At 42.6% G+C, this 113,066-nt stretch overlaps 1 protein-coding gene, 1 long non-coding RNA gene and 1 other non-coding gene across 8 annotated transcripts; 2 read left to right on the forward strand and 1 right to left on the reverse strand.

Annotated features, from left to right (window-relative positions):
• Window positions 1-36,765: 36,765 nt before the first annotated feature.
• Cep120 (centrosomal protein 120) lies at window positions 36,766-98,880 on the reverse strand. Of its 6 annotated transcripts, NM_001191697.1 has the most exons (21): window positions 98,646-98,743; window positions 98,441-98,506; window positions 94,340-94,496; window positions 92,722-92,836; window positions 89,806-89,947; window positions 85,566-85,714; window positions 83,755-83,952; window positions 81,100-81,327; window positions 79,793-80,009; window positions 78,397-78,574; window positions 75,816-75,965; window positions 75,045-75,227; window positions 71,728-71,824; window positions 71,486-71,644; window positions 69,419-69,508; window positions 65,006-65,098; window positions 62,757-62,918; window positions 59,129-59,251; window positions 54,647-54,745; window positions 42,273-42,418; window positions 36,766-38,501 (listed from the first exon to the last, which is right to left on the reverse strand). In NM_001191697.1, exons 2-21 carry the CDS (start codon window positions 98,487-98,489, stop codon window positions 38,267-38,269), a joined length of 2,970 nt encoding a protein of 989 aa, NP_001178626.1. In that variant the 5' UTR covers window positions 98,490-98,506; window positions 98,646-98,743; the 3' UTR covers window positions 36,766-38,266. The 6 variants fall into 6 exon arrangements, 5 of the variants coding, with proteins under 5 accessions (NP_001178626.1, XP_063133372.1, XP_063133375.1 ...); XM_063277302.1 differs by having other exon boundaries at window positions 36,771-38,501; window positions 98,441-98,880; XM_063277303.1 differs by lacking the exons at window positions 36,766-38,501; window positions 42,273-42,418; window positions 54,647-54,745; ... (1 more) ...; window positions 62,757-62,918; window positions 65,006-65,098 and adding an exon at window positions 69,961-70,150 and having other exon boundaries at window positions 98,441-98,835.
• LOC120098424 (U6 spliceosomal RNA) lies at window positions 51,181-51,287 on the forward strand. The gene has a single exon (XR_005496585.1). It is a non-coding gene; the product is annotated as a U6 spliceosomal RNA (small nuclear RNA).
• On the forward strand, window positions 96,657-97,690 carry LOC134483022 (uncharacterized). Its single transcript, XR_010059821.1, has 2 exons — window positions 96,657-96,704; window positions 97,537-97,690. It is a non-coding gene; the product is annotated as an uncharacterized LOC134483022 (long non-coding RNA).
• Window positions 98,881-113,066: the final 14,186 nt, after the last annotated feature.

Consider the following 113,066-nt stretch of genomic DNA (forward strand, 5'->3'; position numbering starts at 1 on the left):
CTTGCTCTGGAGGTGCCGGGAACTGCTTGGTCCATGCAGCTCTGATGCTGGCCTCTTATTACTGCCCTACTGGACAAGTGAGGAACGGGGGGTGGGAAGAATGGTCTTATCCCAATTACACAGAATACTCACCTCGCACTGAACCAGAACCTGCCCAGCTCTAATCCTTATAGGCCACCTATCCAGTAACCAACCCCCTCCCCAGCACGAGATACTTTTCTCTCTCCTTCCACGCCATCCTCTCTCTTTCCCTGCTGTCTTTCTAGTCTCACTTAGCCTAGGCTGGCCTCTCCACATACCCAAGGATAACCTTGAACTTCTGATCCCCCTGCCTCTACTCTCTAACTGCTAGAAACCCAGGCATGTACTATCACGTCTGATTTCTTTTTATGTGGTGCTGGGGATCCACCCCATGGCTTTATGGATACTAGACAAGCCCTTTATCAACTGAGCTACATCCCTGGTACCTGTATTTCTTTTGATCAGAAGCAAACTAAAAATAATATGAGCTTACAACTCTATAAAGGGAACCAAAGAACCATATACCTTCACTCTCTTTAAAATCACTCTGGGATGGTGGGGGAATAGGTTAGTGAATTGTTCATATTCAGATCCCCAGAATCCTCTTAGAGGTAGACTTGGTAGTGTGTGTCTGTAATCCTAGCTCTCTTAAATCAGGATGGAGGGCAGGCAACAGATGTTTCAAGAAGCTAATAGAGCACATTGCCTGGTGAATAGAACTATAGACAAGAAAATCCTGTCTCAAGATGAGAAGGCATGGACCAATACACAAGGCTGTCCTTGCATCACATGCCTGGTCTTATACATGCATGCCCACGCTCACCCACAGGCAAATAGGCGTGGAGATGCGTGCGCACACACACACACACACACACACACACACACACACACACACACACACACACGCACTCACACACACACTTTAAAAACAGCGGTGATGTTGTATATCTCAGTGGTTTATGCTGATGCTTCACTATTCTTTGCATGGTTTTGGATGACTTGCAGCCTCATATCTTTCCACCATGAGTAGCTGGAGGAGGAGACGTTGTGTCATGTCAGCCTACAGCGCTGCTCACCCCCAAGCCTCATTACAGCAAGTTACTTTCTGAAGCTGGCTTGTAGCGCTTAGACAAATGATTGTATGAAGTTTTAAATAAACATACAATATTTACATTACGCTGTTTCTCGAAGTGATTTATCATCATCTTCTCCCAGTCCTGTGCTCTGGACATGAAAGACACGAGCTTTTTGCAGTTTATACAAACCAAATCCTCTGTTTGCTCTGATTAAGCATTCATGGATCTTTAATACTGCCCAGGCTTTAGAGTGGGGATTATTCCCTTTGGGGGCGGCGGAATTAAATACATTAGCCAGCGGAGATAAGGGAGGGCAGGGGAGTTTAATTGCCGTTAAAATAGATATGGTAGGTAACAAAAATAGAAGGTACAAAAACAGTCGTCTGCATTCTCGTTTTCTGGCGTGGTAGAGGGGGTTCCGTGATCATGTGATCTGCAACCCTTGGAAAGCTTCCAAAACTGATGGTCTGGAAGTTGTAGGAAATAGGCCAATATTGTGCCAGGCCAGTCCCCGGGATCCTCAGCTGCCTCATACCTGGGGGACATTACCCTGAAGAGTGGGAGCATCAGTCAACCACCACAAGAATCTCCAACTCTATCTGAGCTGACATGATCTTCCATGCAGTGCCACCATGTCACCCAAATGCTCACACCTCTCCGTAGGCAGTTCAGAAACACAGTAAGAGCAGCTGCCATACCCTGGGGCCCCAACCTGGTGACTGGACCAGAGGAAGCTGTCACAGGTGATTCCAGTTGGCGGGGTTTCACTTCTTTTGCTCTTTTCTAATTGGCCAGCGTGTCAGAGTTTTCATTTCTCATTCTACTTGTGAGCAGGGTAAATGGATCTTGTCACCCTACCCCAGGAGCTGACACTTGCAGTTCACAAGTTAACTTGTCCAGTGAGTGTGTGTGGCACTGATGTGGTGGAGATGGCTTTTATAAAACCCATAACATCCTAAAAGGTAAGCAGCCTTTTTACTTTTTTCTGGTTTTAGTCCCAAGCCAGATCGAGGGAGGGGGAACAAAACAAAACAAATTCTTGACCAATGGAATGAAGAGCGGTACAGAAGTTAACCCGAGTAAGAGAAAAAAAATCCTGAATTAAAAACCCAGGCCTAGAGAGATGGCTCAGTGGTTAAGCTCACAGATTGTTCTTTGAGGGACTCCAGTTCAATGCCTAACACCCACCAATATTATATGTGGGTGAGTCGCATGGCTCTAGAGGATTCCATACCCCTTTCTGGCTCTATAAGTATACTCACAAGTACAAATACACACATACACACACACACACACAAATAAACTATAGATACATGTATGGATATTAGTAAACTCTTTATCTGAAATTCTAGTAAGAATAAAACCTATCAATAGACAGAAAACAGATTGGAGACTGTCTGGGGTGGGTGACAAGAAGGAAATGTGACAGGAAAAGTGAACAGACCGGGAACACAATAAGTAAAAAGACTCAAGTCCAGCTCAGACATTCAAGGTGTATTTTACCATACACGAATTACATTTCAGTAAAAGTGATTTTTAGCTCTTATCAGTTTATAGTACCAAGGAGCTACAGGAACCTTTTCTAAATCTTTTATTTTAATATAAAAGAAAATAATTAAGCCAATACTCCGTAAATCGTTAACTGTAGAATGGGATTTATTTTCCCTCCAAATAAGCACAATACATATCAATCAGCTCTAAGTGCTGGGGCTGACACACTGGCCTGTGACTGCCAACCACTTTCTGAGAAGTTTCAGGATTGGGCGGGCAGAGCTGCAGGACTCCATCTCTCCCGAGATTGCACGGTCCTCCTGCACTGGAGGCTGTTCATTCTCACTGTGGATATGAATGTTGCGAGATTGCAGCTCGTCCCTTTTTCTGTCGTGAACACGGGAATACGTATCCATCAGCCTCATTCCCCGCGCAGTTCAGTGCCAGCTCTGGCCTGTTACACGCGTCCATTCAGGGAGACGGGGTAGATACGGGTGCAAGAAAGTGAGTTACAACAGCCCCAGCACCTAACGGGCGGAAAGTGCAGATGGGGGCCCAGGGTGCCTGAGTGGCCAGGTCTAGCAACTGCAACAGATCCCCAGCCCCGGGTGGGAGCTGGATCTGACTCCAGAACACTCGGTTCCTGCAACTCATCCTTTTTCCTAGTGCCAGACATGCCCAGCTCTTGTTCTTTACAAGATACCCAGAGTTCGGGTTTGTGATTCATCAGTTGATAGTGAGCGTCGCCCGCCCCCACCCCCGAGGAAAGGCTGCCAGAGCCAAGCCATTTCTTTCTCTCTCTGTGGTCCTGAAGGCTCTTGGAGTGTTTACACTAAACTCCAGGCCTTGGAAGAGAATTTACAGCCTTGTCACTGGAATTAAAGGCAATGTCAGCCAGGGGGATGTGTGTCTCCTTTGCGTCTTTTCCAAGCTAGCGAGAGTTGGCTTCGTTTAAAGAGGGTGGTTATTTTATTCTCTCTCCGCCTCTGCCTGAAGTTCCTCTTTGAAGATTTTCTGTCATGTTATTTGGGATAATGAGGATTTATTTTTTTGCTTCTATTCCAATATTAATGTCTGGAAACGATTTCTATAGGAAAATATTCTCATAAAAATCAGATTAGATGTAATCAATGAAAAGATTGCTGCAGGTCCTGTTTCCTTTTAAAGAAAAACCTCTCACCCACCGAATTGATGCAAAAGAATATTGAAAATAGTTGTAACGTTTGAAGAGTAATCGCGGTGAACATGTAGCATAAAGGCCTGGCCATTTCATTTTACGAACCTTGAATTCCAGGATTCAGTCTGGAGCTTGAGTCTACTTGTAGAGTCCCTTGCCTGATTGGTAGGTAATCATAACATGTGTTTGCATTTGTGAACTTAGACTTTTTAAAACATGTGAATATTCATGTCTTACGTGCATGTCACCGTATACATATTGTTCTCGATTCCCCCTGTACCATGTTTCTGAGAGGTCTCTCTTCTGATAACACAGCTATAATTCATTCATGGTCACCACGGTATCCTCCTATGCTTTCCTGGTCTACCATTGGCTTCTTTCTCATTTTATCTGTTTGGAGGGCTGTGATCAGCTTTATACATTCCTCCTGGCACAGATTCTAGACATTTTCTAGGCCCAACAGGGAGTCGATTACTAGATCATGGGTTTGCATTATCACTTTTTTTTTTTAAATTCATGTCTAGATTAACTCTCTAGATAGCCATATTTAAACTGTCCACACCTTCTCCAATATTTCCTATTGTCAGGTTTTTATCTGTGACTCCAGTTCCAGGGGATCTCACACACACACACACACACACACACACACACACACACACACACATGCACGCACACATGCACGCACACAATCTACACAAGTAAAACATAATGCACATAAAATAAAGATGACCTTCAAAATGTTTAAAAGATCAACCCTTCTGGTTTTCACTTTCAATGCTGAGTTACGGTACTCAGGGCTTGTTTCCATTTGTACTGCAAATATCCACTCTTGTCCTTCCACTAGGTTTATAATGAATTTTGATGAACAGGGTTCTTAGTTTTGATGTAGTTTAAGTTTTCAATCTTTGTCTATATGGTTTGTGTATTGTCTTACTTATCGTTTATTATATAAATATCTTTATTATTATGTAACATTTTCCTACCCCCAGTTTATAAAGAGAGTCTAGAATATTTTTGAGGGTTTTTTTTTTTATCATTTTCCTTGCACATTTGTTTTTACTCCACTGAAATTTGCTTTCATGTGGAGTAGAGATGCAGACTCAGTTTTGTGGGCCATATGAATATTCGATTTTCTCAATATCATGTCTGAGAGTCCTTGAAATGCAGTGTTTCCTTCCACCACAGTCTAAGTATCCATAGGCACATGCGGCTCACTGAACGGTCACTCTCCCAGTCCCTGTTTTGAAGCCATAACCTCCTGGGAAGTAATTAGGATTCTATGAGGTCAGGAAGATGGGGCGCCACAGGAAGAGGAAGGGAGATTCCTTTCTGTTACAAGAAGACTTGGTGAGGAGGCAGACACCCCTAAACAAGGAAGTTAACCAAATTAGTTGTCACTTGAACCTGGGCTTCCAGGCCTCCCGCAGTAGGAGAGCGCATGCTGGCTAAGCCTCCCAGTCTGTAGCATTTATGTGCACACAGATAAGTATTGATGTTTTCTGGACTCTCTATTCTATTGCAGATATGTTTTTTTTAACTGTCTATTTTATTGTTCAATTTGTCTATCCTTAATTTCAATTATTATGCCTTATAAATAGTCGTATATGTTAAATTAGATTCACCTTTAGTCCTGCGACTTGTTAGAATCACCTCATCACTTCACAAAAAAATAAAAATTGGGTCTCTTAATAAGAATCATATTATATCTAAATATTGACTTGGAGAACTCTACCCTTCGTGATATTAAACCTTCTAGTCCAACAGCCTAGTGTATGATTTAAGACTTTGCTAATGTACTTAAGTAAATTGCATAGTTTTGAAACGTGTTTTCTAAAGTTTATTCATAGAGCCTTTATGTTTCATGATGTTTCAGTGCATTCTTTGTTCACTCATCTTTGCATTGCACAGCACCTCCTCTGTGCTAGACCATGGAGCATGCTCTCCCCAGCCTCAGGGGAGAAGTGCCGTTGAGCTTTATACATTGATTTTGACATCCAACAACTTGTCATTTGTTATCTACTGGTTATTTTCTTCCTTGATTGTTTTCTAGGAATAAAGACAAGTTTTGTTACTAGCCAAACCTCAAACATTCTGAGTTCTTTTGTGTTTCTATGTTAACTGCATTGGAGAAGGATGCTTGTGTGACGTTGGGTAGAATTAATGTCTGGTTGCTGTTTTTACAAGGAGAGCTCTTAAAGTTGGATTAAGCATGAGGCTTATATTAGATGCCTTTTGTAGGCTCCAGAAAATTCTATTCATGTTTTAGTAAGAAGTTTACATGATTGAGATAACTCTATTTTCTTTATTACTATGTTGTGTTTAGGCAATCTATTTTCAAGTGTAAAAATTCACCTCATAATCTAGGCAAAATTCAATTTTGCTGTATAACTTTATTTTGTAAATTTTGTCTGTCTGTTTTTGGACCAGAGTGTCACACTGTAACCCAGGCTAGTTTGATTGCCTGCTATGTAATTCAGGCTGGCCTTGAACTCATGATTCTCTTACCCCAACTCCCAAGTGCTAAAAGTGCTGGGGTTATAGATACATGCTTGACTGTCCACATCATTATTTCTTTGAAATAATTTCTCAAGACTTTGTCCAGTGTTAATACAGAACCTTAGAAATATATTAAAACTACATTCCTCACCAGATATAGATCTCTCCTGAGAGGCACAGCTAGAACATATCAAATACAGAGGCGAATGCTAGCAGCAAACCACTGAACTGAGAACAGGATCCCCATTGGAGGAATTAGAGAGAGGATTGAAGGAGCTGAAGGGGCTTGCAACCCCATAAGAACAACAATGCCAACCAACCAGAGCTCCCAGGGACTAAACCACCACCCAAAGAGTATACATGGACTGACCCATGACTCCAACTGCATATGTAGCAGAGGATGGCCTTGCTGGGCACCAATAGAAGGAGAAGCCCTTGGCCCTGCCAAGGTTGGACCTCCAGTGTAGGGGATTGTGGGGGGAGGAGGGGTAGAGGGGTAGAAGGGGGGGGAACACTCTTATAGAAGGGGATGGGAATGGGTTAGGGGGCTTATGGACAGGAAACTGGAAAAGGGAATAACATTTGAAATGTAAGTAAGAAATACCCAATTTAAAAAAAAAACTACATTCCTCTTTGTGACCTTAAAATACCTGTTCCATTAGTCCCCTGGAGGCACCATAAAGTTATCATTTAGCCCTCAGCTATATTCTTCAGCCTTTGAATGTTAAACTTTGAAATGCATTGTTTGAAAAAACTCATGGAGTTGCATGATCGATACCTAAGATTCTTGGGCAGCATGAATGTAATTGTATCCTTAAGAGTTACAGTCAGTTTCCTTCTGTGCTCCAAGTCAGCATTTGTTGGGTCACCATGCTTGGCTGCCTTATCTGCTCCTTTAAGGCAGACAGTAAAGCTCCAACCCTCTACCCTTACGTACTGCACATGTCCTATCTCAAGCCTTTTGATTCTCCACAATTGCTCAATAAGCAAAATAGAGAAGAGATGACTAGGAGCTTAGAGTGCTTGTGGCTCTTGCAGAGGACCTGGCTTCAGTTCTAGCATTTACACGTGACTCCAGTTCTAGGGGACTCCAAACCAACCCAGTGTTGACCTCCACAGGTACCAGGCACACATGCGGCACACAGACATACATGTAGGCAAATGTTCTTACATCATTCAAGTGTGAGTGTTCAAGTGTGGCCTAGGGGATGGAGCTCAATTTGGTACAATATTTGCCTTTATGCACCAAGATGTGGGTTCGAATCCTTACATTGAATAAAACTGAATATAGGTCATGCCTATCCCATCACCCAAGAGGCAGAGAGAGGAGGATTAAAAATCAAGGTTACCATCTGCCTAAACTGAGGGCCTGCCTGAACTACATAAGATCCTATGTCAGAATGCAAGGAAAGAAAGTGATGGGGAAAGGTTGTTAAAGTTTGCCTGACTTTGCAGTCAGACTTCTTACAGGGGAGAGAATAACCTCTCGTAAAGCTCATACCTAGAAAGAAAGGGAAGGAGCAGGTCCCTCGGGAACTCCTACAGATTCACAATCCACCCCCAACCCCAGAGCATCTGCCTCTCAACATCCGCATCCTAGGACAAGGGACTAAGCCATTTTTAGAGGGATGAAATCTTCCATTTGCTTGGTGATCCTAGGGTCTAGAATCCCTTTTATGGCAATAGAACCGAGACCTCCCATTTTGTCAGAAGTGTCACTAGACATGGTTGTTTAGAAGTGAACATGATTGAACAGGGTCATTATGGGAAGAATTTTTGAAAAGTGAGGCCATAGGAAAAACAAACACTATTTTAAAACCTGGATCTACTGACCTTGGGAACTATAAAAATCTTCATTTTCCAAGCCAATCTTCATCGCTTCCAATTGTTCCTCACTGGCAACAGAACACTACTCTGACGGACCCTCACTGACTACCAAGGGGTTTGTGCTCCCACACTGAAACCAGGGCCATACTGCTTAGTACTCTGCCTTCTGTTAAAGGATGGGTCTGAAGGCGTCTCTCCAGGTCTCCCGAGAAGCCACTGAAATAAACTGAGGAGCAGGGGAAGCTGTGTGTTGTTGATATTAAGTGTTCTAAATTAGTGAGGACCTTCAAAAATAGAGACACAATGGGGACTGGACAGACGTCTCAGGACTGAAGAGCACTCAGCACCCAGATTCAATTTCCAGTGGACACACAGTGGCCCACAACCCTCTGTAACTCTAGTCCTGAGAAAACTGATGGCCTCCCCTGACCTCCATCCACTGTTACCAGGTCTGCACATGGTGTACCTGCATACTGACAGGGAAAACATTCACACATACAAAATAAATAATTCAAAAGACATATTTAACAATAAAGGAGTAGAGGCATGCATGGATATCCCAACAATCGCCAGTGTGTTGAGCTTAATCAACCGTGTGGAATTATTTTAAATTTTTGAGCTTGTTTTAAGGTATTCCGAAGAGCAGAGGGAGGCATAGAGGTGGGAAGAACATGAGACACAGGAGTCACAATATCTGAGGCTCCCACAAGAGTCTGGGGGACCAGCAGATGGACGTTCACGATCTCTCCGCTTCAGCAGAGGCTTAAGATTTTATGTACTGAAAGAAATCAATTCTGTAATTAAACTGTACATACGGAGACCTGGAGGTGTAGCTGGATATGGCGCGGTCTTGCCTAGACTTGAAAAGCTGTGGGTTCAATCCCCAGGACAGAAGAAAAAGGAAAGGAGGGGGGAAGGGAGAAGAGAGGAGTGAGGTGAGGGAGAGAGGGAAAGAAAGGGGGGGGGAGGAGAGAAACAAAAGAGGGAGAAATGAAGGAGCAAAATAAAAGGAAGAAAAGAAAAGGCAAAGGAAGTTATAAACCCTGTGAGGGGTGGGTGCAGTACGCAGCTGCCCCACCCTGGCGGGGGCAGGACTGGGAGTATCCACACACAGAGCCCTTGGATTCCATCTAGAATCACCTTTGCCAGCCAGAGAGTATAGAGAGTCGTTCCACTCAAGATCGCTTCCATTTACTGTGTCCCCCAGCCACTGGCTACTGCAAGGCTGGGCTACTAACTCTGACGTTCCAGCCATGCAGTCTTCTAGCAGACATTGCTTAGTCACGTGATACCCAAACCAAAAAGGCAAACCCATTGTTCCTGACTCCCACTGGCCAGCCTGCAGCCCTTAGCATTCTGCTGATCCCTCGGGGCTGTTCTGAGGATGCCTTGTGCAGTGCAGGCGGCAAAGGGCACGTAAGCATCACGTCAAGCAAGGGTAGGTGTTAGCACATGCTTACAGGTCTCATGCCAGGACGGTGAGTACAGCACTTGGTATCATGAGAAGTTCGCTACCGTCTCTTCCTTGTGATAAAACGTGTTCAATCTGCTGGCTTGGCCTCAGAGTCCCAGGAAGGCTGCTGAAGCTCCAGACATCACATTCTCCCACAGCAGTCCCCAGACTCCACCCCCTCCTACAAAAAAAGAATGTTAATTCTAAAAGATTTCATTTATTTGTTTGGTTGGTTTGATTTGATTTGGTTTTTGAGAAGAGAGCTTGCTGTGTATCCCTGATTAGCCAGAAACTCTGGCTATCTATGAAAGACTGGTCTTGAACTCAGAGAGATCTGCCTAAATCTGCCCCCTGAGTGTGTATACCACTATGCTCAACTTTGTTTATTTGTTAATTTATTTAGGTAATTAGGGGTAAAGTTCTTTCCCAGAATCCCCTCAACTGACTTCCACCCAGTCCCTTAGAGCATAAGCCTACATTCTCTCTATACGCAGAGATGGGATGGCTTGGGGTGAGCCTCTCTAGAAGTTAAGTTCCTACTAAGGAATCAGTGATTGCCATATCAGATCTATGCTTCATTCCCTAAAGCTACTTGCTGAACTTTATTGCCCAGAATAGCATCTAATCAGCATTTGTAAAGTTGGTCCTCTGGCGTGGGGTACATACTTGTAACCTCACTGTCGGGCTGAGGCAGGGGGATCATGAATAAGACACCCCTTCTCAAAAGAAATAAAACCCACACAAAAGGCCATTCCTCACCTAGAAGACTTCCCTGGTCAGATGAAACTGTCTGTCCTCAAAATGTCAACTTCACTGAAACATACCATGGTAAAGTAAAAGTAGTTGAATTTATTCTAGCTTTAGGTATTGCCGACAGATAAAAAGATACACAATGTGATGTTTGGGTATATGAATGCTATACACACTAACTATGAAGTGATTACCACAACCAATGTAATTGACCTATCTGTTCCCATAACTACCATGTGAGAAAGAGGAGAGAGAAAAAATTTAAGATCTTAGCAAATTTTATAATTTCAATTATTATTGGTTAGTTAATTGATTAGGCAGCAAATGCTACTTTTCTTTCTCCTGTTTCTCTTCTTCCTCATCCTCCTCTTCCTCCTCATCCTCTTCCTCCTCCTCCCTGCCTTTCTCCTCCTTCTCTTCTTCCCCCTCCTCCTTCTCAAAGATAGTTAGCCCATTAAGGACTCACACGTCCTGAATCGTTGTACCCATTAGTCAGTCTCATCAGACTGTGAAGTCAGTAAATGAGACAAAATCACTACCTAAGTCAAGGAGAAAAGACAGAAGCCATCTTGGCCCCATGTCCCTGCTAGTTGGGTTTAGGTTTGGTATTGGCCCCATGCCCACCTCTACTACCTCCCCTTTAAAAAAAAAAAAAAAAAAGGCTGCCTGGCTGAGTCACTTCCATTTTACTTCATGTATTCCTTTGTGTGACACCAAGTTTCTTTGTTTCTAACAATTATATTCAATTAACTCCAGAGCATTTCCATCCTATGTGATGACATGTTTACCCTTCAGCACATTTCTCCCTTTCCCCCAGCCCTTGGCAACTTCTACTCTCTATTTCCATGAAATTAAAGGTTTTTGATCCCACATATAAATGATACGCAATACTTTTTCTTCTGTGTCTGGCCCATCTCTCTCAGCATAATACCCTCTAGGCTCAGTTAGGCTGTCAGAAGTGGCAGGCTGGATAACGTCGTCGTATTGCATCTACACACAGACAACACATTTCTTCCCGAGTCTGTTGATGGACACTTAGGTTTATGATACACATTGGCTGTTGTAGTTCTTCCTACACATACTGGTTTCTTTTTGGAAAGGACTCGAATAAAACTTTTCACTGACACAATAGGTGCAATTTTTAACATTTGCAATCAAGATATCTTGGTTTTTTTTTTAACTAAAATCTTGATACTATGAAAATGATTCAAGCTGTCTCTAAAAACAAAGCTTTAAAAATTGCTAAGGGGGAAACCAGGAATACAGGACAGAAGCCTAAGTAAGACAAGTAAATTCAGAGGGATTTTCTCTCTTAACAAATTGAGGGGCGTGGCAGAGGGAGAAGCAAAATGAGTTCATTTAGCATTTTTCCCCGTGCCTGGCCCCTGGTGAAAGTTCTCCACCCTTTACCATCAGCAAATAGAATTCACCTCTTGCCCTGATTCTTCTCGGGGCATCATACTAACACTGCTCTGTAACTTTGTAGCAAGCATCTTGAACTCACTCTTTATGTTATTCCAAACGCCTTACAGAGTTGTTGGTGCTTTGGTCAATGGCTGACAATTATTTCACAAGCAACAGACTCACATTAAAGGAAGTTTGTGGTGTGTACAAGCCGATGTCTTAGCTGAGACTTGGGAGAGATTTTTCTAAGGTTTTTAAAGCCTTTCCAGCCATGCTTCCAGGCTGGGGATCAACCCCAGGCCCTTGCTCGGATTAGACCAGCGCACTGACGCTGAGCACTGACGTTGAGCTATATTCCTGGTGCTTTTACTTTTACATGATCCAGCATAATGTGCTAATGGGATAAATCAAACACCTAATACATTAAAATCAACAAACCTGTACCAAGCCCTTGCTCTAAAGCTTGGTCCTTCTGGTCCTTGCAGATTGGTGGAGGATACAGACGCTGGCAGTGCCCTTCCCACAATGCCAGGCAGCCTTCATCAATGCTCCGACTCATGTAACAACAGTCCTATGGATGGAACTATGGTCACCTTTACCTTAATTGTTCAAAAGCTGGGTACAGACATATCCCCTCCCGTGTTCAAAAAAGTCACAGCTGGCGTGTATCAATGAGGAACAGACTCCTGGGCCACACTGACTTTCAGTTATCAAGGTTTTTGTTTTGTTTTTTTATTTTGTTACTTATGATTTTTGTTTGTTTGTTTGTTTCATTTGCTTGTTTTGTTTTTGAGATAGGATTTCATGTATCCCAATACTCTAGTTAAGTTTTCTACCAACTTGACACAAATTATGGTCCTCTGGAAAGAGGGAACCTCCATTGAGAAAATGCCTCCATCGGACTGGTCTGTAGATCAGTCTGCAGGGACATTTTTCTTGATTAGTGATTAGGATGGGAGGACCCAGCATACTGTCACAGTGCCACCCAAGGCGTGGTCCCAAGAGGTATAAGAAAGGCAGCCGACATGAAGGTGGGAGCAAGCCAGGAAGCAGTGTTCCTCTATGACCTCTGCTTCAGCGCCTGCCTCGGGGTTCCTGCCTTGATGTTGGGAGCACAGCACGGAGCTCCTTGTACTCACACAGATCTCCAGGAAAACCAGAAACGTTAGGCACACAGGATTGTACTCTCAGAATGGAGAAAAACAAAGAATCAAGATACCCTTTCTCCCCAAAACAAAACAAACCCCCCTATTCTTGCATCCAGAAGGTTGTGAGCTGGTAGTGATAAACATCCCTTGTGATCTGTTTTATCTGTTGGGCCGGGCCATACAAAGCTCCCACAACCAGGACCAGAGGTGGCTAATAATCTAAATGACTTTATAGCCATAAGCTTCCCAAGCTCCCACAACCAGGACCAGAGGTGCCTAGTAGCCCAAATGACCTCTAGCTCATATGTATGACTGAGACCAGGCTGGATCCTTCCTTAGGTCCTTAACTATGGGTAGCCTATCTCTACCACCCAATCTTCTTGGAAGAAATGACGTGTACTCTGAGCAGAGTTTCGATATAATTATACTTTCTTGTGTACCAGAGATTATATTACAGTAGAAAACCTTTCCCCAAATTATACTGCGTTTTTAAATGCTGGCAATAAGTCATCTGGCATCAGAGTTCCCAAAAGTTTGATCCAGGTTGACAAAGTCCTTCTGAACCGAGTTTTATTCTCACGGCTGCTGTGTTCCACTGCAGGGTCCCCCTTACCTTGAGTTCTCCTGCCTTGGATCCCCTCAAGGTAGTCCATAAGCTGTAAGCCAGATAAACCCTTTTTCCCCAAGTTCATTTTGGTCAGTGTTTTATACAGCAGTAGAAAACAAACTAGAATATCCAGGCTAGCCTCAATCTCTCTATGTAGCCAAGGATGGCCCTGAGCTCCCGATCTTCTTACCTGCACCCCTGAAATGCTGAAATTAGAGCATGCACTGAAAAAAAATTAGCTCTTCCACGAACTGAGGAGGGATGATACACGGTGCTATTAAGCGTGCCTGAATGGGACACCCCCCTGGTTAATAGGTCCAGATGGAGGCCGGACGCTCACTGGTTGGGAAGTTTGAGGGTGGCATCTGAAGGCAGGGGCAGTACCAAGGAATGAGGAGGCTGAGGAGGATGTCACAAAGCAAGTAAACAGACCGAGAAGAGAATATATTTCTGAGCCCAGCCCATCATGAGGCCGGTTTGGAAAGGATTTCCCACACTCACTGTTGAAGCCAGTCACCAAGCTGGGAGATTTAAACTAGATTTTACCAAAGCCTCCGAGGAAGGGCAAAGAGGGAACTAGACGCCAGGTGTCCTGACTCCCAACTCCGCGGGACTATAGCTGCAAACCACAAGGACCCGGCAGCCGAGGATAGAAGGGGCAGGGCACAAGCGACTTGAACGTACAGACAAGTCAGCAGAAATTCCAGTACCATGGGTGCCTAAGGAAGTATGTTTTATCTGGATGTAAAAATGGAAATACAGTTCAGAATCCAAGCCGAGGCCAAATTATCGTGCGAGTTGAGAGAGTTCAAACATCAGCCGCAGCGCTGGTGTTAGACAGGGCCCCACGGCTTCAGGATGGTGCAGAGAACGGGAAATCGTTTCTGTGAGAAATAATATGGTTAGAAAATAAAAGCTTGTGAGGAAAAGGAATTTGGGTTCTTTTGAAGAAAACCATCAAAGTTTGCTTATCAAAAACATTCTGTGAGGAAAAAAATGACCAGTTTAGCCTCTGTTGTGTCCTAGATGGAGAAAGCAGGATCTGTGGAAGCCTGAAAGCAGCCACTTCCTCCTTGTCTTGGTTGTGAGACCAAAGGCCTGCAATAGCAGAAAGCTCGATTGTTTACACTTGGCTCTGGTTTCGTGTGGCTCGATTTATTTATGTGTCTTACCTAGGCCAGTTTTTCTTTAAAAATTTTATTACATTTATTGAGTGTGGTGTGTGTGTGTGTGTGCGCGCGCGCGCGCGCTCAGTAATTTCTTTGCATTTTGTGGGTCCTGGGTACGGAACCCAGGCCCCAGGTTTGGTGGCAAGCACTCTTACCTGGTGAATCATCTCCCAGGTCCTAGGCCAGTCTGAAAAATGTTCTAGTCCAGTGGTTCTCAAATTTCCTAATGCTGTGACCCTTTAATCCAGTTCCTCATGTTGTGGGGACATCCATCCCCACTATACACCATAAAATTATTCCGTTGATAATTCATAACAGTAATTTTGCTACTGTTATAAGTAGAAGTGTAAGTATCTGGTATGCAATGCAAGATATTTGATATTCGACACACACCCCCTTGAAGGGGTCTCGACCCCCAGATTGAGATTCCAGAACCCCCCCCAAGCATGTTTTATGACTCTGTTAAGGAAAAGCCAGCTATGAATTAAAAAGAAAGGAAAAGAGAGTTTCCAATGGGGGGTGGGGAAGGGGAAGGCATAGATAACGGCTGTGGAGGATTATCCTTTGCAGGATAATGGGAAGTGGTCCTTTCTTTAAACAATGGATACAGTTTTATTACACTACTTGTCAACTTTCATCCCTAGCAGGGGGTCACTAAAGGGAACTACCAATGAGCAGATGCCTGCAGAGTAAATGTTGGCTTCAGGTTCCTGGAGGAGACAAGGAGTAAACACTGTACCCCAGGCTCCAGGCTCCGGGCTCCAGACTCTCTGTGAAATTAAAAACCCCTTGAGGCCAGGGGCTCTGTTACACAAGCTTAAGCCCTCACACACCTCAGGTGGCCAGAGCAGAGAGAAGCACAACACAGCCCTGTTTACTGTGCCACTCCTCTTCTCTCTCTCCTCCTTTCTTTCCTTGGTCATCACTCAATGGTGAGAAACATCCAACCTTTCTCTGCCTTGAAAGACACCCACAGGCACCGCCTAACTTGCCAAAGGCAACAGTGTAAACAGAAAAAGAATTTTACTCTCAGGGATACTAAACCCCAACACAGGTTGATGGCGAGACATGTAAAAGCATTTCCTCACCAGGTGTTTGAAAAAACGAGGTGTCTAGAATGATTCTGGGGATAAACAGCTACCGAAAGACCTTCTTAAATATCATTTAAGTGAGCATGGTATGTATGTGTGTGTGTGAGCATGGTATGGTATTCGCGCACGCAAGTAAATCTAAATAGTTACTACCCATAATTACACAATCTAAAAATAGTCACATTTTGTAACTGTGTGTATTTCTTTTTAAAAACTTGGTTGTATCTATCCATAGTCATCCAGTCAGTCAATGACTGTTCACTAAATTCCTGGCAGCACTCTATGGGAAACAGAAGAGCAGTCATCATAACAAAAATAAAATTATGTAATATAATAGACCGTCTTGGGAGCGTGGGAAAAGTGCAGGTTAAGTCTGACGATTGAATAGTTCTAGGCCAGAAGTGGGTTGTGACTTTAAACAGTCCCAGGAAACCTTGCGGAAAGAATGCTACTTGCACATACAGGTTAGTTGGATGGTTTTTAGCACAATTGACTTACGTCAGAGCAGTCTTTGAAACATGCATACTTCTTAAGTATGTTGGAGTGTTTCAGCCACTCACTGTGTTTTTAATCTGCATGTGGTGTATTTTAAGGTAAAATATTGGTGTTTTGATTAAAGTCTGTATGCTCATTGCCAAAAATTTGAAAAACACAAAAAAGCTATAGAAAAATGAAGACACTAATAATTATATCTCTGAGAGGTGATCGTATTTGGGTCACTTTGTAAAAGAATATACTTACTTAAAATTATGACACATCCTGTGTTGTGGCATAACTTTCTCTACTTAGATGTAAACATTTAAGTATTTAGTTTTTTTAATTGGGTTGTTTGCAAGTGTACATACTTACTAAGGATTCTTTTATCACCTCATTTGTAACAAATGTCTTCTGTTCCCTCTGGGGCCAGTCCCATAAGCTGCACTTCCCTTTGTAAGTGAATCGCCTAACTTGGTACTATTATAAAATCTTTTTTGTATACATTCTTGCACACACAGCTATTATCCCTTATAAAATACAGAAGTCTGTCACATGTGCTGCAAATAGTTTTCCTAGTTTGTTGTTCTCATTTTGGGTTTACCAATGCTGGTTTTTTACTTAATGAAATTAATTGTATCCTTTCCTTAAAGGAATAGTTCTTTGTCTTCATGTTTTTATTTATTTGTGTGTGTGTGTGTGTGTGTGTGTGTGTGTGTGTATGATGGGGGTGGGCATGTATGTTTCACTGCTTATGTGTGGAGATCAGAGGATAATTTGTGGGGTGGTTTGAGGAATAGAATTTGGGTCACCAGGGTTATGAAGTCAGCGTTTTACCTGTCAAGCCATCTTATCCTGCTCTAAAATACCTTTACCACCCTCAAACTCTTTAAAACCCTTCACCTTTTAAAAATCTTTCCCGGCCCTGGGTTTGGTCCCCAGCTCCGAAAAAAAGAACCCAAAAAAAAAAAAAATCTTTCCCTAGTGGGATTTATTTTGGCCTATGAGATGGCATTATTCCTTTTGAATACTTATACTTGGTAAGGCTTCACAGGCCTTTCTTTTCTTGGTTATTGTTAGTCCCAAAATGATCTGAGTGGTCCTCAAAGCCATAGGCAGTAGGGATAGAGGGCGTTCAGTGGCCAGTGTCTAAATGGCCACTGGGGACTGTCCCTCCTCTGGCAGGAAGTAGGTAGATGAAACTGGTTTAAAAAGAGAGATGCGAATATAATTTTAGAATTTCGATAATGCACAGCATCCTAAATACATAATTCTTATAAACTCTTATATAAGTAATATATAACTTGGCTTGAGCATACTAGTGCACACCCATGACCCAGGATAAAGATTCTGCTCTCCCAGAAAGAGAACACTGTTCTCAATTGTGGGTTGCCTTTGCCTGTCCTTGTCTCATGTAAGCAGAAGCATTGTGTGTTTCGTATACACATTTGCACCTCATGGGCTGCCATGTTGATATCCATCCACGTGACTTCACAGATCACATTTCTCCCCTGAACAGAGGCAGTCTGTCCACGCTCCTGCAGGGGGTTGCTATTTCTAACTCGTAGCAATCATAAAGCAAGCTTTCTGTGAACCCTGGCACATCTTCCTGTGAGCATTTGCTCGAGTTGAGAAGACGAAGCTGAAGAGTCGTAGGGTAATACATCTTTGCCTTTGCTAGAAGTTGCTAGCCACCCTTGAAAGTGTCCTCCAGTGCCCACTCTGACCCAGCAGCCTGTGAGGACCTCAGAAACACATTCACCTCAACACTGCTTGGAATCCAGCTTTATCGTGTCACCCATTGCAGACAGAGAGGAGTGTCTCATTTCAGCCATTTTATCCTTTTAACTGAAAGGAGAAAAGAAAAAAATGGTTCATGCTCAGTGCCCTGCCCCACCTACTCAGAGATCTCTAGAAGGATGCTGTACAGGTGCTTCCTTTTCCTTTGAAGATTGCAGAGCTTATTTAGGTATGACAAGTGGGCTATGTCTCCTGCCCTGGAGTTGTATATTTGGGGGACTGTTATGATATCTTTGATATACCTGTTTTTTGAAGTGTTGTCTGTAGCATGTCTGAAGCAACTCTTTTTTGAGTTACACAGGTGGGTTTCGGTAAGGGACAGGGAGAAAAACAAAAAAAAACAAAAAAACCCGTGCAGCCTCTCTTTGTTCAGTCTGTGATGTGTGACTAACTTGACTTCTTCCAACCCTCTTCAACCCCTGTCATTCATGAACTTGGTGGGTTCCAGGAAGCTGACTACGGTTCAGCCACCCTCCATGGCCTCCCTAGGCCCACTTGGTCCACAGCAGCAGGCTGCTACTCTCTGTCCTCACCCTGCCACCTTTCCTCACTTATCTCCTCAGCCTCTCAGTAAGCTGCAATATGTCTTAAAGCCCTACAGGATGTTCAGGGTACTGAGATAAGTGTCTAAAGTCCTCCACACAGGTACCTCAACTTTTCCATAATTCCCTTAAATGCCTTTGCATTTAGATTTCCCAGTCATGGAGAGAGGAAGAAAGAAAGAAAGAAAGAAAGAAAGAAAGAAAGAAAGAAAGAAAGAAAGAAAGAAAGAAAGAAAGAAAGAGAGGAAGGAAGAAAGAGAGAGAAAGAAAGAAAGAAGGAAAGAAAGAAAGAAAGGCCCTAGTCAGTTGTTTTCAACATGTGGGTCTTGACCCCTTTAAGACCTTCAGAAATACCATATTTTTTTTTACATTACCATTCATAACAGTAGAAATATTACAGCAATGAAGTAACAATGAAAATAATTTTATGGCGTGGGGTCACAACTACATGAGGAACTGTATTAAAAGCTGTAGGAAGGCTGAGGCCCACTTAACCTAGCTCTCCCCTAGGTTGATCGCTGGTCAGTCTCCCTTCTTGGTTTTCCAGCTTTCTTACACAGAATGCCTGCGTTAGGTGGCGTTGGGCAGCTCTGGTCACAAGTATCAATCCCTGTGTGTGGCTGGTCCAGGTCTGAGGTGTTGTGGCTGTGTGTTTGGGATGATAGGGTAGCTGGGATGGCATGACTTTTGGCCCAATGCTTCTATTCATAGGAAGCCTGTGGGTAGCTTCTAAAATGCAAACTCAGATTCAGGAAGCCCAGAGTGCTGGAAAAGGAACACATGGACTTAAGAGAAAGTAATCCTGCAAGGAAATTTCCTGGTTCAAACCAATCTAGCAAATAAATGTTGCTCTGGGTTCACATGAGAGCTTTTCTGGGCTCAATTCTTAGTCTTTCACTTGAAGCTACATGGTACCCTTGGTCTCTCATTAGCTTAGCATGACACCACTCTGAAGACCCCTGGGGTCTTAGGAGCTGTGTGCCAATACAGGGAACGAAGATGAAGACCTCTTCAAGAAACTGCCATCAAGGGTGTCCAGCTCACTGTGGATCTGCTATGCATTTCCTCATTGACCTGTGATGTTAAACACCTTGTGTTCTCATTCCTGTAACCACAGTAGACAGTGATCTCTTCAAGCTCTGTGTCAGCTCTAAAATTGGTTCCCAACCTGTGGGTTACTGTTGTTAAGCCATGGGAATTTCTAAGAATTCTGAGTATTTCGATATATGACTTGAAAGCACTCTTTCCATCTCATATTTTACCTGAATTATATCCCATACCCGGGAGTCTCTCCTTGTGAGAGTCTAATTTAACATCCATTGTTCTTCCTTTTCTCCTTTGTTTTCATGTCATATTCAAGAAAGTGTTGCTAAAACCAATGCTGTAAAGATTTCCCATAAGTCATCTTTTAGGGGTTTTATAATTTTGGGTGCTAACATTTGGTCTTTGGTGTATTTTGAGTTAATTTTTGAGTATATCAAAGGTGAGCTTTACTTGTAGGCTAGAGGATGCTCCATTTACCCAGAACCATACACTGATAAGACTCGTTTCTTTGCAAAGGCACCAGGCAACATGCTTCCCTATCTGTTGTATCTGTGGTACTGGGCTGTATGTCTGAGGCTCTATTTCTGGGTTATGTATCCTATACTGTATTTCACATGCTGCCCATATTCATGGAAACCAAGGTTTGGATCGCTGTTGTTTGAGGTACATTTTGAAATCAGAGAAGTTAGAACTTCAGTTTGTTCCCCTTTGAGGATTGTTCTCGTTCTTCGTAGTCTCCTGACGGTTGAGGTTGGAGCTTAGACTCCACCATGATAATCCTGAGAGGTGTGGCCTTTGGGAGGCTACTAAACAAGAGAGCAGAGCCCTCAGTGATGGGAGGAGCCTCTTATAGAAGGACTCAGGTTGGAAGCCCCACTTTCTCATTCTATTACCTGAAGACACAGTGTGTACCCACTCTGAAGGACTGTCACCCAGTCACCATCTTGAGAGCAGAGAGAAAGCTGTCTCCACACACACCAAGTCTGCTGGAGTCTTGGCATTCAGCTTCCTACGCTGAATCTACAAGAAAGAAGTTTCTGTTCCTTATGAGTTACCTAGCTTCTGGTGGCACCGTGAACAGACTAAGGAAGAGCCCTTTGAAAATCCCACATGACCTTTAAATATGTCTTCCCAGAAAACAAAATAGGTTTTGACAGATACTGCATTGAATTTGTAGACTTCTTTTCGGCAGCATTGGCCTCTTAAACAAGACCAAGTCTCTCAATCCACAACTATGGAAGTTTAGTTCCTCGTTTATTGGCTTCTTCAATCTTTTGGTGTAAAGTTTTTATTTCTGCATTTGTTATCTCTTTTTTTCATCACTGTAACAAAATACCTGTCAAAAAGAGCAATGTAAGGGGAAAGGGATTGATTCTTGGCTCACAGTTTAAGAGAGCTCAGTGCATCGTGTCGGGAAGAACATGGAAGACTTCACAGCAGCACAAGCTTGTAGCTGGACTCCTCATACCTGGGAAGACCAGGAAGCAGAGAACAGGGTGTGTTGACATTCCTTTTTCCTTTGACTCGGTTAGGGACCCTTGAGATGGTGCCACCTACATTCTTCCCTCCTCAGTTAAAACAGGAATCACCTTCCCAAACCCCTCACTGGTCGTGTGTCTCCTAGGTGAGTCCAAGTTCATTCAAGTTGGCAATAAATATTAACCATCAAAGGTTCTTTGGTTAAATTTATTCCCATCGTATGCTATTGAAGCTACTATAAAAGAACTGTTTCCTTAAGTTCTTTTTCAGACCATTTCCTACCATAGTGTAATGATTTTTGTTTGTCTGTTTTGCCTGTTGAGATGTGGTGCACAGACATACATACAGTACAGCTCTGTAGCCCAGGCTGGTGTGGGATTTATGTAGTCAAGGTGAGTTCTCACATTCTTCCATGTTCTGGGAGAATTCAAGCATAAATCACTCTGCTTCAGTGGTACAATGAACTTTTAACTGTTAATGTGGTTCTATGAATTCTGTTGAACTTATTTATTCTAACAATATATATGTACATATTGGCATTTTACATAAAAGAAGATGCCATATACAAACATAGAATTTAACTTCTTTCAAATTCAGATATATTTAATTTTTCTTGCCTAATTGCTCTAAGGCTGACACTGGGTTTTCAGATCCTGCCTTTTTTATGTTGGGGCGGTCTTCCTCTATCTTTATTATTTTATTTAGATTCATATTTTATTTCATTCTATATGTATGAGCATTTTGCCTGCATGTATATATGTGCACCCTACACAGGATCCTTAGAGGTCCGGTGTTGGATCATCAGGACCTGGAACTTACCATGCGAATCCTGGGAACTGAACCCTGGTCCTCTGTGAGAAAAAGGGCTCTTAACTACTGAGCCATCTCTTTAGCCCGCCCTACCTCCTTCCCTCCCTTTCTCCTCCCCTTCTAAAAGAAGCATTTATACATGCTTCATATTCATACACATATATAATTCTATATGTGAGAGAGAGCCTTAGTATACATGTATGTGCACCACCTTCATGCAGGTGCCTGCAGAGGTCAAAACAGGGTATCAAATCCACTGGAACTGGAGTCCCAGGTGGTCGTGAGCTGCCTGGTGTGGATGCTGGGATCTGAACCCGTGTCCTTTGCAAGGGCAGCAAGTACCCTTGACAGCTGAGACAACTTTCCAGACACAAGTCTGTGGTTTTCTCATAGTGGCTCTGGAGTTGGTTAATGCTTCATAAACTGACTAGATGTCTTCTCTCCTCTTCCATTAATTTAATGAGTGCCATTTTGGAAAATATCTGGTTACAAATCACATGGTGAAGCTACCTTCCTGGATTTTCTGTGACAGCTTGTTTTCCATGACCGACCTCACCTCGTTATTAGCTGTTCCTTCCAGATTTTCTGTTTCTTTATGACTCAGTCTTGAACATTTTATGTGTTTCTAGGACTCTCTTTATCCCATCTATGTTAGCCAACTTTTTGGCATACAGTTGTGGGTAGTACTCTCTAATAATTCTCTTTATATCTGTAAAACATTTCCTTTTTGCTAGTCAAGCTAGTAACCTTAGGTGGATTTGGGTTCTCTATGTAGACCAGGCTAGTCTTGAACTCACAGAGATCTACCCTTCCAGTGCTGAGATTAAAGACATGCACCACACACCTGGATATTTTCCTGTTCTTTATTCCATCCCATTCGATGGAGCTAGAGGCACGTAGAATATAAAGCCACCTCTAGGTCTTTCTGTAAGGCTGTTTCCAGAAACCATCAGATCCCACTTCTCTGACATAATGAAGAGTTTTAAAGTTTGTGGGGTTCACGATTTGAGTGGATTATGGGAAGCTGTGGACCTGTGCACGGTGGGGCCTTTGTTGGGAAGTAGGTCCGTGACTGCCAGGTCCTTGGCCATCTTGCCCTGCCTACTTTCTGATACTGCTCCTCTCTGTTCTTTGTCTTCATGAACCTTTGCTTCCACACTGTCAACATTAGGATATCTTCGAGGTATCTTGACCTCATCATAGGTCCAAGGAAGCCAGGAGCTATGAGCTGAAATCCTGAGCCTGAGGAGCAAACACTCACCCCACTTAAGGTGTTCAAGTATTCTGTCACAGTAGAACATTAAAACTCAGCAAACACAAACCCACAATGCTCCCATGTTTATCTCTTCCTCTCTGGGTTTGGACTTGAGTTGTCTCTCTCTAACTCTGGAGTTTAGGTTTTTCAGGTTGAGATCTTTAGGTTTTTAGTCTTTTGTGTTGAGCCTGAGCCCAGGGCCTCACACCTGCCTGGCAGTTCTACCACTGAGCTGTTTCCCTGGCCCCAGGTGCTTATTATTTGTTCAGTGTAAGTACTCTTTGCCACAAACCTTCTTCTGTATGCTAAGAGCTCTGTTGTTCTGTTCCTTTGTCTTGAAATAGTTTTTTTAACTGTCTTTTATGAATCTTTGACCAATTTTTACATGGGTTTTTTTTTTTCATTTTGTTCTGTTATTTAAGAAAAAAAAGATACCTTCAGGCTGGAGAAATGCCTGAATGACTAAAAGCGCCGATTGCTCTTCCAGAGGACCTGAGTTCAATTCCCAGCACCAACAGCATGGCTGACAACCAACCATAACTCCAGTTCCAGGGAATCCAACGCCCTCCTTAGGCCTTTGTGTGCACAATGCACACATGTGGTGTACAGACATATGTGCAGGCAAGACACCCATGTGCATTGCCTTAGCTACTTGTCAGTTGCTACGACAAAAACACTATAACCCAAGGCGACTCATAAAAGTTGACAACCGCGAAAGCGTTTAATTGGGGCTCATAATTCCAGAGGGTTAGAGTCCATGGCCATCATGGCTGGGAGCCTTGCAGCAGGCAGACAGGCATGGCGCTGAGAGAGAGAGAGAGAGAGAGAGAGAGAGAGAGAGAGAGAGAGAGAGCGAGCGCGAAGCGCTACCTGGGAATGGTGTGAGCGGGCATTTGATTGCCTCCCCTCTCTGCTCCCCCTCCCTGCTGTGACACTCCTCCCAGTGTCTCCCTAAGAGTTCTACCAACTGGGTATCAGGCATTCAAAAACATACAAGCTTATGAGTATTGTTTTCATCCAGACTACTACACACAAAAAGCCAATCATAAAAATGTAAGATCTCAAAACAACTATAAAAAGAAAGCTAATAGGAAAAGATACTCTCTATGATTTCAGTCTTTTAAAATGTATTTAGAAAATAAAGTTACAAGTCCAGAGAGAGTACTCAGTGGTTAAGATACAGCTCTCCTGGGTTCAGTTCTCAGGACCCAGAAACACCAGCTCCGGGGCTGCAAGCACCCTCTTCTGGCCACTGGGGCACTGCACTACAACAGGTGAATGGACATACACAGATGGATGCAGATGTGGTCTAGCATGTACTGTATTCTATGTGACGCTCTACATGCTCTTGCGAAAAACTGTCATCTGCTTTTGTTGATTTGGAAGGCGTTAAAGAAAACCATTTATTTTAGTGTGTGTGTGTGTGTGTGTGTGTGTGTGTGTGTGTGTGTGTGCATGTGCGTGCGTGCTCACTCTCATATGTGCACGTGTACAGCAATGCAGTTGTGGAAGTCAGAGGACAACATGAAGAAGTCAAGTTTTCTTCCGTCATGTGGGTGCCATGATCAAACACAGTGCTCAGGATTGTAATAGGCATTTTTATTTGTTGAGCCATGTCTCTGGCCCTAAATGGAACGTTTTGATTTATGTGTTAGGCCTAGTTGTCTGCAATGCCTTTTAGATCAGTTATTTTCTTATTGATCTCCTTTCTGGTTTATCCATTCATTATCAAAAGCAGGGTAGTGAAGTCCACTGTCATTGCTACTGACTTTTACTTCTCCCTTTAATTCTGTCAGTTTCTTTGTGTATTTATGGTCCCTAGTGTTTGGTGCATTTGTTTATACATTTGTTCTTGGTCCTTCAGGCAGTGTACATTTTTGGCTTTGTTTTAGTGTGTGTGTGTGTGTGTGTGTGTGTGTGTGTGTGTGTGTGTGTGTGTGTGTGTTATTGGAGATGAATCTCCCAGGACCTGGTAGTGCTAAGCCACTTTGCCAATGAGCTACACTCTCAGTACCCCCAACCTGCCTATGTCTTTTGATGGGGGAATTTAATCGATTTACATTTACGACAATTACAAATATGGAAAGTCTTACTACAGCCATTCTGTTATTTTTCATGTGTAAAGGTTTTGTTCCCTTTCCTTTGTGGACTTTCAGGTGGTGACATATTTTGGTTACTCTTTCATTTTGTTTTGTGTAAATCTCATACACACTTTTTTCACTGTTACGCTGGGATTATGCATAACATCTTAAAGTTGAACTCATCCAATTTTAAAAACAACCTATTTTAATGTATATTTGTCTATGTTGTGTATGTGTGCATGATATGTCTGAGTGGGTGCCTATGAAGCCCAGAAAAGGGCACTGGATCCTCTGGAGATGGGGCCACAAGTAGTCGTGAGTCATCTGATGTGGGTGCTGGGAACAGAATTCAGGTCCTCTGGATGAACAGCAAGTGCTTCTGAGCACCAAGCCACCTTTCCTGCCCCTAAATCATCCAATTTAAACTGATAATAATTTCAATTACAGATAAAAACTGTACTCACAGAGATCTTCCAACCCTGTTTTCTATCACAAATTATATCCTTATATGTATGTGTATAAATAATATACATGTATATCTTTCTATATGTATGTGTGTGTTTATGTATACACATATAAGTATATGTAGGCAAAAATTATATAGTGTATATATATACAATATTCTGCTTCTTCAATATTATAAAAGAAAAAAGCAGTCTTATAATCAAAATACATAATGTAGAATTTTACGTTTGCCCACGCATTGGCCTTTACCAGACAAACTTGTGCTTCCGTGACTTTCAGTTACTATCCAATGTATCGTTACTGTAGTTGGAAGATCTCTTTAGCACTTTTCTCGGCTTAATGGCGAGCAACTCCCTCAGCTTCTGTTTGCCTGGGAACATCTTCTGTTTGTCCCCAGTTTTTAAGACGTTCCGAGATCAACTGCTAGGCTAGCACTTCCTTTTAGAGCTGTGTGCTTCACCCACTGTGCATGACGTCACTCTTCTCCTTCAAAGCTTCCCTTTGACTTTGATGTCTGAGCTCTGACTGTAGTGTGTTTATCCTTCTGAACATTGTGCTGTTACTTTTCTCCTTGCGTGACATATTACCCAACAAAGCAACTCAAGTGGTGTTTCCCCACTTCACAGTTTGAGGAACAGAGCAGTGTTCCTCATGGTGAGGGAGGCATGGTGGCAGGAGCTCGAGATGGCTGGTCATACTGTGTCACAATCAGGAAGCAGAGAGGGACGAATGCTGGTGCTCAACTCACTTTCACCTTCATATTCCCTAGTCCCTGCCCTGTGGACCGCTGCAGCCATATTCAGGGTGTGTCTTCCCACCCCAATGAACCCAACCTTTAAGCCCCTCACAGATTAGCCCAGAAGCTTTCTATGGTGATGCTAAAGCCATCAAAATGAACTCTCATAGAGGTCATTTAATTCCTTGAGTTTGTATGTCCACATGTTTCCTCGTGTTTGGAGTAGTTAATAATCATCATTCAAATAGACTTCTGCACGTTTTTCCCCTTTCTGGGATTTTCATAGAGCTACTGAATTGGTGTGCAGAGTGGTGTCCACACAGGACACATTGCTTCTCTCTTCTTAGGCTTGACAATTGCTACTGACTTCTTTTCAAGTCTGTGGGTTCTTTCTTTGTCCTGTTTGAATCTACTGACAAACTGCTAGTGAAAGTGAACATCATACTTTCTGGTTCCAGAATTTCTAGGTCTTTTAAACACTTCCACCCCTCTGTTGCTGTCTCCATCTTCGTTAATCCTGCCATTTAGTTCTTTGCATGAGCTATTCTTTAGCTCTTTGAGCATATTTAAGATAACTCTTAACGTCCTTGTCTAGAAAGTCTGAAGCCTAGTTTTTATAGCATTGGATCTTGAAGGTTTTGTTTTAACTTTTTCTTTTAGTGAGCTATGTCTGTTTGTTTTCATATTTATGACCTTCTGTTGAAAACTTGACATTTGAAAGAGGAAGAAATTTCTCTTAATTTTGCAATGTGGCACCACCATACAGGTTGAAAATCTTTGATAATTAACCTGGATTTATAAGGGTCTTATGACTTTTAGAAACTTTGACCCTTTCTACTACTACTACTACTACTACTACTACTACTACTACTACTACTACTACTACTTATTATTATTATTATTATTATTATTATTACCATTTTTTGCATTTTCTTCCCTGATATGTGAATGCTATCCCCCTTCCTTATAAACATGGCTGTCTTCAAGTGGGTCAACATTTCAGAGTCCTTCCCGTTTCTGGTCAAGAGCCTAGGTGTTCTCTTGGATTCTTGAGCCTATAACTTTACCTTCCAGTCACCTGCTGACTGGAAGTCTCCTGCAGTAACACGAGTTTGGTACCTCATAGTCTCCATCCTGACGGCAGATGACCACTACAGCTGACCCAGATCTGAGTTGAGTGAGGCAGGTATCAGCCCCTCTGTGCTTCTCAGGCTAAATCTAGTCTTTCCTTTCCATTCTGAGGCAAAACAAATGGAATTGCTCCTGCCTGCACCACTCTATACTAGCAGAAGGTGAGGCACACACAGGCAAAGCATCGCAAAATGTCTCAACACTTGGGGTTGTAATTTTCCTGGTTGTGTGCTCATTTGCATGCTGCAGATTCTTCACTGGTTGCTAGGGCAACCATGGAACCATTCGAGTCATCTGTTTACTTGATGTTTTCATGAGAATTTGAGGGTCTGGAACTTCTTGGTTCACTATCTTGTCGATGACATAACAAAGTTTGTAACAAAGTTTGACACACAGTTTGAAATATGTTTTATTTTTTGTGTCAATCTTATAATTTGTTTGACCTCTATTTTCTTTTTAGGTGAATAGAACCTTTCTCTAACTTTTACTTTGAAACATTCCCATTGCATTAATTTTTAATCTGTGTATTTGGACTCGTATACACCTCTGTGCCATGGAACACATGTGGATGTCAGAGGACAGTTTGGAAGTTGAATCCTCTTTTCTACCATGTGGGTTCCTGGCTTTGAACTTACACTATCATGCTTGACAGCAAGCACCTTTGCTAGCTAAGCCAGCTCACCTGTCTCATTAGGTCATTTCTATATTGAAGCATCTTTTGCCTCCTGGGACTTTTTAAGTTGCTTTTCAAAGTCTGTGCTTTGGTTGTTGTTCTGTTGGGGTTTTTTGTTTGTTTTGTTTTCAATATTTAACACTTTCCCTGGCCTGATATATGTTCAAGTTTTCCAAACATGTAAGTATACATAGCAACATAGGTTGCTATCTGTCTCTGGGTGACACCAGTTATCTCAGTAACCTCAGGCTGCTTCAGCTAGTCTTTATCTAAACCCCAGAGGCGTTTGATCTGTTTTGACTTTTGTCTTTGCTGTGGATAGAACCCAGGGCCTCACAAATGCTAGGCCGATGGTCTACCATTGCACTACTCTGTAGCTTACGTGACATTCCAGCAACTTCAAGCTGGATTTCTGTCAGATACCAGTTAGGACATCATTCCTGCCCTTGAGGGTTTCCCCCAAATTTAGTGTTTGCTAAATATATTTTCTCTTCTTGATTTCCTTCAAAATTTTAATTTCCTTCTGAATTAAGTTTAGCATCACAAACTGCTTCAATTTCCTTGCAAAAGGAGGCAAAGTATAAATCTGTGAGTTAACACCAAATCCTACCTACAGACTGTATTTGCTGCAGAAGCTTCTGTTTGGTGTGGTCCCTCATTTGCTGCCTACGGTTTCCGAGTCCTGTTCAGAAAATCTCTCCCTGCCTTAAGCTTAGGTGTTTAGAATTGGTTTTTGTGAGTGGTGGGATAGCACTCTGTGTCCTGCACACAGACCTCTTATTCTCCCAGCACCATTTACTGCAGACACTGACTTAATGCACCACATGCTTTGCAGCTTGTAGCAGGTCCTCAGCTCTGACAAAGCACGGAAGCAACTTAGGAAGGAAGGCTTTCATGTCCGCTCCCAGTTTGAAGGTTCGAATGCCTATGGCTGCCATTGGCTCATTGAATATTGGTTCCAGTTGGTGGAACTATATAGGAAGAAGTAAGTCGTGCGGTCTTAAAGGAGTTGTGTCGCTGGGGTGGGCTTTGAGATCTCACACTGTTCCTAGTGAGCTCTCACTCACTTTCCGCCTCAGCTCTAACCCCTGCACTGTGCCTCCCTGTCTGCTGCCATGCTTCCCACCATGACTGTGCACTACAACCCTCTAGGACCGGGAGCCTCTCAGTCAAATCCTTCCTTTCACAAGTTGTCTTGGTCATATTATTTTGTCACAGTAATGGAAATGTTAACAATGACAAGGGTACAGTCTATCATGAGGGAAGGCAGGCAGTAGGACTGTATCCGCATCAGGAAACAGAGACAGTTATCTCTGCTGTCCGTTTGCTTTCTCTGATGAAATTCAATCCGGAATTCCAGCCCATGAAATGGTCCTCCCACAATTTTGGTGGGTCTGCCTACCTCAATTAGCCCAGTTTGGAAACTCCCTAACAGATAACCAGGGATCTGTTTCCATGGTGATCCTAAGTCCCATCAACTGGGCAATCAAGATGAAGCATCACGGTACGTGTTTACATATTTGTGGATTCTCTGTTCTGTTGGTTTTTACGTCAGTACCATATTGTTTTGTTTACTATAGCTTTGTGTTATAATTTGAATCAGGTAGTTTGATGTCTTCATCATCTTACTCAATTGCTTTGGTTATTGGGGGGCTCTTTTATGGTTCTGTATATATTTCATGATTTTTTTCTATTAGTGTAAACAATGCCATTAGAACTGGGTGTGATAATACAGGCCTTTAATCCCAGCAAAATACCTGACAGACACATGTGGCAGGCCTCGAGTTGCTTAGCTATCCCCCCAGGAGCCTTTTAAGTGTATATTACACTTTTTTAATATATCTCTTTTAAAGTCCAGCATATCTTTATGCTAAGGTTGTTAGCGACAGTATATGGAGATGGGACTGATTCTTAAGTTTCTGATATTGATTTTGTATTCTGCAACCTTGCTGAATTTCCTTACTGGTTCTGGTAACTTTGTAGATTGAATTGGATATTTGATTTAGACACTTGAGCATATCTTCTGTGCAGAAAGAATTTTATTTTTTAACTTTACAATCTAAATGTATTTAATTCCCCTCAGTGTCTCATTTCAGCAGCTATGAACTTCAATAGAATATCGAGCAGAGGCAAAGAAGACACTTGTTTCTGTTCCTGATCTCCAAGGAAAGCGCAGGGTTGCCTGTTATGTTAGCTATACGTTTCACACAAACAGCCTCACATTGCTAGGAAGAATTTCCCTTCTTACTTTGCTGGAAAGTTTTTATAAAGAATGGATGTTGGATTTTGTTGTTGTTATTGTTGTTGTTGGCCAAAGCTTTTATTCACCTGGCCAATAGTATCACTTGTCTCAATCTGTTTGGATGGCTATGATAAAACACTAGAAGCTGAGTAACTTTAGTGCCTTAAGGGACAACTCTATTCATACACAATACCTTGTGACCATGACCTAATATGGTGGTAGACTCACACTGAGTGAAGGCACCAGGCTGTGAACTCCAGTCCCAAGGGTTTCACCTTAATGATGTATTCCTCTCCCAAAAGTTGTCTCCTGATCTCATGTCTGGTGTATCAGGTATCAAGGAGTCCTGAGGATCCATTCGGACTATAGCAGTGCTTGTATTTCCAAAAGGCTACCGCATCTTCTATGAATCACATTGGGTTCTAGACTTTAGAAGTATCTCAGATTATAGCAGGGTTTGCCTGTACCCAGCCACCACCACCACTACCACTGAGCCCTTTTTGAAAAGCACGAGGCAATAAACAAAGTCTCACAGTCTACCTCTGAGATTCGCCATGACTAGCAAACTTATCTGATGTGTATGACACAAATTGCATCTCTGGCACTTGTCAAACAGCTTTGACAACCTCGTAATTGTTAAACTCAGTATCAAAATACTCCTACTAAATTTGCACAAGTCCCTTTCCACAGAACATCAGACATAACTAGAGCTTTTAAGAATACAGTTGCAATCTGAAACTTCTGACCACCCTTCCAGCACAGCAGTGCAGCCAGCACTGGAAAGCATTCACTGAGGGAGCCGTGGACATGCTAGTGCATTCCCCTTCTATCTCTGCTTGATTTGGGGCTAGGGGTTGGATCTAGGGCTCACATTTACTAGTCACACGCTAACATGAAGCTATATCCCCAGCCCTCTTTTAAGTTTTTATTTTGAGACAGGGATTTACTAGGACACCCAAGTTGCCCTTGAGCCTGTGCTCCTCTTACCTCAGTGCCCACCAGGTCTAGCTTCATTCTTCTTTCCAACTTCAAGTTTACTTTTGGAATATAATGGAATTTGAAATTGGAGAGGGGGGAGGGAGAGGGAGAGGGAGAGGGCGAGGGAGAGGGAGAGGGAGAGGGAGAGGGAGAGGGAGAGGGAGAGGGAGAGGGAGAGGGAGAGGGAAAGGTTGAGGAGAGCACATGTGGTACCATATACTTGTAGAAGTCAGTTCTCTCCTCTTTACAGGGTTCCAAGAGTAGAAATCAGATTACCATGCTTGTTTGCTCAGCAAGTGCTGTGAGAGCTGAGCCATCCCACTGACCTACCCTTCCCCCTCCCCCTCCCTCCCTCCCTCCCTCCCTCCCTCCCTCCCTCCCTCCCTCTCTTTCCTCACTATGTATCTCTGACTGGCCTGGAACTCAGAGATCCATGCTCTATGTCACCTTTACTTTTTTTGGTGACAGGATCTCCCCCCCCCCCAACCTGGATCTCATCTATTTGGCGAGACCTGCCAGTGGGCACTGGGGATCTGCCCATCTCTGTGCCTGGCATGGGAGTTACAGACGTGGCCAGGTTTATATGTGGGTCCTGGGCTTCAAGCTCAGGGCCTCGTGTTTACGAAGTGAGACTTCACAGACTGAGTCATCTTCTAAGACTGCTCAAAGGCAAGTGTTTGCTTGTTAGATAATCGCACATTCCCAGAGCGCCAGAGGAAGCAGAGGGAATGATGGTAGACTAATGACTACCTGCAGGCTTGCAAGTGCAGTTTTCTTCTGCTGCAGTTTTTAATTTTTTTTAAGTTAGCATAAAGGTGTTAGATCTGATTGTGGCAGCAAATGCAATTTCTATTGTCAAAAAGAAAAAAAAAGTCCACAGGCTAAAATGCTTCTAAAAACTATGCCACACACCTATTTCTTATTTGGTACTTTTATTTTCTTTGTGCCAATTTTATACATTTCAATTAAGTTCCCTAAACAAACTTCTGCCAGAAGCCAAGAGAAGACCATTAATCTCATCTGTCAACAAGGAACCTAAATTAGGAATTGAAATGTCCTTCTTCAAAGCAACAATCAGGTGGATAGAGCAAGCAGTCTGCTCAACCATCTCCTCCAATCTAAACTAGGAGGACATTAATGCCTCAAGGGGTTGATTTGTCATGTGACTTCCAGCTGTATCTTGTGCAACCTGAACTCAAGTCATATAAGAATCTTCTTGTTAGAGCCATGGCTCTCAACACCCTACTGGTGCCCTTTAATACAGACCCCCAGCCATAAATTTATTTTCCTTGCTACTTCATAACTAATTTTGCTGTTATGAATTGTAAAATAAATCTCTGATATGCAGGATAGTCGTAGGCAACACCTGTGAAAGGGTCATTTGACTCCAAAACCACAACTCTCGCGGTAAGAACCACTGTGTTAGAGCGTCAGAATTTCTCTCAAGAAAATAGATGGGGATTTTAGTAAACTGAACCTTTTCATCTCGTTGGATTGCTTTGGAAAGGCCTTCACTCCTACTCAGTCTACTAGGATGAGAACTGACTGAAGCATTGGAGGAGACAGCATCGGAGCAGGCACAGCCTGTCTCTACTGTGTCAATGTTCATACATGTTAGCACAGTCAGGGCCAAGCAGGCACAGCTTGTCTCTACTGTGTCAATGCACATACATGTTAGCACAGTCAGGGACAAGAAGGATTTCACAAGGATATTTTCTTTGCTCTAGCCAACTTTAATCTCCTTCTGACTAGCTAACTAGTTTACTTGGGAAAAGAGCTGCGCTGCCCAATTTTATTTAAGTTCTTTGAATTTGTGGGTGAAGTGCTTCCAAGAAGAAATGACAAATGGGTCTCATTTTAGGTCCCTATTATGAATGACAAGTTAAACAACATTCTTACAATCTTGAGACTATAATGACTACATCTTTAAAAGCCTCTAGGGACTATTGTACATTTAGGAATGAGAGTCAGTAAATTATTTATCTACACATTAATCTCTCTAAAGACATCTCCAGCCCTTTCAGTTTGAAAGCTACACTTCTAAGTCTCCACTTCAGCAACACTGTATCTGAAGGGCCTACATCTGTACAAACATTTCTAATGAAAACACCAAGACAACCCCCAGAGAAGCAAATAGAAAGAGGTGTTAAGTCTAGGGCGGCCTTCCCACTGGTACATTCCTGACACTTCCACCTCCATGCCCAAGGTTATGTAAGAGCAGTGGTTCTCAACCGTCCTAATACTGTGATCGCCTAATATGCTTCCTCATGTTGTGCTGATCCCCACCATAAAATTACTGCATTGCTACTACATAGCTGTAGTTTTACTACTGTCATGAATCATAATGCAACTCTCTGATACGCAGCATATCTGATATACAACCCTCAGAGGGGTCATGACCCACAGGTTGAGAACCACTGTGTTAAGCGGGTTAAGGTTTGCTCTTTGGGTTCCAGAAAAACTCAGGTCCTTAAGCAGGCATTCTTTCCCACTTACCTCAAGATGGGTGAGTTCCATCCTTGTCTCCCAAGTCCTGGAGATACAGATGGTCCATCAGTTAAGACTATTCTAGAGAGGTTGGCTGACAACGTACACACTGTAAAGTGTAGGCTCCAAGGTTACAGTTGCAAAGGGGCAGACACAGAGATTAAGTTCAAGCTTTCAAGTTCTAAGTAATCGCAGATTTTATTCGACATTCCAACCAAATCACTTTGTCAGTTAAGAAGATCACCAACCAACAAGAGGTCTACTTATCCCCAACAAAAAGATACCACAGCTAGTGCTGGCAACTAGTAATATATAGAAACATTCTCTGGAATTTATGTCTAAGGTCTGAAGTGCCTGCTAAATTTAAAAAAGTGTTTTCTTTCCTTTTTCTTTTTCTTTTTTACCTTTTTGCCTTGTTTTTATTGTTACTTTTTTTTTCTTAAGAACAACAGGTCTTAGTATTATACAACAGGAGTTTATAATTCTCAGTTTCAAAATCCCTTGAATTCCTCTTCAGAGCTCAGGATTTTGTGCTGAGGTGCTATAACCATGTACGAAGGGCTGGCTTGACCGGTGGCACTTGGACACAGGCCATCTGTCTGGGAGAAGGCAGACAAAACTTGAAGGCAATAGCTTCCACTAGCGTAAGGCACACAACATCAGCTTGGCACTTGCAGCATTTTATCACAGCATCCTGTAGCTTAGGGATACTATGCCACACCACCGTTTCCTCACCACCGTTTCCTCACCGAGAGCAATGAGTCCAACTGTTTAGCAGAATCTCCCAACCCTTAGAAACTTGTCTTCTATTTTCTTTTATCTTTGACTTTAAAAACATTGGTTTTGTTTTTTTAACCTATCTGACAAATAGAATCCAATCCCTTCAACAAAGTGGCAAGCCAGTCATCCACTGTCATAAGCCTCCCAGCCAGGCCAGGGGAGCCTGCACTCTAACAGGCGAAACACACACAACCGGATCTTTATTCGCCATCATTTGGACTTAGTAATTGTAATCAACTTCAGTATCTAAGGACTGCCTCCGTGGATCCAGTCAGGCATCACGAACACACTGAGACATTGAGTCCGGACCAGTCATGGGTAGATTTTTCTTTCATAGTCCACTTCGTGATACAGACTAACAACTAGTTACACAGTGCTTGACTGCAGTGAGGAATGTATCTTCTCCGGGTGAGTCGAGTACACGCGGAGTTGTGCAATGGCTGCAGGTGAACGCCACACCATGCTCATGGAACTTGAGTCCTCACAGATTCTGGCAGCAAGGTGGCTCCTGGGACCAATGTCCTATGGACATAAGGAGTAAGTGTACTCTCTCTCTAAGAGCCTATGCATGGTAAGAACTATATCAGTTCTGGCATGTGGCAGGTCTGGTCCCTGCCCTCATGGGACTTAAGCTTCTGCCCGATTGTGCTTCACATAACCCAGACTTTAAAATGTGGGACGTATGCTGCTCTGGTCGGCAACGGCTGACACACACCTTCTACCTGCGGTCAGTTCTAGCAGCACGGCGCTCAGCATGGCTGTCAGGAACATTGTGTGTTCTGTAACAGTCACAGTCAATATGAGATGCCGGGTAAAAGAACAGGCGCGCCTATGCTTCAGCAGCCTTCTGGAGGCTCCCTCAGTTCAGCTTTTGATAATGGTTTACACTAAAGGAACTACCTATACCAAATTTACACTTTAGCCTTGTTAATAGCTTTGAATTTTTTTTTTTTTTTAGTATAAAATAGAGTTTATCCAGGGCATGGGGAGGGAAGTTGAGGGAGAAGAGACAGAGAAAGGAAGAGAGAGAGCAATAACTTTGAATTTTAGATATAAAGTTTGGGGTTCTCTCATGTGAAATGTCTACACGAAACAAACTCATAGAGTCAGAAATCGATTAGTGGTGACTTGGGCCAGCAGACGAAAATGAAGAACAGTTGCATTGTATAGGGGTTCTCTTTGGGAATAACAAAACTACTTTAAATAGTGATGACACTGGCATAACCTTATAAACACACAAAACCATGGAATTATAGACTTCAAAATGACTTTATGTGGAATATGAATGAACTTTCCCAAGTAAAATCGTGTTAGGGAAACTGGCAAGATAGCTCAAAGGATAAAGGTTCTTTCCATATAAGCCTGGTAACTTGAACTCAATTCCATGTGAAAGGAAATTATTGACGCTACACAGTCGTTCTCTGGCCACTCACTATACATGCCTCACAGCACGCACAGTGCACCACGCCCCACACACATCATGCAAACATCAGTAAGGGAAGCCAGATGCAATGGTGGAGAAGACCACACTGGTAAGGTCTGAGTCCTCCCTATAATCTGTAATAGCCAGGTCCACCTACTTTCTAGTATCTTCAGCTATACGATTCATACCCATGGACTCTCAGCAGTATCTGACAGGGCAGTCAGGAGAGGAAATCATATGACCTCCTGTTTGTACAGAGCCTCAATACATCCTTAACTCAGCCTACACCCCAGTATCGGTGTTACTGAGACAGCCCTGTAAAGGAATTCTCAAAGGGCCTACAGACACAGTGCTAGCTCGACCTTGCAGACACCAGGCACCCTTCTCATGTGACTGCTTCAGAAGTGAGAACTACAGACTTCACAGAGACACGCACTAGCTGCTGAGGCTGCACCCACACACTGACAGCTCCTGAACAAGGATCGGTGTGAACATGTGAGGCACCATGCAGGGATGTGCTAGCTATTGCTGATGGAGTGAAACCTAACACCTCAGCTTCTCCTCACTGTAAGTCATTTAGCCCTGAAGAAGCAAACATACCAAGGAGGCCAGCACCTTACCCACTCCATTTAGAGAGAAAGAGACCACAAACCTCAAGGATGCACGCAGTGAGGATTTTATTTGTCAAATTACAGTAGCTCAAAGATGGCTTTCTTGAAGGCAAAGCACACACACATTTTAGAAGTCCTTCTGCTTACTCTTAGGCCCCCTCTAGTGTTTGAAAAGCTCCAGGCCTCACAGGATACAGGAGGAAGAACCAACATTGGGCCAGGACCTTCTAAAACAAAAATCCTTTTGCTCCATTCATGTCACCAAGAAAATCAGGACCGTGTAACCATAATTCATATTTCAAATCCCTGCTATGATCATCTGTCTCACCACCCTCAGACCCAGCAGCCTTTCTGTGATTTACTGCTCAGTTGCTTTTAGAAGACAAAGACGGAAAATTAAAGAAAAGAAGCATATGACTCCTATGGAGGCTTTAATTTCACAAACCAGAAACACACCTAGTGAAGATTACCGTGTAACCCGCTTTGCTTATGCTGAAGTGACTGGTAATTAGCTCATACTTGCCGAAGGATACACTTACATCTGTTATTTTGGGGAATCAGAATTTTTACTTTCTATGTTTTAAGATCGCACATGAACTGGGAGTTTGCTCACTAACCTGTTCATTGTTGTGCAGACATAGGGATGAGTGCCGCCATGAGGCTGAGGTGGTCTGGAGAACACGGAGGGAAGCTCTGCGGCTTACACGACTCACGCTGCACTGCCTCTTGGAAAACAGAATGACTGCAGAGGGAGGAAGGTGTTCTCAGCTAATGTCGCTAGGTGTCTGTTTCCTCAGTCTGTCTGAAGCTGTACTGCCACCACTGAGAGACAAAGGCGACCTACAATTTTAACGACAACCAGCCTCATGCAGCTGTGAGCAGGAGGCTGCGATCAGAACAAGCTGTTTTCTCACATTCTTAAAATGGAGTCCAGTGAAATTCCGAATTTGTTTTTAAACTTAATCTACATGAACTGTATTTAAGCAATGACTAATTTGTCAGCCAACATGTCACATAGCTTTTCTGCCTGTGACTGCTTTATTTTCAAAGTTGTCATGTGCAAATACCACAGGTTAAGGGAAAAAGACTGGTCATATAAATGCTTTTTTAAAAATGGCTACACTTATAATTGGCTTTAATTTGAAGATATCTACAATCAAAGGGAACAGGGCACAGCATTTTTAAAGTGCAACACATACTCTCTTGACTCAACATAAAAAACTTATATAGCTGGGAACTACTGTGGCCAGTTCTCCTGGGATAAGTTCTGAAAGGCTGTTTTTAAAGTCAAACAATAGATTTTGAACTGAAGAACACTGAAAAGTCATTTTAAATGAGCATATAAAATACAATTACAAATGAAACCAGCATTGGAGAGGTAGCGTAAGTAAAATCAAATAAATACTATATACAGTAATATATAAAATTCAGCTTATAAAAAATTAAAAAGAGCACTCTAAAGTCGCCGTTTTCCTTGCTTTTGAGGAGTTTACAAAAAATTCAAAACACAGACCTAGAGTAGCTGTAAAGACTTCCTCAATGCATTTAATTACTGGCACTGTTTTTTGTCAAAACCTCTCTGATCTGCCGGTCGAGTTCACTTATTATGCGGTCCTCATGGTTATAGACACCCGTTCTCATCAAAGTATCCCGTTCTTCTATCAGACGTGTCAAGTAGTCATCCAGGCCTTCTTCCAGCCCAGAGCCCCGAGGGCTGCCCTGTTTCCCACTTGCAATCTCTTTGTAGTCCTGGTACTGTTTCTGTTCTTGCTGCCGTAACCTGGGAAATCAAGAGCAAACAGCACTGTCGCAGACAGAATACTATTTTGACTCTTAATAGCACTATTTAAAAACAAGACAATTCAGTAGTTTTACTACTTTTATTTTTAGTAAGAAAGCGAAGACCAATGATTACCACCTGATAAAAGCAACATATTTATAGAAACACAAGCTGTGTTCGTACTTACAGAATGCATGCAAACTGTAAGGCACAGTACAACAGGCCTTAGACGGCACATGGAGCGAGAGGCAGGAGGACCACAAATTCCAGGCCAGCTGAGTTGTACAAGACAGTTTCAAACACAAAAGTCAGATTCAGGACACAGTTCATTCCCTAACAGAGGGACAGCACTTGTCTGCCACTTCAAGTCCCTTGGTTCAGTTCCTGTCACTTAAAAAAAAAAGCACCAAACACAGAAACCAGAAAATGAGTATTTTGTTTTAAATTAAGATGCATATATCTGCATCTTAATTATTATTAAATATAAATGTTAGTTATATATTAAGTATATAAATATTTAAAGTTTTTAAAAGTTGTTTTGTTTGTTTATTGGTTGAGACAGGGTTTCTCTGTGTAGCCCCGGCTGTCCTGGAACTCACTCTGTAGACCAGACTAGCTTCGAACTTCACCATTCTCTGCCTGCTGAGTGCTGGGATTAAAGGTGTGTGCAGTCGCCACAACACCTGGCTAACAGTTTGTTGTAATTGTACGTAATGTGCGTGGGATGTACACCTGGGCTTCGCTGCCATCAGAAGGTGTTGGTACCATGGAGCTGGAAGGGTAGGTATTGTGGGTCACCTGACTTAAGTGCTGGGAACCAAACTCAGGTCCTCTGGAAGAGCTGTGCACACTTTAAGCACTAGGCTGTCTCTTTAGTCCAGAGTCTTGGTGATGCCCAATATGCAGTGCTATAGCCTGCTTTTTGACTCTGACCACATCTACTTTTGCAAGTCTTGTGCGGTAAAGCCTCTCCGTCACAGCACTCCATCAGTCAGATGTGCCATCCTTTGTTGTTTACCTCAAGTTATTTCAACACAGTATCTTTGCTAGTTGAACACAGTATTTTCTTTAAATTTACTTGTCTTCGGTCACACGTAGCAAATCAAAAAGGAAAGTGCACCCTGCGAGAGCTTGTGCCTCTAATTACTTCTAATTACTTAGAGGAAAGCGCAACTCTGTGACCATGGAAACCTGGTCCAGAGGGCATGAGGTGCAAATATTTGTGTCTCTTGGTGATAATTCTGATGACCTCTGGAGGGAGATAGGAGCAGATGCTGTCTGGGCACTCCGGCATTTCAGACAGATATTGCTTTGAAAATGGAGAAGGAATGTCAACAGTGTTTCTAGTAGTAAGAATGTGAAGCCTTGCAACAGAATATTTTAGGATAACTTTGGTTCTTTAAGAACTGCTTACAATTCTGTGTCTGACTTTGCACATAGATTAGGGAGAGAGAGAAGTAATAGAATCAGGAGACCTGGTCCCAGACAGTGCATGTCACCGTCAGTAAGCAGTTTCGTGTGCAGAGACCTGAGCACAGAGCTTGCATTTGGTTCCTGCATTTTCCTATTGAGCCCATGTTTCATTGATAGCATTTTTAACTCTGTCCTCCCCTGCCTTACCTGTAGCATTGTTTTCACCTTAACCCTAACGTCAGCCATTTCATGTTAGGAACTACTACACAGCATATTTAAACAAAGCCACCACATCCTGCCTGGGCATGGCTCTACCTGTGGTTTCAACTAACCCATAGTACTCTACAGTCCAAAAGCATTAGAGGGAAAATGCCCCCACATAAGTAATTCCTAAGTTTTAAAGTACATGCCCTTCGGAGTGGTGTGCTGGAATCCCAGGCTGTCCAGTAGATCTGCTGAGTCATCAATCAGCCTTTTCCAGCTCTATTTGCTCCCTGCCTGTTCATCTCAACCAATCACGGCGTCTGAGGGCGTGTACTCAGATGCTCACTCACCTATCAGGCACCATGTCTTCATGAGAAGTGCAACCACAAGGTATTCTGGCAGAGGCCCATTGTTTATATAACTTTTATTACAGTGTCTAATCTATAAACCCCATCATATGGATGCATACATAGGAAAATATATCAAATCACAATGTTTAAGACTCTGCTATTTGAGTGTCTACTGTAGTTTTTTTAGATAGTGATTTTGAAAGGAGAACTTTTGACTTCATTTATTCAAAGGATAAGCACATTTTTAACGGCACAGCACACTTAGCAGGCTTAGGCTACCAGAGTGAAACAGGAGAGACTGGGTAACTCAAAGTGAGTCCAAGATAGGGTGCTAACACACTCAACTCACCTGTTCTAGCTCAAACTCCTCTCCGCACTGACTGACTCAATCTGGTTTCTCCTGTATTGTTCTGCTTGGCCTCACCCCAACACTGGCGATCTGTTCTCAACTCCTGGCTCCTTCTCATTCTCTGCAACCTGTCTCTGTACAACCGTCCCAGTAAAACTTCCTCCCTGCTCTCTCTTCAATAGCTTTCCTTCCCTCTCTTCTCATGAGAGGTGGGCATGTCCTAGTCTGTCCATCTTTCTCTGAGTCACCACTCAACAGACATCACTTTTAAACATGGGTGCTTCCTTCTACAGACCAACTGTACCTTCACCGTTTAAGAGTAAAAGGATGTGCTAAGGGCTGAACCACACCACAACCAGAAACAGTTTGGTTCTTTTTTCCAGTAAATAATACAATCTCAGAGTTCACATTGTGATCAAATATCCTGTAACATCCTTAGATGGACACAGTCCCCACAGTCCCCTTGTAAGGGCTCCACTCTCTTACCTGTCAGCTAAAGACTCCATCTCCAAATACTATCACATTTTGGTTTCCACAGGAAGCTTCCAGGGAAGCATGGTCCAGTTTATGCCCAATGTGTATCTATCCAATAGTCTATGGTAGCTTCATGTATAAAAAAATGCAGTGACAATGTAATGTAGGCCCAGAGTCCAACTACTTAGGAGAACTTAGAAGGTCACTGAAAGTCAATTGTAAAGGTCATCTCTAGGCCATGCTTAAGGGCTAAATATGTATTATTCTCTTCAGCATGTTATAAACTTGGATGGTGCTATTCATTGACAAAATAACACGACCCATACCTTCCAAAATGTGCTGTCATATAAAACATTTAAAGGAGCTGGAGGCGGCTCGGTGGTTAAGTGCACTTGTTGCTCTTCTAGAAGATGTGAGTTCAATTCCCAGCACCTATGTTGGGTGGCTCACAACTGCCTCTAACACCAGCTCCAGGGAAACCAATATTCCTTTCTGATTTACACAGGACCCCACATACATACATACACATAAATCGAAGTAATAAAAAACAAATCTCTAAAACACAAGACAATTTAAAAAGCACTATGCTATATGCAAAATACTGTTTTGGTAAGTGAGGATCAATTTTGTTTTTGTCTATCAAACCTGTAGATCATACAAAAATAAATCTTACTTTTTAACATGATTTATATCATATCAACATTAACATGTATAGGTGTGTATTTGTTTTACATATCTCTGAATCATCTGACACTGTACCCTTCTTAGTTTAGGGAAGACCAAATTATTATTTTTTTTTTTAAATTTTTCTTTTCTTTTCTTTTTTTTTTTTTTTTGAGCTGGGGACCGAACCCAGGGCCTTGCGCTTGCTAGGAAAGCGCTCTACCACTGAGTCAGATCCCCAACCCCCGGGAAGACCAAATTAAATGGCTGCATTTTCGGCCCGTGTTGGTGGGAAAGGAATCGTCTGAAGGGCAGTACCTGTTCAGTTCGTTCCTTATGTCCAGCAGTTCTTGTTGCTCAGTTTTCACTGTGTCTTTCTCCTCAGCAGCCAGGTAACGCAGCCGCATCTGCTCCAACTCCTCCTGCTGTTTTTTAAGGCGAGCCATTTGGCTTTCTTGCTCCCTCTTAAAAGACACAAAGAAGCTGGCATGTACCACTGTAAATATACCCACATCATAGGACTGACTTACGGACAGTACTTGGGAGAGAATGAAAGGCTGCCAATTCTGGACCAAATGAAAGTCAGAAATGCCCAACTTTCTTCTCTCTCCCTTTGATGTCGTAACTCATGGCCAATGAGGCCTGGGGTTTGCTGGACAGTCACAGTATATCAGAAAGGAGGGCAGGAGCAGCCGCTGGTCAGCATGAAGAAGTGCAGAAAGAACGGCATCTGTGAGCATCCAGGAGCCCCGTCTTCACACCATGTGCCTACAAAAACTAACGACAGTCTCTGATCGCTAATTCCAACCACAGCTTAGGTGATAAAATTTTCTCTAGGCTCATATGAAAATCTAAGTGCATCTTTTTAAAAAAAATAAAAATAAAAATGGGATCAAATGATATACCTTAACTTGTATTTAAAAATGAACAGTTCTTCCATAGAAGTAGATAAAATTTTTTAAAGTAGATGTAACAATCTATAGGAGGAAGCCATTCCATGCCTTGTAGGAGAGACTCTATTATGACAAGCAGTGTTGCAGGAAGACCCCAGTATGTAACAGGGAACTTCCAAGTTCACTCATTACTTCTCTACAGATAAGTGCTAGTCTTTCCTTAGGACAGCAGGGGCAACAGAGGGCCTCTTCTGTGTCTGTACTGTTTTATTGTTCCCGGCTGGCCTGGAACTCAGACACCCACCTGCTTCTGCCTCCCCAGTGCTCGGATTAAGGGTGTGTGCTCTATGCTCAGCTCATGTATTTTTTTTTTTTTTTTACTAAGTAAATTATTTTCTGACTATAGCAAACAAAACATTGGTCAAACACTAGGGATATTGGGCTATACTGTCACAATGTGAACCACTCACATAACTACCATCTGGGTAATGAGAAAGTTGCTTCTCCCATCTCCTCAGGCACTAACACCCACGCTAACCAACGGTTAATTACCAGCTTCACTCTAACGCCAGGACTATGCTCATCGTGCTGAGCTCTGTAGAAACGTGATGTCCAGATGACTGTGTTGGGCTTCTTTCTCTTAACACTGACTTGAGAGTCATTGTATTGTCCTGTTCAGTTCATTACTCACAGTAATGCACAGTTTCTGCACTGCTGAGGACCATTTGGGCAGCTTCCAGTTCAGACTATAAATACTGCCAATGTTAAGATGGCTATGCACGCCCTCGGAACACACTTGGATGCATTTTACCTAGCTCTATATCTGAGACTCAAGCTGCTGGGTCAGACAGCACAACTCTAGGAATACAAAATATTGCCAAGCCATGTGCAAGGCAGCCATCACTGAATGGTTACTGTGAAAGGTCCTGGCCCTGTGCCTCTGAACAAGAGTCAGTGATGTTTCTCCTTTTTGATAGTTCTAACAGATAACACAGTGATCTGTCCTAATTTTATTTTGTATCTTTTCCCAAACAGGTGTCAATAATTTGGATGGCATTTGGATATGTTTTTATATGTGCAATGGGGTTAGAACTCAGGTCCTCATGCATGGAGACACTCTCTGAGGGAGCTGCCTCCTGAGCTATGTCTAGAAGATCAACTTCCTGATTTTGTAGTGCAGCTACGGTTAAATTCCTCTCTGAGCACACCTCCTCCCATTTCCTGCACTGATATATTGCATTTTTATTATTTTGAGTTCAAATATTTCCTAATCTCATATGGTTTTGATTTTACAATGGGTTATTAGAAGTAAACTGCGAAAGAAATGTCCCATGCTATTGAATTTTATTAACTTACACTTCAGCATCCCTGTGAAATGTGTTGAACTGTGTCTGTTCCTTATAGAGCACACTGTTGGAGTGTTTGGAATGTGGGCTAATTCATATTTTCTCTATGGAAGCACTTAGTTCAGTTAGTTTTAAAGCAACCTGGAATGTGTAGATGTCCATCTTTCCTCTATTCCTTTCATCTGTTTACTTCTTATCTTTTTTTTTCTTTTCTTTTTTTTTCGGAGCTGGGGACCGAACCCAGGGCCTTCAAGCGCTCTACCACTGAGCTAAATCCCCAGCCCTACTTCTTATCTTTTAATCAACTCTTTCATGTCAAATTTTCTCTCGGGCTCTTCTGTCTCTTCTTAAAAATGTAAGATGTTTATTTAACAAAACCCAGTATGAATTAGGACTGTGACAATCTTATAGAAAGCAAAACATATTGCATACACTTGAACTTTGTTACTTCATATTTGTATTATTTGTCATGATATTTTATTTTATGTATATTTCAAACTTCTTCAATTATATATGTAGTCTCAAACTTTCTCTTAATCTGTGTGTGTGTGTGTGTGTGTGTGTGTGTGTGTGTGTGTGTGTGTGTACACGGTGCTGGGTGTCTTCTATTGCTTCCCACCTTAAGAAAAGTTATCAGCTAACTTGGGCGACGGGATCTTCTCTCCATCCCTTCCTACACTGGGTGACAGATGCATGCGACACACCTACCTACCTTTGACAGGAGTGGTGGATGAGGTCGATTAGGTCTCCACACCTGCACACGAGGCTATCCACCAGCCTGCACACGAAGCTATCCACCAGCCTGCACACGAGGCTATCCACCAACCTGCACACGAGGCTATCCACCAGCCTGCACACAAAGCTATGCACCAGCCTGCACACGAAGCTATGCACCAGCCTGCACACGAGGCTATCCACCAGCCTGCACACGAGGCTATCCACCAACCTGCACACGAGGCTATCCACCAGCCTGCACACAAAGCTATGCACCAGCCTGCACACGAAGCTATCCACCAGCCTGCACACGAGGCTATCCACCAGCCTGCACACGAGGCTATCCACCAGCCTGCACACGAGGCTATGCACCAGCCTGCACACGAAGCTATCCACCAGCCTGCACACGAGGCTATCCACCAGCCTGCACACGAAGCTATCCACCAGCCTGCACACGAAGCTATCCACCAGCCTGCACACGAGGCTATCCACCAGCCTGCACACGAGGCTATCCACCAGCCTGCACACGAAGCTATCCACCAGCCTGCACACGAGGCTATCCACCAGCCTGCACACGAGGCTATCCACCAGCCTGCACACGAAGCTATCCACCAGCCTGCACACGAAGCTATCCACCAGCCTGCACACGAAGCTATCCACCAGCCTGCACACAAAGCTATGCACCAGCCGTAACCAAACGCTTCCTTTGCTGTGGTTACGCCCTCATTTTCCCTATTTCCATCTGAATACTTTTACTAACCTATCTTCTAGTTTCCATGTCCTATTTCTGTTTTTCAGAATCTGCTGTTAATCCACCTAAGACACATGAATTTTAGTTCTTAATTTCACTTGCAGTACAGCACTCCTGAGCCAGAGCACTGTTTCTGTGACAATTCCTCTCTAGACTACAGAAATCGTACAATTTCACACTTGTTGGTTATTCTAAAATCTACATTACTCCTTGACAGACTTCTATTGAACAAATGATGACCAGGCTTTCCATCCACAAGGACTGCTGTGGCCAGTAAGCATATAAAAATCAGGAGTAAATTGGAGAGTGGAAAATTGAAGCCACTAAATAATACTATTATCAACCTTATCAAACTCAAATTTTTAAGGCGTCTAATAGTAGGCAGCCACTGACAAGACTGAAGGAGAGGAGCCATCATGTGCTACCGTTTGTGCTGGTGTCTGCAGCACTGGGGCTTGAGCCACACATGCCAGGCAAGTCTTCCCAGTCACACCTCAGCGCTGTATGGCTGCTGAAAATGTAAAATTAGCACAACCACTTCAGGAAATCAGTGAGCAACATTTAGTAACACTTAAAAAAGAAAGTGAATGTATTCTAGTATCTGAAATTTTATTTTTGGATATAAACATCTGAAAACTGTTACTTGTGGGAGAACTGTGTAGGCTGCCTTACTATAGGGAAACCTGTAAAAAGCAGTTTTACTAAAGATTACATAAAAAACCTACAAAGTGTGGTGCAATTTCATGGAATCCTACTTCATGTATCCAGAGAGTAAAACATATGAAAGTTAACACTATCTCCAGAGGTCTTTAGGATTTTAAAGCTGACCAGTGCTAAGCAGGCACTGAACACAGAGGCGCAAACATGTGAGGTGACCAGTTTCCTGGATTACTCCAGCTCTCTTTACTTGTTTTGTAGAAGAATGCCTGTGCACTGGAGGGGCGGGGTGGGGTGCGGTGGGGTGGCTGTGCTTCTCCATCGCTCTCCTTACATCCTACAGACAGGCCACTCTCTGACTGACGCAAAACCTCTCCAGCTTGCCCTGCCTGGCCTTGCACTCCTTCTTCCTGCCCCATCCTCACAAAGACTTGAGACAGCAGCTCTAAGCCACCAGGCTTTCCTGGATATATTTTTAAAATACCTTATGTGCTGAAATTACAAAGAAAAGATTCAGGATAGTGGTATTTAGTGGAAAGGAAGAAGGTGCAGGTTAGAGATAAGAGGTTGGGGAGAAGCCTGCTGTGTAAAGTGAACTTCTGTGTCAGCCTAAGGACCTGCACTGGCATTCCCATCCTGCTCCCCATGGGAGGTGCCAGGCACGGTGCCGTGCATCCATACCACAGCATGGGAAGTCGGAGACCGGCTAGCAAGCTGGTGAGCTCCAGGTTCACTGAGAGGCCCTGCTTCACTAACAACAACCAGAAAGAAGTATGTGTGACCTCTGTGTGGGTCCTCATGGGTGCACACGTTGTGTGCAGACTACCCATAAATACATTCTTTGGGCAAGGTATTTTTAAGAAAGGAAAAATATCTGGGCAAAGGTACAGTAAATGATTATGTCTAATTGGGAAGGAAAGATTAATTGATATTACTTCTATATTCCACAATGCTACATCTACAGATTTTTGAGCCAGTGTTCTTACTGTGAAGTCCTCTCTAATCTGGTACTCGTGACTGATCCTTTTGCCTCCGACTCCTGAATGCTGGGGTTATAAATGTGTACCACTATAACTGGAAAAATTTGCACTGTTTTTAAATAATGAGAAAAGGTATGACTATAAAGAAAAAAAAAGAACAGAAGTTGATTATTCAACTTTAGGCTACTAATGAACTTAACACTGCCCCCCCCCCCAACTTGACACATTTTTATTCTAAAACATACCTGAGAAATCTTTTAAATGCCTTGAATTCTAAAGCAGGCATGCGCATTGTTAACAGTTACACATGCTCGCAAAAGCCAGGACCAGGGCAAATGCTCCCCCTGCCCGGTGCTCTGGGCTAGAGGCTCCTCAATCAAGTGAGTATAATCTTTATTCTGCCCTGGCTGCCTATAAATCCAGAAAGGAGATGTAAACATGCATCCAGTAGACTAAACAGCTGCTACAAAGTGGCCACCACTTACTCTCCCACTCACACATACCATCTAAGTCTGTGGGAAAAACGCAGAACTAAACTAAGGAACTCAAGTCCAGTTTTCTGAAAATAACCCAGAGCTGACAAGCCGGTAGGAGGGCCTGGATGGTTTCAAGACACAGTTTTTAACCAAGACTTGGACCTCCAACTGTTTTCTTAAACAAAGATTTACATCCCCATCCTTGGCTAAATTACTTATAAATTAATCAAATTAATTACTCTGAGTGGATAAGCAGAGGCTGGACAAGATAGTGCTGATGTCAGCCGATGAAGTCTGTGTTGTTTTAACTAAATATATTGGCTTAGTTTTAAACACATCTACTGTGCACAAATATGGTAAGGGACCCACGTGCTACTAAATAAAGTCTTAGTTCTGTTTCCTGTCCTGAGAACAAATACAGAATTTTAAAGTATGCAGCACAGTGAAAATGTTAAATTCTTATGACCAATTCATGCTTTGTAGCTTATTATTCATTTGTTTTTAAACAATGCAGCTTTTTATTCTGCTTACAGATCTACATTCTAGAAGGGGCTTTGGTATCACTCTCATTTAGAACATGAAAACTAATGCAGACAATCTTAGGTATTTGTAATCATTCAAGCATTTATTTAGGTACTGTTTAAAAATATTTCTACAGCGTATTTCCATTAAGAGGAAAAAGGAAACTAAATTGCCCCTGCATATCAAACAAGTAGTTTTAATACCCCAAGATTCCAAACCGAAAATATAAGAGAATTGTGTCCTTGTGGTTCTCAGTGGGGCTCCCCTCATGCCATGACTATTTATTATTGCAGTTGCTGCCATCAGTTATTAAACAGCGGAAGAAAACTTACAAGTTGGGTTGAGGCTGAAAACGAAAGTTTTCTTCTACACAATCAAGAGCTTACAATTCTTTAATTCACAAACTGACGATACCAGGTTGCCTCTGAGTAATGGAAGGCTCTCTTTAAACACTGCTCTGTCGATGGGCACCAGGCATTAGATCTTATCTCAAGCCGTACCAGCTGGGCTTTGTCATTAACATTTATTAACAACCTAAGATATGGCTCTCACCGTCTAATCCGCACTACATAAATGTTTTCTATGGCCCTCCAGAGGGATTCAATGTGACAAATTACTGGCAGAGAGTATAGCCTCGTGGCTATTCACCAGAGGCAATGTAAAATTAACATGGTACTAATCCAATTTAAACAAAAAGTTGCACAAACAATTCTCTGAACAAAAGCAGAGAGACACTTCCAATTTTGTTTTCAAACACGAAATAAATGTGTTTTTAATAAAGGGTTTTAGAGGAAAATTTTAAAGTAATTTTCACACATGTGAAATGTGCCAATTTAATTAAGTTATTAATTTTAATCTTCCAAAAACTGTTAGTGGCATAGCATAATTCACTATGAAGACCCCAAGGGCTATTGCCCTTCTTAAATTACCACATCTCAGTATGGCCTGCAAAACATCAAAGGTTCCTAGTGATCTCAAAACTTGTTTATAATGTTTCTAAAGCAGAAAGTTTACAGGATAAAGGATAAAATTAGTCCAAACTAAGCAAGCACTAAACACATTGCACTCATTCTGACTGTTATTTCTAGATTAGTATTTAGTGTGTGTGTGCATGTGTGTGGTGCATACACGTGAGTGCAATACCCACGTCTGTGCATGCACATGAGGAGGGCGGAGCAGGTCACTGGGAGGTGAGTCTTTTCCTTACTATATTGAGACAGGGTATTTGGCTGACCTAGCAGAGAGCTGTTTGGGCCAGGCTCGCTGGTCAGCAAGTTCCAAGGATGGACTTACCTCCATCCTCCAAAGCCTGGGTTCCTGGCACACATGGCCACAGTTTTCTGTGTGGGCGCTGAGAGAGTGAACTCAGGTCCTCACCTGCAGCGTGAGTATGGCTACCCAGTGAGCCATCACCCCAGCCCCAGTGCTCTCAGTTTCTTTAGTAGACTCTAAGTTTTGGAGAAGTATTAATTCAACACTTTTCTTTCCTTATTAATTTACAGCAATTCAAGAGAAAAAAAATCTGAAAGTTCTGAAAGTGATACCTCTCTTATTAGGAACAAATAATAAACATCCTTTTTTTTTTTTCTTTTTAAAGCCGAGGGTAAAACTGTACAAGAAGAAAGAGTAAATAGGAAATAGGGTGAATGAGAAGATCCAGAGGATACCAAGATGCGAGGAAGTAGAATTAGCAAAGAGGAATTTTGGGAAGGGGAGATTTTATAATCCCTTGGCTTCATTTTGTTCCTTCCTAAGAGTGTTTCGTACATGCACGCTGGTGAGGCCAGGGTTTGACATCAGTGCCTTCCTCAGTCTTCTCCATTGGATTTCTTTGGGACAGCATCTCAAAGTGAACCTGAGCTTGCCAATGTGGCTAGACTGGCTGTCCAGGAAGCACTGAGAGTCTTCTGAAAGAGCTTCTCCAGAGCCAAGATGGCTGACAGGACCCTGCAGCAGCCCTGGCCTACTTTAGATGGGCACTGGTGTTCAAACTCACGCTGCCATGTTGCTTGGCAAGCGTGTTACTCACCGATCCACCCCCAAGACACACAGCCTTTCCTGCAAGACAGGGCCTCTCCTGGTCCAGGCTGACCTAGGCTGACCTTGTACTAGCCACAGAGTCAAGGAAAGCCTCGAATCCTTGAGCCTTCTGCTTCCACCTTTTCTTTTAAAACCTACCTCAGCCAGATGCAGAGGTTTATGCCTACAATCTTAACTACTTAGGAGACTGAGGCAGGAGAATTGTAGATTCAACAGCAGTCTGGACATCTTAGAGAGAGGCCCTTTCGGGAGTAGCATGCTTCTATTTACTTTCTCCCCACTCTCCTGTCCTACAAGTCCTCCCTCTGCTTCAGTATGAAACCAGAGCATTATGACTTTATAGTCTAGCTGTTTCTTCCTCAAAGTCAGGCAGTTCTCCTCAGTGCTGCTCTCACTAGCAGGCTGACAACATGCTTCCGCCTAGACATGCTGACTCGGCACTTCTGCTCCAGTGCTTTTTGTGGGAATCCTTCGTCATCTAGGCACTGAAACTGCAACAGGATGAGTTCGCTCATGTTTCGGTCTAAGTCTTATCACTCAGTGTCTCCCTGAGCACACATGACAACTGTCAGTCCATTTTGTCATCTGCTATCTAGGGATGATAGGATTAAAAACACCACTATACGTCATCACTAAATTCTTCTCTATTATAAGCTACTCATCTTAAGCATAAGAATTCCAAGCTCTACCTTACACAGCTTCAGACTGCTCCTTTGCCAAGGACTCCATCACTTTAGGTCAATCAAATCCAGAAAGATGCATATTTCTAAATCTAAAACCTATAACGCCCGCTCGCATTTGCAAATCTTATCTCCTTCCTCTGCTCCAGTTAAGAGAGTGTCTTGTTGTGCTCGCTTCGGCAGCACATATACTAAAATTGGAACGATACAGAGAAGATTAGCATGGCCCCTGCGCAAGGATGACACGCAAATTCGTGAAGCGTTCCATATTTTTCCAACAGATTGGGAAAAGATCTTTACCAATCCTACAACAGATAGAGAGGCCTTATATCCAAAATATACAAAGAACTCAAGAAGTTAGACCGCAGGGAGACAAATAACCCTATTAAAAAATGGGGTTCAGAGCTAAACAAAGAATTCACAGCTGAGGAATGCCGAATGGCTGAGAAACACCTAAAGAAATGTTCAACATCTTTAGTCATAAGGGAAATGCAAATCAAAACAACCCTGAGATTTCACCTCACACCAGTGAGAATGGCTAAGATCAAAAACTCAGGTGACAGCAGATGCTGGCGAGGATGCGGAGAAAGAGGAACACTCCTCCATTGTTGGTGGGATTGCAGACTGGTACAACCATTCTGGAAATCAGTCTGGAGGTTCCTCAGAAAATTGGACATTGAACTGCCTGAGGATCCAGCTATACCTCTCTTGGGCATATACCCAAAAGATGCCCCAACATATAAAAAAGACACGTGCTCCACTATGTTCATCGCAGCCTTATTTATAATAGCCAGAAGCTGGAAAGAACCCAGATGCCCTTCAACAGAGGAATGGATACAGAAAATGTGGTACATCTACACAATGGAATATTACTCAGCTATCAAAAACAATGAGTTTATGAAATTCGTAGGCAAATGGTTGGAACTGGAAAATATCATCCTGAGTGAGCTAACCCAAACACAGAAAGACATACATGGTATGCACTCACTGATAAGTGGCTATTAGCCCAAATGCTTGAATTACCCTAGATGCCTAGAACAAATGAAACTCAAGACAGATGATCAAAATGTGAATGCTTCACTCCTTCTCTAAAAGGGGAACAAGAATACCCTTGGCAGGGAAGAGAGAGGCAAAGATTAAAACAGAGACTGAAGGAACTCCCATTCAGAGCCTGCCCCACATGTGGCCCATACATATACAGCCACCCAATTAGACAAGATGGATGAAGCAAAGAAGTGCAGACCGACAGGAGCCGGATGTAGATCTCTCCTGAGAGACACAGCCAGAATACAGCAAATACAGAGGCGAATGCCAGCAGCAAACCACTGAACTGAGAATAGGACCCCCGTTGAAGGAATCAGAGAAAGAACTGGAAGAGCTTGAAGGGGCTCGAGACCCCATATGTACAACAATGCCAAGCAACCAGAGCTTCCAGGGACTAAGCCACTACCTAAAGACTATGCATGGACTGACCCTGGACTCCGACCTCATAGGTAGCAATGAATATCCTAGTAAGAGCACCAGTGGAAGGGGAAGCCCTGGGTCCTGCTAAGACTGAACCCCCAGTGAACTAGACTGTTGGGGGGAGGGCGGCAATGGGGGGAGGGTTGGGAGGGGAACACCCATAAGGAAGGGCGGGGGGAGGGGGATGTTTGCCCGGAAACCAAAGAATTATTATTAAGTATTAAATAAATTAAAAATTAAAAAAAAAAAAGAAAATACTGGTTCATTTAATACCATTACTCTTGTCAAAAAAAAAAAAAAAAAAAGAGAGTGTCTTGTTATGAAATCCTGGCTGACCTGGAACTATGTAATCCAAACTGACCTCGAACTCACTGCAATCCTCCTGCCTCAACCTCCAGAATGTTGGGATTTCAGGTGTGCACTGTATTCTTGTCTCTGCCAGTTTCTTAAATTGTATTTCCCAAACCGGAAAACCTTCCCGGAATCTCTGGCTAGGCCCTCAGCGTCATCTTTCACAGATTCTTGTCTCATTTCTATTGCTACGCTTCCAGGCTTTGTTCCTGGGAACCTTTAACATGCAGAGTCCTGTACCCAATAAGAAGGGATTGTGCTTTCTCACTTCATGATTCTTTGTGATAACCATGGAGTCCCTTCATTTCCTCTACTCTGTGGCTACATCACAACCAGATTTGCTATTAAGATGCTAATGACTCAACTCCAGAGGTCCATCTGAAGCCACCCACCCTTCAGACACCATCCCTAAGTCGTCCTGAACAAATGTGTTTTCTCTTCTGAATAGTGCTCAGCTAACTGCTACAACTGTTCTTCCTTATTTCTGAATTCTCACCTCTCTAGAGGGCAAGGCCCATGTCTTACCTACCTACATATACCAAGCATAGGATTTTACATTTAGGAAGAACTTATTACTGTGCAAAATGTCCACACTAGGCCTGCCAGAATTAAAATAGCACATTGCTATTTTGAAAATGCAAAATATAAATCTAAAATCCAAAACTTTAGAGCTATAGCATGATGAGAATAGCACTGTGGTCATGAGACAAGCATATTTAAAAATACTGTGAAGAAAAAAACTACCTCCTGACTATATAATTAATGTCCAACTGAAACACAAGTGGATTTTGTGTTTACATTTGGATATAACATTCAAGGTATCTCCTTTCTTATATGCAAATATTATAAAATATTGAAAAAATCTGAAATTCAAAATATTTCTGGTCCAATTTCAAATAAAGAACATAGGAGTTGAGTCTACCCACTGTAGTTTCTAATCCTTACTTTTATTGCCCACAATCTCAACACAGCTATAAGCTATTCTGGGACATGCTCTACAACTCCTTAATTCCCACCCAGTCTGGCAGTTCTGTAAACAGATGGTAAGAATTTTACAAAGAACTTTGTGCATAGTATCACAAAGATTTCTAATAGTGCATAATACAATATCATGGAAACATACTAAAAAAAATCTGAAAGACACTATGTATCAGATTTCATTCAGAATAAGGCTGATTTTTTTTTTTTTAAGTTGGCGTAATACTCATGATCTTCCAACAGGTCCAGTAAGTCATATTCAAAGTAAAAGCCTCATTTGTATTCTCTTGGATCTTAACCATTTAAAAACTTATGGCCCAAATTAAGATTAATTTCTGATGAAAATAACTTTGTTGTCTAGGAAAGGAAAATGTCAACAAGGATTTTCAAATAACTATGAAGTCTTTTAAATTTAAAATTATGCAAAATTTCTCCATGACAGCTTTCATAATTGAGTAATTGTATCTCCGTAGGAAAATTATTTTAAATATGTTAGGCTCTTAAATATTAAGAAATGCTAAATTTAGTTTACCCCAAAATGGTCCCCTAGAAAAGTCCCTAATGAAAGTGAATCCTACGGAAAGAAGCCGTTGTTTATAAGTAAGATTAAGCTGATCGTTTCAAACAAGATTGTGGCAACTAAAAATAAAAGATATAAAAGTTTCAGCTTTCAATTGTGAAAACATGATTCTGCATAGAACACATTGAAAAATAAACCCGAAGCCTCTGATCTTAGACCACAGCACTGGAGAGGCCAACATAGGTTTCTAACACAGTAGTGTCAAACATGAAACTTACAAAGTGATGATGGGAAGACAGAGTCAGCTCTCAACCACGTACCTGCTTGAGTCTGGCAAGTTCTTTCAAAGCTCGGCCCCACTGCTGCTTGTAATGCAGTTTAGACTTGGTTGCAGACTCCAACTTTCTTTCAAGTTCAACCTAACAGTGATTAAAATCGTATCAAGTGAAACACTATCCCACTGTGTGCAATCACTGAAAGATAATATATACAAAGAGTCGGGCTTAAGAAAAGAGTTTATACAGCATGACATATGACATTGTCTAAAGCTGTTATATAATTTACTATAAATATTATGGCACATGAACATTTTCTTGTTTAAAATATAGTATTATTTTTATTGCCTTGCAGGCTAGACTAAAAAGAACTGAATTAGTTTTAACTTCTAGACAGTTACTATAAATGTATTTAAACGTGTATATTACACAGAGTGAAAAATACATTCATTTTTAACAAAAAGCAGCTCTAAGTGTTAACATTCCGTGTCAGCTGGCACTCCAACCTCAGAAGGCCAATTTTCCTTGGGTAGGCCTGTCATTAAGTGGAATTCTGTCTTGTAACAAGGAGGGCTGGAGAGATACTTTCATAACTTTTGGCAAAACCACAGAACACTGGAAACGCTGCAATGTTTTATCAAAAAGCAATTTACTAAGAGGTGCAAAGTCAAAAATGAAAAAATATTTTAAGAATGTTAAAATAAACCAAAGAGGAAGAAAAATAACGTTCCTTAATAACACACATTTCACTTTTATTTTCTATCTTTCCTGAAATATATAAAGAAAAACACTAAAGTGATTCAATTAAAAATCTGGTTATTTATGCTTGCAGCAGGCAATCTGTTGTGCCTGAACTAAAGCCAAGTTGGCTGTGTTCTGGAATGTACTCACTGAGTGCTTCTAACCATGTACCAAACAAAGCCATGCAGCCAGAAGACAGCTTTACTGTTAAGTGATAATGTAATAATCTGCTCGAATTACAGCAAAACATTGTCACTCTGAACTAGCTGAGTTTTTAATATCAAGTTTAGGTTTTTCGCATACATACAACTCCAAATGTTTTACAGAAAAACAAAAGATGAAGACACTATAAAAATTCGAATGTTAGAAAACTTAGAGCAAAATAAAATGACAGGAAGAGTAGACTGCCAAGTCCCGTCACAAAGGCCAGAGCACTCTTTGCAGTTATATATGACACTTGGAGTCGAGGTCTTCCTGCTCTACAAATCCCCAGTGCTAGGATTCAGATGTGTTGACATTTCACAACCAGTCTCAAGCATCTTGAGTTGAATGATATTGCTGAGATTACTGGAGATAATCCCTCTACTTGTGCTCAGTGATTCATACACATCACTTGGTAATTTAACAACAGGCCATACCTCAGAAGAGTAGAGACAGTCTTTGAGAGCATGCATATGGGTCCTGGACAAGGTCTGCATCTGGGGCCAGATCAAGGATGAGGCCTAACAGACCCGCTCTAACAGTAAAAACGAAGCAGTTCCACCAGTTTTGCATAAATATAAAAATAATTCATACTATCATAATTATACACACACATCATTCTGCATATTTTATTCCTAAAACTTACCTGCAAATCTGAAACACAAATTCATTACTATCAATAATCCCTAATTTTTATTTTAAGAATATGGTGCTTGTGATTCTAAAGAATTATGTGGACCCAATTCCTAGAATAATACATGTAACTAAAATTTCTTTTGGTTTAATTACTTTTATTATTTACTAAAACTCAAAAACTCCTCAACTCCCTCTCAAATATTGTTAAATATATATATATAAATACATATATACATATAAATAAATATATATGTATACCCATACACACAGACACACAGACACACAGACACACAGACACAGACACACACACACACACACACACACACACCCCAACAACAACCAGCTGGATCCATTTACTGTTGCTTGTATGTCTACAGTCCCAAAGCTGACCATTTTGTATTAGACAACTAATTTGGGGGATGATCCCGGGAGAAGCTATCTCTCCCTTTCTCAGCAGTCTTCAGGTGCCTGTGGTTCTTTGTGTATGGGTAGGATTCGGTGAGATCTCCCTTCTAAGGTGGCATGTCTATTTATGCTGCCTTTGTTCAGGCCTTGTTCGGGCAGCCATATTGTTGAGGTATGTGTAGGGGAGCGTCCTTCTCATTTATGGGACACACATTCTCATAGATTTCCAGGACTTTGATTGCTATTTTGAAACCGACCTTCACTCTCGGCCTCCTACATCAGCCGTGCTTGCAGGGCAGGTGGACCTGCACCTGTACTGGTCATTTGATTTAGGGTTTCACTGTTCCGTGACTCAGGTCACACACCCTAGCCAGGTTAAATATCCCTGAAAGGAGACAGACCACTCAAAACGCTCAAGACCTAAGTCAACTCAGAATGCAGAAGACAAACTTCCCATTCCCCTACCAAAGACAGCATTCGTTTTTGTCTTGAGTCCATTCCCAGATCTAAACTATCACAAGGAACTACCTATTCATCCCTTGAAATATTTTCAGATTTCCCTTTTTCAATTCCTATTGTCATTTATGCAGCCCAAGCTTCTCTCTGCTCACCTCAACTGTAAGTGTCTCTTACCATCCCAGTTTTTAAGTATGTCTGTAAGTTCTGCAAACTGCTACTAATTAATTCTCTACTGAAAAATTTACTACAGCTATTTGCCTAGGATCCAAAATGTAATCTCTGTCCTTCTTGCTCAACATTGCTCAGGGTTCAACAAACCTACTGCTAGCCATGTGCTCTGCAAGTCTCCTCGCCCAGCTGCCTAGGCTCCTGACTCTTGCCTAAGTCTTAAAGCTCACTCAGATTTTACCTCTATCTGAGGCCGGCTTGAATCTGCTACAATATGAAACAGCAAATGACTCCCTTTAGATTGAGTCATTCGTGGTCATTCGTGGTCATTCGTGGTCATTCGTGGTCATTTACTCCTCAAAGTCACCTCTGAAACCGCGCAACAGTGTCTAGAGTACCCCAAGAACAATAAACACCTTTGCTCTTGCTTTTCCTACCTCTCTTATTTCTCTAAGAGTGGTGACACACTACATACCAAAATGTTATTCAATACTACCCAACTTTTACTGTGATTAAAATGTTGACTTTTTTTAAATATATGGATTTTCAAGCTCTAAATGTCCCATTAAAACATATGCTTTCCATATTTTAAGTTTTTAAAGCCCTAATAAGGGCTGGAGAGATGGCTCAGAGGTTAAGAGCACTGACTGCTCTTCCAGAAGTGCTAAGTTCAAATCCTGACAACCACATGGTGGCTCACAACCATCTGTAATGGGATCCGATGCCCTCTTCTGGTGTGTCTGAAGACAGCGACAGTGTACTCATATATAATAAAATTTTTAAAAATCCTTAATAATTTATAAACTATGTAAAGATATTTTCTAGGTCAAAGAAAATTCACAAAGGTGGGTGCAATGGCTCACAAATATAATTCAGGAACTGGGACGGCCACTGCCAGTTTGGTGCCAGTCTAAGCCTAAATGTTATGCTAGACCATCTTGCAAGGTAAGACCTGGTTTCGAAAACAGTGAAAAACGGGGTTGAGGTGCAGGTGCTCTGAGGTGGTTCAGAAAGCAGAGAAACAGGGAATGAAGTATGTTGGAACCCACAGGGGAAGGAGGGAACTGACTTCCATACTCTACTATTCATGCATGCCCCATGCATTCAAGTGCTTGTTCTCTCTCTCTCTCTCTCTCTCTCTCTCTCTCTCTCTCTCTCTCTCTCTCTCACACACACACACTCACACACACACACATACACATACACATACACAGACACACATAAATACAAATTTAAAAACACATAAATGATTTATTTTTATAATAGCAAAAGGAATCAAGATTTTGCAAAGCTGTATCTTAGTGTTAATTTAGAAGGGAAGGGAGGGAGGGAGACACTGGCACCTGGAGAGTCACTTTCAGACACTGCTTCACTGCCTGGCCTTCTATGCTTTTATCAGTTACTATTTCAGGATAAGACTATGCCCTCTCCTGGTTCCAAAAAGACTTACAAGGAATTAAAAAAAAAAAAACAACTAAAAAGTTGTTTTACTGTACAGTCTGAACTGGAACGCTAAAAGCGAGCCTCAGTGCTAAGGCAGAGACATTCACAGAATGATTCCTCTCACTACACCCTGGTATTTAAACAGATGCTAGCAGCAGAGGTACCCTAAGTAAAGGGAACAGAACACTGGTGTACCCTTCTTCTCTACACATTTCTACTCAGATTTTGGGTCTGGTCTTTCACCTTCTGACAAGTTTTGATTCCTTCTTTGCTATGGTAGTCACTTCTGTTCACAACTCTATGTATGCAAACTGTAACTGACAGCACACATCCAATTCAAACACAACCAGTGTCACACACCTTGCCTTCTCTGCTGTGCTATATTAAAACAGAGTCGTATGCACATGCATTTATTAGTGACTTTAAAAGTTGATCACTAGAGCTAGTTACACTGACAGAAGCTGACATAGTTACCTTTTCCAAGGTGAGGAGGTTTATTTCTGACTGCAGCCGTATTTCTGGTTTGTTGTTTTGTTGGTCCTTGAACTGCTGAAAATCTTTTTCCAAAATCTTATACTTATTTTCAGCATCATTAAGCTGTATTTAAAGAGAAAGTATATTATAGCAATTACAAGCAAAACTTGATTCTGCACAATCTGATTTAACAGTGTCATTACTATTCTGAAACATGTTATGATAGAACATTTGGAAAACACATAAAAAAAGAAAATGGTCAGTATTTAAGAATTCAGCAAATTAATTAACAGAAAAGCTTTTTCTGTTTTTAAACTAGGTAAAAAAATTAAGGATCGAAGGACCTAACACCTGAAGGAATGCCAAAGACACCAGGGGCTAACCAGGGGCAGGGACTTCTCATCCTACAGAACTGGCTCTGACGACAGCTCCTAATACTTGGTAAGTTATTGGGGCGTGCAAGGAAGCTACCTATCTGACGGGGCAGACAGGTAGTGGGTGGCCTTGATTAAACAGTGTAACTGAGGGCAGAAAGACATTCATTTTGACTGACGATGGTGGCTACATAATCTATGTAACACTTGTAATTCTAATGCTTGAGAGGGCAAAGTAGGAAGACAGCCCTAATGTTGGAGGTAAGCTAGGGAACACAATGAGTTCCGGGCTATGCTGAGCTACTGGGCATCTTAAAGGGCAAGTAAACAAAAGCATATAATAATGTATAAGATCTTTGCTAATGTAGATTAAAATGCAAATGACAATTGTTGAGGGTGACTTCTGAAAACATACACTGATGTCGCAGTTGGACAAACCCACGGGCTTTTTCTATGACGTCAGATGTAATTAAGCTGAAACACTGACTAGTTATGTGGCTAAGGTACAACTTAAACCAACACTGATGAACTTTACCCCAGCACAAGCATGGCGTGACGCACTTGTGAGTTGCGTGGATGGTCCTGAAGAAGCATCAGCATCTTTAGAAGAAGCTGCCCCCAATATAAAAAGTTTCCACATAATTCATTTTCCAAAACCAGCAAAAACCATTTGGAAATGATCTTGCTTGTAAAAATACATTTGTTTTGTGTGCATGATGTACGTGTTTGTATGTGTATACATACGTGTAGAGGCCAGAGGTCAACATTAGCATCTTTTTCAACTCTTTTCCAACTTACACTGTGAAAGAGGTCTTTTATTGAACCTGCAGCTCTCACAGACTGACTAGCTGGGCTGGATAGCAGTGAGGGGCCCTCCTGTCTCCCTCCCTGCACTGGGATTATAGTGCATTGTCACCGTGCCCAGCTTTTGACAAGGGTGCGTGGCATCCCAACTCAGGTCCACATGTTTGCCTGGCAAACACTCTCTCTGACCAAGACATGTTCCTAGTCTCCACTTTTATATTTTAAACAAAAAATGTACTAATAGTAAGTGCATCTGGTTCTTCACCACTCGAGGACATCATCCCAAGCAACTACAGCTGTCACATTGCAATTGTAGAGATACGGGCTTCGAGGGCAGAGGACAGTCCCTGGGAGGGAGGCCATCATCACTGCCATGACCCAGAGCTCTGGTGCCTGCTCTCACTTGAACACAAATAGGTTTACCTTCTTCACTTCTCTTTATGCTTAACTGTCTCTTCTACCAGTCTAACTGAAATGCCACATTTAATATATGCAACCACGTCAACATAATGACCCCAAATTTCCCTTACGCATTTCCCATGAGCAAATTGGATAATTCAGAAACTGGTGAAGTTTCTCCCCTGATAAAAACTGAGCTTAAAGAATAAAGATGTGCCTTCAATAATTTTTCCAAGTTACCAATTTTCACACCGAGACTCTTGTACAGGAGAACTGTGAGTCAGTGGCACCATCTTGGGGTGGACTGACAGAGTACATGACAGAGAGTGGGCCCAGCGTGTGCGCCAAGCACTCTCTCGACTGCTGCTGCTGCTTTTGCTCTAGGCACCCAAACCTTGAACTGGAAGAACACTAATACTGGTGGACCCCATGACAAACATCCACTTTTATATGGTGAGAAAGACCCTCGGTAACAACCAAATGAACAATGTGGGCGAGAGCCCTGAGCTACAATTGTAAACTTCATGACAGGGGGCCCTGTAGCATTCATCATACACATCTAATCCACACTGAAATTTTTCGAGAAAGAAGTTGCATTTTTAACAGCCTGATCTTTCCCTCCCTTTTCTACAAATATTCATTGAGTTCCTATCACTGCCGACAGCAGGCTGGACTCCAGGACAGAACTATAAACAACGAGGGTTTTATGGAGCAACAATCTGAGACTGATTAAGTGATCACTAAATGAAAAAAAACTGGCACGTTGTAAAGAAAAGGAGCAAGAAAGCGATATTCCAGGAGTACATTTAACATAAGCTTGAAAATATTATTTGGGTAAGTGATATTTTACTGTAAGTAAAGGAAGGACTCAGAATACACAGGGCCCATGGAAAACAGAACACAATGAGGTCTTGTGGGAAAGGCTGCCATGGCTTAGCTGAGCCATAAAAATGTGCCCTGAGGGCTGCCCGACTGGATTCTGAGCAGCCCAGACGGAACATAGAGAATAGTGAGTAACGGCCGGGGGTTATCTGGGAAGGCAGTCTAGCAGCACGGACCTACTGTGCTGTTGAGGCTGGTTTGTGTGGGCTTTATCCAGGAACTCAATAACCAAAGGCGGGGTAGAAACCCCAGGCCAGGATTTCAATAATTTTCTACTACAAGGCAGAGGTGCAGAGTGGGGATGACATCAGACAGACAGACAGACAGATGGGTAGAGGTTCGTGATCCTCATCGTTCCCTATAAACGGTGAGATGGCAGTAGTAGGTTTCAAGTGTGTTATGCTTCCCAATTTTCAAAACTACCCTGCTGCACCATAAGTTCAGATGGCCATCACTGACATATATGACACTGTGCACTGTGTGTGCCAAGTGGGGCTGGAGAGGCTGCCGCTGAAGCATGAACTCGGCAAGAATAACGGGAAGACATACTGGTTTAAAGCGCCTTAAACATGTCCAGGTAAGGTGAAGGACTCAAAGCAGCAATCTGACATGGAAGACGAGTGCAGAGAAAGGTCTTGAATATAAATGTGGAGCAAGCTGAAAGCCTAGTGCCTAGAAAGAAGGCTGCAGACAGCACAGGAGGCCTGAGGGTGGAGGAAGGTAGGGCAGTAACAGCAAGAGAGGTTCTGCGAGACCAGCAACAACAGACCCAGCCATGAGGGGACTGTAACAACTGCATACAGGTGTGGGCATATGAAGGGACCGTGATGAACAAGAGGACAGCAGAACTCTGCTTTCAAAATGCAGGTTCTGGAAAGCACTGAACTGTTTTAGAACACTTAAGGCATTAGTGTCCTAATGGATGTCAACATTGTTAAAAAGAGATTTACTGAAAAAAACTCTTTAATTTTAAGTTACCTGGAATGAACATTTCACAAAAATGGTTCTAAGAATAAGAAAATTATACTAACACAGTCCTTGGCTTTAACTTTTGAAAAAACGAAATCCAACTTCAGTTGGACTCTCTGGGCAGTGACTACAGCAGTCCAAATCACAGTGGTGTCAGCACTTCACAGTGAAGCATTTCTAGAAGTAGACAGTTCTAGCACCTGCTGCTGAAGGCGGTGTTTGTCCTCTTCCAGCTGCTTCAGCTTCAGCCTCTCCAGCTCCACTTGGTGCACGCAGTCGTCTCTGGCCCTTCGGACAGAGTCCTGCAGCTCTTGAAGGTTCCGCTCTCGTTCTAACTGCAGTTCCTTTCTCTCTCTTTGAAGCTGAAAAGAAAAGCACATTAGGTGGCTAGCTTATCACCACCAGCATAGTCCACCTTAGATCAGTCAGCATTCAAAACAGTACATACTGAGCTGGGGAGACAGTTCAGTCCATAAAGTAGCTGTCGTATAGCAACACTGACCCAAGCAAGGCTCCCAGCACCCACAGAAGAGCACAGTTGCTGGAGTACACAGTATTAAGTCTGTATCATTCAACTGTTAATGCTGTACCCACAGAGAGCTGAGTACCCAGTGACTTTGGTATTGTCATTCTTATGTCTCATCAACCACCTCAGTATGCTGTAAATAATTATACCTTCCTCACTTGCCGATTGGTTTAATGAAGAGCTGATGGCCAATAGCTGGGCAAGAAAGGTGGGACTTCCAGTCTGAGAGAGGGCCTCTGGGAGAAGAATCAGAGGCAGGAGGATTCACCAGCAGAACATGGAGGCCGAGAAAGCTGGACGTACCAGAGAAAGAGGGGTAACGGAGACATGGACTAGTATGGTAGGTTAACTAAGCAGATGAGCTAGCTGGGAGGTAGCCTAAGCTATAATAAAATTAATAAGTCTCCATGTTATTCTCCTGGTGGGTCCAAGAAATCCCACTACATTTGGCACCCAATGTGTGGCAAGAAATCCAAGCTTAGAACACTATTCAGGTATTAGGCACCCCACCTCCACTCTACACAGTGGTGCCCACTACCAGTGCTGGGGAGGAAGAGACAGGAGTTCTATAGCAAGTCCAGTCTGCTTGATGAGCGCTAAGCTAATGAGACCTTGTTTCAAATAGTTGATGGTATTCCTTAGAATGCCTCAAGGCTGTCCTCTAGCCTCCAACAGCATGTGCACACAAGTGCCCATGCATGTCAAATGAATGCATATAAAACAAAGAATATCTGTAAACTTGCTTCACGTACTCTTTAGTTATTAGACTTAAATGTTTATGTATATTTTCAATCACTCAATGGTAATTACAATTACAATATATAATTATTATAGAAAAATCTACACAACCACAACTTACATAAATTCAGTTAAAAAAACACTTAAAACACTTATTTTTAATATATAAAAATGTGACTGAGTTTACTCCCTCAACTAGAAGTTTCTAATCTCTGCCTAACTATTTAGAACGGTGGTTATCAACCTGTGGGTGGTGACCTCTTTGGGGGTGGGAGGGTGTGTGTCAAATGACCCTTACACAGGGGCCACCAAAGATTATCAGAAAACAAAGGTATTTACATTATAATTCATAACAGTGGCAGAATTACAGTTATGAAGTAGCAAATTTTATCGTTGGGGGTCACCACATATGAGAAACTTAGTAAAGGGCTGAAGCATTAGGAAGGTTGAGAACCACTGATGTAGAAGAAAGATTTAAACTGACAGACACACTGAACTTAATAAAAACCTCCAGAAATGTAACACTGGTAAGGTCAGAATAAGGTTTACTGATGAAATCTTAAGAAACATTATGGTTAGAGAAGGGACATATAAATTTAATATGAAAAAGTATAGTTACTTTATGTTTTATATACTTACAAGTTTAGGTGTATTACGCATGTCTATTTTATAGAAAAGGCCTAGGTACAGTCTAGTTAAGACCAAATGTACTGCTGACTATGTGTAATGCTAAACTTCCACATTGCCTTGGACTCCAGTCTTTTCTACTTGTTCTTCTCTGTAGCCAGGTTGTTCTGTAACTAGTTACGTAGCTCAGGCTGGCTCCAGACTCATGATCCTCCTGACTCTGCTTCCTGAATATTAGGATTATAGGTACTTGGGATCGAACCTTCAATGAATAAAAGGGATATTCAGGCTTTTATGGCCCTGAACATGCCCCAGCTTCTCTTTTCTAGGCAGTGAAAATAACCATTCTTTACTCGGAATGAAGTTAAAACAAAACCACACTTGGAGAAGTGAGCAAAACTGCCTGAGTGACACTGACTTTCTGCTGAATCAGAACTTGCTGTACCAGCTCAGCGGCAGCTGTCCCCACGTGTAGCATGGGGAAATGCAGTTTCCATGCAGTGCAGACCACATAACGCACAGGACAAGTGAGAAAGGGCATGAAGAGATGTTGGGTACCTCTGTCTCTGCAGTGACAAGCTGCTGCTCTCGGCTCTCGAGCTCCGTTAGGGCTTGTTGAAGTTTGCCTTCTAGAATACTGTACTCAGCTACCTAAAACACAAAAAAGAAAAATGATCTTCATGTTCAAGACAACACATACTTTCACTAAAACAGGATTTGAGAATGAGAAGGAAACATAACATGTACCAATTCAGAGCGAAAATTCTTCCGAGAAAGGAAGATAAGCATGCTTTTGTATGGACATTTGCACAGGGGTCTCCCAAGAAAGCCTGCTCTCCTACTGAGATGTCAAGTGCTGGAAGAATCCTGTGCATCTGTACCAGTAGCCATTTCTTTAGGTCCATGGGCTGAATTTTGGTTGTTTTATTGAGACAGATGCTCTCTTGGCAGCTTATTGTCCTGGAACTCACTATGTTGATCAAGTTGGTCACATCCAACCCAAGGTCTGTTTTACAATTAGAACTCTATTCAGGATAACAAGCTATCACTCAAGGTGGAGGACTCTCCATTTTGGCCATTAGCTCATGTGACACTGGGACTTTCCACAGCCATTTTCTACCTTTGCCTTGCCCAGGCTCTAGGACCTAGGCCCTACCCAGATCTCCTCTTTCCTATGGCTAATCAACGCCTGGTTTGACACTTCTTAGAAACCTACCCTTGTATCCTAGTTCTATAGAGGAAGAAAAGAGAAGTTTGTCTTCACACATCCGAGGCTACGGCAGTATCTCTGTCCCTCCTTACTGTCCTTCCCCGAGATCAGCACACAGTGCAGCTACGTTACATACTAGGACTTCTACATTCCTCAGTGTCTTCACTCTAACGTAGGAGACAGACACCTAGGTCCTGGACTAAATCCTTTCACAAATATGATATCCAGATGCAGCCTTACTGGTTCAGACACAGTAGACGCACTGCCAAAGCCCAGGGCAAACCACATCTACAGGATCAGTCCATAATCCTAGTTACTTAAAATTCCTAGTCACAATATTGGTGGCAAAAAAAAAAAAAAAAAAAAAAAAATCCCAGATGTTTGTAAACCTAGCCTGACTGTACCCACTATCCATATTCTTAATCTGACTGCAGAATCCCACATCTCCATTTTGATTTTCTCAGGACTGGCACATCAATCTCCCACCTCAACATGTGACTTTGTTTCTGTAAACTGTGGCGAGTACATCTCAGCCAAACCACAGTGTAAAATACCCAAACATCCATGTCTGTTCACACCACACTTGCTTCTGGATACCTGCTCTCATGCAGCGACCTCTCAGGGACCCCACCAGGGACTCCCAAATTATACATACATACCTACTTAATGACCGTTGAACATGTCTATTCTTTAAATATATATCTTTTATTTTAGTAACTATTTACTATACACTAGAATATTCTGGGCAAAACACAAGTGGGAACCTGTCTTCTGTGGAAACAAGTACACATCTAATGTTAGTCAGTGTTAGGAAGAAAATACAGCAGTCAGGGGAGACTGGGTGCCTACGACAGAAAAGGGGACACTATTTTGGATACGGCAATCAGAGAAAGCTTCATTGAGATTATTCTGAGCAGATCACAGAAGTATCTCCCAAGGCAAGTGTTCCGCACATTCCTAGAAAGGGGGAGGCTTAGCACATGTGAGGAGTTCTGGAAGCCAGTGCGCTGGGAACAGACAGAGAGGACATGAGGTAGAGGAGGACACCAAGGCGCCACAGACCACACGGGCTGACAAGGGCACAACAAGATAAAGAGACTAAAAAGGAATGAGACAAGCTAAGTAGACCGTAACCTGCACTCTTAGAAGCAAGATCAAAATAGCTTAGAGGAAGAAATGGTGCTGGATGTGAAAAGGGGGTTACTTTCCAAAACACTGTCTCACTGTGAAGCCAATGGATGTCTCACTGTGAAGCCAATGGATGTAATGGGCCAGGTGTAAAGGGAACTAAGGAGGACTTACCTACAGTCTGAACAACTAAGGAAAAGATAACGTCAGGTATTTACATGGGAATCAAGTGGAGCAAATCCAGAGAGAATGCGATGAACACTGACTTCAGGTATGCAGGACCTGAGGCATGGCTGGCAGACAGCACAGACAGGGCAGTGGCCAAACAGATTGCAGGGAAGAAGTCAGGGACGGCAGTAGAAAAGATGTAGCTCACACAGTTGTGTGTAGTGTATACAATACAGTGCACACAATGCCAAGCGAGGATGACATCACCCAACAGGTGAGGATGTGCAGAACAAAGACAATACACAGGACAGGCCCTGAGACAAACCAGTCAACTCAGTGTGAAAATGTTGGATCTGGCATGAAAACCAGAAGTAATGACAGCAGAATGTGAGAGGCAGGCACACAGAATGTGAGCAGCACACAGAGAAAGAAGCCCTGGGGCTCCACAGGCCAGGCCAGGATGAGCAGAGCTTTTGTCTAGTGAGAGAAAAGCTGTGACAGTAACTACTTGGGGGTCAGACCGTAAACCGAGTGGCTGTAAGGACCTCATCAGTTCTTACAAACCCAGTACCTCTTCTCCACAATCCTCTTTACATACTGTGTGTGTGTGTGTGTGTGTGTGTGTGTGTGTGTGTGTGTGTGTGTATACATATACATATACATAATCGTCATCTAAACGTCTTCTAAACTTTTTCTCAATAGGGTCATCCAAACCTCAGAACATAGAAAATGCAGGTACTGTCCTCTCTGAAATGGTACATTACAGTCTAGATGGGCCGAAAAGCTAACAGTGAGAGCACTGGACACTCTGGGGACATGCGCACTGGTGAGCCAGCCTCCACTGTACCCTCCTCCTCCATGTAGCACCCGCTCATTCAGAGCTCCTCGCCAACCTGGGCTGCAGTTCTGTGCACTTTCCCTTCCTCCTAAGAACGTTTTTTAAAAAGCATTTGACTCCAAGTGGCCTATTTTTAAAAGGAAGCTATAGACTATGATGTGTGAGATGTCTCTTCCTCTTACAAACCATCCACATTTTAATGTGGAGCCTGTTTTCAAGCATCTTCAATGAGCCTTTTCTGTTTGGAATGCCTTCAGGACTTATCAGACAGTATCTACTCAATTCCAGGAATGCAGGGTAAGCTTATCTAATTTAAATTAAAATTTCAGCTATTCTAGAATGCAAAACAGCAACCAGTATTCATATTCATTCAGGTAAACTATCAAAGTACCAAAGAAATAATGTATTATTTAAAAAAAATCTTCAAATGAAAACAAGAAATTGACAGAAAGGGCTCAAATGCTGTGCTCATAAAAATACTATAGTGAGCTTCGCAAAGAAACTAGCTTTAAAGGCCCTCTTACTCAAGAAAAGTTGTCTTTCTCCCTGCTGACTTGACTTTACAGTGCCTTGTAAGGTTTTGTAAGACCAATCATGTATTTTAGCACCTCCCAAGTTTCAAAATGTTTTCAAAATAAAGCACTTTAAGAAAAGGAAATCTTTCATTTTTAAAATGTACTTGGGATTGAAGAAAGAGCAACTCCACATCTGCCTTCAAATGTGAGGAGTAAGTGCAAGGTAGCATCAAAATCTACCCGCTTTTATTTTATTTTCATTTTTATTTCTTTATTTGTGGTGGAACCCAGGATGTTGTGTGACTGCTAAGTAGTCGTTCTAACACAGCCATGTCTCCAGCCTCAGCCTGATTTTTGAAGAGTTACTAAGTAGTCATGGGCTCCTACATTCAAGCTCAGATGCTAGAAATGGTAGTATCCATGCAAACCAATAAAAACAGCAACTAAAAAGTCTCTATCACCAAAATAAGGGCAAACCCAAAGTTACTTGGTGAGGGTCTCCTGTCCCGTGCTTTGCATTGCTGAGGACTGGACATGTGGCCACACACGTGCCAGGCATGCATGCCTACCACCGTGCTACCTCCTAGTTTTGGTATGGTTGGTTTTTATCTTTTTACTTTTAGCCTCATGTACTGAAACAACCTCTTTAGGTAGGCAAGGGCATAGCCGGATCTGTCCCACTGTAGCAATTTTATTAATTTCTCGTTAGCTCATCATCTGATCTTAAAGAACAATAGCATGAAAAGAAATGGTTCAAGGAGGAATTTAGCTTGTCTCAAAGTAAAAACTTCAAAACGTTAACCTTGCATTCAATAATAAAAATGTGAGTCCTATCCACATCACTTATTCTATAAAGCTCAAATAGAAAAGGAAGACAATATTTAAGGTATGTGCAGGCCCATTTAAATGAACGTTTCCTAGAAATGGAGACTTTAAAGGGTCCTTTTCTTTTGGCTTAGTTCAAAGTGCATGAGGAATTCAAGTCTAAGTCTGTTTTGTGCTAAGAACTAAAACGTTTATTCCTTCCAAAACCCCTGTAATGTAGTAAGAAGCTACTATCACAGACACTCTCTCCTTTCCTCTTTGGGTTTTTAAACCAGCCTTTTCTTTACCTTTTTCTTCACTAGTGACTCTCTTTCCCGGTCCCTTTTTTTCCACTCTTCTGCAAGAGCTTGCATGTGAGCCAGTTCTTTCTGCTTCAGCTGTAAAAGAAAGAAAAAAGTCATATAAAAAGACAAATATTTCAAATGAGCAAAAGAACTTTTTAGTTTAGGAACTTAAACTGATTACTAATATCTTTAAAGTTTTATTTTTATATTGTGTACACGAATGGTTTATTTGCATGTTTCTCTCTGCCTGGTGCCTAAAAGAGGCCAGAAGAGGGCATCAGGTCCTGTGGGACTGGAGTTACATACAGAGCCTCTATGCTGGCTATGTCAACTGACACAAGCTGAAGTCACCTGAGAGGAGGAACCTCAATTAGGAAAATGCCTAAGATGAGGCTGTAGGCAAGCCTATGAGGCTTTTCTTAATTAATGACTGATGCGATGGGGGAGGGACCAGTCCACTGTGGGTGGCGACAGTTGCCCTGAGTTAGTAGTAATCCTGCTACATGCTGAACAAGCCAGGAAGTAGCACCCCGCATGGCCTCTACCTCAGCTCCTGCTTCCAGGTTCCTGTCCTGTTTCAGTTCCCGTCCTGATTTCCTTCAATGGTGAACAGTGATGTGGAAGTGAAAGCAAAATAAACTCTTCTCTTCCCAAGTTGCTTTGGTCATGGTGTTTCATCACAACAAGAGTAACCCGAAGTAGGTCAGCCTCCATTTGGGTGCTATTCCAGGTCCTCTGAAAGAGCAGCCAATGTCTAAACTGCTAAGCCACCTTACACCCCCAAAACCTTTTAAGTTTACTTTTAAATTTTATGTGTAAGTGTTTTGCTGCTTATATGTGTGTGCCTGGCACCCTCAGAGGCCATAAAATATCAGATCCCCAGGAAGTGGAGTTACAGATTCTTATGAATTGCCACATGGGAGCTCTTAACTGTGAGTCATCTATCCAGTCCCTCTGTTTTAGTCTTTAAAATAATAAGCAGACAGACAGATAAAATGAAGATTGGGCCACATATAGTGGCACACATCCAAAATTCCAGTACTTTAAGTGGACGTAGATCCAGTCATTCTTGACACTAATCATCCTACTTAGTAAGGTCAGCCTGTCCTATATGAGATGCTCTCAAAACTCAAAGTTAGAGGTCAGTGACATAACTCAGAGCATAAAGGTGCTTGCTGCCACGCCTGAGACCTCAAACTGTTAACTCATGACCAACATGGGAGTAGAGAACCAACCCATAGAGGCTCACATCCCTTCAAAAGTACGTGTGTGCATGCGCATACACACACACGCACATTGTAATTTTATAAATTTAAGCATAAAAAAGGTACTTTCTTGAGTGAAATAATCCCGTATGAGTATTATTCTGCAAACATCAGAGCTGGTAGTGAGTTCTGGTCTCTAAGTCACCTGCCGTGAGACGCAGGACAGTAGTCATCTCAGGAGAGAAGGAGAATAAGTGCCTAAGATTAGAGACATTGTAAGGCCAGCATGGCAGTACAAACCTTTAATCCCAGTACCTGGGGACATACAGGCACACCTCTGAGTCGGAGGTTAGCCAGGTCTACATAGTAAGTACCAGGCCAGTCAGGGGTACAGAGTTTATCACAAAGCAAAACTAAAACCAAATCCACCTCATCATTAATTTTTCCCAACAACAGTGGTCAAATTCAGGGAAATCTTTCTGAGTAGTAGCTATGAGACTACTATATCTCGAGTATTCTTATGTTTTTCTTTGAGGAAGGCTCTGTGGGGATGGAGAGGGGTTCGCCATTAAGAGCTCTTATAGCAGTCTCAACTTTGGCTCCCAGCAGCCACATCAGACATCTCAGGACCACAAGTGCAGCCTCCAGGGATCCAGTGCTCTTCTCAGATTCATGGCAGCTCCACACTTGTGTGCACATACCCACACCAACACACATGCATTCACATAACTAAACGATAAATCTCAAAAACATTGTTGACAGTCTCAGAAACTGTAGACAAAACATAAAGAGAAAACTCAGTTGTAGAGAAGGAAAAAATGAACTAGGCGGGCAAAACAAATATTAGTGCATCATTTCCATCTACCTGACTTTCAAATATGTCCTCCTGCATCTCTTTCCACATCTCCAGCTCCAGTGCAGCCTTGTACTCTAAGGTCTCCCGGGGCTCCACCTGGATCTCAGAAGGGCAAGGAGCTGGAGGAGGAGGAGGAGGAGACGCCCTCTGACCCACAGCAGACATGCCCTAGGGTGTGAAAGAAAGGCGAATGGGACACCCAGAAACACCTTAGCTCCCGGGTCGGGTCGGGAATTAACAACTGCGTTTACCTGAGATGACTCAGATACAAAGATCTCACGCATTTTCACCAGGCCATAGTCCTCCAGAGTCATTGTGTAAGAAAGGTCTACTATCCTGTTATTTGACCTACAAATACAATGAGGATTATTGTAAAGTTCATGGAAACTGGTATTTCCTTCCACTTCCCTTGTTTGTATACACAGGAGTAAGAAATAATTCTCGTACCCCACTCTTAAAGCTCAAACTGAGCCAGCCTCCATGGGCTTCAGGAGTTCTCAAGTGTGTGCTTTTACTGACCAATGCAGCACCTTAATACTTACATTTACTAAAACTTACCTAAATAGCTGTGCATCTGTTCCAAAAAATAAAAAGTCACACAGCCTACGTAATTGTTGCTAATGAATATTTAGTAGATCTGGCGAGCCTGTAACTTGCTATGTAGACCAGGCTAACCTTAAACTCATAGAGATCTGCCTCTGCCTCTGCCTCTGCCTCTGCCTCTCTGCCTCTCTGCCTCTCTCTGCCTCTCTGCCTCTCTCTGCCTCTGCCTCTCTGCCTCTGCCTCTGCCTCTTGAGTGCTGGGATCAAAGGTGTGAGCAGCCTTGTTCTCTCCGCCGCTGCAGATATACAAGTGCGCACACTGACAGTGTCACCTTCTTTTGTTTGAGTAAGGCCTGAGTTCTCATGTCAAATGCATTAATTTTTAAATGTGTATATTTTTTCTTTGTTTTGTTTTGTTGGGGAAGCCCGGGCTTTATGCATGTTAGGCAACAGTTCTTCCTCAGAATTCCATCCAGCACAATTGACTTTTTACTACCTCCATTTACAGAGTGCAATGTTCTCAGCAGCCTCGATACTCTTGGTTAAGTAATTATTCAAACTGTCTACTTTCCTGGAATGAATACACACACATGTGCTTCAAGACAACCCATGAAAGTAAGATAATTATATGCTACTCTGGTCATAATTATAAGCGTCTGTATCACAGAACTCCATTACTTATTAAATAACAAACAACAAAACATTCAAGAAAAAAATTTAGTAGCTCAAAAATAGTATTGTCTATAGCCCAAACACCTTTGTAAAACACAACTTTAACGAATAGATCTTATATTACTAACAGCCTCTTAACCAAAACCACATTCTTTTTCTTCCAGTTTTACTAATTTAAATACATACATACATACATACATACATACATACTACATACATACAGTTTTTAAGTAAAACGAAGTTCCCTGGTAGCAAGTGCCCAGTGGGTAAAGGCCCTCGCTACCAGGCCTGATGACGTGAATGGGATCCCTGAAATCCAGAGGAAGAAACCTACTCCACAAAGTTGTCTACTGACCTCCATGTGGGTGCTGTGAGTAAGGAGAAAAATATTTTAGATGAAGCACCATTATGCTAAAGAAAAGCTCTGAGCACATGTCAAAGTTCTCATTTAGTAGATCTAAACTTCTGCCTACAAAGCAGATCGATGAAAATAATTACAGAAGGATTGGGAGAGCTTCAGCTGTTCATGACTACTAAGAGTCATGTTAGTCACTAATACATAACCACATAGTCTACTGGTGACAACAGAAAACAATGCCAAGCTTTAAAAGAGTTTCTTTTCCAAACAAGAATGGAAATAAACAAGCTCTCTGCTACCCAAACAACTGGCGCTCCAGGCACTGCTCCACAGGAAGGAAGGAGGGTTCACAAACCCTCCAGTCTCCTGATGTGGTCTGGATGGGTGGGAGTAAGGAGGCATTGTCAGAGATACTTTTAAACCTCAGATTTTTGCTGAATCTTATTTTTTCTAATCTTATTTTTTGTACATTCTCACTAGTTTTTAAAAAGAGAATAAATGGTCTATAATATTAATTTGAACCTAATTTTTTATTGTCAATTTTAAAAAGGTAAACATTTGCACTGTAGCAATAAAGTTCAAGTAAAAGAAACAATATTACTTATTTTAGTGTACTTTTTACTTCTGTGATAAAACAATGACCCAAAGCAACTTGAGAGGTAAGCATTTATTTGTCTGACAGATTATAATTGATCACTGAGAGAAACCAGGGCAGGCACTCAAGCAGGCGCAGAAGAAAACACCACAGAGGAATGCTGCTTACTGGGTCTTCTGGCTCATGCTCAGCTGCCCTTTTTATACACTCTTGGCCCATCAGCCTCGGGAGGGCACCACCATAGTGGGCTGAACCCTCTTACATCAGTCAGGAATTATGGCAACGCCACACAGACATGCCAACTTATCTGATCAAGGCCATAATTCACTTCAGAGTCCTTCTTCCCAGCTGACTTTAGGTTATGTTCAGCTGACAAAAGCTAACCTGGGCATTATTCTTTTCTAAGTTCTGGTGACTGAACCTAGCGACTGTGCATGCTAGGCAAGTGTTTTCCCATTGCTACATCCCAAGACACTAAGAATATATTTTCAAAACTGCCACTGAAGGCTGGTGTTTATAACATTCTCATTCTTTAAATTTCAGCCAAATTTTAAAATATTTTTCAAATGGAAAGAAGAATCACATCATTCCTAATGAAAAGTAACACAAAATAAATTATAAGTTTAACTTAAAATAATACAAACAGCGGATCCTAAGGGCTGGGCCAGAGCTCAGCGGCAGAACACCTGCCCAGTGTACACAGAGCCTGGGATAAGAACCCCCAGGGCTACAAGCAAAACAAAACAGAAGAGCAAACCAACAGTAACTAACAGCTCCTTAATTATAAAACCATCAAACTGATGGCTGTCAAGAGAACTTGCATCTCTTATAAGACTCAAGTTTGGTTCCCAGAGCCCAGATCAGGTAGCTTACAAGGGCCTGGAACTCAGATCCAAGGAATTTGATTGCCCTCTTCCAATCTCCACATATGGTACACATACATATATAATCAGATTCACACACAAATTTTTTAAGAAATGCCAGCCTAGGGGCAGTGAGATGGTAGAGAGAGGCATTTATACATAGGCCTGACAACCTAAGTCCAATTCCTATAGCCCACTGGTGGCAGGAGAGAATTGACTCTGCAAGAGTTGGCCTCTGACCTCTGCACACACACACGCACGCACGCACACACATGCACACATGTAAGATTCCATGCTCCCTCTCTCACAAAATGTAAATACATAATAAAATTTATAATTATCAGGCTAAGGATGGAAAGAATACTTAAATACTTAGCAGTCTGAACAAGAATCATTATCCTGTAACCATAAAACTCTTATACTTTTCTAAGTAAATATCAAACTGCTAATAGAGAAATTAAAATAAACCCACCCCCAGGTCAAAGCAAATCCACCAGCAAGACAGCATGAAGATTGAAGCATCTTAGTGAGGCTTACCCCTGGGCCGCTATGACAGGCACTTTCTCACTGTAAGTCTGTCGCCAGCACTGTTCACCATTAGCACCTAGAAACCGGGTCTTTTCTGAAGACAAGATGTTAGAAAGCTGAATTCTTGCAATCCCAAGGAGTAAGTCTTTACTCATTTTATCCTTGTGCCATAGTTCTACAAGCAGTGGAATCCTAGGAGAGAAACCATGTTCATGTTATCAAGCCTGAAGCAGTCCTTTCCAAACAACAGATGTTTTGCTACCTGGGAAGTTATTTGACACAACAGTTAAAGGTCAGCTCCCCAGGAGCACACCTGAACCACTACTTGTCTTCTGTATCTCTGAGCAGTAAAGAGAACTCTGAACACTTATTTTCACAAGTCATTACAGAATCTCGAGCTAGCCTCCACTCTTCCTTTAAGAACTTGTGTTTGGGGTATGATACGCTAAGCAAAGCAGATGTCACAGGCCAATTTTCCCTGAAAAATCTACTTCCCCTAACTATATTGGAATGAAAGTGAGGAAAATATACTACATTTGGTGGCCCAATGAGCCATATGAAATAGTCTTCTTCCCTTCTTGGTCCACGGACTACCTTAACCCTTACTACGGTGGGACTTACTATAAGAAACCATGCAACAGGGCAGGCAGGACTGACATCAGTAAACTAATTTCTTGATTCTCAAGTGCATACACTACTACGGGGCTAGATATGTATTATAAATATATATTATAAATCTATGCTGTGAAGGAATCTCATTTGCAAGGGTCTATATGTTACCTTAGGAAGGTGTCTTGTAGCTGGTGAGGCATAGTTGCAAAATCAAATGCACAGTAAGACTGAGGAAGAAAAACTTCCATGTTCTTCCGAACTTCTACAGGAGGGTTAGTCATAATAGGAGCTGCACTGCCGAAGAATGGGTAGGAGTACCTAGAACACAGGAGACACAAGTCTTATGGTGTACCCTTCTAGGAGTACCTAGAACACAGGAGACACAAGTCTTATGGTGTACCCTTCTAGGAGTACCTAGAACACAGGAGACACAAGTCTTATGGTGTACCCTTCTAGGAGTACCTAGAACACAGGAGACACAAGTCTTATGGTGTACCCTTCTAGGAGTACCTAGAACACAGGAGACACAAGTCTTATGGTGTACCCTTCTAGGAGTACCTAGAACACAGGAGACACAAGTCTTATGGTGCACTCCAGAGCTGACACAGAAGGCCAGATGGTTTAAACAGCATACAATAAATTATGGGCATATACAATCTTTAAGATAAAGTAAAGACCCTGGACTATGTATGACTTGTTTAGAAGGCTATTCAGGAACAAGCAATTCCTACAATCTAGTAGGCACTGGAGAAATACTTGATGTATTGAACTAGAGACCTAGTTTCCTTCATACAGTAATGGCCTGATACTTATGGGCTAAAAGGCTCTTAAGCAGTGCCAAAAGGACACATTTATAGTATTCTGTCTTTGAACAGAAAATCAAGACAAAAAAATACAAATATATTATGCATACACCAAATTGACAGACAATTTCATCATAAAAATCACACTAGATTAAATGTAAGAAGCCTAATTGCTTTTAGTTTAAATTTTAATTTATAAATTTAGTGTAAACTAAATTTAAACATAAATTTATAGATATTGCAATGCTTGCTTAAATTTCACCTTGCATTTTGTTACTCAAATATGAAACTATAATCAAACTTAACCTCAGCATATATCCTGCATGTCACCCGAGTCCTGTACAACTGCTCAGCCACTGAAGCGAGCTGTCTCAGTGCTCCTGCCTACAATGTCAGCTCCTACCATCCTACTGCAGCATTTAGCAATTAAAAGAGAAATATCCAAACAGACCTGCAGGTGATACTTATTTTCAAATACCAGTCTTACATCCCAAATTTCATTACCCAGTTGTGTGTGTAGAGCATAATGATATAAACAGAACAGAACAAATAGAACTAATGGTCAGTACTCTAAAAAGTGCTTCCCATGAATCAAACACCAATCCAGTACAGGGTAATTCCATGTTACGTGACAAATAGGTCCTCAGCATATATTACCTGCTTAGAATATTATTTCCCTCTTTCTTTATCACGTGAATTACTATTGTCCTTCATGTATAGATTCATTTCTAAATCTGTCACCCTCCTAAATTGATTGGTTCATTTCTCTTACAAACCCTAATACCAGATATAATTGGTATAATGTCAGTATTGGTATAAAGTGTGCATGTAACCATTAAACAAATTGTCCTGATAGCAAGAAGCAAGACAGAAAAGTCAGAATTAGTACTCCCTAAACGGGACTGTTAAAGACCCCTGTCAGGGCACCTATCTGAGGTGGTACCCATTTGCATGCTCTTGCCCCTCTTTGGGTCTACTAAGACCATACTCTGCTGTAGCAGCAAAGGCCTTAAGGCAGTGAGAGGGGAAGAAGAGACCCTAAGTAACAATTCAGTTTCTAAAACAGAGGAAACAAGCCCCTTGAGAGCAGCTGCATTCTGGAGATTGCACTCAATTGATTCTTGGCCACACCCAGTGCAGGGTCTCTGTTTCTGTGAACAACTCATACCCAAGTATGGGAGATGGAGAATTCCCAGTGCAGGGTCTCTGTTTCTGTGAACGACTCATACCCAAGTATGGGAGATGGAGAATTCCCAGTGCAGGGTCTCTGTTTCTGTGAACGACTCATGCCCAAGTATGGGAGATGGAGAATTCCCAGTGCAGGGTCTCTGTTTCTGTGAACGACTCATGCCCAAGTATGGGAGATGGAGAAACAACCTGAGAGCATCAAATGAAAATTCATGCTCAAGAACAATCTGATTTCTGCAGCTGAATTCAGGTATGCCTCTAGTCCCAACACTGCAATACATTTAACTTCTATCACAGTCTGTGATGTCTACAAACATGCAGTATTAAATAGACTGTTGTACAAAGCCACTTACCTGATTATATGCAGTAATTCTTTCTGTCGAAATTTCATTAAGCATGGCTTTTATACATACAGTTATAAAATGTAGGTGTTAGGAATATAACATCCACTGTATTACAGTCTTACAGAAAAATCAGATACAAAACCATGGTTTTCACCCGTAGTCCCTCTCCTCCAGAAAATAAGCAACTAAAACATCTTAACATTACATTTTAAATGGTAGCACCAGTCAGTGATTATAAGTATTATACCAGAATAGATAAGCTTCCCAGTGTCCGATTCCCAGAGCCACTCAGGTTCAAATGCAGTCACTAGGACAGTTTGCTGCCTTCAGCCCACTGGTTTCACAGCAGCTACATCTTCTAAGGTAACCTCCCTATACAGAAGGGCAATTTCCCCAGATAAAAACACACCGTACCTCAATATGCAGTTGACTGGAAAACTAATTTCCAAGCCATGGATGCTTCTCAAGTCTATTGAAAAGCAGAAGTGGTGTGATGTTGCTGGAACAGCAATCTTCTGCCCCGATGTCACCACTTCTGATGGGTTGCCAGTCGCCTCTGGCTGGGCCAGCGAAGCAGGTATGGAACCAGTGCCTACGCATTAAACACATTAAAGCTCTCATCGCCTATACCTTCAAGCACAGAGTCTGACAGGTCTGCTTTGTGAACATAGGAACTGAGTCTACCTTGGGTATTTTAAACAGTGGTTTGTTCTAAATTGCCAAAATTCCCACTCTAAAACTGTGTAAAGAAAAGGTTTCCTGTGAGGCATGGTAGGCTGCTCCTTGAATTCCAGCCTTTCAGAGTAAGGCAGGAAGATCACAAGTCAAAGGTCAACTGGGTTACACAATGGAACAGTGACGCAACAATCAGACAGCAACTTCACTCTTTACCTGTGCATGGCTGACCATCTGAACAGCTAGATAAGATTTACTGTAGATGTACGTTTAACACTTTTAATAAACTAAGTGAGTTTTTACCCATACAAAATAGGTCAATAAAAGTTACATGTTAGAAAGACAAGAGCTATGTAGTCCACTCCTAATGTGGACCAGAGATGCTTAATAACTAAGTCCTATTGCTACTCCATGATGCAGGTAAACTTAGGCCCCAGCTATCGGACTCCCAGTCTACGCTGCCTACTTACACTACTGGTTCTTAACTACGGAGCCTTAGCAGTAAATGGACTATCTTTGTGAAAGTAGATACATATGGGGCTGGAGATGATTAAGTGCACAGACCAAACATCACACAGTGATGATTACGAGCACAGACCAAAGTCTGACTCCCAGTACCCATTCACAAGTGTTGTAACTCCAAAGAGATGGGTTGCTGCTGACCTCCCTGGATACCTGCATTGACATATAGTCAGACACAGACAGACACAGACACAGACACAGACACAGACACAGACACAGACACGCACACAGACACAGACACGCACACACTACACATAACTATAAATAAATAAATATTAAAAAAAAAACACTAGATACACACATTCCCAAACTTTCTTATTACAAAATTTACTATAGGAAACAGTTAATGGCTCTATTTTTTTTTTAATTTCAGTGTTAAAAAAAAAACTATTTGAAAAATATATATTCTTTCATTTCTTTTCAATAGACTACTTATAAAAGTACAATGGCCTTACCATACTCTTATTAAAAATTTATTAGTAAATTGAGATTATACAGTAAATTGAGATTTTTCACATCCCCACAGATTTCTGATTCTCACTAAGCACCCGTGAGTGTCCTCAGACTAAAATGACTGTAGATCCCACTCCCGAGTGGGAGAAGCATGGCTTACCCTTCACCACCTGCTTCGGCTCCTTATCGTACTGCAGGCTCTCCACTTCACTTTCTGTGGCATCGTCCTTGGTTGGAGGTGTCTGGTTTTGAGGTGGGGCAGGGGACACCCTTGGTGATTTTGGCCCAGTGAGTGTCTTCTCCTTTATGGGGGTTAAAACTCTCTTCTGTGAGTGCTCAGGCTCATGTCCATTCTGGGTCTTTAATTCAATTAAAGACTAAAAACAATTTTTAAAAATAAAGTATAATTTGCAAAATACTTTCCTTCATAATTAAGCAAAAAACTTGGCGTTGCTTTTTAGAAAGTACACGCTTCCTTTCCCAGTCTGGATATTCCTAGTCTATTTTTCTTCATAATTTGCAAATTTCCTTAAAGCATCTAGGACCAGAAAAAGGAAGATGAACAGGAAGGAAATACAGTATCCAGAGCTGAGTACCAAAATGCATCCTAATGGCTAAGAAGGGTCATCTGAGAAAAGAGGTGAGGCCTGGCATGTTAGAGTTAGGCCCTGGGAACCAAGACAGGGCAATGGTAGCAAGCCTAGACATGGGTGTGACAGTTCCACAGCCTGTCCCTGTCCCACACCCTCCCCACCCAGTCTGCTCTTTCCATGTGTACTTTTTAAACTTTCATTTCAGTTTCCTATCTTTAGTTTATGTGTGTGTGTGATTTTATATATATATAATTATATATACACAGATACATATACATAAATCCTTTAAAAGAACAAGATAACTAACCTGTTAGTGAAGCTAAACATCATCATCATAATAATAATAGGAGGAGGAAGAAAAGGAGGTAGCTGAGGAGGAGGATAGGGAGGAGGCAGAAGAGAGGGATGAGGAGGAGGATGGGGAGGAGACAGAGGATAAGGATGAGGAGGAGGAGGGAAAAGAGAAGGAAGAGGAGAAGGAGAACAAGAAATGGTCAAGGAGAGAAGGAAGTACTAATGCACCAAGAATCATGCTTTAGCTGAGGTAAAAGGTAGCACTGCTGCAGACTCCAAACCGTATGTCCTTTCTCACCAGATGCCTTTTGGCACCATAAACAGCTATGAGTTGGGAGCAGGAAAACACAGTTTCCACCACAGAAGACTGTCCCAAAGGCCAAGGCCCAGTGTACAGTCACAAACTGCAAAGCAGTTAGTGGGCTTTCTGAAACTGTATTCAGAAAAGAGAGATGGTAAAAATGCACAGCACTAGAGAGGAAGAATAAAATACTTGTGTGCCAGGGAATTCTACAAAGAGTCAGCTTTTGTAACCATGAGCATGGGAGAACTGACAAATGGAAGCAGAGTCGCCACCTGCCTGGGAGCCGATGCCTTCTCTCTGCAGAGCCACTGACACTCCCACAGTTGGGGCCAGCTCGACAGGAACAGGAGCGAGCTTCTGCTTGGCTCGGTTTGGAGGGTCAAGGGTAAACGCACCCTCGACTGTGACTGGATGCTGGTTAATCTCTGTGCTGCCCTTCTTCAGTAATCCACTTAGAGGTATTTCTGTACTGCCGAGTGACTGGTCTCCACAGCAGAGATGGATCTACAGGAAAGAAAATCAAAACAAGGCCGTACATTTCCCCCGTTTCCTTTTTTTAAAGATTGGTTGATTGATTATATATGAGTGCTCTACACTGATTGACTGACTGACTGTATATGAATGCTCTACCTGCATGCCAGAAGATGTATCAGAAATCATTACAGATGGCTGTGAGCCACCTTGTGGTTGCTGGGAATTGAACTCAGGACCTCTGGAAGAGCAGCTGGTGCTCTTAACCACCCAGTCATTTCTCCAGCCCACAAACACCCCCCTTTCTTAAATAACAAACTTTATGCTTAGTCTCATCAGTGAGCTGTGCTTATTTTAATATTTAATTAAATTGAATATACTGTTTTGAATATGCAAATTATGCAATAAATTAAGTGCGGATTTAAATAGAAATCAAATACCTCAAGAATTTTTCTTCCATGTCTCATTAATTAAGCACAGTTCTTAGAGTCAGCTAGATTTAGGATTTTTAAAACACAAATAATTTTTGTGTTACTCACTCATTGAACATACTAAATTCTTCATTTTGCTTCCAGATTTTGTTTATAAAAGCCAATGTTAAAGAGTAAAAGGTGAGAGAAAATCACTGGGAAAGAGGCTCTGTTAGTCAGCGACGACCAAGCCAGATCTCAACATTACCAACCCTTAAAGATATTGCACACACACATATAACTCTTTTTTCCTTCACTATGCTCAAGTCTTGGGAGACTACACACTAAAGAACAATAAAAAATCGCGACATTATTTTCCTCTCATATTAGTAGTGACAGAATGACAACAGACATACAAGAACTTTTGAGGCAGTGCCATACTATACATAAAAGGCTGGCCTTGAACTGTATCTCCTGCTTCTGTCTCCTGTATGCTGGGACTATAGATTTATACAGATGTCTGCAACCACAACTGTAATAAAGCTACTGGGGTAACTTCATTTGTGAAACCTTTTCTAGTTCTCGTTGTGTGCTATGTGCACACCTTTGCATGTGTACACAAGTGAAATAGCCAGGAGAGGACCAGGTCCATTTCATCACTTTCTACCACATTCTTTTGAGGCAGGGTCTCTCCCTGAACCTGGAGCTCATGTTCTATGGTAAGGCCAGCAGCCAGCAGGTCCTGGTGATTATCCTGTCTCTACCTCCAATGGTACAATATTTTAAGATGGGAAAACACTAATAGCTGATTACACACACAGGTGCTGATAGCCAAACATGGTCCTCGTGGGTGGTTAGCAAGGTTAATGCTTCTAGCCCAAGCCCTAGGCTGGTATCTTTAGAAAACTAGAAATGAAGTCACTTCTGGCAATAAATATTGCTAACATATGTGCATATATGCAAATGTGAAGTAAGAGAGAGTGTGTGTGTGTGTGTGTGTGTGTGTGTGTGTGTGGGTGTGTGAGGGTGTGTGTGTGTGTGAGGGTGTGTGTGTGTGTGTGTGAGGGTGTGTGTGTGTGTGTGTGTGAGGGTGTGTGTGTGAGGGTGTGTGTGTGTGTGTGTGTGTGTGTGTGTGTGTGTGTCTGTATGTGCACCATGTGACATGTAAGTATAGGAGGACATGGGATCTCCTAGAGCTAGAGCTACAGGCAGCTGTGAGCCTTGTGCTGAGACGGGAACTCCGGTCCTCTGTGAAGGCAGCAAACACTCCTAACCGCTGAGAGCTCTCTAGCTCCCTAACAAAGTGTGCTCATAACTACAGTGTGCGCTAGAAGCTGGTAAGCCAATGCCATGATACAGAATAAAACTGAAAGTACTTTTCCTCAAATTCTAATATTTCATAGTCTCTAGTTTTCTAAATATCTTGGGTTTAGCAGATATTGGGTTAAATATGTTTAAGGGTTAATATCGCTATCATTTAATACCTTATGAGCTATCCAAAGTACAAAGTGTAGTGACAGAGCTTGACTTGTAAATGGCTGTGTAACTATGCACGTTTATCTCAATCCCCTACCTTCCTGCTTATCAACGCCACCTATCAGAGAAGACAGCCCACGAACTTCTACTAGTCTCGAGGTCTGTATTAAACAGAATCCAACTGAAACATATTTAGGAAAAACACCTATGGGCAGGTTTTATAAAAATGTAAATTCTGCCATCACGAATCTGATCCGTGTACTGAGAGCTACCTCTTCACTAACAGGACAGACGCCTGCTGAAGGAACAGGCCCCCAGCTGTAAGTACTACCTCACAACTGCAGGCTCATAACTGACAAAGCCCTTCTTAGGAACTGGGTGGTAGGTAATGTGTTAACTCCAGAAATTCTGAAGCAACTGTAAGTCCAATGACTTGGAGATTTTAATACAAAACTAAAAGGGTAAAATCATCTCAGCCACAGAAACACAATGCAAGTCAGGACCAAGCTGATTTCTGTGTGATGCCTTGGAAACGTCTCCGGTAGAAAACAGTTCGCAGAGGCGAGGCGCTTACCTGCAGTTTCGAGTGAAGAGCCAGGTACACACGAAGGACCTCCACGCTGCTTCGTATGCGGACAGACGCCCTCTCCGGCTCAAAGTTCGGGTTGATCAAATCACTAAACGGCTCATTTGTAACATCATTTCCCAATAAAGAATAGTAAAAGAAAAACTCAGGCTGCCTTTCTGGAAGCTTCATGGTACATGGAATTAACTAAATATGTAAGAAAAGAGTATTAGAATCTAAGAAACTCCAAAAACATCTTCCTAGAATATCCATTGATTTCAAGTATTAAAATTAAACATACAGGGAAGCCAGGGAAGTGAGAGGCTTCCAGGACTCGATGGGTATGACTTTAGCAGAAATGGACAGCGAAGGGGAGACAGAACCTGTAGAGACCACCTCCAGTAGATAGGCATGCCCTGGTCAAGGGATGGGACCACCTACCCATCTCAAAGTTTTCAGCCTAGAAATGTTCCTGTCCAAAGGAAAGACAGAGACAAAAAATGGAGCAGAGACTGAAGGAAGGGCCATCCAGGGACTGCCCTGCCTGGGGATCCATCCTGTCTGCAGACCCCAAACCTGACACTGTTGCTGTGGCGCTTGCTGAAAGGAACCTCATGTGGCTGGCTGTTCCTAGGGAGGTTCAGCCAGCATCTGACCAATGCAGATGTAGATGCTTGGAGCCAACCATCAGACTGAGCTTGGGGACCCTAGTGGGGGAGCTGGCTGAAGTAACGGGACTTCCTTCATGATGAAAAAAATGATATAAAAATTTGTATTACAGTGGCTTCAGTGACTTTTATATATATTTTATAGCATGTTTAACTTCCAAGTAATTCTTACCACAGGCAGAGAGTCTTTTAGAAAGTCTTTAACAGCCTAGAATTCAGGCACAGGATGCCATTCGGAGCTTTCAAGACTTCAAAAGGGCAGCAGAGTTAACCACACAGCAGTGAACAAGCTGCCCCTCTATGCTCTCTCATAGAAACTCTCCCAGTGGCTGCTTGGCCTCTGCAAAGGGACTTTGGTTTCCCCTCAATGCTCTCCCCTTCCTTTGAGTCAGTGCTGGGAGGAAAGCACTTGTGTCTTGGTTTCATCCGACTAGAAACAATGTAACTAGTGGGCAGTCACAATCGCCTTTCTCCTGTTCCCAGATGCAGAAGATCACACGTCTGCTTCCTGCCGCCATACATGCCACTTGCTGTCATGATGGACTCTACCCCTCTGGGCCTGTTGTACCCAGAGAAAGCCTTTCTTCTGCAGTTGCTTGCCCTGCTTACAGCTTTGTCCCAGCAACAGAGAAGTAACAAATGGACGGACGGGTGGGAGCAGCTCATAAAGCACAGCCGTGTTTACATTGTTCACTGTGTGCGTGAAAGTGATCCTGACTCAGGAGCATGTATCTTCTAGCAGTCATGAACAAAGGCTAACGTTTGCAAGCACACACACAATAAAATATAATCACCAACCCAAATGTTCCTGACATTGCTAACTTCTTCAAACAGTATTTTATTCAAAGAAGCCAATGTGGAATTCCCCTTCATTACTCCTCACAGCGTCACATACACAAGTACAAGCACTGAAATTGGTTTATTCTTTTGTCATCAAGATGTTGAAATCTAGAGAAAAATGCTTACTAGCGTGAAAATATTTCTAAGTATTTTTATACATTTTAAGCCACGTGTATGAGGGGTGCAAGTCCACCTGTGGGTACATACATAAAGTCCACATGTGGGTACATACATGTGAGTACAAGTGCTCATAGAAGACAAATGGGATTTCAAACACTTGATAAAAACCATTAGTCCAAGGGGATGTCTTACCTGTTCCAACTGGGTGGCAAATGCTATGGTCACTGAGAGAGTAAAGGAGTCAGTACAACACTCTGCTGGTCCAATCTGATGGTAGCCTCCCTCCTCATTCAACACTGCCACGATGTCCTTAGGGTCAACTCCTAACAGGCTAGCAGGAACTACGCAGACAAAACACAACCACATCAGACTGCAATCCCCCATATTTTATTATTTTTGGGTAAGGTCTTGTTAATATAGCCCAGTTTGGTCCAGAATTTACTATGTTACCCAGTCTGGCTTGGAACTTACTATGTAACCTAAGCTGGCCTTGAGGACATAATTCTCTTATCTCAACCTCTTACATGCTAGAATTCATGCCTGTGCCACCACCCCTGGCCCACTATATACACTTCAAAATTCGCTATATGGATTTAATTAAGAAGTTGGCCATTTCTATGGACACAGTATTGCAAAAGGTTTCCTTTAATTTTACTCTAGGAAACTTTAACTTTATTTTTCTATACATAAAAAGAATATTCTGAAGTAAAATATTCTTAAAATTACTAAATAGGCCACATAGAAAAGGAATGTATGGCAGGTTTCTTACTGAACTCATGAGCTCTGGAGTGAAGAATATGCCAGACTTTGCTGAGAGAGAACAGTAAGTGAGCAGAGACCAGGCATGTTCCAGACAGACATAGTACACAACAGACCCAGAAGCAAGTTAGAAAGCCAGAGAACTCAGGCCTGAGGAAGCTTCATGGAGCAGCCTTAGGATCCCAAACACTGGGGAGCAAATGGACTCCATGTCCAAGGCCTAGTTTACAGCCAGCCTGGGCAGCTAGAAGACTATTTCAAAACAAACCAACGGCAACACGAGCTGATGACACAGCCCCTCAGTTGGACGTCTACCTAGCAGTTTGAGGCCCAAAACCAAAACCTGAGACAAGAGTGGCAGTTCACCGAGTAAGGACTGACTACAGAAAGAGCCATGGCTGGACAGACCTCACTGAGTTTTCTCAGATAACTTTTATGATTTTGGTATTTAACAATAAAGGAAAACCATGAAAAGGAATTGAGAGGAGACCAAAACAGTCAAGTGAGCATCAGGGTGAGAAGACTAGATAGGTTCAAAGGTTTGCAAACTGATTAGTGATGGAAAAAGAAAAGGACACGCCCAAAGCTAGAACCCTAAGAGTGCTGGAGGAATGCAGCAGAGTGGGCATGCTCAGTGCAGCAAGAGCAAGGACAGACAGCGGGACCGTGCCATGGCTTATGAAAACCTGCATACTCACACCATCAGCAAGCAACCCGTCCTTTAGCGCTTCACAAAGGACTGTGTCACTGTAGCCTGGCTGAGAACGACCTATGGTTGGGAGCGCAGACACACAGGCCGGAGACTGACATCCTGATCCCAGGATCATTTACTACTCCTATCAGAAAACTGTGTGTTCCTCAGTCTCCATTTTCCTTCCACAATGCTTTTCTGTGGTTGCTGAAGATCAAATTAAACTCTGAAAGCAAAGCGCTCAGCATGATATTGGGCACCTTAGCATGGGCAGCCGTTGTGAGAAGGCCCAGCTCAGGAGTTACGAACAGCAACTATAATGGGTTTCTCCAGCTGCTGACTCATAACAACACTCGGATGTTGAAGCAGAAGAACTGCTAAAAGTTTGTGGCCAACCTGGGCTACACATGAATATTATATTGCAAAACTATCTTCAAATAACAAAAGAGAAATAAACAGAAAGCATGAGGTTTTTTATGACAAGGAAACAAGCTGTAAGTATGGAAATAAGGATAAATTTGTGACATAGAAAACAATTAAAGTGTCAATTCAAATACATACTATGCAACATTAAAGACATATGGATGAATGTATACAAATAGGTACATGTATGTTATAGTTCATGTGTGTTTCTTCCAACATTCAGGAGCTGAAACTCCTGAGGGGCAACTGTGATGACTGTTTTGAGATCAGTCTCAGGCTGGACAGATGCTTACGAGCATTGGCTGGTTTTGCACAAGACCTGGGTTCGGTTCTCAGCACCCACATCACAATGTCTGGAACTCCATTTCCAAGGGATCCCATGACCTCTTCTGAAAACTGAGGACACTGTACACGCCTACATGCAGCCAAACACTAATACACAGAAAAATACAATGTTAAAAAAGCAGCAAAGTCTCTAAAGGCAGTGAAGTCCAGACAGCTCCTTTAGAATGGGACTCGCTGTGCTCATTAAGGGGTTTGAGGGAGGGTATGCATTTCTTGCCTGCAGTTTCTGTCATATGAAGAACATCAACAAGACCAGCATCAGATACTGGTGTCTTCTCAGACATCCAAGCCTCCAGACTGTGAGACACTTCTGTTCTTTACACATCACCCATCAGCACAGCCTAAGACTACTTATGTATACAAACATATATTTATGCATGTGCATGTAAACACATGCGCACACATTACATAACTGTCTACAAAATGCATCTGAGAGCAGCAATGAAACAGTAACTGGCATGTTTAACACCCAAGCCTTTACTTCTAGACATTTTTAGTAAAAGGAAGTGGAGGTGCTTAGAGGAATGGCTGAACAAGAGCTGAAAGACAGATAAACAAAACAAAACCAGAACAGCTTCCTGTGCTGAAGCTGTGACTCCAGTGGTATGGCACCTGAGAGGCAAAGCCATAAGATAGCAAGAAGGATCCGTAGCTGTCTCAGTACATCTTCTGCTACGACATTACAATACGTGAGACTAAATACGTTATAAAGAAACTATCTTACAGTTCTCATGGCAGAGAGAACTCATCAACATCCTCTTTTAGTAAGGCTCTTATTAATGGGGACTCTTCAGGTACTGAGGTAGTGCAAGGCGTATGACTTCAAAGATGGCCCCACTCGAATGATCACTCACTCACTCTCCCAGTAACATAAGAATCCACTTGCCCATGAATAGAATTGCTTCGTTCATAAAGGCAGAGCCCTTCAGTCCAGTTAGTTCTCAAAGGTCTCAACTCCAAATTCTCTCAGGCTGAACAGGCAGAGCACAAAGGACACCCAACAGTGAACCTCTTCTAAATTCAACTACATGGGGTACATGGCATCACCCCAACCCAAACCCACTGACTTAACATCCAGTTACTAAAACCCAAACAACGGACAACACAAAAGTGAGATCTTGACCAGAGAGCTGGCTCAGCAGTTAACAGCAATGGCTGCTCTTGCAAAAGAGCAGAGTTCAGTTCCCAGCACCTACATGGTAGCTCACTACTGTAACTCCAGTTCCAGGGATCTAATACCCTCTAACCTCTACCAGCACCAGGCACGCATGGAATACAGACATACATTCAGACACACACACACACACACACACATTTGTGCGTGTGCGTGTGTGTGTGTGTGTGTGTGCGTGCGTGCGTGCGTGTGTGGTGTATACACTGACGTCTAATACACACTGCACTTCTGGTGAGAATGCATCAATGACGTTTCATCCACTGCACCAACATCAGGGTGCTGAGCTGTGGTGGACAAGTTGCTCCTGTGAATACACACTGAAGGTATGGGAACATTCTGTACTCTCCAATCTCGCTATGACGACAGAGTGTGCTGGTGCATGTCTCTAATCACAGCCCCTGGCATGCAGAGGCAGGCAAGTCTCAGTTATATATATATATATCCAAGTGAACTATACAGTGAGACAGTTCTAAATAAATAAAATTTTTAAAAATGAACTTAGACTTTGTTAAACTCCAGTTAAATAATAAACATATTAATTTGAGGGGTTTCCTATACTAATCCTGGAAAGAAACTTTTTCTAAGTAACAATTTTTAAGATACAAAATTCTCTGTTCTAATATCTATAAAGTTAAGAAAACAAAAGCTTTCCCAAGCTGTAAGATTTGTAAGTGTGCACTAACCTGTGTCAGCAAGTGCCACGCATGTCCATGTGCCCACAATAGTGTCTGGCTGACGACACACTGGTCAATCAGCTTATATCCCTCACACAGCTCCCAGGACATCACCTCCCTAAAGTGAGTGCAGAGGACCATGTGCAACTGAGTCTCTATGAGAAGATGCACAAAACTGCATACACCAGTGCACACCTATAACCCAGACAACCAAGAAGCAGAGGCAGGAGGATAAGGAGGACAAGGCTAGCCTCAGCTACACAGTGCGGTCCAGACCAGCTGGTCTAGTTGAGACCCTTTCTCAAAACAGACAAACAAATCAAAACGACAACAACAAAACCCACCAGAGACAGAGGATGTACAAACCTTTTCCATCCCGAGGTGGGGCTCCTTTTGCTTTAAAACTATCCACCTGTGCCTTTGTATCTGTTTCCAAAGTGATGCTTATCTGTACCTCGGACTTGAATTTGGTGTATTTGTTACTCAGCAACTGGTACCATTTGGGTGCCTAAACAAAGCAGAAAGCACCGTGATGTTTGCAGGGTTAAGTACTCAGAATGCTCTCGGAGGTTTTCACGTTTTCCCTGCAGCCTTCTAGTACTCTTCCCCTTAAGAAAATATAAACCCAGCATATGGTGGCACAGCCTTTAATCCCAGCACTAAGGAGGCAGAGGCAAGCAAATCTCTGAGTTCCAAGTCAAGCTGCCTACACAGTCCAGACATGTCCAAAGACTCCCTGTCTCGGAGTACAACAAAATTCTTTTCACATTTTCTTGATTAGGAAGCCATCAACTACATTTCCCTTCAAGAAATATACTGAAGTGTTCAGTCATCTTTGTTCCCATTCCAACACTTTGTCAAGTAAGTATCATAGGGGAGAAAACAATACATATCGATCTTCAGTCTTGGATACCATGCTATCCATCAATAGCAAAAGCCTGTTGTCATCTGTTCCCCTAACTCCTTTGCTTAGTGCTGCTGTTAGATCTCTTCTTTCTACTCTGCTTTGCTCCTAATAGCTAAGAAAATGAAAATGTTATGACTTACAATACTTCGAGTAGAAATGGCCCCCACAGGCTGATATATTAGTGCTTAGTCACCAAGAGTGGAACTGTTTGAAAGGATTAGAAGGATTAGAAGGCGTGACCTATTGGAGTATGTGTGGCCTTGTTGGGAATAGATGTGACCTTGTTAGAGGAAGTGTGCCACTGGGGATGGGCTTTGAGGTTTCAAAAGCCCATACCAAACACAATCTCACTCTCTCAGCCTGTGAAACAAGAAGCAGCTCTCAACTCCTTCTCCAGCACTGCGCCTGCCATGCCTGCTATCTTACTACCATGCTCCCCAACACAGCGATAATGAACGAAGCCTCTGAAACTGTACACAAGCCACCAACTAAACATCTTCCTTTACAAGAGTTGTCAGAGTCTCTTCACAGCGTTAGGACGGTGACTGGTCACTACTAATACATAGCACTAAATGTTGAGGAAAAGGCTCTGTTCTGCCTCACGAGCCACCTACTGGGCAGATACTGACAGCAAAGGCCTTCTAGAATGTAGCAGACTAAACTACCTGACCCCCAAGACAGCACCCTCAGAATTTCCAGTGCCCAGACCAGAACACATGGCTCAAGCCAGAACAAAGTGTACCACAGGTGCAGGAGCCCGTCAGCAGGGTGCCGTGTCACATCTATGCACACATTTAAGCATACTCACTCAGACACACACAAATAACTCAAAAATAAATAAAAGATGGAAAGGCAAAAAACCAAAGCAATGAAAGAGCTTGAGAAGACACTAATTTTAAAGTTTAACAAGATCTTTTAGGTAGCTGGCATATGGCTATATATATGTAGCACTTTAAGAAACTGATGCAGGAGTGCTTAGAGTTCAAGTTTAGCCTTGGTCCACATGCTTGTCCTTAAATGAGTTATTGTTGCAAAGTAAACCTTATAATATCATAATGTTATTGTTATGATGATGATAAGAAATATAAGATAATAAAAGCCTGAAAGAGACACATCAATAAAAAGGAAAACTTAAGGCAAACCTGCAATCTCCATTACCTAGGAGGCAAGGCCAGCAGGGGTAACTCAGTGTAACTGTTGCAAAATAAGAAGTAAGGGCCACAGACACAGCTCAGTACAGGATGCGTGTCTAGCACGAAAGACCTAGCTTCAACCCTGAGACCCAGGGCAGGGCCAGAAGCCACAGCAATGAAACCTACTCAGTTTTTCATCAGAACAAAACACAAACACTGTCTATTTTGGCACAATTTTGTCAGTGCTGCTTTTTTTTTTTTTTTTTGAGGGGGTGGGGAGGTGGGGTTCAAGACAGAGTTTTCTCGGCGTAGCACTGGTTATTCCAGAACTCACTCTGAGGACCATGCTGGCCTCACTCTTACAAACCCACGTGTCTCTGACTCCCAGAGCTGGGACTGCGGGTGCATCACCACGGGCAGGCTTGCTCTCCTGCTCCTCTGAGGAGCGAGTGTGACCACAGGCAGCAAGAGGCTCTCAGACTCACAGGCCCGAGCCAGAGCGCCAGGGTCAGGCTGCTGCCACTCCACACTGTCCCTAAAAAACATTTATTTTGGCTTGGCACCAACTTATAAATGTCAGATTTTAGGGGCTATTTTGGAGAAGGTGAGGTCTTAGTATATATGTAGTCCTGGCTGACCTCAAACTTGTAATCCTACTGCCTCAGTCTCAAAAGTGCTGGAAAGTATCAAGTTTCATGAGGAAGATTAGGGAAAACAGAGTGTCCTGAGTCAGGATTTAGTAGACACAATGAGTAATTCAGCTACAAAGATACCAAACTAGAAAGGAAGGGGACATTGTGATAGCCACAGTAAGAAACAACGGAGGCTTAGATGCAGCAGCGGTGAAAATGCAGGAAAGATCACAAATGGACGAAACCATCTGCACCGATGGCTATGGAGGAGGGAGCAGAAAAGTGTCCAGGAGACCTCTGGATTTAGAACTTGGGAAAACAGAGAGGGGTGAGGAATGTTCACTGAACCAAGGGCACTGAAGGACAGCCTCTAAGAGAAAAGCTCAGCCTGTGCCCTGGGTGGAAGTTACTTATACACAGGTTTGAGCTCCAGAACAAGTTTCTTGGAGAAAGACAGCTCAAAAGAACAAGTAAAGGTTGAAGTTTTCAAATCTGACTCAAAAACTAAAGCAAGAGTCTAGACATCATCCTGAGGTCATTGTTGGTAACTGGCTCATATTCTGTCATCCACTATTTATCAGAATAATTAACAAAACCAAAAGGACAATACCTGCTTTGTTTCTTGAGCTGTTCTTAAATCCAAAACAATGTAGCCTACGGTTTCCTTGGCAGAAGTCTGAGGATCCAAGGCAAAGCACTGCAGTTTGATGGGAGTGCGCTGTAACCTGCACAGTGACGTATGTGTGAGAAACAGTGAGGCTCTCCTAGCTTTCTCAAAGCCTAAAGATGACGTTATCCTCCAGAGTACCCATTCACTGGGCCAACTATATCTAGTTCCTATTTTCTAAATGACTCCTTAACTGGCGAAAACTACTATTTTTATCTACTTATCTGTACACCAACTAGGTCAATTCTTCCTACACAGCTGTGATATGTCTGGTCCTGTGCAAGTCAGAAATCATCATGAATGTTTAAAAATGACAAAAAATTATTTTTCTTATACAGTACTATATTAAAAATACATATTTGCTTTCAGCCTTCTTTGTAGCTAAAAAATAAAAAATAAAAGTAAACTTAGCAATTAAATGCCACGAAATCTAAAATGCAGTACTGCAACGCTTGGCAATGCTCTGTGAGACGACAGTGACTCATGCGGAGCTGAATAGCTGCTGGCAGCACTGATCCAACAGAATCTCTAACTCCACTTAGCACAAAATTCACCAAGGAATTCTTAGCCTAAATAACCAAAGGACTGTATCACGTGGTGCTTAGATAGTTACATCTCATAATAAAACTCAGTCTAAACAAATACTCTGAATGCCAGTGAAAAGACAAAACTTTAACATTCATTAAAAGCCCTTCCAATAAGTTCATGTTCTTATCTAGCAATAAAAGCAGTAAGAATTCTTCAATTTTGTTAATTTTCTGTTCTGATCTGACTTAGTACCAAAGCACTTATGTAGGAGTTTTGACGGTGGTAGGTTCCTTTATTTCTTTTCTTTTTTCTGAGACAGGGGTCTATGTAGCCCAAGCTGGCCTTGAACTCCTCCACCTCCAAAGTACTGGGATTAGAGGCAAACCATACTATGCCCAGTTTTTAGAAATATATTTTTAACCATTTAATAAATAAAAGTACTGCTGTTCTTGACTGTTTCTAGTCACAAAATTCATTTAAAAAAATGTACTCTTTAAGTCCAGTTGAGGTGGGAAGCCTCACCCACTGTGGGTGACTCCATTCCCAGGCAGGGTGTTCTAAATGTGTAGCATGAGGAGGGTGAGCTGAGCTCAAGCTTGCATGCATCAGCACACCGCTCGCTGTGTGCTCTCCTCTCGACAGCAGATGTAGGACTGGCTACCACAAGTTCTTGCAACCCTGACTTCCCTACAAGGACATCAGTAGCCTGAATTGTGGGCTAATCACCCTTTCTCCCTTTAAGTTGCTTTCATGAGGGTGCTTTATCACAACATAAAATGAAACTAAGAGACCCTGTCTCAAGAGCGAAAATGCAAAAACACACTCAACAAATATGACTACCACCATAATCAGTAAGTTATAAAGCATAAAAAGCTGTAAGGAGGGGCTGAGGATTTAGCTCAGTGGTAGAGCGCTTACCTAGGAAGCGCAAGGCCCTGGGTTCGGTCCCCAGCTCCGAAAAAAAGAACCAAAAAAAAAAAAAAAAAGCTGTAAGGAAGGACAGAGACGCAGACATAGTCGAGAACAGCCTCACCTGTGCTGATGAAGGACTTTCCTGTCGATCTCCCAGGCTAACTCAGTAGCAAATTCTGGCTGGTCAGTATGGTCGACAGGATCAGTGGCCAACTGCTCCCCATCAAACTTTGCTTCCACCACAAGCATATGCTTTGGACGTTTGGGGAAATGGCGACCTAAAGAAAGAATACACGCACAAACCAGAAATCAAATAGGATCACTTAGTGCATGCCTTAAGTATTGATGTGTGCCCAGGTGGCTGAGCGAGGCGTGCTGCACAAACTATCTCACAAGTGCATCTGCACTTACGTTCATAAACTAGAGGCTGTAACTTGGCAATTACTGCCTGTCCAGCACTAATGTGACTGCAAATCACTGCAGATCCTGTTCAGATATAGATTCAGGCTCAGCAGGTCTAGGTTGCCCTGAGAGCCTGCATTTCTAACAGGTTATCTATCGGACCCGACAGCATGAGTGCCACCACTCACTTGCTCACAGAAAAGTACATTAAAAGGAAGATAAATGAATGGTAAAAATAAGTGGCTTCAGAAAGAATAAAACATATACTTCTCCTAAAAAGAAAACCAAGAGCCTATGAGAAAGACAATCTCAAAACTGGAAGAAAGTAAACAGCAAGTAAGAACCCCTAACCATCTTGCACTGAGGCAATCAGTTTGGCTTTCACTCTGCTGAGGGGATCATAGAGAAGAGAATTTTAACCACTGTTAAGTACACAACACACACACACACACACACACACACACACACACACACACACACACCGTTCTTGGTTAGGAATTAAATGGGTAGAAAAGACCAAATTTGTTGAGATGGTGGTGCACATTGATAAGCCCAACGCTTGCGAAGTGGTAGCCAAGAGCCTGGATGACGAGAGCCCAAAACCAACCCTAACCACCGTCCGTCAGCAGAAGAGGCTGGAAAGGAACTGCACCGTGTGAAAAGCACTGCAACAGGACACACACTGCGCCACTGCTGTGACCCAAAAGACAACCACCCTGTGACAAACTTCCCATCAAAGAGAAAGTAAAACTGGGGTGCCCAGGTAAGGGACAAAATATTACCAAAAGATTGTCCAGGGAGGACTCCATGAACACCACCCAAACCAAGAGAGGCAACCATTGTAGCATTCAGTTCACCTTGAGAATTTCAACAATCAGTCACAAAATAAATGCTCTGGTTTTAAAGAAGAAAGAAAAGGCCTCTAATCGCAACCTTAAGAATGTCAGGTGAGGGACTAGAGAGCCGTTTAGAAGAGGCTTGCTGTGCAATCGTGAGGACTGGAGTTTGGAGTAGCAAGCCAGGCATCCTGTGATGTAACTGCAGCTCCCAGGGCATCATCTGTGAGACACCAGGATCACTGTGGTAGGTTGGCTCCCAGCTTCAGGGGGAACAGGCAGAGTGGCTGAGGAGGTGACCAAAGCTGGCATCTGGTCTCTCAAGCCATGGACATGTGCATACACTCACACAGACACACAACTAAATAAATCAATCTGAAAAACGTCCCTTAACAATGTCAGCCTGAGGCTCTTTAAACTCTGTGCTGGTTAATTTTTTGTTTGGTTAGTTGTTCTTGTTTTTTTTGTTGTTGTTGTATTTTGCCACTTGGGGAAGCTGGAGTCATCTAGGATGAGGGGCCGTCAATGGAGGAAATGCCTCCCTCTGATTGGCTTGTAGGTAAGTAAGTCTGTGGGTCATTTACTGATTAATGATAGTTGTGGGCTATACCACCCCTGGGCAGGCGGTCTGTATAGTGTAAAGGAAAGCAGGCTGAGGAAGCCATGGAAAGCAAACCAGTAAGCATAATCGGCCCTCCGTGGACAGCTTCCCTCCGTGGACAGCTTCAGTACCTGCTCTGACTTCCCCCGGTGCTGATCCGTAATTGGGATATAGGATGTGATAACCCTTCCCTCCCCGGGCTGCCTTGTCTTTATCACAGGTCCTTTAATAAGGGACATTTCTAGAAATGTAGTTAAGAAATGACAAGTAGCTCAATGTGAGCAGAGTCCTGGGGACATATGAAACCTAAAGGGGGGGGGGGGCAGGAGTTCTTAACAGGCTAAGAGTGTAGAACTCTGAAAAAATGAAGACAGTATCTATGGATCAGAAAGATCACTGCCAGGTAGTCCAGGGCAGCAGCTATTTCTGGAAAGGAAGGAAATGATAGGAAGACAGACAGAGATCATTACTGCAGGTCAGGTGACAGTGAAGGTTTGAACCCAGGCACGCAGTGGAGACCGTGTGTGTAATGCGACCATTTGGGAGACGGGGATGGAAGGCGGAATAGAGAATGGTGAGGAATCCTAGGTGCCCAGGTTGATGTAAACACTGCCAGAGCTGGGGAGAGGACGGCATGCCAGTTTTAGGTGTGTTTGTACTAACAACCTAACCAAAATCCCTGATTCCTGGTTCTATTTCCTGAATATAACTCTTAAACCAAACACCAGTAAAGTTCATTTTTCTAAGTAGGACTATAGGCACAAATGCTTTTCTTAGAATAACACCCTCCTTGGCTTCCAAGGTCCTCCAAAGTCGATTCACTCTGGTTCTTTCTGACCAAGTACAATATTCCCAAATATTGTACCTTCCTCTTGTGCCTTCCTTCCACTCCAATTATTCTGGCTTCTCTGGTCACCAGAAATGACTTTCTTCTACCCTTGTCTGTCTAGTGCTCAAGAAAGAAGCTACTTCAATCACTACTCCTACTGCCAAACCCACGTTTATGGTCTACATCACACAGTTATTATAGTGTAGCCTAACATATAGTGTCTTACACCATAATTTGTTTATCCCAAGTAAACAGACCCCAGTATCTAGGAAGGCAGGAAATCACATTTTTTTCCATAGAGAAGGGCCCAGTTCTAAATTTAACAGCCTCTATCAACCAATTAGAAGATTATTTGAGTCTTGTGGGGTTTGGTTTATTTGGGAGTTTTTTTATTTGTTTGTTCAGTGGGGTGCAGCAAATCATTAGTAGACCAGGTTGGCCTTGACCTCACAGGGATTAGCCTTCTCTCAGCCACTCAAGTGCTGGGATTAAAGGCCTGAGCTACCACTTCCTGCACAATCCTGTGTTTTTAAGCAATAAAGAAACAATTATTATTGTCCCTATTGTTTAATAGCCTCTGGTCAATTTCTTATTCCAAAACTCAGAAGCTATTTTTACACTGTATTTCTTTTTTCCCTTTTCTCAAACAGGATCAGACTTCTCCCAAGGGGAGAAGGGCTGAACCAACACCCGTGGTTTAAACTCTCATAACTGACAACCTGCTCTAGTTTACGAAACAACCTCACTTGGTCCCCACTCAGCTAACGACGATGAATCGAAGCAACATTTGCTGAATGAAGCTGAGAGCAAAGCATGTCTTTTTTCCCACATCTTCAGTGCTTTATGCGGCTCAACAGACCATCTGAAAAGCCTCTGTCATCTGACCCATTCCTAATTAGCTTCAAGATCCACATAACTGCCAACTCCTCAGGAAAGCATTCCCCAAAAAGGGTGGTCATCCCAGCATGACCCACTGCCCACTTTACTTACTCTCTAAGCTTCCAGACCTAGAGTCATCTGCATTGCCAGCACAGCACCTGACGTTCAGTAAGTCCCCGATAAACTCACTCAACAAACATGCAAGGATCATTTAACACCCCAACCACGGTAGTCCCCTAGGTAGGCCATCAAGACATGTGAAGGGAACAGTCTCGGCAATACATCTGAAATGGTACAAAGCCTGTATTAAAGTCAATGGCAAAGTTCTTACAAATGGTATTAGCGGGGACTGCTGAACAGAAGGTGCTTTGCAGGCACTTTTAGCTCATATATAAAAGCCATCGACAGGCTGCTTCTGATGGAAATCGTTTTTTCTACATTCTCTGGGGCTACGGCTAGTCACGCTAAATATCACTTATCCCTAATAGCACTCACGCTCCCCGGAGAGATGTTTAAATCAATTGCCTAACAGACCTCGCTCCATGCAACTGAACAAGTCTTCGGGGACCACAAAGGCAGAGATGACAGGGTTCGTAAGGTTAACAAAGCCTCGGTCACACATTACTCTGCTGAGGTTCGGGAAGCAGCAGTTGCAAAAAACCCGAGGCCGCTCACCTTCGAGGATGGATACGACGATGAGCAGCTGGTCGGACTTGGGGACCATGGTCGTGGCGGCGGGGTCTGCAGGAAAGAGGCCGAGTGAGGGGCGCAGGCCGGCCCCGCTCCCCAGGCCGCCGCCCAGGCCCTAACCCAGCCCCGACTCGATGAAGGCTGCTCCGCTGCCTGGCCCTGCTCCCCAACAAGCCCGCCGCCCCGGCACCTTTTGCCGCCTGCTAAGCCGCTATTCAAACGCCCGGGCAGCCGCAGCGGACGCCGCCGCGCCCCGCTTCCGCCTAGCAACCAGGCCCGCGGGCCGAGAGCCCGGGGGAGGTTGGAGGACAAAGGGCGATAGAGACCAGGGCGGTCGAGGATAGAACGCCCATCAGCCGGCTTCACCTCCCGCCCTTTGACGCTCTTTCCAAGAGCCCTGGGAAAACACGACAGCATTAGCCCGCAGCGCCGCCTGCTGGTCGCATGCGGAAAGGCAGGAGACTTGAACCATCACTATCCTCCCGCCCCCGTCTCAGGCTGCGCAAGCGCACCGTAGCTCTAAACGCTTCCCGGTTCTGTGTAGTTTTTCTCTTTAAATGAGTAGGAGGGCAGTGTGTTTTGAGGGTTTTGCTCGGCGGTAATCTGAGAAATAAAGCAATAGCGTTTTTAATGCTAGTTCTCAGGCATCTGAGACCGAACGTATTGTCACGAAAAAAAATAATGGCCTGAGTGTGAACCGCTCATGCTCATCACTTCAACTGTTGGTCCTATGAAAACAAGTAGCGTCAATGCGGTAGTTACTGTAACTGCTGGCGCTGACGTAATCTCTCCCAGATTAAGCAATACTTTAGAAACGTCTCTAAAAAGAGGGGGAGAGAGGAAAAACACATTGTCACGTGGGCGAGAATATTTAAAGGAGTAGGTTCTATGCAGACATAGTAAATTTGCAAATCAAGGCCAAAAGTTAACGAGGGGAAAGTGCCGTGAACCCACATTTCCCCTTCCGATTTCAAACTTTGGGGGACGGGGGAGATAACATGGATTTTGAAGATTATCTAACTAAAAAGCGAATCGGTTGGAGCCGTCGTGGACACTGTTAGCGTTAAAATTTGCAAGAATTCCGCCCGGAAAGTCAAAAGTAACAGATAATACGGCAAAAAATAAACTAGCTGAAGTGAGGTCTCAGGAGGTAGAGGACTAAGTGTGCTAACACCTGCTGCTTTCTTGCTCTGTAAACCTAGAAGATGTTTTGAGTGCAATAATAATTCGATCTCTGAGCCCTGCTGCTGTCTTCTACACTGTTCTTTCTCTTCTTTGTCTCCAAAAGAAAAGGATATGGAGACTGAGCTAGATTACCTGTAAAGCCCTTCAGGGATCCGGAGAGTTTTACCTGAAATGTGGTATTCATATAAAGCTAAAATGACGTTCAGTTTTGTGTGCGTTGTTGAGCGCTGTGCTCTTTTGTGGTGGATATCTAAAAGTAAGAAGAATCACAGCTGGCTTATGTGAAAAGCAGTTTTTTGTTTTTTGTTTTTTTTTTTTACCAAGGTGTTATATTAAATGCTAGTTACTTTTACATGAATACTTTTACATGATAATTCTTTTACATGAATAATCTCATGACTTAATCGCTATAAAAACTGACCTTCTATAATTTATAGTTTTTATTTAAAACATACACTTATTTTCCTTGAGGATTTCCATCAAGGCTGAAAACCCAGATTAGATTATCACTACATTCCAGAAAATAGTCACACCACTAAAAAAAAATCTGTAACATTAATCAAATGAAGTAAGATGAGGGGTGGGAGGACGTGGAGAGATAGTGTCAAAGTTAATAGTACTTGATGCTCTTCCACAGGGCTTGAGTTCAGTTCCTGACACCCAGGCAGGCAACTCCCAATTATCTGTAATTCCAGAGCCATGGAATTGCAACGACCTCTCTGACTTCCAAGAGCACACGAATACACACACACACACACACACACACACACACACACACACACACACACACAGTTTTTCTTGTAGTAAAATTTTTTGATATATCTCTCGTTTCCAAACTCTGTGTGTGTGTGTGTGTGTGTTTGTGTGTGTGTGTGTGTGTGTGTGTGTGTGGTGGGGCACACTTACAGGTCAGAGGACAACTTCTGGAAGTCAGTTCTCTCTTACTATGTGGGATCCTAGGGATCAGACTCAGGTCGCCAAGCGTGACCTGGCAGCAGGTGCCTTTACTTGCCCTGCCATTGCAGTAGCGTTTCAGCTCTCTGCATCAGGATCTCCTCTCTAAATGTCGTTGTTTGTAAAGTCCCCTCCCTGGAGCTGCCGAAAAGTTGCCAGCATCATTTGCGTGGTACCTTTATTTTCACAGACTGCACACAGTTAATGACATGGAAGTTGCCGTCTACAAATGGACCGTAATATTCCATCATCATCTAAGTCCGCAGTTCCGTAATCTAATTCCCTTCTTGGTGTCTAAACAACAAGAGGCTTTGGTTCTAGCATAAAGCATCACATATTAGGTTAAGTCCATGAGAGGAAATTTTATTACAGGCTTATGAAGTACCAATTACTGCATCCGAATACATAAAAAACTGTTTATAGCATATGTAAATTGTATCTGTTAAACAATGGAAGGTTCATCGCACTATGAGCATACAAAGCGTGCAAATTCAAACTGACAGTCACTGAATTCACTAACCTGCCGGCCTACTAGCTTTCTATTTCTATAAATTTCTGCAATCGAAAGGGCATCGGTTTATAGCAAGCTCCTTTTTTCTATATCTATTTCATATTCTGGATAAATCCTGATGTGTAGTATTTTTATGCTTTATTTTCAACAACTTCTAGGGAGAAGAAATTAGAAATTATATTAGTATTTCCTGTCTTCACACCATCTCCGTATATATAAACAGGCCCATATATATACTATATGTATATATGTATATATATGTTATATAATATATATAATATTAATAAAACTAAGCCAAGCTCCCTGGACTAATAAAATTAACACACTTATTGACTAGCTGTTGTTTGTAAAAATGTGATACCAAAAACTGACTTTTGAGAACTGCTTAGAAAATCAGCCTCCATTTGGAAGAAGGATTTGGAAGAGCTGGGTGTGGAGGGATAAACCCTTGTAATATCAGTACTCAAGAGGCTGAAGCAGGGGGATTCCTGTAAATTTTGGGCCAACCTGGGCTATCGAGGGAGACCCTGCCTCTAAATCAGAAAGACAACTGCTCTGAGGCTCAGGCCTACCACTGAAGAGAGGAGAGAAAGAGAGCGAGAGCTGAAGAGTAAAGCGTTGTGACAGGACATGACAGCTGGTGTGATGTGGCCATTGGACTTACTGCAGTTATAGTGACACGCACTGGACTTCCACCTGGTCAAGGCAAGATCAGCCAGCATTCCAGCAGGCAACACTAACTAGACTCAGTGGTTTACAGGAGAGAGACAGACAGACAGACAGACAGACAGACAAAAGAAAGGAGGGGACTGGAAGGTAGGGAGGCAGATGTGTTGGAGGGTGTTGGAGGCAGTGAGAAAGAGTTCGGAGTGAAAGCAAATACATCGTTTATATGTGTAAAATTGTCAAAAAATAACAGCATTCAAGAAAGAAAGAGGGAGAAAGGAGAGGAGAGGGAAAGTAGGGAGGGAAGGGAAGGGAGGAGAAAAAAAACACTTAATTTGTGGCAAGGTTCCTCTATAAATAAGTGTGACAATTAAATATGGTATCTTTAAATTCTTGAGAAAGGGCCACTAATACCCATTTGAGACTGTAGAGCTCTAAACTCAGAAAGTCAGGTGTCAGGAATGCCTGAGCTCCAAGTCACATGACTTTCAGTCTTCATGACTCTCCCAAGTAATTCTGGTCTGAGCCTCAGTTCTTCCATTCACAAAGTAAGTTTAACTTGTTTTTGGTTTTGGAGACACTGTTTCTCTATGTAGCCAAGTCTGTCACTTGACTTGTAGTCCACAGAGACCCACCTGTCTCTGCCTACACATCGCTGGGATCAAAGGCATTTGCCATCACGCCCAGCTTAGGGTAATTGTACTTTTTTATTTTTCACCTATGCATGAGTGTGTGGTATGTGTCGGTGTATGCGTATCCACATATGTTGGGACACATGTATCCACGTGCAAATGGGCTTGTTTCTGTGAATTGGCTCCACAAATAGGCAGCTTGCTAAATTGCTGGCCACTTTATTTATGGATCCAGGGTCTCTTACTGACCCTGAGCTCCCCAATTCTGGCTAGTCTAACCTGCCTGGCTTTTAGGTGTGTTCTGGAACTCTACACGTCAGTCCTCTTAGGGTCAGCAAGCTCTTCATCCACAGGGCCAGCTGCCTAAAGCTCACAAGATTTTTACGAGGATTAAACAGCATCCTTTCTGGGAGAAGCCCAGGCATAATTAAAATCTCCGAGTGTGACAGGATTTCGTTTCAATATTAAAAGATCATTTGTTATAGCATTATCTTCGGAGTTATCTCTCTTTCCAGGTCTGCAAAGATAACCAAATTCTTTCTATTCTTTCAACTCGGCCTAGACCTGTGTTCTTGGAGGGAATGTCCCCTCAATAGTCTTACTGTCTGGCTTTTATGAAGCCAGAATATCTCAGTAGGTCAAAGCTGGAAATGAGTGGCAACTCGGCCGGTCCCACCGGAGGGCTGGACATCATCACAGCTGTGCAGAAGGTGGCTCTTCCCCTGCTGATTGTTGGCACAACGGTTGTTTATCACAACCTTCCAGTCTTCACAGGAAGCGGAAATTAGAGATTCCTCTGTCAAACCATCCAAATTTTAAATGCCGGGGATGAGTTGCCGTGTAAAACAGCAGCAGCAACAACAGAATGTTTGCCACTACAGGCTAATTACCTCTAGCCCAAATTTGCCCAAGTGCTTATCACGATTAGCGCCCCCAGCCGGCAAAGAGAAGTGTAATCAGGAAGAGATTGCCTAGAACTGGGAGGAAGCAAAGGGCGGGGTGAGTGTGGCCTGAGATTAACAGTCTACTCCCAGGCAGAACCCCAGGGAGCAGCGCAAAAGAAGGCCGCGGATCTTTGCCTCAGTTTCACAAGCTTATGGTTTGAGTCAGGATTAACAAATGCACACTAGATTTACAGGAACCGAGCAAGTTTCAGATGATTCCCATCTCCTTAGTGACCAGCAAGGCAAAACCTGGCGAGACTTCTCCCACCAGTACTTGGACTTCCCCCAGTACTTGCTCTGGGACGTTCTCAGCGTATCACAGTGTATTCATGGTAAACTCTGTTTCAAGGGCCAGGGCGAAAAGCCAGTGACGGCAGGGACCAACTTCCAGTTTAAGTGGAGTTTGGGTTGAACCTAAGGGCTGAAGAAAAGCAACAGTTTTATTTGTTGTCCTCGTGGTATTTGCTTTGTCCATAATGTTGGGCGTGGTGAATGGGCTCTGAAACATCCTGTTTGTCACAGTAGTTCTTTCAAGGGCAGGAGTGGAATGGAGGGTAAGGTCATGTCTTACTCTGCAGAAGAAGGCAGAGCTAGGGAAAGTTCTGGAACTGTGAAAAAGGGATAGAAAATACAACTTCCCAGCTTAGGGATGCTGCTCAGTTTTGAAGAATACGTGTCAAGCATTCAGGCAGCTCTAGGTTCTGTCCTTATCAATGAATAACAAAGGGAACTGGAGTTGCAGCCCCCTGGAGGTAGAGGCAGGAAGATTAGAAGTTCTAAGGCCAGTAATGAAGTGAGTTTGAGCCAGCTTGGGACACGTGAAATTCTATTTCCAAAAGAAAAAAAAAAAAAAAAAGCAATGAAGGAAAGCAAGGAAAGGGGGGGCATGTTAAGGAGATGTTACGGTTATGAATCTTAAGGCAAATATCTAATATGGATGAGTGTGGGGGTCCCAACCTCCAGGTTGAAAACTGCTGCTTTAATCCGTCCCAGTACATAAAGGCAATTGTCATGCCAGCCTGATGGCCTAAGCTCATCCCAGAAACCACATAAATATGGATGCAGAGAACCAGCGCATGAAATTGTCCTCTGACTTCAATATGCATGCTGCAGCTAGTGTGCCCACCCCGACATACAATGCTTGCACTTCTGCAGAGTCTCTCTCTCTCACACACACACACACACACACACACACACACACACACACACACGCATATTTGTTTATTTATTTATCTATTTATGAGACTATGCCCCTGGTAAAATGACATTCTTGAATTAGCAGGTTTGTTGGTCTGTTACTTTTAAAACAGGATCTCACTGTGTAGCCCAGGCTGCCCTGGACTTATGAAGCACCCTAGGCTGTCCTGTATCTGAGGTAGGTTGTTAAGAGAGCTCCACAGTATGGAACTGGTAGTGGCTGATGGAAATGTGGAAGGTGTCAGGAGGGTGTTAGAATGCAGATAGTATAAATTCACTGGGAGTGTATAATGCTGTCCCCTGCTTCTCCCTGATAGAATGAATTCAACAAATAAATAACAAAGGGAGCCTACCTCTTTCAATTCCGGGAAAGGCTCGGAACATAGAAAACACTTAAAAATGACTGAAAACGGGGTTGGGGATTTAGCTCAGTGGTAGAGCGCTTGCCTAGCAAGCGCAAGGCCCTGGGTTCGGTCCCCAGCTCTGAAAAAAAAAGAAAAAGGAAAAAAAAAAATGACTGAAAACCTGGTGAAAAGCCCATCAGTAGGGAGGACATAACCCACCGAGGGAGGCTGCCACAGCAGTTTTCCTAAATGGACATGGTGCAACACTACCTTCTAAGCATATATGCTCACACATATTGAATGGCGGTCCCCACAGCCTTGTCAGAGACGCTCCTGTGTGTACTGAACAAGCTTGTCCTTGATGAGCACACTCCTAACTGGTCAAATGCTGGGCATAAATCATTGTTGAATGTTCAAATCTATATGGGGCATCAATATCAACTCCTCCAAGACTCCGGGAACATAGAAGAGGAGGAAGGAAGCATGGAGGAGCCAGCCAATGGAAGACTGGCCCTGAAATGACTTCTGAACTTGACATGGCTGTTGCATCTATAAACTCACAGCATCGGTGGTTACCAGCAAAAGACTTGCATGTGACTGGGCCCAGTAACGTTCCATCACAGTAGGGCATAAGCACAAAGGAGACAGGAAAGGGGAAGGGGGAGAGGGAGGGGAGTAAAGGTAATGAGGATATGACCAAATTTCATTATCTTTGTGTGTGAAATCGCAATAAATAAAAACCCACAAAAGCTGGCTACTAAGAGATTTTTTTTTTCCCCAGAGGATGGAGAGATCCTCCAGTTAAAGATCACTGACTGCTCTTCCAGAGGCCCTGAGTTCAATTCCCAGCAACCACATACTGGCTCACAACCATCTGTAACGGGATCCATGTCTGAAGGCAGCTACAGTGTACTCATTTACATAATTGAAACAACATTTGATGGGGCACAATTATAATGCTAGCCACTGGGAGGTGGGAACAGCATGGTCAGGAGTTCAAGGACAGTCTGGGCTACACCACATATCCAAGGTCAGACTAGGCAACACAGCAAGACGCTGGCCTAACTAGACGAAGTGCAGAGAGTGAGAGACTTCAGGGCATTCAGTCATACATGGGATGTCTCTGTCAGAGCCCTCTCCTCAAGCATCAGGGATTTATATGGAGGAGGAGCAGAAAAGGCTGTAAAAGCTAGAGGTGATGGAGAAGTCCAAGGAAACAGCATCTCTCAGACCCAACAGGACCGACACACGTATCAACTCACAGAGGCTGGCAGCGTGTACAAACATGCACGGGTTCAAACCAGACAAACAGCACAGAACAGGGGGAAGTGACCGGAACTCACACCCTTAACCAGGAAGTTGTTTGGAAATGATGCCTGCTGGGAAAGGGCAAATCATTTTCCCCCAGTGGAGTAGCACTGGCCACATTAACCACCCTCCAGAAGAGGCCCCTGTTCCCAGGAGTAGGTGGCCAACACAAATCACACTCCATGGATATTGCGTTTGGTGTGTGTGCATTCTCTTCTTTTTCTTTTTATCTTGTTTTGTTTTTAGTTTTGTTTTGTTTCGTTTTTTAAGAGAAATAATGTTAAGTTGAGTGGATAGAGAGAAGAAAGGAGCTGAGAGGAGCTGAGGGAGAGTAAAGAATATGCTCTAAATATCATATGAAATCCTCAGAAAAACAAAACAGACATTGAAAGTATTTTGAAAGTTGTATCTATAAAGAGGAGTGGGGCTATGAGGCTCAGTGGTAGAGCGTTTGCCTGGAGCATATTACACCCTAGAGTCAAACCACAGTGCTATATTTTTAGAGAGAGAGAAGCATTAGAAGAGAAAGGGGAAAAAACATCTAGTATCTACAAAGTGTCAACCAATCCCTGCAGATTTTATGAATTCATTTTGGAAAGCATCTGTCAGCCATTCTATGAGTTCTTATCTAGTAGCTTTATAACAGCACTGAGGAAGGATCTGGACTGTGAGACATTTCTCCATCACACAGTGCTTAGTGACAACTGGCTCCCATTACCTTGGTGAAGAAATAAATACACAACAATAGACAGTCTCTTCAACAGATCAATATGAAAAGAACATTTTCTGACTTATTTTCCCAAAGACATCTTAACATCGTTGGCTCGTAATGCATTCCAAATCTATGTTGAACACGAACGAGTCGTTATGTCGCTAGCACAAGTGACAATGAGATGTATCTGTTAGGTTCTGTAATGTGTTGATCCTGCTTGCTTGCCTTTTGATCCCCAAGGCCTAGAAAAGGTCTTGGACTGCAGCAGACTTTTATGACATTTATTTAATAATGAAAATAAGACACTTGAGGCTACAAACGGGTTCTAACCTAATACGACACAATATATGAGTGTGATCTTCCATTGTACAGTCATCAAAATAATAAACCATGTCTTAGTCTATGAATTTCTTTAAGACAGAAGATCATAGTACCAGTTTGTTACAGGTGAGTAGTAGGTTGGTTTTTTTTTGTTTTTTTTTTTTTTAAGATTTATTTACTATATATGAGTACACTGTATAGACACACCAGAAGAGGGCATCGGATCCCATTACAGATGGTTGTGAGCCACCATGTGGTTGCTGGGATTTGAACTCAGGACCTCTGGAAGAGCAGTCAGTGCTCTTAACCTCTGAGCCATCTCTCCAGCCCCTGGTTTGTTTGTTTGTTTTGTTTTGTTTTTGTTTTTTATTGGCTTTTTTCACTTCAATGTTTTCGATTTAGACAGCAGAACTTTTCCAGAACGTTCTCCTTCCCCTTCACTGAACCAGCATAGAACCACCAGGCATTGTAGCATTCCTAAGAGAGTCTTCAGATTTCAAATACTACAATCCACCTAGTTGTCTATCTCGATAATCAGCCTCTGAACCAACACAAGGGAGCTGAATCAATTTGCCATATATCCATTTCCAGGAGTGTTCACTGGTAACTTTTGTTTTTAATTAAAATAAGCTTCTAAGTTTTAGGGAAGCTGAGAAGAATTTTCAGGACTCAAATCCGCTCTCATTTTAGAGTATTAAATGTTTTAACAAATGTGTCTCCGTGAACCCTCTCATAACCTCATCCGATAGCTAACCACTTCTGGGAGTAGAGCTTAGGGGACACTCGTTTTACACACGTGGTCAAGTTTCTCTCCTTGCCCTTTCCCTTGAAGTGTTTCTGGGAAGATCAATTAACTCTCCCCCTGTCCAACCTTTTCTCAGGAGTATGGGTCCCTAATGCTATCGTTTGCTATGAAAGGGTAGAGCTGCCGAGGAGCCCGTTCTTTCATTAACTTCAAGTCCATTTGAGACAAGCGGAGTTTAATTTGATACCTGGTAACAAGGCAATTCAGTTCAGCCCAGTGCCTCTCTCCTCACCCTAAGTAAGTAAACCAGAGCTATTTTCAAAGATAACAACATCCAGATACATTGTTTATTTCAGTCAAAACTTCACTCATTGAGATTTTTTTAAATGCACATTTTGTTGTTGTTGTTGTTGTTCTCAAAGGATTTGACTTAGAAAGCAGAAAGCACAAATCAGCTCATATGGTTGTTTAGGCCTTGGGAGACACTACCTTCTTTCTCTACATGGAAAGAACAGAGCTAACTTAACTGACTTTTCCTTAACTCAAGCACTCTCTCTCTTGGTGTAGCTATTTCTTTTTCTCGCTTTCTGAGTCAACGAAATAGAAATCAATTTAGATCTCACTCATCAACACTCAGCTAGCTAGCGTGAATATGCTCTTTGCTATCTTGGGCTATTGTAATATGTAAAAATGGATAAGCGAACTAAATCAGGTGGCAGAAGATGGGGAGGGGGTGAGTGGATAAGGCTTTATAGGATATAAAAGAAACAGTAGCCTGTTTATGGAAAGGAAATACAAACTCCACAGAAGTGTGCGTGAAAGTCAGAAGATTTTTCTAACAGACTGTAGCTCAGGGGTCCCACAGTTATTTTGGCACTAGCCAGTTTAGATGTGACTTTAAAAGAAAAATCCTTTACACCTCCTTTACACTAAAGCACTGATCTCCTAGACACAAAACAGGCAGCGAAACACTTGCACTTCAGAAAGGGATAGTTCCATGTCTTCTTTTAACAGAACTCACCTTCTTTTTTCTCTTCTTTTTCTTCGATGGGGTGGGGAGGGGAGTGAGTCGGAGCTGGGTGAAGCCCAATGTATCCTCTTTAATTTCGCAGTGTTATTTCTACGCTTGTATTTTTTATTACTTTTATTTCTGCGCCTGTATTTTTCATAAGGATAATGTCAGTTTAATCATCTCAATCTTTTTAAGAGAACAAACAATTTGACAACGCCGAGCTGCCTTCAAAAGCACAAGGATTATTTTCTGGTTCCCCTCAGAGGAATTTCTCTTCAATGTAATTCTTCAGCTTGATGATGTAACACATGAATTATTCACCGGGGGATGTATTTTAATCACTTCTTATCAGCACTGATATTTTAAGAGCAGTGCCAAGGTCATTACAGACAAAACCAGACTCTGAGCACAAATCCTCTCCCTGAGCTTTAAGGTCTTTTGCACTTGGTGAGGGCTGAAAACCTCAGCTCTTCACCTACCCATCGAATGTTGTGTTTGACAGAAACTTTTAGAATGAAGAGATCAGGGAATAAGCAGGACGGCAGAGGTAGGAATATAGACAGAGTAGCACTCATTTGGGAGTCACTGTGTATTTCTCCACAGGGACATGGTTCAGTAGGTAGAGCGCTGCCTGGCATCACAGAAGCCGTGGGTTTGATCCCCAGACCCTATAAATTTTATATGACAATGCAATTCTATAAGCCTAGTACTTGAGTGGTGGAGGCAGGAGGATTAGGAGTTCAAGGTCATCCACAGCTATAATTTTTTTTTACTATGATGTTCATTTGCAATCATATGCTGATGATACTGCCTTACATTTAAAAACCACTATTTTAAAAGAACTCTATATTTAAAAATATTATAAAGTTAAATCTCTAATTCTTCTACTTTTTAATAGAGTTAGTACAGTAAGCAGTTTTCAAATCAGGTATGAATCGACTGTGTGTACATTTTTAAAGTTTTAATGCTCGTTCCAGAAATGTCATTTTTCTTGCTTAAAATTACCATAGGCAGTTTTCACAGACTAATAACTCTGCTAAAACTTTCACAGCGGCACAAACAGGTTATTTAACCAATTTGGAGGATAAGCCAAACTCTCCAACACAAACAAATCCTAGTATCCTATTGGGGCTGCCTGGGCTCCACACACAGCATCAAATCAGGAATCCAGAAAACAAAGGAATGAAACAGCCCAAGAGTAAAGCAAAGGAGAACAAGCACGGGAAAGAATTCGGAATAAGGTAGAGGAGCTTCAGATGCAAGTAAGCAGCGCTGCTCGTCTGAAGTGGTCTGCATCGAACTGGTTTTCCAGATGAGGCCCTTCCTAACGTTAGCACTGAAATCAGAAATGGAGGTGCACAGTGAACCGCAGTCCGAGAGTGAGTTCTTGTTTACGTAGTCCTTGTGACAGTGTTTGGAAGCATTTAAGCGGAATATAGATGTTTCCATGATCTGTTCCTCACGGGGTCCCGGTGGAGACAGCAATTAAATCACTGCGAGAGGTAAGCCATGGCCCCTGGAGATTGGTTCGAGGCATAATACTGAAAGGGGAGGGACGACAAGAGTCATCACTTTAAGGAACGTCCCTCAGAGAAACAAGGTCTGTCTGTTTCTACCACAAGGTAGGGCACCTTTCCAGGACAGAGCACCTCCATGATTTTGCCCTATTACCACACCAATTTTCTTTTCAAACAATATTGCTTTGTTGTGCCGTTCCAGTTGGAAAACAGTATCACTTGCCACAAACGAAAATGCAAAACGACTTCAATGAGAGTAAGTCCGCAGAGAAGAACCACTTAGGGTGATGAAGCGGTTAACAGCACCAGCAGCTTTTACAGAGGGGGCCGGTGATTCCCAGCAACCACAAGCAACTCACAGCCCACTGTAACTCCAGTTCCAAGGGATCAGACACCCTCTACTGACTTCTGTGCGTACTGCAAACATGGGGTACACAGATATAAATGGCGAAGACACAGTAATACATATAAATAATAAAAAATAAATTTTAAAAAAGTCAAGTCAAACAAACCCAGATGCTGCTGATTGCCAAAGGCTCCTGAGCCTGAAGCCAGAATTCTGTTTGTTTAAGAAAGAGAAAGAACAGTCCTGGACCGGGTAAAAAGGAATTAACAAGGGTTAAAAGCATTACCAACAAACCCAGACTGTCAGTCCAAGGACTGCCCCAGAACTGCACGGAAATTAAATCACTTTTACTATGTGAGTCACTGTTATTTATATCACCTAACCTCCTGCCCAGGGGCCCACACCCGTCTCCGGCAAACACTGTGCTATTGGATGCCTGTCTAGGTAAAAGGGGAGTGGCCTCTGGTGTGGCCTGAGCCAGCCGTTAGAGCTATGGGGGAACAAAGGAATTATCCGCAGTATTCTGTAACTGCACGCCATGTTGGCCAGGGTATGCCCCTGTGTTCATGAACTCTCCTGTTGTGGACTAGATCATGTAAGCTCAAACTAGTTTAGTTTGATTTGGTTTCATGAGAGGTGGAAGGGTGTTGAGACAAACTCTTGTCTTTTAGTGTGGCCCAGAATAAACCTGAATACCTCATCCTGTCTCAACTTCCCATGTGCTGGCATTTCACTGAGTCAACACCCCCAGACAAAATGCTCTTCTTTTACTTGTTTGTTTCCGTTTTTGTTTTTTGTTTTAGTGTTTTTTATCTTTTATTTTTGTTTGTTTGTGTTTTGACACGGGGTTTCTTTGTGCAATAGTCCTGGATGTCCTGGAACTCCTTCTGTAGACCAGGCTGGCCTTGAACTCAGAGATCCATCTGCCTCTGCCTCCAGAGTGCTGGGATTAAAGGGGTGTGCCAGCATGGCTCAGCTACACTGAAGACCTAATCTCCAGTAGCCAGGCGCATAAGTATTGAACTGGACTTTGAAGAGGATATATACTTGTCGGGGTGAGCCCTAACTCAGGGTTACTGGTGTTCTGAAAGTAGGCTGCAGACACACTGAAAGAAGGAAGTCCATGTGAAGGTGTAGGAATCAAATACAATCTACAGACTAAGAAGAGGCATCTTAGCAGAAAGCAGGCCAGCTCACCTCGCCATCATGGTCTTCAGCCTTAAGAGTTGTGAGAAAAGCATTTCTGTTTAAACTGCTCAGTCTGCGCCTCTCTAGAAAAATCCACATATTTCCTGAATGGAACAAATTCAAAAGACACTTCCCCCTGTCCCTGAATCAATTCAGTTTGCTTCTTGAAGTTTTACAGAGAAAACTGAAGTCCAGAGCCCATGCAGATATGAGTTATGTGTGGATCTATGGTGAAAAACATTTGTCCGGCTCCTAGCAGAGATTACGTGTGGAGAGCTATGTCCTGGACACGTAGAGACAGGTGCTTAAGTCCAGTGGCACAGCTGTCCTGCATCACTGGTGTCACGGAGAGTGTGCCTCAGCGAGAGACAAGCCTAGGTTAAAAGTGGAACTGTAGATCTCGTGGACAGTGTGGACTTGAGGTGCCTTGTCACAAGAGGCAATCAGAGCTTAGTTGAAAGTAATACAGGGCTGGAAAGATGGCTCAGTGGTTAAGAGCACTGGCTGCTCTTCCAGAGGTGCTGAGTTCAATTCCCAGTACTCACATGGCAGCTCACGACCCTCTGAAATGCCAGTTCCCTGGGATTTAGTGCCCTCTTTTGACCTTCACAGACACCAGGATGCCCTTGGTTCATAGACACACAAGCAGGCAAAACACTTATACATACAAAGTATAAAATAGTTTCTTTTCTTCTTTTTATTTTTAAGGAGGATCTGGGTTTGATTCCTGGCACCCGCATAGTGGCTCTTAACCTTTGGTAATCCCAGATCTGGGGAATCCCATGTCTTCTTCTGACCCCCACAGGCATCAGGTGTACTCATGGTGTAAGCAACATATGCCAGTGAAACCTCTGTACTCATATAATATAAATAAAATCTTTAAAAAAAATTGTTGCTCGGTCCCCAGCTCGAAAAAAAGAAAAAAAAATTGTTGCTCCCATAAAAACCATGAAATCAACTATATCGATGGCTGTCTGTCCAGTGTTACAGATGTCTGCCTGCTTCTGTTACCTGAGCCCCTTAAAAACA

This window comes from Rattus norvegicus, chromosome 18 (genome assembly GCF_036323735.1).
Source record: "Rattus norvegicus strain BN/NHsdMcwi chromosome 18, GRCr8, whole genome shotgun sequence".
In the NCBI taxonomy this organism is placed as follows: domain Eukaryota; kingdom Metazoa; phylum Chordata; class Mammalia; order Rodentia; family Muridae; genus Rattus; species Rattus norvegicus.

Excerpts from the sequence above, each read along its gene's own strand:
- Cep120 (NM_001191697.1), bottom strand. The coding sequence starts at position 98,489 with ATGGTCCCCAAGTCCGACCAGCTGCTCATCGTCGTATCCATCCTCGAA. Across the intron at positions 59,252-62,756 it reads AACACCGCCTTCAGCAGCAG|CTTAATGATGCTGAAAATAA; the intron begins GTGCTAGAACTG and ends CTTTAAATACAG. Across the intron at positions 54,746-59,128 it reads ACCTCCTCACCTTGGAAAAG|GTTGAACTTGAAAGAAAGTT; the intron begins GTAACTATGTCA and ends AATCACTGTTAG.